The 109,060-nt window shown below is 32.7% G+C and overlaps 2 protein-coding genes and 2 pseudogenes across 2 annotated transcripts; 3 read left to right on the top strand and 1 right to left on the bottom strand.

Moving 5' to 3' along the window:
- Window positions 1–8,252: 8,252 nt before the first annotated feature.
- On the bottom strand, window positions 8,253–43,484 carry LOC128184696 (furin-like protease kpc-1). The gene is made up of 14 exons (XM_052854266.1): window positions 43,269–43,484; window positions 42,595–42,693; window positions 25,133–25,213; window positions 24,849–24,977; window positions 24,678–24,745; window positions 24,333–24,421; window positions 24,072–24,247; window positions 22,889–23,092; window positions 18,983–19,089; window positions 18,051–18,166; window positions 16,832–16,955; window positions 16,388–16,737; window positions 16,209–16,253; window positions 8,253–9,105 (listed from the first exon to the last, which is right to left on the bottom strand). The coding sequence occupies exons 1-14, from the start codon at window positions 43,455–43,457 to the stop codon at window positions 8,888–8,890; spliced, it is 1,995 nt and encodes a 664-aa protein (XP_052710226.1). The 5' UTR covers window positions 43,458–43,484; the 3' UTR covers window positions 8,253–8,887.
- Window positions 43,485–51,785: 8,301 nt separating this feature from the next.
- LOC128184714 (multiple epidermal growth factor-like domains protein 11) lies at window positions 51,786–55,891 on the top strand (annotated as a pseudogene).
- Window positions 55,892–67,004: 11,113 nt separating this feature from the next.
- LOC128185201 (mucin-2-like) lies at window positions 67,005–70,059 on the top strand. The gene is made up of 5 exons (XM_052854858.1): window positions 67,005–67,073; window positions 67,325–67,438; window positions 67,534–68,134; window positions 68,184–69,558; window positions 69,906–70,059. Exons 1-5 carry the CDS (start codon window positions 67,005–67,007, stop codon window positions 70,057–70,059), a joined length of 2,313 nt encoding a protein of 770 aa, XP_052710818.1.
- A 29,647-nt stretch (window positions 70,060–99,706) lies between these two features.
- Window positions 99,707–109,060, top strand: part of LOC128184711 (uncharacterized) — a 13,632-nt pseudogene continuing 4,278 nt past the window's right edge.

The raw sequence follows: 109,060 nt of genomic DNA, 5'->3' as shown, positions 1-109,060 counted from the left end.
TTGGCTTTTTATACAAGAATTCCGAGTTACGGACGAAAAAACCCATATGAATCATGTTGTGTAACATTTGAAAATAGAATGAACGCCACTCTGCAACGCTGTGTTTTGTGACGGTAAACGAAATATTTCTGGAAAATTGTAAACAAGAAATCGTATTTCTCGGTCATAGTGTTAGCTAGCTGAAATGTCCCAGTAGTTACGACTGTGACAGCAAACAACTGGCGTATGAATACATCCGACTACAAAAATATCTTAATTGTTTGTACCATTTTAAATCTTACCATTTTCAAGGCATTCATAAATAAGTTACCTTTAAAAACCTTGCTTCTGAATACTTTTCATCGAAACTATCGCTTATTTTCAACTGAGTCTTTTCAGCGATGATGATTTGTGCATAGGTCCAAACTCTGTTTCTCTTCCGTTTTGCCACAGTATAGGAGAGTTGAATGAACCAACTCTCGAAAATATGGCGGACAAATCCTTTTATATATACGAGTCGAGATCAGGGTTGTTTTCTAAATGTTAGTTTTGGTAAAAAAAAAATCACTTGCCAAATCTAAGACAAATATGATAATCAATTTGTTTACCATCCAGACTGCTAAACAAAATTACAACTTAACTGATTATCAACAGAATTCAAATTGACCATACTAATAAAAAAACATATTATCGGTCTGAATTTAAATCAGTTTTTTTTCTTCTGAATTACAAACCTTGATTATCAAAAATGGAAAGTCCCTCCTTACTTCGTTCTGGAATTAATTACAACAGGTAGAAGGTCGGACTCCAGCCATCACTTGTTGCATGTATCACTTATGTATATCCAAGTACTACAAATTTGATGTATTTGCGATTTTTAAAAAATATGGGACCTAATTGCAGGTTCTAGATATTCAAGTGCACAAACAAATAATAAAGGCTTCTATCTAAACAAAATATGACCTGCTGTTGTACGCTGTATTCTGTTAATAGATTCTTTTTGAAATCATGGCAACATTTGCATTGTTAGTAAGGTTTTTGTCAATTAATGATTTTAAGGAAGGCACAGATATAAAATACTTATTCCAAAATTGATCTCTTTTGATATCAAACTGCCTTTGTCATAGCATATCTTCCTTCCAGCTATACACACTATGATTATGTAAACTACGATGCTGAATTTCATCAAGGTATAAAGATAAAAATTATATCAACAGTGTTTATTTTATGCCAAGAAGTAATGTTTTGTCATGGATGAAGGAAGAGCAACACCGGTCTCATTGCGCACTGTTTGCTAATTTATATACTGTACAGAAAAAAGTTGAATTTAAGAAAATAAATTCAAAATGTAAATTTAATAAAGGTAATACATTCAAAATGTATGATTTAATAAAGATAATAAATTCAAAATGTAAATTCAATAAAGATAATGAATTTAAAATGTAAATTTGATAAAGATAATAAATTCATAATGTAAGGAACTAACAATCGTGTTAGCTGGGCTGAAACGCTTTAAAAAACTTTACTCTAAAATATAAAACAGTTATTAACTTGCTCTCTGTGTCATTGCGCGTAAAATTGTATATAGATTATGACCCCTCGGAGACACTCTGACATTCTAGAACTAGAATTATCTTATTCATATGTTACAGTAGTGTTTGATCCATGTGGATAATTTCTAGCCTAATAATGTCACTGCTTCGTTTAGGAGACTTTACAATTGCCCCAAATAGGCGAATACACATGCATATATCATTTTGTTTATAAATATAAAAAATTGAACAAGAAATCATATTGACGCAAGCGTCAAATGGGCCGCAAAAATATAATTGTTGTATGAATCATTGGTTGTTTACATAAAAACACACCACAAAGAAGAAAATAAGAGTTGGTTGTACTAATTTTTATGGTAAATTTTAATATACTTTCAGCAACTTGGTTTAAAGTTTAACATTTTACTATTATCATTAAGAATCGATTTCGTTACTGTAAGCATTTCTAACGGAAATTGTATGATCATTGCCATAGTATGAAGTAGTGGAGAACACATTGATTTGTACATTACTCTAATACAAAGTTCAACTCATCATTTTTCTCTTGGAGATTATGTATTTCAAACCATTTTGGTTTTTGTTGTTGTTGCATTGTGTTGAATGAAAACTTAATGCATTAGTTTAATATATGATTTCAAGGGACCTCATAATAAAATAAAAATTGATTAGTTCAAATTTTCCAGTCAATTCAAATTTTCATTTCTGTCATATTCTTGCGTAAATAATTGATATAATGTCATTTCATTTCATTTCATATTTTCTACCACATTTTACATGGAAATATAATAAATACACACGCAAAGTCATTTTATTTGACACGGCACATAGAAATTCAAATATATCATTTAAATAAAATTTAATGACATTCAGGTCTTTAGTATTTCAGGTCTTTTGTATGTCCCGCATACCGATCCTGATGCATTGTTTTGAAAAGAATGAAGAACTCCGAAATTTCCCGAATAGACTATAGTCTCGATAAAAACGCACCAAATACGACAATCTACTAAGTATGACCTAGTTTTCATTTACGAGTAAAACAAAAAATATGTGATATTTTCTAAAAGGCATAAAACATATTTCTTCATGCAAATTTACTTTTAATTCATAAAAATAAGCATAGTATTAATTCTATTAAAAAAGAACTATCCCGCAGAAACGCAGTAACAATATTTAAATGTGTATCAAATAACGGACCGACTTCCGTAATTAAGCAATTTCCAAAATGTTAATGTGCATCAGGAGAGAAAAAGCAATCAATAAATGATTTAAAATTTGCTACTGTACAAATGTAAGAATGTATTAAGAATTCTGAATCTTTAGAACCAGGATAGATTGGGGGGGGGGGGGGGGGGAGTGAATGTGGAGTATGAACATTTATAATTTGAATCATTTATTGTTATTAATTTTAACTTGTCAATGAATACAAGGTAGAAATATGACCTCTGATCATATCTCAATAGATCATTTGTCAAATATGCAAGGTGAAATGTAATTTTTTTTAAGAATAACATTTTTTACCAGTTTATAAAAGTTTTAGACACCCAAAATATATTCTAATTTTAATAGATCATTTGACAATTAAGGGGGGGGCAGTTTATATTTGAGTTTCTTTAGGGATGGGGGTTCCAAGTCATATATTTGACAATTTTTTAATGTAATTTAAAATAAGACTAAGCCATACTCAGTCATGAACATGAACAGTATAGAACAAAACACAAACTAATACATGTATATATACATAGGAAGTATTACAAATCATAGATGGTTGATCTATATCTGGGTTCTTAAATTGAATCATATATCATGTACATATTATATAATTGTTTCTTTGTTCAAGGCATTTCAGATGGTATGTAGGTCAGGATCCCAAGTGCTCTTCCTGAAATTATCAAATATCATAAAAACCATTGAGATCCCCACCTTAATCCAAAGATATTATTCCTCCTTAGGTCATTGCGCATCAGATCATTATGGCATGTAAGTCATGACCCTAAGGGGTCATCCTGACCCCCTTAGAATCAGAAATTGTCAATTATCTTTATTTTTTTTTTATTTTTGATGATTCTTTCGCTATTAAATCTTTATTATTAAGTCTCCCGAATGAAATTTGGAGACTTATTGTTTTTGTACGGTTCTTAATACATGTATTATTATTATTCGTCTTCTTCTTTTTCTTCTTTCCCGCTCTTAACTTGTTTCTGAGAGATGGCTGAACAGAATTGTACAAAACTCTAGGATATAATAGGCCTGCATATCTAGTTGTGCACCCTGGTTTGATTTTTCTCATTTTGGGTTAGACAATAGACAACCACTTTTCGGGGGGGGGGGGGTCAAAAGGGTGTGGGGTCTAACATTGAACCTTGTAGGAAGAATCGTAGACTCTATTGTAAATGGTAACATGAAAACGGACAAAGATAATAATATAAGGTTTTCATAATCATATATTGACTGTCACTGACAATACATAGGGTTTATTACATCTGACCCCACCCCCCAGGAATTGGAAATTACCATATATCTCAGAAACTGTTATAATCATGACCCCTAAACCATATATATTCATGTTTCTGATGTCAAGGGGCATCAAATGTTATGTAGGTCATGGGCCCTGTGGGTGTCTTGACCCCCTCAAACAGCAAGTCCCTTAATATCTTCAAAACAGTTGAGATCCCCACCCTTAAACCATATATATTCTTGTTCCTTGTGTCAATGGGCATCAAACGGTATGCAGGTCATTTGCCCTGGGGGTGGTCATGACCCCCCTCGAACAGGAAGTGCACGAATATCTCGAAAACTGTTGAGATCCCCACCCCTTAACCATATATATTCTTGATTCTTGAAGGGCATCAAAAGGTATGTAGGTAATGGGCCTCAGGGTTAAATTTAATTTTTCAAAACCGTAATGCACATCTATGGAACAGTTTCTATCATATCCCAAGATATGATGTGTCTATCCATTTAATCATAAAAGGAGTTCTAGGATCTATGTTTTTTTTGAAGTGATAAACGTCAATTTTCTGCTACTTTTTGACTCCCTGGATGAAATTTAAATTTTTTAAACCTAACTGCACATCTATAGAACAGTCCCTATCATATCCCAAGATATGATGTGTCTATCCATTAAATCATAAGAGGAGGTCTTGGATCTATGTTTTTTTTAGTGATAAATGTCAATTTTCTGTTACTATCTGACTCCCTGGATGAAATTTAAATTTTTAAAACCTTATTGCACATCTATAGAACAGCCCCAATTATATCCCAAGAGATGACGTACATGTAGCTACTCCAAAAGTTGTAAGAGGAGTTCTGGGAACCATACTTTTTTTGCAAAAAAACCTGTCATTTTTTGTTGCTCACTGATCCCCTTAATAAAAAAAATTCTGGAACCTGATCACACCTCAAGATGACCCCCAATCATATTCTAGAAGATCATTTGGCTACTGACAAAAAAAATGACGTTTTTGAAACCATTTTTTTTTTGGTAAATAAAAGTCATTTTTCAGCCATTTAATGACCCCCATGACCAAATTGAAAATTCTGAAACCTTATTGCGCATCTATAGGATACCCTAAAACATATTCCAAAAGATGATTTGTCTACCGTTGAAAATGTAGGAGGAGTTAGAGGAAGAAGGTTTTTCGTGAAAAAACGTCATTTTTTACCAATTATTTGACCCCCAGGACTTACAGAGAATTTTTGAAACCTTTTTACAAAACAACATGATACCCCAAATCAAATTCCAAGAGTTCAGTTTGCTGGTTTATAAGATGTAAGAGCAGTTTGAGAAAGTAAAACGTGACAGACGGACGGACGGATGGACGGAACAGGGTAACAACAATATACCCGAACTTTTTTTAGAAAGTGCGGGTATAATGATCAGTGGAACAATTTATACACGGCTCAGATAATAAATGCATTTGAGAAGCAAATAGCAGAATTTAACTATAAACTTCAACACATTCAGCTGAACTGCAATTATAATGTTAAAAAATGGAATAAAGATGTTGGAAAAAACTGTATAAGTTGTGAACAAACTGACAATATTAAACATTTGATTTATGGATTTTCTGAAACAAAAAGAATATTAGAAAAAGTATCAGGAATATTTAAGTTGAATATAACATGGAAAACAATTGCATTATGTTTTTAACGAGTTTACAGACCCAACAAACATTTTCAATAATGTCATCTTTCGTGGAGTACAAAATATATAAATATAAAAAGTGTAGGCTACAAAACGAAATTCCAAACGAGAATGCGCTATTAAATACTCTGAAATTTATCTCTTTATCATTTTTACTTTATTACAGTGTCTGTGAGTGCAAAAAGTGTTAAAATTCAGTTGCAAAATTTTGAAAACACTAGCAGACCAACTGTAATTGTATTACTTTTTTTCCCCTTTTCTCTATATATTTGTGGATGCATATAAATTTCAAAAATTATTTTGTTTTATATATTTGTAATATATTGATACGAAAATTATACCAATCACAGAATATTATCCCCCTGTTTTTATTAGTCCCCTACCGGTTTCACCGGAGGGGACTATAGCTTTCCTCTGCGTCCGTCAGTCCGTCTGTCCGTCCGTCCGTCTGTCTGTCCCACTTCAGTTTTCCACACTTTTTTTCTTTATGCATTTTAGGAATAATATGAAACTTGCTGAACAGCTTCAAAATGTCAAACTACAGATCAAGTTTACACTTTTGTAGCGTCTGATTGACATATTTTCGAGAAAATTAATTTTTTATATTCCAATTTTTTAATATTCGGGTTTGTTATCGGGTTCGGTGTGTATTGAATAAACGAGGCCAGTATGTAGTCAGTAATAATATCGTGCGTTACTTGTACCATTCCTTTTATCATTTCTAACAAACAAATAAATTCTGTAAGATAGTGTCAAGCATTGTGTTGAAAATTTAATCGGCAGGGATTTTTTTGTATTATTACAATCGGGTTCGTTGTCGGTTTGGGCTGTTTAACTGTTTGGTTTGATTCGGGGTACAGGAGACTGTAAGAAATGATATTGTGCACAACAGTGCATTGTTTTCACAAATTTTTACCAGCGAATACAGAATAGACTTGGCGAAATTTCAGGAGATGAAAAATAGAGTATTATTTTACCAATTTTGTATTTAATTTCTATATCAATTATATATAGTTTTAATTTCCTCTGTTCTTTTATCTCTGATTAAAGCATGACATCTCGTTTACAATAGCTCTAAAATAGTTGTGTGCTTGGAAGCTTTCATACAATAATACAAACCGGTAGGATACGTGTATTGCTTATGCAATACTCTCAGAATGCTTGTTTTACATTACTATTATAAAATTTACATGTATGCATATATACCATGTGTTAATTCATATTTACGTCTATTATTGCTTTAAAAAGATACAATTATAAATACTATATATAATGTTTCACAGAATTCCTACTTATGATTCTAAGCATGCTTATTCCAGCAAATAAACAAACAAAGAAGCTAGCATCTGGGAATTTAAGGATGGAAAGAGTTTTTTGTTAAAAATTGACTTGTATCAAGTTTCCGGCAGATAAAATTGGATCATTATCTTTCATGCGTATGTTCCAGTTTTGAGATGTGTCTTGGAGACATTTCATTTCGCTATCAGTGATAAATATTGTTAAACAAAATAACCAACTTAAAAATATAATGATATATAATAATATAATTACAAATTAAAGGAACAATGAAACATAGTATGGGTGTATTAAGTGTTTTTATGCCCCTACATTCAAAGTTATAAATAGAGCTTGAAAAACTTGCTAAAAAATTTATAAGGTATCTAATTTATGTTAACTTATAAAAAGTAATCGTTTGATCCATCTCTTGATCGAAATATGATACATAAATATAAGCTTATATCATAAAAGTACGTGTTTTAGCCAAAAATGTTAAATCAGTTTTTTTTAAAAAGGAAACATCCAAGGCATGCTTGCTCGAATTCCATTTTAATATCATTGTATGATGTACATAATAATTTGAACGGCTATATGTGTGAAAACGGTGTTGACGCAAGATTACGCTCTATATTTCCTGTAATTGAATATGTTGAAGAACTTATGTTCATGCTTTTGATAAATTGCGGAAAAAGTTCCAATAGTGTGACATTTTAATTAGAAGCACGAAAAAGTATTATAAAACTTCTAAATTTCTGTAACTGACATAATCAGTTTTGTGCTTTGTTGAAATATATAATATCAATTTTTATATGATATTGCTTATTTTTAAATTTGAAATAATTGGGGCAGAATAAGACCTTATCAAATATAGTTCTTTGTTTGATTAAATACACATGTATATGCATCATGTATCTATGCAACAAAACGATAAGGATATCAAGAAGCAAAATGATATAAAAAAAACAACAAGAAAAGCAGTCAACAATTGGATAGATAAAAGTAATATAATTGCATTTCATTCTCTTGAATTACATGTGTACATACAAATCTGTTTCTGTTATTAAAAACAGACTACATCTGCATGAAATTTGTTGAACAACATAATAAGCTTCTACAATAATACAAGGTGTAATAAAAACCGCTTAAATGAATTCTCAAATTTTTCAATATGATATCACTATAAATATGATAAAGATTTCTGTACAAATGAACTATTTGTTCAGGACAACAATAACTGCTTCTTAATATTTTTTTCACACAAAGCAAATTGACTAACAGAAGATTGACCATAATTTTCGTTGTTTTTTTTTTCAGGTTGGGGGTTGGTATTGGGGTTGGGAATGGGGGGATGTGGGGTCAACCTTTGAAATATTCCCTGAACCAAACCATGGGGCAACATATAAATATAATATATATATTATGCAATGATTTTTAACAAATGTTTTTTTTTATATTTGAAGACAAAAGATATTTCCAGAGCAGTCATACCAAACATAAGGGTAGAATGTAAAAATTGAGCACCTTTTTTTTTATTTACAAAATCATATAAAGCCGCATCGTAAAAACATTTGAGAGAATCTTTTATAAAAAAATCTTTTATAAAATAAGGTTGGTAAATGAATATTTTTTATCCAAAAAATAATATATATTTAATAGTAAAACTACATACAAGACATTTCAACAAATCATTTAAAGTAATTTTTCAACTTCTGAAAATAAGAAAAAAAAATATTTTGAGTAGTTTTTGAACAGTAAGAATTTCCGGCAGGTTTAACTCGTATTGTTACAATGATCGACGTTGTATATGGAAACAGAAGCTAAAGGTCCAATGCTGAACAATTAGATATGGGTATTGAATACATGTAGTTTATTATACAGCATCATTGAAAATTGGACATCAGACTTTTCGCTATGGACAGAACGTTTTCATGTTTTAGAACCTTTCAAATCTGCTTGGATCGGTATCAGATATCTCTTTTGGCATCCGTAGTGATTTTAATATGTTACTTTGTTTCAATTTGGGCCAATGCTTATACAATAACAAACCAGAAACCAGAACTGCAATTATGACAATAACTGTTACAGATATGGCAACAGCGGTTGTTGAAGAATTATCATTGATCTTCTGGATGTCGGGAGTCTTCGCATTGTCTACAAATATATTGATGATATCTATATCACACTACTGGCTCTAAAAACCCCTGTCCGTATGAAAATCCCCTGTCTTCCCCTGTCACCCCCTGTGTTTTCACTGTCATCCCCTGTACATCCCCTGTGTGCCACTGTACAGAGCCCCTGTATACCCTGTCATCCCCTGTGCGCCACTGTACACAACCCCTGTGTGCCACTGTAAGCCCCTGTCACCCCCTGTACGCCCCTGTCACCCCCTGTACGCCCCTGTCATCCCCTGTAAGCCACTGTCTACCCCTGTGCATGCCCCTGACATCCCTTGTACTGTCTTTTACTGCTCGCTAAGTAAATAAATAGCTTTTAATTAATTCGGATTTTTAAAAATTTATATTAAGCATTCATGTTTAGACGGTGCTTGTTTTTTTTTGCATTTCATAGAGGGCAATATTATTACAAACGTGAATAATTTTGACTCAACATTGACACAAATCAAGATATACTTGTATACCGATAAACCGCTTATTTTATTACATGCATTAAGTTTATACAAATGACCGTGTTCTGTAATTTGTATAAAAAAAAGAAAGAAAGAAAAATAAGTGGAGGAGTGCGTGAAATCTGCAATGTTCTGTGCCCTGTATAATAACACAACATGATCAGCACGTGCAGATAACCACACACCGATCAAAATGATGAAATGATATATTTTGAATGTTTTGACCAGTGTAATGATGCATAGAATTAAACAGCCTTTATGAAGTTCATGTAAATCGCTGATAATTGCTGTCAGTATTGTTTTTTTTATAAATCATGAGAGAGAGAGAAAGAGAGAGAGAGAGAGAGAGAGAGAGAGAGAGAGAGAGAGAGAGAGAGAGAGAGAGAGTTGATTTTTTTCGGAAAGGGGGATTAGACTGGTCCATTGACACTTTTAACTTCTATCAGCTAGTGTGCACTTTCCAGTTGAGTTATCTATATGCATTATTCTATAGAATTGTCCTCATGCATATACACTGTAGAGCAATGATACCGTTAATGGATGATTTAATGCGTGACTGTATGCAAATGCCGGTAACGGGGTACAATTTAATTATACACACATGTATTATCTTAAACAATGGTCCGGGTTTCGGATCAGAAAAATATCAGGCATTTATTTAAATTTTATTTCATTTGAAAAATGAAAAATATAAAAGAGCAATATACAGTTTTAATTCATATCACTGTGCCAAATAATGTTCTGAATTTAAAGCTCTTCAATCTTTTCATGTTTGAAATTCTCAGAACTGAAAAAATGAAATTTTCAATTTCTTGTTTCTGTACTTGACAGACTGGGAAAAAAGGTCATAAGGTGTGTTTGAACAACATATTGCATTATTGTGTAGCATTATCGAGCATCCAGACCTGAGAAGAACGTGTGTGTATATACAAGTACACGTGTGTCTGTCACCTCATTGTTATTAATCTCGCTACCGTGCACTGCAAATTGTCAAGAAGGGCTGTATACAGTATATAGCTATTATATAATCACTGACCGACCATTCAGATCTGAGGAACAGTGTGTATATATACGTGTACACGTGTGTCTATCATCTCTTGCTACCGTGAACTGCAAATTGTCAAGAAGGGCTGTGTACAGTAGCTATTATATAATCACTGACCGAGTGAAATAATGTCAACATCTTCTCCTTTGAAAACTGTAGCTTCAATCAGCTAGTTGTTAATCATGTGTCTTCAAGTATTTTGATCAATTGATCTGGTCTAGTATAAAACATTGATGTATTAAAAATCAATATGACAGCTCTAAGTTAATCTAAATAATTATAGAAAATTGGTTATGAAAATTAATTAGGATTGCATGTTTACATATTAGGAAATTAATTCCCGATAAAACTATTAGTAACTTTTCATTAAAAATCAATGCAATCTCTCTCTCTCTCTCTCTCTCTCTCTCTCTCTCTCTCTCTCTCTCTCTCTCTCTCTCTCTCTCTCTCTCTCTCTGTATAAGCTCCTTAGGCTACATGTAAAGAACACACTAGTTCTACATTTACATGTATGTTGTGTATGTTCTGACCAGGGCTGCGGAATGATAAAGAATAGGTAATAATAATTAGGATTGCATTTTTACTAGGAAATTAATTCCAGGGTAAACTATATAATTAATAAATTTAATTCAAAATCAATGCAAACTCTCTCTTTCTCTCTCTCTCTCTCTTTCTCTCTCTCTCTCCAATTAGCCGGTCAGAAACGTATTGAACAAACATAATAAAATAATTTCTTAGGCAAATTTATATAAGCTATTGAAGCTTTATTTTGCTATGCACGGGAAATTAATAAAGGTATAACCAAGAACTTGGTTAGAAAAAAGAAGAAAGGTGTACTCTATCGTTACATAGCTGATTATAAATTCTATATTCTGACTGATTTATTGGTTTTAGTTCGCTCCTATATGTTTAGATATATACAAAATTAAAAACCATGTGCCGCGTGTGATCTTAGTTTCTAGTGTGTTGTTTATTACCAAGAATCATATGATTCATAGGCTTAAGATATTCATAAGTAAAGTGTACATATATCTGTAGACAATTCAAAAAAATGAATAATTCACTCTAGGTTGTATTCTTATGTCTTTTTTTTTCAAACATTAGGGAGTAGCGATGTTCCCGAGCTCCAAAGGACAACATGCACTGAGGCTTGAACACCTAATATAAAAAATAATTCCCGCCTTCACCTGAGGTTTACCACCCGGTGAATCTCAAATCTTTTTTTTGTTAGCATGATTATTAAAGTATCAATAAATTATCAACTAAAACATGTGATTTCTAAAATTACGATAACAGTGTGTCTTGTGATTCGGCGCTGTTGAGTGCAAATATAGCTCAAAATATAACACATGTGATTTCAATAGCTGGATTAAGAAAATGATATTAAAAAAAAAAAGTCAAAAGCCGTACAGGGGATGTCAGGGGCATGCACAGGGGTATACAGGGGCTTACAGGGGATGACAGGGGCGTACAGGGGGTGACAGGGGCTTACAGTGGCACACAGGGGTTTTGTACAGGGGCGCACAGGGGATGACAGGGTACACAGGGGTTCTGTACAGTGGCACACAGGGGATGTACAGGGGATGACAGTGAAAACACAGGGGGTGACAGGGGAAGACAGGGGATTTTCATACGGACAGGGGTTTTTAGAGCCAGTAGTGTCATTAACAGATTTTCCCCGATAATTTAGAAATTATTTTAAAAAAAAAATAGATTATGTCTCAGTGCTAGTGTTTTTTCCTTCAAAAAAGTTCCTTTTATAATGTTGACATCTTAAAAAAGAATATGTTATATACATGTGTGCACGATTAGGATAGAAATTCATATGCACAGACTTAACGTTGTAAGAAAAACAATGAAAGAGAACGTAAGGCATCATATAAATGAATGTGTTTCTGTAGTGGTTATTGTTTGGAGCTGCTTTTCATAGTCAGACAGGAATACATGATTTATATACCAGATATTTATCATTATTATTGACTACGATCATACATTGGCCTCTAAGGTCTATTGGTCGAAGGTTAAATACGCATTGATTGGTCAGTGATAAATGAAATAAACGCTTCCTATCCAAAAAGACCCGCGCTGGTATCTGTGATATACCACGTGAAATTAAGTTTAAAAAAATTGGTCACTAGAGGTATTTGAGAGGAGTGATGCAACAACCATGTTTTTAGCTCACCTGAGCTGAAAGCTCAAGTGAGCTATTCTGATCACATTTTGTCTGTCGTCCGCCTGTCTGTCCGTCTGTCTGTCTGTCCGTAAACTTTTCACATTTTCAACATCTTCTCAAGAACTACTTGGCCAATTTTAACCAAACTTTGCACAAATCATCCTTAGGCAAAGGGGATTCAAAGTTGTAAAGATTAAGGGCCACACTCGTTTTCAAGGGGAGATAATTAGAAATTAATGAAAAATTTCGATAATTTTTCAAAAATCTTCTTCTCAAGAACCAGAAAGCCAGGAAAGCTGAAACTTGTGTGGAAGCATCCCCAGGTAGTGTAGATTCAAAGTTGTGAAATTCATGACCCCCAGGGGTAGGGTGGGGCCACAATGGGGGGTTGAAGTTTAACATAGGAATATATAGAGTAAATCTTTAAAAATCTTCTTCTCAGAAACTAATCAGCCAGGATAGCTGAAACTTGTGTGGAAGCATCCTCAGGTAGGGTAGATTCAAAGTTTTGAAATTCATGATCCCTGGGGGTAGGGTGGGGTCACAATCGGGTGGTCGAAGTTTTACATAGGAATATATAGAGTAAATCTTTAAAATTTTCTTCTCAGAAACTAATCAGCCAGGATAGCTGAAACTTGCCTGGAAGCATCCTCGGGTAGTGTAAATTCAAAGTTGTGAAAATCATGACTCCCGGGGGTAGGGTGGGGCCACAATAGGGGTCGAAGTTTCACATAGGAATATATAGAGTAAATCTTTAAAAATTTTCTTCTCAGAAACTAATTAGCCAGGATAGCTGAAACTTGCGTGGAAGAATCCTCAGGTAGTGTACATTTAAAGTTGTGAAAATCATGACCCCCAGGGGTAGGGTGGGGCCACAATGGGGGTCAAAGTTTTACATAGGAATATATAGAGTAAATCTTTGAAAATCTTCTTCTCAGAAACTAATCAGCCAGGAAAGCTGAAACTTGTGTGGAAGTATCCTCAGGTAGTGTAGATTCAAAGTTGTGAAAATTAAGAACCCCCGGGGTTGGGCGGGGCCACAATGGGGTGGTCGAAGTTTTACATAGGAATATATAAAGTAAATCTTTAAAAATCTTCTTCTCAGAAACTAATCAGCCAGGAAAGCTGAAACTTGTGTAGAAGCATCCTCAGGTAGGTAGTGTAGATTCAAAGTTGTGAAAATCATGACCCCCAGAGGTTGGGTGGGGCCACAATGGGGGGGGGGTCGAAATTGTACATAGGAATATATAGATTTAATCTTTGAAAATCTTCTTCTCAGAAACTAATCAGCCAGGAAAGCTGAAACTTCTGTGGAAGCATCCTCAGGCAGTGTAGATTCAAAGTTGTGAAAATCATGATCCCTGGGGGTAGGGTGTGGCACAATGGGGGGTCGGAAGTTTTACATAGGAATATATAGCGTAAATCTTTGAAAATATTCTTCTCAGAAACTAATCAGCCAAGAAATCTGAAACTTGTGTGGAAGTATCCTCAGGCAGTTCATATTCAAAGTTGTGAAAATCATGATCCCTGGGGGTAGGGTGAGGCCACATTGGGGGAGGGTGTTAAAGTTGTACATTGGAATATATAGTAAATCTTTGAAAATCCTCTTCTCAGAAACTAATCAGCCAGGAAAGCTGAAACTGGTGTGGAAGCATCCTCAGGTAGTGTAGATTCAAAGTTGTGAAAATCATGACCCCCAGGGGTAGGGTGGGGCCACAATGGGGGGGGGGGTTGAAGTTTTACATAGGAATATATAGAGTAAATCTTTGAAAATCTTCTTCTCAGAAACTAATCAGCCAGGAAAGCTGAAACTCGTGTGGAAGCATCCTCAGGCAGTGTATATTCAAAGTTTTGAAAATCATGATCCCTGGGGGTAGGGAGCGGCACAATGGGGGGGGGGGGTCGAAGTTTTACATAGGAATATATAGAGTAAATCTTTGAAAATCTTCTTCTCAGAAACTAATCTGCCAGGAAAGCTGAAACTTGTGTGGAAGTATCCTCAGGTAGTGTAGATTCACAGTTGTGAAAACATGATCCCTGGGGGTAGGGTGAGGCCACATTTGTGGGGGGGGGGTTAAAGTTTTACATAGGAATATATAGAGTAAATCTTTTAAAATTTTCTTCTCAGAAACTAATCAGCCAGATGATTCTTTATAATTGTTAAGACTTTGGCTCCAGGACAATTCTTCGGCCTCACAAGAAGGTTCAGAGTTTGATGTAGCTTAATATCCCATATATAAACAATTGTAAAGGATCTTTTTGAGGACTGCAATACTCAACATGTGATATGACTATAAAATCATCCTGTTAGAAAAGGGACTAATGATTATAAACATAAGAATATCCAGCGGGGAAAATGGATTTTATTTATACAGGATCTACATGTATTATTGTACATTGTCCAGATTGTTTGTATTATGACTCCATTAAAGCTGAACACCGCTCGTAAATAGGCACCGTCACACAGATACCTGGTATATAAACCCTTCGATTTCGTTACACCCGATTGCACACCTGAACCTCGTGGCCGACATGTAGTATTCCTTTCGTGGTCTTTAGATTTTATGCATTTTTTTCTTATCTTGTGTTCATTTTCTGTTCGTAAATAATGCATTGACCAATTTATTTGATGTTAGTATTCTTCTGGCTTCAAAAAGTGCGTAAAATTTGATAATTTCATCGCGACCGGGTAACACGGCGAGGCAAAATGTACGTCCACACAGGTGAGACCTCTACAGCGAAGTACTTTGAACTGTTTAGAGGTCTGTCCCTTATATAAGGGTTGTAGGGACAGCAGTGATTAAAGAGAAATATGGCGGACAGTGCCTATTTACGAGCGGTGTTCAGCTTTAAGCTGATTTTATCATACCTATTGTTCCTCAGGTGAGCGATGTGGCCCATGGGCCTCTTGTTAAGTATAACGAGCATTTAAATAAATTAAGATCAGACGACACGTTCCTCAAAAATCTTTTTTGTATCTCCTCGTAATAAAGAGTTCCAATAAAAAATATTAATTTTATAATTACTTTAAAAATGATCAAAATTTACTTGGATTTGGTTATATGTCTTGATGGTCGAGTGGTTAGAACCGTGGCAGCTCTTTGCCAGAAGCGTAAAGGTTCTAGAGGTCGTGAGTTCAAAGTCCCGCCCCGGCGGAGATATTGTTCTAATATAGTGAATTTCGCTGTGTTGTAGATGTATTTATTTTTATATATGCAATTCGAGTGTATTTTCAAGAAGATTATATAGGATATTGCATACTCTAGTATTTTGCAGAAATGCATGGTAAGGTACCATAATTTTTTGCAAGAAAGCTTGTCAAAGTAGTAGTAAACCATTAACAATTTCCTGGAAAAAGTTATCTAAAATTGAGGAACGTGTCGTCAGACCTTAAGCAGAAAATATCGCACCTTTTGAGATTCCATGAAAATGAAGCCTCCAGGATATAAGAGTGGCTAAAATAAAAAAAGCTCACATTTAGCCTTACGCATATACATGTACAACTATATTGTTTTTTACAAAAAAAATGCACAATTTATGAATCTTTCTCTTTCATTTGTGTCATGTTTTCTTAGATAAAAATGAATACCTGAAACATCATGTGTATTCAGACTATCTTCAGGTTCGTACTTCATTGATAGGTTCCATTTTCCTTGAAGGTTTTCTCCCCAGAAATGTACGGATGTAAATGTCCAGGTGCCTTTTTCAGATACATTATGTGTATTATCAGAGTCTTTTGGCCTCGGGGTCATAAGGTAGGACACAGTTCCCGAAGGTGACTCCAAAATCAAAGTAAAATCTCCTCTTCTTGATTCATACGAAAAATACACATCTATCTGAACCTTTTCTAGAGAACGTATTGTGCAGTTTTCACCAGTCTCTTTAATTGAACTGGTTAACTCTGAGATTGTTGTTTTAGACACATCCCGCGAATTGTTTCTATAATAAAACGGTAGGAAACTGTGATAATTTCAACCTTTAAATATCCTAGTTATATATGCTTATGATTATCCAAAATAAAGAATATGCTTACATGTTTTTGTTAACGTTCTTTGTTTCAGAGGCACAATACAGTTGTTGGTCTACTAGGGTCCAGGTCTTTGCGAGGGACACCATTGCTTCTGCATCCATCATTCCAAAACCGACAATCTGACTCACTAACATATGACATTTGAAGAAATAAACATGACGGGCTTTTGCACAATATAAACTGCTCGAAATATTCTTTAAAATAAGTTTTTTTGAATGAATCTTTTCCATCTACTTATACATTAGTCAAAATTTCTAACGCCCTAGCCAAGTGTTTGTATTATACTGTTCGTAATTCTAATTGTTTTGATCATAACAATAATCAAATAAAAAGAATAAAAAATAACAGCCTTTTAATTATAAAACTCAATCACAATTATTTCAAGGGCTTTATAAAAAATATCAAGACGGTACAGAAACCCTAAGATATTAAAATCACAACATTAATACCTCATACGTTCCCCAATTGCACTAATAATAACATCTGATAGAAATCCCATGATTTAACTAAAAACCTTAGTGAAATGTTATTTCATTTGTTTATGTAGTCTAGTTCTGCGAAATTCGGATGATGAGGAGCTTTCTCAATCTTGAATTTATATCGTCCCGCTCATAAAGACAAATGATCTCGTCTAAAATGTACTGTGTTGTTGTCAAGCTGTACTGTGTTAATCGGAAAGGTGAGTTACCCTAATGTAGCGGTAATGTTGACCTGCCGTTACATGACGTTTTGGCCTTCATGGTGAATCTTCAACTCTTCTGATTGCACTGAACTTTTTGTCAAACTTTAGAATGATTAAGTGGTGTCTGTAAAAAATCTAGCGAATTGTGATGAAAATTATGAATATGAAATAGGTGTTTTTTTTGTATAGAACGTCATTTTTATAGGTCAAAAGTAAATACAGCAAAACATGTGATAGGAAAAAAATCCAATTGCGAACCGAGCTCGGTTTGGACCACCACCCCGACTGACCTTGAAGATTCTTGGGCAGACATATCGAAGACGCATTCAACGCTTTTCAACAAAAACGGTCATGGTCGAGTAATTACTTACTCGATTACAATTTATTGACCGAACAGTTGGGCATTTCAAAAAGCAGTCGATAGTGACAACGACCTAAATATTGATGTTTAACTTTGTAAATAATAAAAAAAAAGTCGGACGTTAGAAATTTTCGCCAATATAAATAACTTTATGGAAAACAACCCAAAAGATAATTTACCATTAAACCCTGCTCCATTTTTTTGCCAAGGTTGTTTCTCAAAACCATCGTCAATGTTGTGTCGTTTACTTGTCTGCACAATCAGATGTTGAACATCTCGCCATGTGAGCGAAGGACTACCACGAAAATGTCATTTGTATTCAAAGTAGTGAAAGCAGGACGATTAAAATCTATTATATTTGTTGATTTCATTTGATTAAAACACTTGTCTTTGCAAATAATTTGGTAAATTAGTAAGTTTAAAAGATAATGTAAAATTAACAACATTTTGTTTTGATAAATGCATGATGTTAAATAAATGATGTTATTTTACTTTCATGTCAAATACTAAAATCTAATTGGTTAGACGCAGTTTATAATCCGTTCTGTTACCCTGAGCAACACACATGGCAGGCAACGGGTAACACAACGAATTGTTACATGCGCGAAAATTATGCGCATACGGTTCGTAGTAGAATTCACGCCATTCTTAAAGGAAAAAAATGAAAGAGTAAAAACAGTAAATTTTTCTTAGGGGGAGGGGGTAACTCCATGATAATTCAATTTCTTTTATGTAAATTTTTGAAAATTATTTGCTGCGAGAAAAAGAAAGTTGGGATGCCAGCCCCCCCCCCCTGCCCCCCGCCCCCCCCCCCCCCCCATTTCCTTCGCATCGGTTGACAGTGGTTTTATCTGGTGTGATAACTGTTTTCAACTGTTGCCCTGAGGCTCCCAAATAGGCACTTATTATATATCATGTACATGTATTTCTATATAAAAATGATATAAACGTACATGTAAACATCCGTCCTATAAAAAAATCTAAAGCTCTTTTAGACACGCATAAAAAAGTTACAAAAACATAACAGGGCATCACAAAAAACCATGCTTTATGCTGTTCACAAGTAAAAAACTACTAAAGAATCAGTCGCAAATACCCAAAGTATTATTACTTTGCTTGAAGAGTTAATGCCACAATTGCTGAAGCTTGTGGAGCCGAAAAAGACGTTCCCTGTAGGTTGCTGTTGCTGATACATGTAGAGTTCAGAGATGTGGAAGTCTGTAGGAATAAAAGTTAAAAAAAAATAAGAATTGGTTAATATGCATCAGATTAATTATCTCTGTCGATTGCAAAAATCAATAATTATGAACGCAATATTAAAAATACGACTCTTTTAAACTATTTTTAAGGAACATCCACAACATTTGAAGAAATTTCGCATACACGTCTTTTTTTCTTCTTTGATATAAAAGGTTCTTGACTGCTTTCGACTTGAAAGTGACAGGGTTTTAAATTTATCATTATTCATAAAAACTAAAGTCTTATTTATTTTTCCACAATGCCCACTGCGCATGAGCATTGTCGGTAACTAAGAACTTAGACGCACTTACGACTGTAACAGACGTACGACAACGTTATTACCTTACGACAGCTTTTGTGAATAGCACCATAAACGTAAACGTACGTTTGACGTAAGTTTAAGGTGTAATCGTAGACGTACGATTTTTTGTGAATAGATCCCCAGGGGCCCGTTTCACTAAAAGGCGTACGCCTGGCGTAACTTTACGCCTGTCGTAAGTCCGGACTTAATCAAATATTTTGACTAAGGTCCGTTTCACTAAGTTAAGACAAAAATCTACGCCTAGCCAAGGGTAGTCGTAAGTTAAGGCTTAAATAGGATTTGACTGCTAATTCTGTTGCTGAGAATATCGGTGCTGACCGTATTGTTAAATTGTACAATTTGTCATGTAAATTTTATTAATTTCATATGAAATTAAGAAAATAGAGAGTTTTGATAGGTGGTACCAATTCTCGAATAGAAACTTTCTTACCATGTTTTATGACCATTCTTTATATTTGCACCTGCCGTTTACATGTTAAAATGACATATTTAGACAATCGATATATAGTTTTCATTTGATTATTTTTATCCAATAATTTGATTTCCGTTTCATATTTTTTTTGTAAATTGGGCAATGAATAAATCAGAAAATATAGAAACATGATGCACATATAGTATAAAGGTATATTTGTGTAAGAAATGTCTAGCATTTTAAACATTTTACCCCCCCCCCCCAAACTTCCACGCTAAATATGTGGGATATTTTGAAATTTAAAACTCACAAAGTGAATTATTGACTTTTATATTTTCCTCTTTTTTTATTTCATTTTTTTGGTGAGTAAAAGGTGTTAGCTTAGGTAGTCTAACTAAGGTTAATCACAGAAGTATTTTCAGCATAGTTGAAATGTAAATACCAAAATATGATGAAAGCTCCAACTATGTTTTAGAGTCGTCAAAAGTCCCTAATTTTTTTTTAAGTATTAGATAATTTATTTATCATTCAACCGATGCAAAACATTGACTCCAGATTAAATAGATTTTATTTCGTAGGTTACATACACATCCTCTTTATTAACTTCAAATTTAGATGAAGCCTCGTTCAATATACTAAATACACATGTAAATGTACTTGGGTAGTTTATGTTGAGTCCACCATACGTCTGACACATACTCAGTACCTTGGATCTGATAATTTTGGTGAAACATTTACAAATAAACGTGCATGCACTTATGGTTTGTATGCACCCTTTCACTTAAATAATTCGAAACAAAAACTAACTTCGAAAAAAAAAAATTAGACTTGGAATTCATCAATTATTTCCTAGGTCAGTTTTGCTCCACAATTTACATTGACACAAATCTTAATATGAAAGTAATAAATATATTTATCCGAGCCTCTTCGGGTTTTTTTTTTCGTCTTTTTGCATGAAATATTAAAATTTCGTTATTTTAAGTATCTGTTGTATGGTTGTTTATTGTCCAATCCATGGTTAAAAAGCCCATTACTCCATTCATTCGCTATATTTTCTATATTTAAACAAATTCACTGATTTTCTTTCAATAATATAGTAAGAGGAAACCAGAAAATTTAATTAAAAATATTTATACTCTGGCGAAAATTGACGCATGATCAAAAGAGAAATTCCAAGGGTGTTCGAAGCATGGTGAAATCCCCGTAGATATCGATAACAAAATAGTTCTGTTGAGTTAATAATTTTGAATGAACATATCCTATTTGCTTCATCAAATATATCTTTCAAATGAAACATTTTAGCAAGTTTTGCTGTGTGATTTTGTCACTTAACAGGATAAATATGCCTGAATACTTTACAGTTCTCTCTCTCTCTCTCTCCTCTCTCTCTCTCCCTCTCTCTCTCTCGCTCTCACGCAAACACAATTGACAAGTTTCTATGTTTTTATCTATCTAAAGAATATATATCTATCTATATATCTATTCATCTATCTATCTTCCTTTCTACTGTTTATCATCTGTCTTGCGCATGTGCATAAGCTCGTTGTCAAGGACGTAAGCCTGGCCTTAACTTAGTCCGATACTAGTGTTTATGGCCAGGCGTACGCCTCTTAGTGAAACGCAGTTTACGCCGGACTAAATTTTGGCGTACGCCCTTAGGCCTAACTTAAAGGAAGTGAACATGAAAAAAATAATTGTTGCTTAATAAATTATAAAAGCCTTTTGAAACTTAAAAATGAGGTCTGTTACCTATTTATTTATTTCTATCAAGAGATTTTATCAATTTAACACTCTCAGTGAAAGGTTTATGGAGGTAATCCATTAATCCCCAGCATGCATCTGTTCTCTGACGTAGATAAGCCACATTGCTGCTGGTGACTGGGTCAATGTTGGAACTAGGCCAGTGTTTATGTACAGAGTTGATAAAAGTTGAGGAGAAAAATTATGCCTTAATGTGAAGAAAAATTTTGTGTACTGTCATGAGAAGACACGGATTTAGTACATTTCTATAAATGAACCTCAGATAACTATTTATGATTTGTACAAAAAATGAATATAGATAAATTAATTTGTGAAATATAAGACCATCACATTCCAGATGTTTGTATGGAGATGCATGTGTCAGTCAGTGTTTACATAAATAAAATGCTGTTTTTAGATTTCAATTTAAATTAATATCAAATTGTAATTCCATTTTCCATGTGGGGTTTCTTACCGTTACTTTTTATTTAAATGCCCTGGAAATTTTTCTAATTTGTTTTTTTTTATACATAAGATCTTGATGATATGTACGCTGTTTCTGTTTATGCTGTCAGAAGAATAACAGGACTAAGACACTTTTTAAAAGTCAGGATGCTGTGCAATGCACCTTGTGTGCTCATTTATGTAGCACACATAATGTTCAAACTCATAAACAAGAAATTCCCGAGTGCAAGAAAAAATAGGTCACAATAACACTGATCCACATTCCATTCTAGTTACATGTCACATTAACTGCTGGTGGGAATGCATCATTCTGAGATCCAAAATCTTCCTCCATAAACACTGTTTAAAATGACAACTCTTTTCATTCCTTTCAAGTTTCCATTCACATTTTGATGATGGCATTTTATCCCTGTTACTACACGTGTGTAAAAATGCAATGTGTCTCACTGACGGCAGCATCAGTGCTGCCCTCTCTTAGATGCTTAGAGATAACCCAGCAGGGAGGTAATGATTTTAACAATATGGCAGCGCTCATGGATTGCAAGAATTAGTTATTCTAAGTGGTATATCTTTTTACTGAGGAAAGCTCTGTCTAAACGGTTTTCAGATATCATTATACACATCAAACAGACAAATTTGAGCCCTTGATAATTTTTTCATGTTCACTTCCTTTAAGTTTCGTCGTATATTACGCCTTTTAATGAAACGGGCCCCTGGTTTTGGCGATATAATCATGTTTTTAGTTCATGAAAATCGCCTTGTTTTGACGTACCGTCATAAAATGAAAAACTGCAGGGATGTCGAGGACTCATAAGCAGATTAAAGTTTTCTAATATTACCAAATATCGTTCCGATATGCTTGAATATGTTGTAGAGAAAGCTGAAGCGCAAACTTCAGAATAAGGAGCTGCCTTTTGATCAATGCCTATACTCGTTATTGGAATTGTATAAAGATTGCTGACGTAACCATTCGCGTTGCAGTTGTCATCTTTCCCGCCATTGCCTGCAGCAAATACATATACAACACCTTTTCCATTTCGTCCCTGAATTGAATTAAAAAAAACATGATTAATTCTTTAAAAGAAAAGCAGTACCCATTCGTTGACTATTTGTTCTATACCTATTATGAGTTTTTCATATAATCATATTGAACGTTTAATAATAACAACAATTATTACATTATTATTTTCGGAAGATGGTTTATAAAGTTGAAATAGCTAATAACCTTTAGATGTGCATTTTTTCTCTTTTTATATGGTTGTAAAAAATATGATTTGAAAAAGATCTCAATAATTCAATGGTGTTAAACAAATCAAAGACTATTTGCAGTAGAGATCTTATCAAATGAAGATCAGTTATATTTATAATTTTTAATCGTAAAAAGAGAAAATGACATCAACAATAAAAATACAGTCAACATAAGTTACATCTGAATTTTACCATATTTCAATAATGTGTTTTATTCCCTAATTGAAATCATTTCCCCGTGCTAAAATTTTGTTCAGACTCACATTTATTAGATATATAAAACGCGAAAAAGTAATATAATCAGTTTCCTAGATACTAAGCGGATTATTGCAAAAAAATAAAAAAAATTAAGTTTTTTCTCTCGAAAATATAGATACATTGAGATCACGAACGGGGTTACGACCACAGACTTCCATATAGTTACAATCATAATTAAAACATTTCAAGGGTAAAATATTAATAAACTATGGTAATACTTTAGCTACTTTTATACACTTTCATGGTAAATATATATAACAATTGATTTAAATATACATGTATATGAAATATAATCAGAGAAGAGATTTCTTTGGTGATACACTTGGGCAATGGAGGTAGCACGCATTGCGTCGAAAATTAACATAACTCAATTTTTCTGCATTTTAAGCCACCTTCAGACCTGCATGATTCACCCAAAACATCATTTCCTTATTTGTTAGTTTAGTTGTAGGTTGATCTGTTTCATAATTGCATGTATTTAAAGTTATATTGATGTTAAAATTTTTTTAGACTTACCAAAGTTACACCATCAACTAATGCACTCTCGATAACACGTCCCAATCTATGATATAGCGATCCATCTTTGGGTCCCCAGCTGTTTGAATATATATCTACCCTACTTAAATGATAACTGAGGGCTTTTGCTTCGGTAATGCCGGTGATTGGTACGTCCGAGCCAATTAATCTTACACCTACAAAGGATTACGCAGAGTTAAATCAAACCATAACTTTGCTGGCGTTTTACATGCCAGAGAAATTTGTATTTGGTTCATGTACCTATAATTGTAGAAGCGTGAGCAACTCCAACTATACACACGTCATTATTTGCTTCTGCTGCAATTAGTCCGGTAACTTCTGTACCATGGCTTTTGCGAATGACATAGAAAATAAGCTTTAAACACCATTTCAGCCTTTATTAACTCTCCTACTCTCACTTCTTTCCATATGCTTGTTTTGTCCAATTACAAAATACCTAAAGTTTTATATTTACCTTTTTAGGAAGTTTTTAACAATAATGGACATGTTTGAAAATATGAATTTGAAAGGCTATTAATAACTCTAAAATGAAAATACTTTTTAACTTATCTTCAATCATAAAAATTAAACTATATGTACATATACCTGTCAGTGATTCTATCTGGAGTGATATCTGAATCTTGATCTATGAAGTCATAACTGTGATAGGTATCCTGAAAAAGAAATAATGATAAAGTATTTTATTTAAGATTTTTAAAAATTTAAGATTTTTTGTAATGTAGAAAGTGATATTTAAATCATTTCAATATTTCTTACAATATTTTTTCTGAGATCTGGATGGTCGACTTGGATGCCATCGTCGAGAACAGCAATGGTAATTCCAGAGCCATTCAATCCGTGTCTCCAAGCCTCCGCTACTCTTGTGTTTGGAAAGACATCTTCGTTCTTTTGATGGATTAAAAAGATATATGCTTTTGTTTGATGAGTTCAAAATAATATAGTCCTCTCATCTTTTAGGTTTCAAAATAGCAGTGATTTTCAGATGATTATTTTTTTTTATTTGAACTCAAGATAAGCAAATAAACATCATATTACAGTACCAGGTTCCACATATTTGACCATTGAGGGTCATTTGTTCTTAGATGATAAATGTGGAAATATTGCCTTTCTAAACTTTTGATCTACAAAAAAAATAACCAATTATTACATGTAACTTTAAGATTTGCTCGGTCTAATCTTTGTTTTCAGAAATGCCTCACATATATTTTATAACCTACGAATGTTAAAATACGGAAAAATCAAATAGCTAAGTAAACCTAAGTATATGCTGAGTCTAAATCGTTTAATTTTGGACTTACAAAACGTAGAAATTCATGTGCATTGGAAAATCATGTGAATGGTTTTCTCCTTCATTAATATTTATATTCAACCAAAATTGAATTCTATATCGCCTTGCATCTTTACCAATATAGAAACTAAAACAAATAACCAATCACCAAAAAATATTGTACACTATTTCCGGTTATATTCGCGGTCATCTAATGCTCGCTTTGGCGATTAATTTACATCGCAAATCATTTAATACGCAGAAAATTAATCCAGGACCTCCATTATTGTCTATCAGATACTTTCAAATAGCAAGAATGACAGACGTAACTTAAAAATGTTATACATATTCCATACTTCGGCAAATTTTGTGACATGCACGCGAAAGACCTGTTATTTATGCGGCAACATTTAGAAAAATAACATATCTAATCTATAATATTTTCTCGAAGATTTTTGGGCAATACAAAATATGATAAGTGTACCTTATCCCTTAAATACTCGACAGGAAAGTAAATAGCCTGTTGTTAAGACAATAAGTAGTTTGACTAGATCCGACGGTGATACATCTGATGCCTTTCAGAGTTATGTGAGCTATGTACATGTAAGGAAGGCCTGGAAAGTTGCGATTAGGGTAAATGCTTTGTGATTTGGGTGATTTTCCATCGTCCTGATTGTAGCAACGCATTTACGAATCAAGTTATTATTATGGGGTCAACATATAATCTTTCATATGTATTATTCAAAACTTCATTTCTATGGCCATACATGTATAAACTAATACTTCATACATAAAAATTTCAAATAGTTTTACTTTATACTTGTTCTTTTTCAAATTCATTTTGGGTATTCTGAATCAGTTTTTACAATCTATTTCAAAACTAAGGCAACAGTCGTGTTGTTTAGTATCAACAAAAAAAAAAAAAAGAAGAAGAGAAAAAAAGAACTAGAGCGGAGCTCGTTGCAAAGCAACGAGTAGGTCTTCCTTCGAAGCTGCGTGAGTTGAAATAGAGTGAATACAATTGTCAATGTAATGAAAATAGACTTGTAAAGCCGCGTCATTCGTTATTCCATGCATTGATATAATTTTAATCTTGAAAGATATGTTTTCTTTAACATAAAAGCTGGTAACTTACTTTTCTACATTATCTTTTAAGCGCGTATTTCAACGATTAGTTTGAATAACATGTATTGTATATAATAACAGGCATTGCAGTAGTTTTCCAAGTTAGTTATCCCAAGTCTCCCCTAGATTATACATTTTGGCCGATATAGCGATGCGTTTAGTGACGACACTATTTAAGGTCTTCCGCTGGGATCGGAAGACCTTACTATTATTCTGAAAAATGTTTTTTTTTAGACGCCAACTTTGATCCTTAATATCTCGCTCGTTTGTTCACCGATTGTTTTGAAATTTTCAGGTCTGATAACATGCCGCGCTATGTTGTCGTTGCATATTTTAGTTGATGAAAATCCTCATCCGGTTTTGAGTAATTCCCCTTTTAGTTAAATTTAACAACCTCTTTTGTCCGGTGGGTTTAACAATGACTTGCAGAGTCTCAAAGATGGGCTGGTTTGAAAGCTGATACAGTGAATTTGTGCAAGACATACTTTATTTGTTATTCAAATGCAAATAAAAAGAGTAGTATATATGTTGAAACGAAGGTTAGAAAAAAATGCAAAAAAATCGCATATTTTCCGTTTTAGTTTTCTACCTGATAATAATTTGTTATAAGATGTATTTTTAAAGTTCTTGGTTTTACCGAGACCTCTCATTCGGTATACAGAAAAAGGGGCTGGTCCCTATAATTAGGGTGTTAGAGGCGTCCAAAGTTTTTTTTGTCAATAACTTGTAAAAGAATAACAACTTCTAATGCATTATTGAAGCAAAGTTGTAAAGAAATTAAAACCAAATTCTTCCGTACTATTCAATTTGATGTTTTCGTAATTTATAGTCAGTATTTGCAGAAACAATTGTTGTCAGTTCGGTCCATTTTTGTGGGTGTGTGCACGTGTAGGAGGTTATGAAAGGGCTTCTTGTAATGCACTAACTATTACATGCAGCGCGTAAAGATGATTCCACATAAAATTCCCAAATGTTTTTATTAGGGTTTTCCGTTTTCAACGGAAAACCCTTTTGTTATTCTACGGTTTCTTTTTCTTTATTAGGGTTTTCCGTTTTCAACGGAAAACCCTTCTGTTATTCTACGGTTTCTTTTTCTTTATTATTATACTTTTTTTTCTTTTTGTGACTTTTTTGGAGCGTTATTTCTCAAAAACTATTCAATCGATTTACACCAAATTTTTAGGAGTTATAAAGCATCAATGTCGCTACTGATTGTTTAAATTTCAAATTATTACGTCACTTCCGGTTTCAGATATGGAGGAATTTGTACATTTTTAAGAGTAATTTTGTCCACGCATCTCCTCTGAAACTAATCATGATAAAAGCTTGAAATTTGCAGGGATTGTAGATGAATGTCTGTAGATTTCCCTCCATGCTTCCAATTGGGAAAAATGCGCAAGGCCTAGAAGCTCGCCTGAACCTGAAAATTAGCACCAATTTTTTTCACAAAATTTTCGCACATTTTCCGCAATTTCTTTTAACGTATAAATATTTTGTTAAAACATGTAATGCAAAAGCTGTTTCAATTTGCACGGGCTTTTATTTGATATCAAGAAAAAGGGGCTGGCCCCTCAAATTAGGGGCCAAGAGGGCTCTAAAGTCTTTTTGCAATAACTTTTTACTGAACAATAATTTGTTATCAATTATAAAAGCAAAAATGTTTATTGTACAGCTGTTTATCTATACAGTGCCATACTTAAGTCATATATTACGTAATTAGGGGTTTCAAGGGGCCAGAAGTTCAAAACTTTGATCATTAATATATGAAAAAGGAGAAATATTTTGAAAAGCAATGTAGAACAAAAGTTGTTCAAAATAATGTTTTGTACAATATGCTACCTTAAATGTTTTTGTTTATGGCCCCATTTAGGAGTTAAAGGGCCGGCCCCTAAAACACATTTGTACATATATCTCAAGAACGGTAAACATTTTGTGAACACTTGTTAAACAAAATATGTTTATATTTACAAGACCTTTCATTTGATGTCAAGAAAAAGGGGCTGGCCCCTCAAATTAGGGGTCAAGAGGGCTCTAATGTCTTCTTACAATAACTCTTTACTGAACAATATTTTGTTATTAATTATAGAAGCAAAAATGTTCATTGTACAGCTGTTCATCCATACATTACCATACCTCAGTCATATATTACGTAATTAGGGGTTTCAAGGGGCCAGAACTCAAAACTCTGATCATTCATAACTGAAAAAGGAGAAATATTTTTATAAGCAATGTAGAACAAAAGTTCTTCAAAATAATGTTATTAACAATATGATACCAAAAATTTTATTGTTAGTGGCCCCGGTAAGGGGTTAAAGGGTCGGCTCCTAAAACGCATTTGTACAGATATCTCGAGAACGGTTTACAATTCATGAACACTTGTAGAACAAAATATGTTTATATTAGCGAGACCTTTTATTTGATAGCCAGAAAAAGGGGCTGACCCCTCAAATTAGGGGCCAGAAGGGCTACTTAGTCTTTTCATAATAACTCTTTTCTGACCAATAATTTGATATTAATAAAAAAAAGCAGCAATAAAGCTTTTATTAAGCTTAATTTAAAACCGAAACCCGTTTTAAAATCGGACGATGCATTACAGAGATATCGGGGTTTAAAAATTGATTTTTCCGGAAATTTTGATTCCACGTCCTTGGTTTAAAAAATAGCGTAATGTTTATAGTAAAATTACCTCGTACCAAAAATAATTGTTAAGTCGTACTTGAACACATTCGGATTTTTTTTGTTAAGTCGTTCATGTAATCGGAAAGGTGTTTGTTAAGTCGTACTTAAAATCATTCGTATTTTGTTAAGTCGTACCAGGAATAATTCGATTTTTTTCATATTTTATATTTTAGTTACTCTTGCTATTGGTTTAAGAGCTCTGCTTCTTCCAGGAATTTCCAGCTTTACTTCCGACATTAACGGAAGACCCACTCGTTGCTTTGCAACGAGGTTTGCTCTAGTTATTATACTTTTTTTTCTTTTTCTGACTTTTTTGGAGCGTTATTTCTCAGAAACTATTCAACCGATTTACACCAAATTTTTAGGAAATATAAAGCATCAATGTCGCTACTGATTATTAAAATTTCAAATGATTACGTCACTTCCGGTTTCAGATATGGACGATATTGTAAATTTTTAAGGGTCATTTTGTCCACGCATCTCCTCTGAAACTAATCATGATAAAAGCTTGAAATTTGCAGGGATTGTAGATGAATGTCTGTAGATTTCCCTCCATGCTTCCAATTGCGGAAAATGTGCAAGGCCTAGAAGCTCGCCTGAACCTGAAAATTAGCACCATATTTTTTCACAAAATTTTCGCACATTTTCCGTAATATCTTTTGACGTATAAATATTTTGTTAAAACATGTAATGTAAAAGCTGTTTCATTTTGCACGGGCTTTTATTTGATATCAAGAAAAAGGGGCTGGCCCCTCAAATTAGGGGCCAAGAGGGCTCTAAAGTCTATTTGCAATAACTTTTTAGTGAACAATAATTTGTTATCAATTATAGAAGCAAAAATGTTCATTGTACAGCTGTTTATCTATACAGTGCCATACTTAAGTCATATATTACGTAATAAGGGGTTTCAAGGGGCCAGAAGTTCAAAACTTTGATCATTAATATCTGAAAAAGGAGAAATATTTTGAAAAGTAATGTAGAACAAAAGTTATTCAAAATAACGTTTTGTACAATATGCTACCTTAAATGTTTTTGTTTATGACCCCATTTAGGAGTTAAAGGGTCGGCCCCTAAAACACATTTGTACAGATATCTCAAGAACGGTAAACATTTTGTGAACACTTGTTAAACAAAATATGTTTATATTTACAAGACCTTTCATTTGATGTCAAGAAAAAGGGGCTGGCTCCTCAAATTAGGGGTCAAGAGGGCTCTAATGTCTTCTTACAATAACTCTTTACTGAACAATATTTTGTTATTAATTATAGAAGCAAAAATGTTTATTGTACAGCTTTTAATCTATACATTACCATACCTAAGTCATATATTACGTCATTAGGGGTTTCAAGGGGCCAGAACTCAAAACTCTGATCATTAATATCTGAAAAAGGAGAACTTTTTTTAAAAGCAATGTAGAACAAAAGTTCTTCAAAATAATGTTCTTAGCAATATGATACCAAAAATTTTGTTGTTAGTGGCCCCGGTAAGGGGTTAAAGGGTCGGCCCCTAAAATGCATTTGTACAGATATCTCGAGAACGGTTTACAATTCATGAACACTTGTAGAACAAAATATGTTTATATTAGCGAGACTTTTTATTTGATATCAAGAAAAAGGGGCTGACCCCTCAAATGCATTACAGAGATATCGGGGTTTAAAAATTATCTTTTTCCGGAAATTTTGATTCCGCGTCCTTGGTTTAAAAAATAGCGTTATGTTTAAAGTAAGATTAACTCGTACCAAAAATAATTGTTAAGTCGTACTTCAACACATTCGGATTTTTTTTGTTAAGTCGTTCTTGAAATCGGAAAGGTGTTTGTTAAGTCGTACTAAAAATCATTCGTATTTTGTTAAGTCGTACCAGGAATAATTCGATTTTTTTCATCTTTTATATTTAAGTTACTCTTGTTATTGGTTTAAGAGCTCTGCTTCTTACAGGAACTTCCAGCTTTACTTCCGACATTAACGGAAGACCCTACTCGTTGCTTTGCAACGAGCTTTGCTCTAGTTCATATGTACATTTTCATTTCATAAAGATGAACCTCTTTTACCTTATTTTTCTTGTTTGTTCATAACTGTGTACCTTTCTATATACAGATGCATTACGAGACTCAGGTAACCGATCGATAGTACAGTCGCTAGCTGTATTCAGGCCTTCGCCCAGACGACAGTGCATGTGCTTGTAGAGCTGGACGTACACATGTTGAACGCCCCACTGTTTTACTGTAACGGAGACATTTTGAATTGTTTCAGTACTGGGAGATGTGTTAATAAAATGGTTCCAATGCATGGTAATTAAACTCAATTACAGATAATATTATCATCGTGGAGATGATTTAAAAAGTGAACTTAATATTCGTTTACGATAATATTTGAATCCAAAGCCGCTTATTTTTAGTTATGATTATTAAGGATATTAATTATGACTTGCCCCGCGTCTCGTGTTTTTTATTTGCAAAACATCTACAAACGAAAATACCAAACAACCTTCAGCAGCAATTTATAAATCATTTATGACAAAAACAATTCTAAATTCCAAAAATTTATAATTGTACTCGCTTTTTCCCATGGAAAAAAGTTGCATGGAAAATTTTTGGTTCAATGTTCATCAAATACGCTGTAGCCTTAGCAATCGAAAATAATTAACAAACTGTATATTGATAGATTGACACATTAACAAACAGCCAGACCCGCAATGTTTAATTTTTTTAATTAGAATTACAAATTCTATAAAATGTAGAACCAATGACTGAATTCTTTATCGTTTTCCATCTGGGTTATTTTGAATCACGTGTGTACGCTATGTGTACATATGAATTAATAGCCTTATAGATAAACACTTTAAGTGTTTAATTTTTAAAAGAAATTGTGTACATGCAAAGCAATGCACTACCAGGGCAATTAAATTCGAACAATGTATATGGTGAGGGTCGGACTGATTCTGGTTCTGCTTGTTTTACAAATAGCGAATGTAAGACAAAGTATTGGGGTGTTTTTGTTAAACAAAGATAAGTACTACTTTCTTAAAAGCTTGCATTACTAAATAAAGTATTTCATTGGAAGCATTATTAGTTACCTTAGCTGCATACATGTAGCTCTCGGTCTGGATCCCGGAAAAATTGACTACCATCCGAAATTTTTCATACAAGGGCTACAGACTTGCACCTAGCATTACTTTTAAAAGTACATTTTAGAATTTGCCTCTGTTCATTAAAAGACGCACAGATTCAAGTGGTAATATGTTGTTTGATATGGGATTTATGACGTATATTTATATTGTTTTCATTAAAATTATTTCATTATATCATGTTTGTGGGTGGAATGAAAACAGTTTCACATGTTATATGACACAAAGATTTACAATATTCAAGGTTTTCCATAATACAGTCATTTTTAATCGGTTGACGTGTGAGCAATGTGTATTATAAATTTAAGACAAATGAAATCGTCCAGCAGATAGAGAAAACAAAACCCCATGGCAATTTAGTTCTTCCAGTTAACTTTCCAGACTGCATGTTATAATAAATTAATTATTTTTTTGTTTATAATAATTCAACATCAATAATAAATTAACAATGAATGTACACTCTAGTACGTTAGTACACAATCTTGTTGCGATGAATCCCCCCCCCCCCGGTCATGATACCTATTTCTAAATCAGGATTACTCATGTGCTTGCATGTGGCAGAAGACAAGCTGAAACTTAACTATTAAATGAACTATGATTTAGCGATATCATCTCTTTGGAAATGTATTTCTTCTTAGTAAGTACGTGTACATGTAGTAACTGATACATGTAATTGTGAAAACTATAGAGGAGTGCATGCATGATCTGCGCATAATAACTGCGTGATACAATATTTCTTTTTTTCCAATGATAGTAAGAAAATATATGTCTGAAGTTGTAGTTTTAGATATACTAAGCCCCCCCCCCCCCCCCGAATTAGATTTGGAAGATTTTGGAAAATTCAAAAATTCCCTTTTTTTTGTCTTGTCAAGCTTTGTTGGATGAGTTTGCCCCCCCCCCCCCCTTACACACACACACACACACACACACACACACACACACACACACACACACACACACACACACACACACACACACACACACACACACACACACATTCAAAAACGATACTACATGCCTAGAAATTACTCATATTCTTTATTCCCCTTTTTAATAAACAAAACAAACCAACAAACAAAACTGATCCAGATAATTATAATTACATGTATCATAACTTAACCTCAAAAACAAACTTCACATTCATCCTTCACCCACAATATTGCCTTTTCGATATTTGTCATCGTTTTAGATCCGTGTAACAATCTATTAAGTAGGTGCTTGCACGACGAAGAACCCCTCGCTGTTCTACGTTTTCATTAACGCATATAAAGAAAAAATATATTTTGATTTATTCTTGAATTTCTTTTGATGTAAAAAAAGAGAAGAGATTATTAGTTATCAGTCTCTGTTTATGCCTGTTTGTTAGCGGTTAATCTAAGTTCATTTTGTATATCCTTTTGTAATTAAAAAAATTCGATGTAAATCTTTTTTCCATGCAATATTTCGGATAAAGCAATGAAGAGTTGCTTCTTGAAATTCTATAAGACCATAAAATTGTAAAATGCTAGCGCTGAAAATTGTGCCCGATTTCTTCTTTTTTTTAAGGTAAACCTTTATTGATTAAAAAAAACTGATTTTTTGAGACAAAACAAATTGACATAATCAATAAGAGTTTGACAATCTCTAACTGCAGGTCTGTAGCTCTTAGTTTGAAAAAGAATCGGATGGACGACCTAGGACCCAGATCGTTCATCCGAATTTTTTGAATATTGCCATTTCTTTTGAACGCGGACGCAATACTCACTGAGACTAAAAGGTTCGTATCTTAAGTTTTAACTGCTTTGACAGGTAATATTGACATTCCGATAATTTTGAAAATGAATAATTAAAAAAAAATGGTTAAAATTACAGTAAAATTACCGGCATCGGTCTTCTCCATGCGCGGATCTAGATGGGAAGGGGAAGGGTTCGAGACCCCCCCCCCCCCGCAAAATTTCTTTCAATTACGTGTGCATTATAAACTTACCAAAAATATGCCTCGGACATCCCTTGGCAAACTCATATAACCTTAAGACCCTCAACCCCCACCTCGGAAAAATTTTCTGATCCGTGCATGCTCCCCCTCCTCGAAAAACAAAATTATTCTTCAAAACTCCCTGTAAAATTTCCAGGATCTCCGCATATATACTAAAATATTCATTGGTGCTTGCGTTCGATAAAAATGTGTGTAAAATGTTTGCCAATGCTCTTTACATCTTCATACCGGCCATAACCACAGTCCCACTGTGTGAATAAAATACGTCGAATCAAACTATAGACAACGTGTTAAGATCTGTATTTGCTTATAAACATGTAGTAAAGTACTTCGTTTCTTTAACTCAGTGTTTATACATCTAATATGGTACCATGGTCAGCTATCAATTTTTTGTATCACGTCACAAGTATGACGCAGCTACGACGGAAGACCTAATCATTTCTTGCAACAAACTCGTCTATAGATGATGTTACAGTTTAACAGGTCGAATCACGGGTTGCAGCTTATTAATGAAGCGTTTTATTGTCCGATTTGATGTCCGGCCTACTCTTACGCGATATTGATATTTCATTCCCTAATGCGAGCTATGACGTTTACTTTGCATCAAGAGTGCAAAAATTAATCAAATCGCCGCAAATTTGACCAAGGGTTGTTCTTTCAATAATCACTTTTTGTGTTTTATGGTGTAAAGATGGATGTTTTAAACAGGTTCCCAAATTTGTTTATCAGCATCGTGCTTTAAAGATTAAATTCAATCATTTTTTTACAATAACGCATCAATTTAATTTGTGGCATTATTTATTTTGTGGAGCTTAAATCAAAGAATTCACAATAGGTATTACAGAAATTACATTTTATAGAACATAAATCGATCAATGGCACATTTTATTTTACAACTGACATGTGCCTTCAAAACATACTAGTACACAAAAGTTTTTACGGTGCAAACTAGTACAATTATAGACCGATTCCATGATTAATCTTTTCTTGTAACTCAGTCTTTAGGAACATTATTTTACCTCACAATTCATCAATTACTATTAATGTTGACGCTTTATTTTCTGCAGACTCTCTAAAACACGCTAACCGATGAAGGAATGTTAAATTCACAATCAGATCGAGTCGCCATTTTACAGTTTTATACTTTTTTATTTTACGTAGCTGGTGACGATTTTTCAAAGGTTTTAGTACATATTTATTGGAAGTAAATGAGTGCAGATAGATCATAAAAAGTCAAGTTTGTGCCTGAGAGCAACAACTTACATTTATTGACCATGTGTATTCAAAACTACATCGATCAGAAATTCAAGCAAAGCCGATACCAGTTTATTATAGCTACCATGAGGCTATTTCAATTAATATTTCACAAAGAAGCTAATACGCTAAAAACGATATTTGGCGAAATGAGAGATAATCGGGTATCCATTTTCCATTGGTTATATTGATTTTTTTGAATTGCGACCAATGTTGTTACAACTTACAAATAGATATCCACCAGAGAAATTGGATAGTTGTGTTTTTCGATGAATCGAGCTGACAAAATTTATGTATGAAAAGTCTTTGCTTCGTTTTTGTTGGGTTGATTTAAACTGTGCTTTCCAAAAAAAAACAAGTTTTCAGATTCTGCTTTCCTGGAGAAAAAACTCGGTTTAAATCAAAAACTATTTCAGATGTTGTAAGTCCTTGCACTTTGTGTGCAGTACAAGCCCATGCTAATCAAAGGGGAAACTGATGTCTGATGAAAGTTTTATTTTTTGCTGTTTTTAATTCTTCTTTAATTCTATGAATCTGAACGACAAAACTTTCATCTTTTATTATTCCGCTTTTTTTGCCAACAATTTGGTCGTCAAACAAGACATTGATTGATTTAATGTCTCCATTTGATTCTTTTTTTAAATTCAGTGATTGCTCCAATAACTTACAAATTTATCTGATACATTTATATTTCAAATTAACATGACTCTTGCATTAACAGATAATACTTGCAAGCTGGACAAACCATCTCTTTTGCTTTGTGCAAACGGTTTTTACCTTAAAGACATTTTTCCACTTGTTTTGTCCCTTTCAAAACCTTTTGCCAATATATCTCGTAAATCTATGTAAAAACCCTTAATCATCTTTAAATTATGTTCATTCAACTCATCGTTTGTTGCAAACACTTGTAAAGCATTTTCTTTTCCTACTCGAATACATAGTTTCAGGATATGCAAAACGTGTTATCCTAATGTCCTGGTTTAAAGTTCTAATACGTAGCGAATTGAAGTTTTTTGCAAAGGCTAGATCTTCTCTTTGACGCATTATTTCATCTAATTCTACAAGTTTGAAATACTCATTCCAAAAGTCACAAGGATAGGTAGCATTTTCTTCGTACAATATTTCATCTTTACTTTGCTTCACAGGTGGCAGTTGATAAAAGTCCCCAACGGCAAGAACTGATACACTACCAAAAGGACACTTATTTCTTTTAATTTGTATCAGCCTTTCATGTATATAATACAAATGTTTCTTGTAAACCATGGATACTTCATCTATGACAAGTATTTCCAAATTTTCCAACTTAGCACATAGTGGACTTTGCTCTATCAGTGGTTCATATGGAATTGGCATGTACTTGTTCAAAGAAAACGGATGGTGGATTGTGCAACCACCTATATTGAATGCAGCTGTTCCTATAAATGCTGTCAACAATAATGTAGTTTCTACAATTTGTTTCACATGCTCTAATTTGTTAGATCCTTCTAAACAAACATAACTACTTTCGTAAAATGTTTGATACATGTCGAACCCTGGCGGCTTTAAATGTACTACTTGCCCTGAGGTAGATACAACTGAATAAGAGATTGATAATGTTTTTAGAGTTCTTTTTTGTATTGAACCTCGGATACCTAATAACAGCTGGATCATTTGTACATCTTTTTTTAACAAATCCTTTGTTATTCTGCAACATATAAACACCCTCGCGTTGTTTTTGGGGAATTTGTGACGTTGACAGAACTCTGTATTCAGAACAGAATGTAGCAAAACACATATTTGGAAAAGGTTCACAAACGGGTCTTTGTTGATAGTGATCAACAATGGTCGTCATCCAAATGTCATCGTCATCGTACTGGTTCTCTGAATCACTGTCTTTCATTTCAGGGATCTGTGTTTTGTTTCTAGTCAATACAGAGAGAGGTTTGCTCAACCTTGTCGGGTTTTCTCCTACTGGAACGAATACCACTTTTCTCGAGCATTCTCTCATTCTCAGATTGCAAATTCGAAAAACAGCCTCCTGAGCACTGAACTCCCGATTAGATAAATATGCCGATCCAATTTTTTTCATAGTTTCCTTTGCATTCATGTTTCCTTCAGAAGCTTCTATCTCTGTCTGTTTCAAAAGCATGCACATTTCTCTCTCAGCTTTTGATATATAGGAAACAACATAGACAATACAACTGAAAGGATCAAAAACAAACTGTATGTCCATATTGGCATCCCAGTATTTAATTAGATATGGATTATACTTCTTTGGGGGTTCTCTTAAGGACAATAGTTTGTTTCGCCGTCATCATCTGAAACGCTTCTTCATAGAGCGTGTGTGATTTTAAGATCTTTGAAAATGTCTGTTGTTGTTTTATCAACATCAAAATCATCGGCTTGAATTTTTTTCCAAAAATTCTGTAAAACAGTCCTTGCCTCTGATCTTTGTAGCTTTATTTTATCATCTGCAACATCGACTTCAGCTTTTGATGTTTCCTCAGTTGGTGATGAAATGAATGTTTTGCTTGATGGCGTTCTGGAGAAATTAAATCGACATTCTTTACCACCTTTTCTACAAGACTTAAAATGGTTTTTACTGTGTTGCTGGACTTTGAGAACTGCATTGTGCAACTTTAAATCTTCCTCTTCGCTTGGAATGGAGCATGTTATATATTTGTCAATGAAATCACACACTGTCTGCTTTCCATCTTGCACTAAATTTGGGGCGTTTTGAACCCAGAACATACAATGCACATGTGGTGAACCCCTGTGCTAAAATTCTACTCGGTAAAAGTAGTCCTGAATTTTCCAGTAGGTTTTACGCTCAATTTACCATCAGATCTGTGTAAAATTTTAAGATATGATTTGTTTAGCTATTAACTATTATTTCGTAAAGAAAAAAATATGTATAACTTATCTTTTCAAATTGGGTATTTTTCTAAATTTGTAATTAGAGCTCTTCAACTACCCCAGCTGCTAGGTTAAAGGAAAAAAAATGAACAAATTAATGATTTTATTATTACTATGCTTGCATATTGCTGATATGTAGAGCTAGGTAGCTACTACGATTCTGAATACAGCTCAAGAATATTCATTGTAATTAATTGGCTACTGTACAGTAAATCAGGTCCAGTACAAACATTATATTTAGCTATGTAGCTTCATTGACCTTCATTGCTTTATTTATCTACCTAAAGTGGGTTTATTTAGCTACTCAATCATACCTTTTTCCAAAATGGCATACTAAAAATTACACTCAGTTGCAGCGATGATTTTCAAACTTTGGAATGTCACAAGAGGCCAATAGGCCTAAACGGCCACCTGAGTACCATAGCCCATATGCAAACTTGTCGAGGAGTCATATATGCATTCAGTTAAGTTTCAAGTTGAAAAATTATGATATAGTAATGATGAGTACCTGCCTGAAATCTTTCAAAAATGATTCTGAAACCTATAATTCTAATTTAGTGAATAACTTACAGATCATAATAGAGTACATTACCTGACACTCAAAAATGTGCGATACTCTGATAGAAAATAATTTTCTCATATTTGTCAACTTTCAAATAAGTTTAATGTGAATATGTTTCCATAGATAAACTTAAACAAAATGGCTAGTATACGTGTTTTATCTAAAATAACCACCCATCCCCCATCCCAAGGGGCAGACAGATACTCTCAGAGTTTTCAAAAACCAGAAAATTCTATCAGTCATTCGGACTGATGACTTATCATGTTCTTCCAGTCTGGAGCAAATTCTATCATTCCAGATAAAACAGATATTTATGTTACAGTATTTTTTTAGTGTTATGTAATTACTTTAAAAAATATAAAGAGCTTTAATTACAAAAAAAAAAAATCTAAAATATATAATATAGAATTAATTTGTTCTGTTTCTAAATAAATAACTCCAAAATATGCAATCTTTCATTTATTTCTGTTCCGTTTCTATTGATGACTCTTTACAATTTATTTTAATCTTTCCTCGTTTTTATTCTGCTCCATTTCAGATATATGAGTAGTGTATGTGCCACAAACTCACGATTTTTAGCCGCTGTACTGGACTGGTTAATTTTCATTTAATCTTAATAAACGTTTGATCATATACAATCGAAAATTAATGGAATCAAAAGTAAGAGTTGATTCATGAAACGCCAATGATTGACCCTTCTCTATTATACAGAACAAGTCATGCCATTAACCTCGCTACATTTCAACAATGTCGTGCCGTTGTGGTTTAACCTATCTTCATACTTTTCTTTATTCTCAATCATCACATAGCATTTAGCCTCGTTCACACAGAAAAATGGTGGACATGATGCTATATTAGTGCAAGGTAAGCGATCAGAAGAAACTTTCATTTAAACACTCCCTAAAGCGTTTTGGAGATTACGACTAAAAGACAAAAAGGGTGCGTATAAACAGAAAATTTCCGGATTGTGGTAATGGAACTTACCGGTCACTCGGACCTGTAATATATGAAATTTTATCGGACATTTCGATTTTCTATCGGTTATACCGGTAGGACCGGTAGTTTTCGGAAACCTTGAACTCTTCCTGTAGGCATTTAAAAAAAAACCTAACTATTGAAAGCTTTTCTTGTTATACACACTTCTCCTGTTCCATCATTTCAATTCCAATCATTTTACATGTACTGCTTATCAGTGATTTTGGTTGTCCAATTACTACTTTACTATTAACGAGTCTATTTGTTTATTTAGAAAGTTTAAAAACTGTGTTTGTTTCAAATGATAAATATACTTGCATAACTTTGATTGCCCCCCCCCCCCCTTTATGGCCTAAACCCCTGAGCCAGGGTTTCACAATTTAGGTAGAGGAGTTTGTGGTAATCATAACCATGCAATTTTTTAACCACATGTGTGAAAATGAAGAAGATTTTCTGAGAGTAAATACATTTTTACTATATGGTTATACATTTCCATGTATTGGCCCTGCACTAGAGCCTAAACCCCTGACCAAGGGGTCGTGAATTTCACAATTTAGGTAGAGAACTTCATGGGCATCATTGCCATGAATTTAGTTTTTCTTAAATAGATATGGGAATAGAGAAGAAGATTTCTTAAGAGTTAATACATTTATACTACATGTATATGGCCATATTTGTCTCACCCTAGAGCCTGAAACCCTGACGAGGGGTCATGAATTTCACAATATTGGTAGAGGGCTTCATGGACATCATAACCGTGCATTCAGTTTTTCCCTCACATGTGTGGGAGTAGAAAAGAAGAAAGTTGGCTCTTTTTTGCTGCATATTTGGCCCCACCTGTGATGCCCTGGTGGTAGAAGAGCCATGAATTGCACAATTTAGATTCGTCTTACCATATAGACTGATGATTCTGTAAATTGTTTGAAATAGCTGAAATAGGCTGGGGGTTGAGCCGCTGACAAAATTTAAGCTTTAGTAAACCCAACATAGCCTTAAAAAATTTACATCATATCCTGGCAGGATAAACCCTGCTATGTTCAAAAGGAATACTCAATCATCCTGACGTTTCCTTTTACCTTACTAGGATATAAAAGCAAACGTATGGCTGATGCAGACAAGATTACGGACTTAACAACTTAATATTTTTCAAAACGTACGAAAACGAAAAAAAAATGTGGAATATCGGAGATTATTTATATATATAGCGTTTTATTGAACGTTGTTCTAATTTATATCATAGAACATATTAAATTATGTGAATACAATTTCAAGAATTATCTTTAACATGTGGTTGGTTTACTGACCGATCATCGGTCACTGCACTAAATTCTGTGCAGTTCATAGCATGGCATGTAAAGAAGCAACATACGGACTTATAATCATTAAAAAAACCCACCAAAAAACCGATTAAATGAATTTGTGATGACCACAAAATCTATTTCTTTTAAATTTCATAGCCATCGCCTGTCATTGCACACGTAAAACTTGTAGGTAAAATGTAAAATATTTGTGTCATTAGCGGATCCACGCTCGGTGACTCTCACTACATGTAAGGGATGAGTTATGAAACCATACACACAAAGCTTACGGGAAGGAATGCTTTAGAATGCAATTGCAGTTATGATATGACAATAGTTTTTATTTATACCATGCGCCTAAATATTAAAAGTGTTGGAGGTGAAAAGATTAAATTAAATCCCACTTCATGCTTTTTAAGGTTTGTTTTCATATATGAACTTTTAAATTATTAAATATCCATAAACGTGTTAAAAAAATTGCACACAGTAAAAGCATTTCTTTGATAATGTGTAGCATTCCAACTAGTCAGAATCAACGTTTATGCGTCTTTTTTTTTTTACTTTTAAGCACAATCAGGTACAGTTTATTTGCCAGAATGCCACGAGTACTGGTCTACACGTATTACTTTTTACCCTCTTATTATGCAATACAAGAACACAAAAATAGTTTTAAGAGATTAACAAGATCACAAACAACATTTTTCCTAGCGGTACTCCTTTTGAAAAATTTACCGTTTTATAGTTATAAAGCAAAGGATTTTGGGGGATATGGATCAGTAATTTAAGGGGCCAGCCCCTTTCTTCATAATACCGAATGAAAGCCCTTGGTATTTTGCACAAATTTTGTTCTATATGTATTTAGGAAATATTTAGGACTAAAAGGTTATAGAAGAAAAACATGAGCAAAATTTAACATTTTTAAAAACAAAAATTTCGTTTTCAGTTTGTTAATAGAATACGTAGGTTGAAAAAACTGGGAGGACAACGTTAAAGTGTCTACTTTGAAGATTTGTTTATTTAAAACTTCTTTCTACCGACCATCTCGGAGCCTTTCCAGGTACACGAGACCCATTAAAATAATTTTAAAGGGAATAACTCAAAACAGGAAGTACCGATCACAAAAATGTTTTGGTCATAATGAGTCAGATGAGAAAAAGAAGAAGAAAGATAATAATCAGCCTAAAAACATTTCTAAAAAACATTTTTAGTTTGTTATTTTGACTCACTATGTATTGCCTTTACACAGTAAATAAAAAAAAAACAGAGTAAAGGCAATGATATGAATTTTGAAATTTATATTATAGCTGAGGACATTTTTATATCTAATCTCATATTTTAAAAATTACCCGATAAAATCTCTGCGCAGAGTCTTGCAGTTTCTTTTCTCCACCAAACTGTCTTATTTTCCATTCCTTGCATTTGATATGGAAATATTTGCTTGTTATCTAAAACGGAACATTAATAAATAATATTGATGACTTTTAGCTTTAATCTCCTGCAGGAAATAAGATTAACATTGATACACGGGTAAAATATTTCCTTGCTAGTTATTGGTTTGGTTAGAAAAGAATACACCCTTCAGTCTTATTAAAAAGCAACACATGAACACAAATCTATGAGATACAATGTAATATACTAAAGATCATTTCAGTTTATTGCCAATTTTGTTTTCTTAAATAAATGTGAGTCAACTTTTCAAAATATTACAGAGAAGATACGGAAACAAATTATAAACAAATTAAAGAGTCTTTATGCTAATTCCATTCTGTTACAATATGAACAGGTGATGAAACATATTTTCGTATTCTTTATAGGATGAACATATGTTATGATGATATTTATCAACGTTGTATGTATTTTGCAGATTTGATATCGTCATATTCAAATAACTTTATATCGATTTTGATCTTTGACTTCCACTATGCATATTTTATATGAAGAAAAACTCAATCATCATGCATATGAAAAAAAATATAGGTGCTAGTGTAGTATATCTAAATGCAGTCGATAATGAAAGTACCTTTCCAAGAAATGAGCATTCAAATCTTTTACAAAAGTCCACCACTGTTGATGCCGTGTCTGACTCAACTGCAAACTCTACTACATCAATGTCTTGGTGAAGTTGAGATGCTGAAATTCCTGCTGCCGATTTCTGTATAACTGCAAATAAAGCATAACCCCAAATCAACGTAAACATTAAGGCACCCATGTTGTTATCAGTTGTACCCGTGCACACTTATACAATAAGGAAGTTAAAAAATAAAGTGAAATAACTAAAAACCAGTCATCCAGGGTAAAAAAAGGAGAGAGACATTTAAATATGATGTTTCGTTTTATTGTGTTGCTCAGACTAAATATAACTATTTTCACAAAATTTTAACCTCGTGTAACTTACGCCCTTCTAACCTTGAAAATTCAGGCACAGTTGTGTTGAAGAGAGATCATTTGAGACGGGAAAAAATCGCACAGTATTGAATTCACTCGCTGACAACGAGAGCGAAAGGAGCAAAAGTTAAACGGGGTCAAACAGTTACCTTAATACAGTATTGCTTTTAATAAATATGTTGAATTCGATAAAACAAATGCTAGAAAGCTATGCTTTTCATTCTATTTTCTTGTTTCTCTTACAACAGGTCGTCACAGGTACAGGTATGCGCTTATAATTGTTATCCAATCCTTATCAAATTGAAACCTCAGAAGTTATCAGTAAAATTAGGGACATAAATATAAAAGTCTCTTGTAAAACAATCCATTAATGGCGAATTCCCCAATAAATATATTTAACAGCTGCATGTTTCAAAATGGTGATTATGGCTGCATTCAAAATCATAGCAGCTACTAGCATTGTCAAATCAATTAGAAATCATAATCGATTAATCAGCAGAATCAGTTGACCATTAGTTCAATACCAACTGATTATTAACTAATAATCTAATCGGAAACAAATTGTATTATATTAATAAAATAGGGTCACTAAATTTCATTCTATGGTTTAATTCAAAATGAAGAAATGCTATTTGCAATTACTTTGAAATTTATAAGAGGTATGCTGTATTGTTTTCCATTTAGGAAGCTCGATGATAGACAAATTAACCATCAGATCTGTGTAAAATTTTAAGATATGATTTGTTTAGCTATTAACTATTATTTCGTAAAGAAGAAATCTGTATAAATTATCTTTTCAAATTGGGTATTTTCTAAATTTGTAAATATAGCTCTTCTCTTAAACGAGATCAATACTGTCTAAAGATGGCCACAACAATCGAGTTGTCTTAGAGTGTTACATATCTTTTGAGATTAAAAAAAAACCAACCACCACTTTTGCAATAGTTTTTATTTCATTAAGCATCGAATAAGAAAGAAATGATAGGTATAGTATTTATACATGTAACAAACTGATAATTATAGATAATAAAATCTTAAATCGATTATTGTTAATCGACAACCTTTCCAACTGATTGAAAAATCAGTTATCATGATAACAGTAGCAACTACCCCAGCTGCTAGGTTAAAGGAAGAAAAAAACACTGAACAAATGAATGATTTAATTACTATGCTTGCATATCGCTGATATGTAGAACTACGTAGCTGCTATGATTCTTAATACAGCTTAAGAATTTTTAATGTAATTAATTGGCTACTGTACAGTAAATCAGCTCCAGTACAAACATTATATTAAGCTATGTAGCTTCGTTGGCCTTCATTGCTTTATTTATCTACCTGAAGTGGGTTTATTTAGCTACTCAATCATACCTTTCTCCAAAATGGCATACTAAAAATTACATTCAGTTGCAACAATAATTTTCAAACTTTGGAATGTACCAAGAGGCCAATAGGCCTTTACGGCAACCTGAGTACCATAGCCCATATGCAAACTTGTCGAGGAGTCTCATATATGCATTTAATTAAGTTTCAAGTTGAAAAATTATGATATAGTAATGATGACCACCTGCCTGAAATCTTTCAAAAAGGATTCTGAAACCTATGATTCTAATCTAGTGATTAACTTTCAGATCATAATAGAGTACATTACCTAATACTCAAAAATGTGCAATACTCTGATAGAAAATAATGTTTCTATATTTGTCAACTTTCAAATAAGTTTAATGTGTATGTTTTCATAGATAAACTAAAACAAAATGGCTAGTATATATGTTTTATCTAAAACAACCACCCATCCCTAGGGGCGGACAAATAATCAGTTACTCTCCCTGTAGGCATTTAAAAAAAACCAAACAATTGAAAGCTTTTCTTGTCATACATGTACACACTTTTCCTGTTTCATCTTTGAAAATATGTTGTTACCATCTACATTTATACAAAAATCATTTTACATGTACTGCTTATTAGTGATTTTGGTTGGCCAATTATTACTTTACTGTTAACAAGTCTATTTGTTTATTTAGAAAGTTTAAAAACTGTTTTTGTTTCAAACGAAAAATATACTTGCATAACTTTGATCATACAACATCTTAATTACATTACAATCAATGAATAATCACTAGATAGGACAAACAGCGGAAGTTAACTCCATTATGAAGAAGCAAGTGAAGATCACTCCATTAACTGTAATACATGCATACAGGTGTGTGAGAGTAGAGAAAATAATTGCTCAACAATACATGCATTAACACTTTACATCAATTTTGGACCCACCCTAGAGAAAAAGTATTTTTTTTTATTTTAAAATTTACATTTTTAGTAGAGGACTTCCTGATTAACATACCGGTAATTATGAAGTCAGTTTTTCTTAAAGATTTGTGAGAGTAGAGGAGGCGATTTTAAAACATTATAAGCATTAACAATATATAGCCATATTGCCCCCCCCCCCCCCTTTTTCATGGCCTAAACCCCTGAGCCAGGGTTTCACAATTTAGGTAGGGGAGTTTGTGGTAATCAGATCCATACATTTTTTTCCCACATGTGTGAAAATGAAGAAGATTTTCTGAGATTTAATACATTTTCACTATATGGTTATACATTTCCATGTATGGGCCATGCACTAGAGCCTAAACCCCTGACCGACGGGTTGTGGATTACACAATTTAGGTAGAGAACTCATGGGCATCATTGAGATGAATTTAGTTTTTCTTAAATATATATGGGAATAGAAGAGAAGATTTCTTAAGAGTTAATACATTTATACTACATGTATATGGCCATATTTGTCCCACCCTAGAGCCTGAACCCCTGACGAGGGGTCATGAATTTCAAAATTTTTGTAGAAGGCTTCATGGACATCATAACCATGCAATCAGCTTTTCCCTCACATGTGTGGGAGTAGAAAAGAAGATAGTTGGCTCTTTTTTTGTTGCATATTTGGCCCCATCTGTGTTGCCCTGGGGGGTAGTAGAGCCATGAATTGCACAATTAAGGTTTGTCTTACCATAGAGAGTGACGATTCTGTAAATTGTTTAAAATAGCTGAAATAGGCTGGGGTTGAGCCGCTTACAAAATTTAAGCTTTAGTAAACCCATCATAGCCTAAAAAATGTTTACATCATATCCTGGTAGGATAAACCGTGCTATGTTCTGAAAAAGGAATACTCGATCACCCTGACGATTGCTTTTTCCTTACTAGGATATAAAAGCAAACGTATGGCTTATGCAGACAAGATTACGGACTAAACAACTTAATCTTTTTTCAAAACGGACAAAAACGCAAAAAAAAATGTGGAATATCGGAGAATATCTATATATTTAGCGTTTTATTAAACGTTGTTCTAATTTAAAGCACACAACATTTAAAATTATGCCATACAATTTTAAGAATAATCTTTAATCTAAGTTTGGTGCAGTTCATAGCATGACATGTAAAGAAGCAACAAACAGACTTATTATCATTAAAAAAAAAAGCGATTGAATGAATTTGTGATGACAACAAAAACTATTTCTTTAAAATTTCATAGCCATCGCCTGTCATTGCACACGTAAAACTTGTAGGTAAAAGGTAAAATATTTGTGTCATTAGCGGATCCACGCTCAGTGACTCTCACCACATGTAAGGGATGAGTTATGAAACCATACACACAAAAAGGATGGCTTTAGAATGCAATTGCATTTATGATATGACAATAGTTTTCATTTATACCATGTGCCTAAATATTAAAACTGGTGGAAGTGAAAAGATTAAATTAAATCCCACTTCATGCTCTTTAAGGTTTGTTTTCATATAAGAACTTTTAAATTAACAAATATCCATAAACGTGTTAAAAAAACAAAACTTGGACACAGTAATGGCATTTCTCTGATAATGTGTAGCATTCCAACTAGTCAGAATCAACGTTTATGCGGTTTTTTTTTTTACTTTTAAGCACAAGCAGGTACCGTTTATTTGCCAGATTGCTACGAGTACTGGTCTACACGTATTACATTTTACCCTCTTATTATGCAATACCCGAACACCAAAACAGTTTTATGAGATTAATAAGATCACAAACAACAATTTTTCTAGCGGTTCCCCGTTTGAAATATTTACCGTTTTAGAGTTATAAAGCAAAGAATTTTAAGGGATCTAGATCACTAATATAAGGGGCCAGCCCCTTTTTCATAATACCGAATGAAAGCCCTTGGTATTTTGCACAATTTTTGTTCTATATGTATTTAGGAAATATTCAGGATTAAAAAGTTATGGAGGAAAAACATGAGCAAAATTTAACATTTTTTAAAACAAAAATTTCGTTTTGATTTTGTCAGTAGTATACGTAGGTTAATAAAACTTGCAGAACAACATTCAAGGTGTCTACTTTGACGATTTGTAATTTAAAACTTCTTTCTACCGACCATCTCGGAGCCTTTCCAGGTACAGGAGACCCATTAAAAATATTTAAAGGGGAAAAACTCAAAATCGGAAGAACCGCACAAATGTTTTAGTCATAGTGAGCTATTGACATTTCCAATGTACTCTGATAAATTATGCGCACTAAAAAGGTTTGAATTATGTATCTATCTGGTTTAAAAGAAAAGTAGTTATCTCGAGTCTTTTAAAATTAGTTGTATTTTTAATAAAACTGACCCCAATTAACATAAGTTGAAAAAAATGGATAATGGAGTCAAGTTAATGAATTTAAAAAAAACCATCATAATCACAAGGAAAATTGCAATAAAATTATAAAATTGAACAGGTGTGAATGAGGGAGGTTTCACAGGATATTTTTTTGAATTTGTTTGGTGTTATTTGACGTATAAAGCAGTATTAATATACTTTTCTAATGTTTCATGATTTTAAAATAATAACAATTGGTTTTTTTCTAAGCGATGAATTTTTGGGATAAAAAGTGCTTGAAAACAACTATTGAAAAATAAGAAATATAATCTAGAAAAAACTCCTTTTGAAATACAGATTGCAATTGAGAAATAACTATGCTGTAATGGATTCAATTTTGAATAACATCAAACTAATTCAGGAAGTTTTGTTTGTTTGGAATGGCACTTATAAAAATGTAAGATCGTGTAATTTATGCATATACTGAGGTTCATTTCTGTTCAGAACTAAGTTCCCTCTGTAGACTGTTTATCGTATTCATACAGCAGATGTCCTCTTAATAAACAACTCAAACATGTGCAGACCATAAGATCAGGTAATTCAATTTCAGGAAAACAAATAAATGAAATTTAAAAAATAATTAGTATGTATCCATTATTTGTTTATGAACAGCTGCACGTACATTGTACGAATTTTGAAAAAAAAATTGAATAAATTAAAACCAAATTAAATAACCATAAAAGGTCGTCTCATTTCACGTGTTCAGATAAAATATCAGTACCAATGTCAAAGTGTTGTTTGAGTTAAAACGTAGGAAAAGATGAACACATATCTGTTTTTTTGTTTTGTTTTTTTTCGGGGTTTTTTTTGGCATTTTTTTACTTTTTCGGGGTGGGGAGTGTGATTGGTACGAATAATTTTTTAAAGATTTTTGTGCAAGTCAAAGAAATAAACAAAGATAAATGAAGCTTTTAATTCAAATCTACGTAGACTCTATTCCGATGTTTTCAGTACCGGAAATTTTTTCTTTGTTTAAATGTGGTTAAGTATCAAGCAATAATACATGATTGTGTCTTATCTAAAATGTAGATGCCAAACTCAAACTCAACAGTTCAGAAAGTTTCTGTATCACAACGACAACGAAGTTGTTGATACAAATCAGTGGTTGTATTCTGAGGCGGACGGATTAAACAACATTAGATATGTCACGAAGTGAAATTCAGTCATTCGGACTATTTTTAATTTTTGTCTAAATAATTTTATTTTTGGTGTTAAATGCTATCAATTTTTTCCTCTATTTTCACAACTGTTATGATATCATTTTAAAAATTCTGTGCAGCCTTAATCGACTTCTTTTTATGTTTATAGACACTTCATCTTTCATTTATTTTTATTCCTTTTATTAACTTGCTGCTTAAATGTCATGATTTACCTAAAACCTGTTTGATAATTGATTTCCTTACATCTCTACATTGTACATTGTATGTTAATCCTTCATTGTGTAATTCCATGCTTCAGTATATATAATTTTGAATTGTAAGCTACATGTACGGTCAATTGGAATAAGGCATTCTGTGCTGATGTATACCAAACTCATGTGAAAGTATATTCCATGCAAAGTTTATATAAAAGTCTTAAAAATAAAACCCACGTTGGCTTGTTGGAGGTTTTATGAGGATGGATCCAACAAGAGAATCATCTCAGGATTAGACCAATATTAATCAGAGCGTAGTTTCGTAATAGATATTAGTAATAACAGATTTTTTTTAAAAAGTGATTATTATTTAATTACCATTCAAAAAATCACAAAAACGTTTAGGTAGTAAGACAAATAATGTTTGCGTTGATCTTGTGTTAAATGCATCATGCTATTACGCAATATTTAGTATGAATGATGGCTAAATCATAGTCAACAACTGTATAAACAGACATAAGAGGAAACAGTTCAGAGGGAAGACTTACTCCTTTGAAAGTACTCTGTACAAAACTAAAAAAAAACCAAGAAAGTTCCATCTAGATTCGAAATATGAAATTTAGAATTCGGGATTCAACACCTTAATCAATCAAATGATTGATCTGAAAGCCTGTACAATACATGTAATACTGATAAAGACTGCTAAGTGATAGATAGATAGATAGATAGATAGATAGATAGATAGATAGATAGATAGATAGATAGATAGATAGATAGATAGATAGATAGATAGATAGACTTAATTTTGCTACCTTGAAATTGTTTTTTAAAACAGCGGAAATATAAATTGACTTGTTATCATAAATAGCATGAAGGATAAGCAGAATGTAGGTTATCAGGTGAAAAATTTGGCAATTCAGGATGAAAATTATGTTTCCAAATTCTGAATCAGTAATCATTTACAAAACACCCAAAGAGATTTGGACTCATGAACTGCAGTTTACAAAACTTCAGGATACTTTAACCATTGAGCTATGACGATATACAATCAAATCGATTGATATACAAACAGTTTGATAAACATTTGAACAGCCATTTTGTAACGCAGTGTACAAGTTTACGTGTGCCCAGACAATATTTATTCATATCCAACCTACCAGCCTAGACCGTGGGGAATTTTATTGCAGTAAGATCTCTGAGAAAAAAAACACAAATATTCAGGAATTCTCATAAAAGTTAAATCTAAACAGTAAATAAATGACGATCTCTTATAATTGTGCACTCAATAAATTTAGATGTATCTACCTTAGTTTACATATGGATATGCATTCATTGTTAAGATACATTTCAAAGTATTTTCATCATTTGTTTAATTGATTTATTCAGCGTTATAGCCCTAGCCATAACGCCAATTATTTAAACCTAATTTTTCCATTATAAATTATTCTTAAGCCTAACCTGCTATGCCGTCGTCGGAACCCACGGGTTTTCTATCCGTTACACTGCTTTCAACTCAGTGTAAAAAAACCGTGGGTTCCGACGGTGCTGCTGTGCATATACATGTACGTGAGTATTTGGATCATTTCTCTCTCTCTCTCTCTCTCTCTCTCTCTCTCTCTCTCTCTCTCTCTCTCTCTCTCTCTCCATCGATCGATCGATCGATCGACGAGCGAATTATTTGTTTTCTGTATTTAGCTATTTATTATACAGCCTTTTCAATAAGGAAACAATGATAGATGCCAATACCTATATATAATTCTTTTGAGAATTCCAAGTATTGATTATTTTTATTTACTGTTACTTTTGTTAAGCCACAGTTCATGACCAAAACTTCCTTAATTCAGGAAGTTAATTTTACATATTCATAGTTTGTAAATCATGTACGTTTTGAATTCCATGTCTATCATTAAATCATATTTCCTTTGATTAAATTGTGTATTTTAACTTCCTCTCAAAATTCAAAGGGTTGCGAAAATTAATAATTTATGCAATAACTATATTAAAGGAAATATAACCAACAGTATAGTTTATGGGTATTTAACAATATTTTTACGCAATATTGACCAGTTGAGAATACTCCTCTGATAAAACAGCATGACAACTACGTTGTACCTGTCCGTTGTTTGTAGTTGCGTTTACATGTGTGCAGCTCCCGACGTTGGAGTACGACCGTGAGATTTTTTCCTGTTTTATTGTGTTAAATATAGAATTATAGTCCATTTGGTTGTATGTTTTATCATTGTCTTATTATTTTTTGCGTTTTGCAATTTAGATATCAGCCAATAATCATTTACTGACTAGAAATCATTACATGTCACAGCTATATCCATAATGAGTAAATTACTTGTTTACTATTAACATACCAATAACACATTATGTTGAACTTCTTCTTGGTAATTTTTATGCAGCAGTGGTATTAATATTAGATTTAGTTATATAGAAATAATGTTTAAGCAATGTATTGAAAAGTAAAAAGATTTGTTACATGTCCTATAGCAATATGCTATCAGTCTAAAGGTATGATACAGTACTGTATGATTTTTGAAGAATTTTTGTATTGTTTAGGGATTACTGTGGCCCAGGCTATTTTGGATTTTTTTGCGGTGATATTTGTCCATATCCGTACTACGGAAAATACTGCGATCACACATGCAATTGCAGAAAACCCCATTGCAGTCATGTCATTGGATGCATACCCGGTAAATATAATAAATTATCTAATTTTCATATTGATAAATAAGCAATACAAATATATGCGGGAGTGAACAGTTGTAATCTGGTTTACTAGTCTAACACCTCACATGTTACTTTACGCATAAAGAGACATAAATAGTATTTTATTTTTCATTTTTACCATTTACAGTGGTTGATTTGGGTATTTCTTACGGCTCAATAATTGAATTGTCAATACAGAGTTAAGATTCTTTTTTATTTTTAAGCAAGGCTCAAGCTATTTTTTTTCATAGGGAAAATACTGTCTAAGTTTTTTGTTTAGAATTTGTTTTATATAAAAAGTCATTTTTCATTGAGGAAATAATAAAAACAGCAATAAATTGGGGAATAGCTCGCTGAATTGACATCAACAGTTTTTATTCAAATTTTCAGTTGACGTAAATTTGCGGATGGTTGATTATGAATGTGAGAGCCATGCATCAGTTCTCCCCTTATAGGTCATCTCTGTCAAACCAGAAAGCTTTCGCTCTGTATATTTACTAAACATATATGATATTAAATAAGCAATTCTGGTAAACAAAAATGTTACCATCTTATGCGCGTGCGAGAAAATAGTTTCAAGAGTTATGATAAAGAAAAAAAAACAACAGTAGCAATAGAACAAGGGAACTATAATTTATAATTGGAATAACAAGACAACAAGCAAGTAATTTTTAGGTACATGTACAAGCACTGAAGGGTCATATTATGGAGAATAATGAGAGTGCACACTGATGTCTAGGGTTTTGCTAATAGCATAAAAATTCGCAAATGTAAACGTGCCCTTCTCCTACGGAGCATGATGTGAAAGCTAGGTGAACATGCTTTAAAAACCAAGAGCAAAGGTAGTACTAAACATCAGCAGATACCTCGAAATATGATTCAATGATTGATCAAAAATTTATACTTCGATTGAAGAAAACTTGTGTATAAAGAATGCATTATATATAGAAAAGTATAAATAACTGAATCCCTTTGAAACATTTATCTCTCATTAGTTCATCTTTTTGGTCAGGAATTATTTTGTTAATTAAAACAATGATAGTTTCCTTACAGTTCATGATACTCTTACATTAGTATCTTGCTTGATACTTGACTTCATACAAAGTAAATTTAACTTAACCTTTTCTGGCATTAAAATAATTTGTTAGATATTAAGGTCAAAACATACCTCAGCCTCTCTATCAAAAACTATTAATCAATAAATTAATTACATATTCTATCATAGTAGAGAGGGCATTAACAAATAATTTGTATTAAATTTTCTCTACATAGCACATGAACTATTATTTGTTGATTTTCATGTTTCTTACATCATATTCTATATCTTTTGCTGCAAAAAGGTAACATTGTAAAAAATTGATTTTCAACTACATTCGTAAGTTGAAAACAATTCATTTATTTTTGTCTAATTATAGCACAAAACTAGTAAAACAAAAACTTTAATTGTTTGATAGTCGTACATGAATTCAAATTGGTGAAAAAACAATGTGTATACTTCAAACATCTGTTTCCCACCTTCATTTTTTATAAATTGCAGGTGAAAAATTTGTATGACATGCAGACATTATGCAAAATTGGTATAATTTATTTAGTTATAAAATGATTTAGAGTGGTTTTTTTTAAATTAAAAATGTCCAGTTTCCAGTTGTCAAAATGGATATTTTGGCAGTTACTGTGAAACAAAGTGCCCCTTCCCGTCCTTTGGGCAAGGTTGCCAACAACAATGTCAATGCGCACAGGTAGACTGTCACTTTTCAACCGGATGTCCAGTAAAGCGTAACTATTATATTTCATATTTAAAGATGAATGAATAAAAGATTCTTACTAACATAAGTCCATATATAAATGAGGTTATGCTTATTTTTTTCTTGGTGCAGTATTTGTTGCTAGTAAATATCCAGCAACAAACACAAAGTTACCTAGCATCAACAAAGTAACTACAAATAAAATATCCTCTACACCAATGACGGTAACAACGATTCCGACTCAAGCTCAAAGTACAGGTAATATGTTTAATGACAGTTTCATCCACGCTTATCTTCACTAACCCTGGATGCCTAGTAGAGACATTCATAATCAGATATATTTGGCGACATCTATTACGGGTAAAAAAAAAATAAAAAAAATAAAAACCCCACCAAAACCCCCCACAAAAAACAACAATATGAACCGTTATCATCAAACGACACAAATGAAATATTAAGTCTTCTCGTTATCAGACACACTTCTTACATTAAAGATTTATGAAATGTTAACACAGTCAAACAAATCATCTAACCAAATGATTTTATCAGTTTAATCAAATTTGACCATCTTGTTTTCACATCTAGGTCAGGTCAAGGTCACCTTTTTCCTAAACTGAAAGGATGAAAAAAATATATGTACATGTAGTTTTTCTGCAGTTATGTAGACAACTGATCAAGATATGAAGTTTCTTTTCTTCGATGAAATGAAAGAATATCAAAATATCCATCAGCTTATACTATAGAATTATAATAAATATTAAAACTAAATTTGAAATCGCTTAGCCCGTATTTCCTCTGATTTTCTCTCATTTTCTAAAATTTAAAAGATATTTTGATTATTGTTTTATGCTTCCAATATTTGAAATATTTCTGATTTTTACATATTAGAAAAAACTTTACATACACTTAAGATATGAATTGATAGAAAGGCTATTTTATTGACTAATAAATGAGAGAAAATCCGATTAAAGTGATATTTTCACACAAATCTATTTATAGAATTACATGTAGCATTTAAAAAGCTACAAAAAAGTAATTTGATAGGCTTATCATCTTTTAAAATAATATTTATTCTGAAACTTAAGTATCTTATCATTAGTTCACATAAGTTGAAAAAATCCAACATTAATGTTATTGATTTAAAAATGCTTAATAGACTCATGAACTGCTAAACATGTGATATTTTCCTTCGCCGACGTTCCACCAAAAATTTTGTCCTTCTTAGATTCTAAACTTTGATAAATATTCCTGAGTAAAGTTGAATGATAGTAAAAAAAATGATTTAGTTTCCTTGAGTGTATCTGGATTCAATAAACATTTAATCAGATTTACTTTTGACAAGTCAAAGACCAGAAACGACTGTTTCCTTAAATTTAAACTTAATGACCATTTGAACTTGTTGAAAGCACATTTGAAATTTATCTTTCATTTTATGTAGAAACTACAAGCGAAGCCTCGTTGGAATGCAAAACAATGCCTCTCGGAACGGGAAAATCATCTGGTATCTTTTCTTTCATCCGTAACAGAGAAATGAAAGCGAGCATAGTGGCCCTTAGCATCCTTTTCATTTTGCTGGTGATTGCACACATCATTCTTTTCATTGTCCAGCGCATCAAAGTGAAAAACAACGCAATACCTGTGTAAAAACCCGTTATCATGTTAATTTGGAAAAGTGCCACTAACAGTTATAATAGCATACTAAAAATCATATTTTTGTATATTAATCTACTATGCTTTGTTTTACTTTTTTCGTGGACTTTTAGCAATCTAAATATGTAAAATTAATATGAATTTAAGTTAGCTACTGATTTTGATCCTTAATTTTACTTTTCACACAATCTGTGAAAACCTTTGTTTCAGAAAGTTCAGCTACCGCATGTTTTGTCTGTTTGTTAAACTGTAAGTAAGCATGTATAAAACTGCTGGTAGAGTCACAATATTCAAAGCTTTTTTTTTTTTATTTCAGTCGAGATTTAATATTTATTAATGGGTAAGAAAATGAAAATTAAGGATAAATGAAATTTAAAATATTAATTTTCATGGTAAAAGAAAACCATCTGTTTTGTTGATCAAAGAGCAATTGTTGTAGGCGTTGTTAACTAAACACGTTTAACAAAACAATTCTTCGTTTCATTTGCCTGGCACTGTCGAATTAGATGGAATGGTTTGTTTGTGTATGTGAACGTTTTAAGGCGAAATGAAGAAGTGTTTGAAATAAAAAAAATTTACAAAATCGATTGCACTTTTGTTTCATGATTACGCTTTGTTATAGGGCAACTCATTTAGATAGATTCATAAAAATGTTTGACAATTAGAAATGCAATGCATAGAAAGGATTCAAATTAAGATTTGAACATTTCTAGCGAGCTCAAATACAGGTATGATAATTATTTGAATCCACATTTGTATCTATTTTTCTTTTCTTTTGCAAAATAAACATGGCTGATCAAAGAGTTGAAGTTCTGACCCCTTCCTTAAAAGTCCTCATTATGTTACACCAAATCAAAGTTTATCATTTTTACCACTACAAAAATTAAATATATACATTTTCCTTTCTAATGTGTAACAAAAATGCTGATCATTTTTTAGATATGAGAAAGAAAAGGTAAGGCCCAACGCAGGGTCATTCCCTTTTTATTGACATCAATAAAGAAACTCTTATAGTTTAAAAGTCATTTTGTTAAAAAACCGATTGTTAAACCTTTAACTAAGTACATTGGACCCATCTTGACCCTTATTGTGAAGGGTCAGTGCCTTTTTCTTGATGTTTAAAGGACGATTCTTTGATTCAAAACACATTTTTTAGAAAAAAAAATGTTCGGAAATTCTTTACTGTTCGTTCTCTATATATCTATATAAGAATGGTTTTTAAGGGTAATAGTTTTCACTATAATACACTGTAGAGGAAAAAATTCATAAAAATCAGTTTGTGTGTATCTTGAAATAATATTCGGATGAAATGTTAATAATCTTATCAGCTAACACTAAGAAAAATGGGGCAGCCGATACGAGATTTTCTCAAAATATCTAGCTCCAAACAGGTCTACCCTCAAAGCCACATATATTCCATTTGTATGTAAACAGATGTAGACTTCACATTCCCTATGAAGCTGATGCATGCGCCTTAAAGAAATTCCTGTGAAAAAAAGATCGTCATCTAACAATAAAACTGAGTTAAGTAAAATGTAAAAATGCAGTCAATGGAAAAAGTAATTCTGAAGTATATACATGTATATGGTACTACAATTGACTAAGTTCCTTTTAATTGGTCGCTTACCGGTGTTATACCTTAAAGTTCGAACTCTCATTTCCCTGACGAGGCTGTTGAACAAAAATATTTTGGTGGCATGTCGAAATATACATTTTTCTGGGAATTTTCTTGTTTATAATGCTTTTTAAAATTTTTCTTATTTTAAAATTTTTAAAAACATTAAGGATATAGACATTTAGTCCCTAAAAACACTAATGTCGTAACATCAAAGGATTTCCTTTTATACTTAACGTCGATCTCTACACCAAATAAGTGTAGGAAATTTTTGTTGCAAGCAAAGTACGGGACAAAATCCCAGAAAGATCTGAAAATGCAAATAAGATTCGTTAGTTCATGAAATGAAGAAAAGAAATTGGATGAAATTGAACAATGAAAAAAAATACTGAATCATAGCAAAAATCTTGGTATGAAAGATCCTGTTTAAAGTTGTCTTTCCTTATTTTACATGGTCTCAAATATCTCGGGAGCAATTTCTTAATTAATAAATATCCAGAAGAAGAAAATAAAAAAGAAACAAGTCTTTGCTAAATATGTCGATACAAAATTAAAAATGTTGATGATAATGTACGTTTGAATCTGAAAAAAGTTTATTTTTGATGAATGCATTTAATATATTTAACTCTTTAAAACAAAATGTTAGTAGTTAAATTCTCTTTCACTTTTTATTTATATGCAATAGCAATTAGAAACAACAACCATACGCATATCAATACATACATTAGATGTCAAAAATGATACACATGTACGTGTGGTAATGAAAACACGAATTGTATTATAAGGATGATACAAAGAGTCGCCGTAGTGCAATTATTTCATCTGCGTGTTTAAATAGCTGTTGTACATGTACTTATATATATAAATAGACTAATAATCTTGCAGCTGCTGATTTAGATTCAGTTAAAGATGACACATTACTTTTTATGTTTAGTAGTTTCATTTTCCAATGGTGTACAAACATACGAGACATATACCTATAACTTCGGACTAATATTTCACCATACTGTAAATCTGATTTATACATTGAAATGCTTTTGGAATAATTTTGCATTACTATAAGACTGCTTATTGTATTTTTGTTAAAGAAAGAAGACACAGCACTATTATTATATACTAGTAAAATTAGATAAAATACGTAATAATATTTGCTTATCTTTAATGTTATTTAATTTATGGCAATAGAAGTAACCAAGTAACCAATAAAGTATTTTGTAAAATGTTACAAAATTAATAATGTACATCATACTTTTACACAACATCATACTATTTTTCTAATGTTACGTAAAAAGGGATTTAAGGTTTCTTAAGTCAAAATCGTTGATCTTTTTTTTTTTGTTTATCTCAAAAGATATTTTGGATCACCCGAACCACATTAACCTCCATTTGATCGAATTAATTTAACAATTTACAGTGGAATAAGGAGCGCAACAAAATTAGTTAAAAGGGTTAAATATAAAGCAACATGCACAGGTTTTGCTGGTATTTTGCTATATCCGTGATTTTTTTTTTGTGAATGATCTATTGATAAAAACTATGTGTACATGTCTTATTTGTATTTTCATCTTTCGAATGCAGGAGATATTTTGACATATGGTTGAGAAGTTTCCCAAAGTTATTATCAAAGGACCCTTACTATCCAATACTGCCTTGTTTACATGAAAGTGCAAATCTATACCTAAGATCAAAAATTCCCTATGTCATGCAACGACTGAACGAAAACCAACGTTATCGTGCTGTTGGGATGCTGCAAGCTGGAATGGCACAAACTACTGTAGACATTTTGAAGTTCATCGGAACACCATCCAGTCATTATGGAGACGTTTTCAACAATCTGGCAACACTCAGAATCGACCGCACTCTGGGTGACCTCGTGTGACGTCACGTCAACATTAGACTTGTGCATCTGAGAAATCGTTTTTAGACAGCAAGTTTGACTGCCGTAGCATTCCAGGGCTTCGACCAGTTAGTTCAAGAACTGTGCGTAATCGTCTGCTTTGACGTCATCGTATCGCCAGACTAGCGTGGTGCACACGACATCTGCGATTAAGAATACTGGACTGGGCAAATATTCTGTTCACTGATGAATCCAGATGTCATTTGGATAGCAGTGACGGCCGTTGTAGGGTGTATCGTCGCGTTTGGGAGCGTTACCAGGTCGCTTGTGTTGTGTAACGTCGGCAATTTGGTGGAGGTAGCGTTATGGTGTGAGGTGGAATATCAGCACGTGGAAGGACCCCTCTACAAATTGTAAATGGAAATCTCACCGGCGTACGCTATCGAGATGAAATAATTCAGCTTCATGTGATACCCTTCATACAAAGACATCAAAATCACATCCACAGGGCGAACATCAATCTTTAAGCTAGTCCTTAAAGGCGGCTTAAAGGTGGCGTAAAGGTGGCTTAAAGGATATACAATCTTTAAGCCACCTTTAAGCTGAGCTTATAGGGTCCTTAATGTCCAAACTTCTTTAAGTAACCTTTAAGCCATCTTTAAGCCACCTTTAAGCATCTTTAAGTTACGCTCCCTTTAAGTTGTCTTAACACCATCTTTAAGTTCCCTTTAAGTCAAGTTTAATCAAGCTTAACAGATTCATTTTGAAAACATATATTAAATGCAAAAGTTCTTTTATAGGGATGGGAGTGGATGATCCGAGTGATGATATAATTTCCAAGGAAGGGGGGGGGGGTGTTCCAGGCGGTTTTAATTGTCGCTCATTAAACGACAGATCGCTATCATCAACACCGCTCCGATGAACACAGATTGCCGTTATAAAATAATTCTTCTTTATATTTTTTTTTTGGTTTCAAAATAAATGTCAGGGTGAGCGCAGTCTCTGTATCTAAATCTGTGCATGAAATTATATTAAAGTATGTTTTTGTTTCCTATTATAAATTATTCGGTGAAATAAATAAATCTCTCTCTCTCTCTCTCTCTCTCTCTCTCTCTCTCTCTCTCTCTCTCTCTCTCTCTGTGTGTGTTCATCCGGTTATCCGGTTATTAAACAAAATAAATAAAATGAACCAAAAATGCATTATTTAATTTAATTAAAAAATAAAACAACATTTCGAGACCGAGAAGGTTATCCTGCAACATTCACGAAAACAAGATATTTATTTCTTTTCTACTAACAGCCCAGTATTTCTAAAGATCGTTTCTCCTATAGAGAGACGATCTAGGTCATTTTGACTGTTGTTCTGTGAAACCCCAGCGGTTATGTTAGTAATGTTTACATGTGTATCGATCAAAGGAATCACATACGGAATTTTTTCTTGGGATTTTTAAAACTCTTCACTTATTTATAAAATATCTTTGAGCTATATTCTTAATATTTTAAGGGCATTTTAATACGATTATTACTACTACACGTTATATATTTTATGTCAAAACACGCAGTTAAAATGTGCGAGGGAGGTTCTAAGAACAGCTGCATTGATCTCTTAAAAATAAACATTTGAGACAATACACATCGTTTTGACTGGAACTAACACGTGAAATTGACATGGTTTTAAAACTTTTTTACGGTTTGAAGTTGTACTTCCATGATCAGTTCGAGACAAATAGGTATTTCTGATCTGATAATTTACTGATGACGTTCGTGGTATATTGGAAAATAATATCTGCGGCATCTCTTTGATCTCGGCAATAACTGTAGTAGAATAATCGGTTTAAGGTATGTATTTTTTCTTCAATTTTAATTATTTCTAGGTCTAATTCTAGATCTGCTAGATACATGTTAAAGATGAAAAGACTCTCAACGGCCTTTGTTATATCGGGCAGGATATTACTGCTTTCTTTGTTAAGACATAGTTTTTGTTCGTTTGTGTATATCTAATTAGAGTCTATTGTTTGTCCACCTCAAGAAAACCCCTGGAACTAACACAGAATATACAAGATATACACAACATGTGTTGTGTGCCCAGGTGAACGTCAGGGTTTCTAAAGATGTTGAAATCTTAGTATGTACGTGTATATGATAAGTCTAGCGAATAAAAGTTTATTAACATTTTTAATTCATTTTCAATGTATTATTTCCTAACTCTGGGTTTTAAAAATATTAGGTCTACAAATTAAAGATACATGTATGTAGGAGTAAAATCTAGAGGCTAATTAATTACTCTACCGGTGATCATAAATGGGGGTTAATTATTTAAATGTATGTATAAGGGTAAATCGGCCTGGTACATGTACATCATACAATTGTATGTACAAGTATACATCATTTGCCATTGCCACATGCAGTAAATAGGTCACTGGTAATCGGTAATATTGTTTGTAATAGAATTGATAGTCTAAACATCATGTATATAATTACATGTAAATATTTAAACATACTGGAACGGCGCCGTGAACATGAAAACCGGGAAAGTGCGTAGAACTAATACCCTAATATTTTCAATGCATTTAATAGTTCTATAGCTAAATGATTTCATCCTCTTCCTTGCATTTCATTTACATGTAGCTATGAAATAGATGAACGTATATCTACTCAGTTTAAATTTATTACCTACGTAGGCCTACTAGTAAGTTTTCCATTTAGGTATGATATATTTTTTTTTCACTGAAGACCACGTTCCGTATTTTATTCTAAATACATGCATGCATGTAATTTATAAATTAGATATAATGGATTGTTACAAACTGATTGGAAGTCAAAATCTTTTGAAGTAAAAATATACATTCAAAACATTTATTCAATATCGACTAATTTGTAGGATATAAAAATCTCTTAAACTATGAAAGTTGCCGTGGCTCAGAGGAAGTGAGGTGATGCTGGTAAAGAAAGGGTCCCAGGTTAAATCCTCGTCTTGGGCCTTTTTTTTTTTTAAATTTTTTTTCTACAACGAAAACCGTTTTTGATACCTTTTCTATCACAAAGTTAATACATTTGGTTGGTAAATAAAGCACAGTATTTAATTAAAAGATTTTTAAATATATCAATTATTAATTTTTAATAAAATAAAAGATCTTTAATGGCTTAAAGGTAGCTTAAAGGTGGCTTAAAGAAGTTTGGACAATAAGGACCTATAAGTTGTCCTTAAAGGTGGCTTAAAAGTGGCTTAAAGATAGTCTTTAAGCTGCCTTTAAGCCATCTTTGCGCTTTCTTTAAGCCACCTTTAAACAACACATAAAGCTTAAATGTGGCTTAAAGATCATCTTAAGCTATCTTTAAGGAGAAATTAAAGATGGTCATTCATCTTGTGATCACTCTGCAGCAAGACAACGCAAGGCCACACGTTGCTCGTGTAGTCAGGGACTTGTTTGTTCAACAGAATGTCGATGTCTTGTCTTGACCAGCTGTTTCCCTCGATTTGTCGCCGATCGAGCACGTCTGGGATGAAATGGAAAGACGTTTACGTCATTTACCAAATCAGCCAGTGACATTGGCTGATTTAGGCCAGACTTTAACCAACACCTGGAACAACATCCCTCTAGCATTTCTGAACACTTTAGTGGCATCAACGAGGCGTCGCTGTTAAGCATGCATGAACGCAAATGGTGGTCACACGGGTTATTGATTTTGTTAATTCAATTTCAAATTACAGTGACTTTCGAGTGTGCTGAAATTGACGTTATTCGACGTTGACATTAATTTGTTATGAGATGTTGTTACGAATACATGTGTTAACAGTATTACAAAAAATAAAATTTGTTCAAAATTCATTTTTAAATGTTTTTTTCATATATTAAATAATGCACAGTTTTTTTTACCACTAGTAGATAACACTTAAATTATGCCAACATTTAAATTAAAAAGACACTCTGCCACTATAGTCGGTAGCTCTCCTACTGAGCTATCCAGGACAATGTACACACAGTCCGTATAACCTCAACCACTGTTTTTTTGCTTATACATGATGAAATCAGTTTGTTTTCTGGTACATACTTCAAACCCTAAAAAAAAATTAAAATCTTTAACAGCATGCAACATTGGTCTGAATGAGACTAGTTCTATTCTGGAATAAATAAAGTTGACTTTGCTCAAATTTGTTTATAATCATGGTGACATGTGGTGATAATGAAACGTGTTTAATTCAAATTCAATTTGGTTGTTGAGGATATGGAAATATATAAAACTGACTTATAGTCTGTCCCAAGATATTTTTGCCGCATATTTTCTTAAATTATTCAATATTTATAAATACCTCTTGGTTCAGGCGATGTTCATTCAATAGTATGAAAAAATCCCTAGATTTCTCCTTTGAAACGCCCCCTCTAGCTTGTCGGGTATCAGTACACGGCTAAAAATAAAAAGTCTACGAGGTTTTTCCATTGCCAAGGAGATGAAGACGCCCGGATGATAACGTTGAAAAATTGCGCGAGGTGTCCCGAGTATTTCCAAATGAAGAAAAGATGTCAACATTCCCCATTATAAATCTCCGTAGGAAATCTGTTTTCGTTCCTGTGAATTTTTACGAGGGAAAAATGATAATGTGTGAATGAAGTTATCTTGGGAATTTTCCCTTTCATCGATTTTAATTGCACTTCAGTCACAGGTATGTGTATTTTTATTAAAAACCGTTCAAATATGCAGCATAAATATCTTGGGACAGACTATAGGATCTTTTAACTTTTGACATTACATTTTGGGGAGGAACAATCCAATTATTGACCTCCGTCCAGCTTGCATTAAAAGCATCTGTGCATTCAGTATCAGGACACCAATATTTTTAATTATACTGACACAATTCTTTTTATATTTTGTTGCAAATCTGTTAACTGTATAAATTTCCCAAACTTTTTCATAATATTCGTAAATTTCATCGTCGACTGACCAATCATCCATATCTGTTAACGACTCTAATTATCAGCTTTTATTTATTCATTGCCTTTGGCTTCTAAACAGGATTGATTGGAATATTAATATCTCTAAAGACGTCTTTAAAATGTCATCAGCAATATTTTTTATATAAAAATTTGTTCCACTAATTTTTTGTAAAATTTAAGAAACGTTTCTTTTATCTGAAATAACTTTCAATTTTTCATTGATTAAGCTTTATCACTTTAGACAACCCTATTTAATGCCTCGAACTCTATGTTGAGCTTTCTTGAATTTTTGAAATTACGTCGATTACGGCTAAAAACCAATATAATTATAATTTCATTTTTCATTACTTTCAGTTTCTTTTCAAATCAATATTTTGTTAAGCACAGGTTGTATAAAAATACTTTCCAAGTGTTTTTTTTCTTTCAAAACCATCCATGGATTAACAGCGTGTTGTTTATTTTCATTTATAATGATTGTATGTTTTCATTTTAAACATAAACATTGGTTCACATGAGTATATAATCAAAAAATCAGTTCACTCAAACTCCTGTGTAGAAGTTTTAATAATTAAACCTAAATTAATGACAATTGTGTCTTAGAAAGATCAATAGGAGAGAGAGAGAGAGAGAGAGAGAGAGAGAGAGAGAGAGAGAGAGAGAGAGAGAGAGAGAGAGAGAGAGAGAGAGACTATGTTGCCAAACAAAGAGTAAGTGTCACTAAAATTGATGTGTTCGTCCTTGTCAATTGAGAAATCCTCTCAATGTAGTTAATGAAATGTGGCCGCCCTTATGTTTAGATTACAGTTATATTAGCTACAACAAGGAACAATTACAAGCTCCAAAAGCAATTCATTCAAATCAAGAAGCAAGGTTCCCTAAAGCTCTTTGCATAATGCCAATGTTATTTTGATTATCAAATCTTAATTAAATTCTGATTTTCAAAGGCTCAAGATGGAAGGTCAAAATTTCACGTTCATCGTGAACTTTCAAGTAAGAAAAACTTCGTTAACATAATTTCTATTGCTTATAGTTTAATGTATGAATTTGAAGATGTTAAGATCATTAAATATTATCTTATTAAGATTAAAATGTAAAGTCTTAAATTGTCATATCAAACGTAACAAAAATTACCTATTAACTCTAAAACCAAAGCAGTTAGAAGAGATTTAGCAATATGTTTAGAAGATGTACAGTACTGGTAAGACCTAACCTAACAGAAAAGCCCTGGGTTTCCTATCGAGGTTTACTCCAGGTTACTTTGGGTTTATTAGAGCTGACCCAGAGTTAACCCTGAGTTAACCAAAAATAAACCCTGGGAGGACACAGAGAGTAAACTCCGATCAGAAGTAGACCCCGGAAAGCAGACGTTACATGATTGTGTATTTGGAATATACAAGGAGTGGAAATTACAGGCGGGAAGATGGTTAGATAAAAGACGGGTCTGCTTCACACTTCAGTGTATAAAATGGATCCGAAAGCAGACCCCGAGTAAACCGAAAGAAAATCCCAAGTAGAGTTTTTCCTTGCAAATTCCATGCATCAGTTTAAATTGATTTACACGGAATAGCACATTATAAATGGATATTTTATACAGAATAATCATATTGTGTTTCACTTAAAGGAGTCTGGTCACGATTTTAGTCGAAAAAAATTCCACTTTTAATTTTTACAATGTTTCAGTAAAGTAATTCTAATGATCAATCAAAACTTTTTTTTATTGTTTTGCACACACTGGTACAATAAAAATTAATGTTTTAACAGAAAAACAAATTCTTTTACTTTGAATTCAGACAATTCTTTCATTGCAATCCATTGCAGTACTTTTTGATTGATTAAAGAGACCTAATCACGATTTGCGATGAAAAGTTTCTTATTATTTTTTTTATGTTTAAATGGTTTACTTGTGTTTGTTGAATGAGTCATCAAAATTTGATTGTTAGACGTAATTAAAATTACGATACAGAGGAAAGAAGTCCTTGCTATGCAAATAAAGCTCAAGTCTTATATTTGTTCACAAATAATGTAAATTAAATAAATTGCCATTCTTTGACAAACGAGAGATAAACCGGTTTAATGTGTTAATAAATAAGTAGTTACATGTACAAAAAGCAACATTTGATTGAAAAATCACAACAACACATAGGTAAAAACAAAACAGGATTCGAGCTTTGTTTACAATTGAAAACAAAACATCAAACCTTTTTTACTCGGTTCTAACTTGGTATTTGACTCTCAAATTTTGACAAAGCATAAACAATAAATACAAAAATCAAGCTCAAATCTTGTCTCTCTCTCTCTCTCTCTCTCTCTCTCTCTCTCTCTCTCTCTCTCTCTCCATACATTACACCGCTAACGCGCGGTATTCAATTTGTCTGCACCGCTTGGTCTGTTATAGGACTGAAGACATCCAAAAATAAGCATTCAATGCTTAAATGCATAAAGATGGTTCGCCATGGCCCTATGGACCCTAATGAAATGGTGTAAAGTAGCTGTCTTTAAACCACCCATCCCCCTCTTTTGAAATAGGAAATGATAATAAATGTTGATAGTATCCGAAATAGAAAAGAATAAAGCTGAGAGATTTTTTACAAGCCCAACCATGCATTGCATGCATTTTCCTAGAAACATTCAATATATCACTTTTTGCGTAGTCATGCATTAATAAGGTTCTACCCAATGTCAATAATTGGCTCGGGATCATTTGTAAATAGAACTGGCGCATAGCATTTCCCTTTCTTTAAAAGTATAATCATAACTGTGTAGTATTTCAACATGAGTGTTTGGCAAATATTTCTCCTCTATTTTCTCAAGTTTAGTACTTTGGATGGTTCTTCATTTTATCAACAATTATACTTGTTGGGAATGGTGGATTGTGGAAATACTATCACGAGTCACATTATTTCAGGGAGCACTAGAATTGTCAAATCAAGGGTAAGTCTCATTTACACCGAGGGAGGATGGTGCCACAGAGTAGATGAGATGTCGAGTTCACATCTAACAATATTTATTAAAAAAAAAAAACTCAATGTGATGAATTTTAAAATCGGCGCAGTAATTAAACAAAATGAGTCATATTTAAAGATTCAGTATGCACAAAAAAGTATCTTTAATTTTCCTGTAATATTAGGTGAACATGCAAAGGTAAAACTTGAGTTTATTATTTTATGAAATGTTCTTTGTAGATAGAATGTGCAGCTCACTGCTTGACAACTACAGGCTGTGGAACCATTTTGTTTGACAATAAGATCGAGTACGGACAGGATGGCTTTTGCACGCTTGTCACTGAGTCGTCCCCAGTAGGTCCCTACGTATTGGAGAGCAACTCGTCTGTGTGCTTCATGAAAAAAGTATCCGTGGAAACAACTCACTCAACACCCACTGAAACAATTAGAATACCGACAACATTTTCAACATTTACAAAAACGACACAGTCGACAACGACACCGACTACAACGACAACAATGACACCAACAACAACTACGACTTCACTGACAATAACATCGACAACGATTTTAACTACACTGACACCAACGACAACTACAACGACACCTGCAACAACGACATCGGCAACAACTACGACTTCACTGACAACAACGACACTGGCATCAACGACACCGACAACAACAACGACTACACTGTCACCAACGACACCGGCAACAACACCTGCAACAACTACGACTTCATTGACAACAACGACAACTACAACAACACCAGCAACAACTACGACCTCACTGACAACAATGACACCAGCAACAACACTATCAACAACAACTGCGACTATACTGTCACCAACGACAACTACAACGACACCGGCAACAACGAGACTGAAAACAACAACGACTACACTGTCGCCAACGACACCGACAACAACACCATCGAAAACAACTACGTCTACACTGTCACCAAAGACAACTACAACGACACTTGCAACAACGACCCTGAAAACAACTACGACTACATTGTCACCAACTACACTGGCAACAACGACACCGGCAACAATTACGACTACACTGTCACCAACGACAACTACAACGACACCAGCAACAACGACACTGAAAACAACTACGACTACACTGTCGCCAACGACACCGGCAACAACACCATCGACAACAACACCATCGAAAACAATTACAACTACACTGTCACCAACGACAACTACAACAACACCGGCAACGACACTGAAAACAACTACGACTACACTGTCACCAACGACACCGACAACAACAACATCGACAACAACTACGACAACACTGTCACCAACGACAACTACAACGACACCTGCAACAACGACACTGAAAACAACTACGACTACATTGTCACCAACTACACTGGCAACAACGACACCGGCAACAACTACGACTACACTGTCACCAACGACAACTACAACGACACCTGCAACAACGACACTGAAAACAACTACGACTACATTGTCACCAACTACACTGGCAACAACGACACCGGCAACAACTACGACTACACTGTCACCAACGACAACTTCAACGACACCAACAACAACGACACTGAAAACAACTACGACTACATTGTCACCAACTACACTGGCAACAACGACACCGGCAACAACTACGACTACACTGTCACCAACGACAACTACAACGACACCAACAACAACGACACTGAAAACAACTACGACTTCACTGTCGCCAACGACACCGGCAACAACACCATCGACAACAACACCATTGAAAACAATTACAACTACACTGTCACCAACGACAACTACAACAACACCGGCAACGACACTGAAAACAACTACGACTACACTGTCACCAACTACACTGGCAACAACGACACCGGCAACAACTACGTCTACACTGTCACCAACGACAACTACAACGACACCAACAACAACGACACTGAAAACAACTACGACTTCACTGTCGCCAACGACACCGGCAACAACACCATCGACAACAACACCATTGAAAACAATTACAACTACACTGTCACCAACGACAACTACAACAACACCGGCAACGACACTGAAAACAACTACAACTACACTGTCACCAACTACACTGGCAACAACGACACCGGCAACAACTACGACTACACTGTCACCAACGACAACAACTACGACACCGGCAACAACGACACTGAAAACAACTACGACTACATTGTCACCAACTACACTGGCAACAACGACACCGGCAACAACTACGACTACACTGGCACCAACGACAACTACAACGACACCTGCAACAACGACATTGAAAACAACTACGACTACACTGTCACCAACGACACTGGCAACAAAGACAACGACAACAACTACGACTACACTGTCACCAACGACAACAACTACGACACCGGCAACAACGACACTGAAAACAACTACGACAACACTGAAAACAACAACAGTGGCAACAACAACATCGACAACAACTACGACTACACTGTCACCAACGACAACAACTACGACACCGGCAACAACGAAACTTAAAACAACTACGACTACACTGTCACCAACGACACTGGCAACAACGACTCCGGCAACAACTACGGCTAAACTGTCACCGACGAAAACTACAACGTCACCGGCAACAACGACACTGAAAAAAACTTCGACTACACTGTCACCAACGACCCTGGCAACAACGACTCCGGCAACAACTACGGCTAAACTGTCACCGACGACAACTACAACGTTACCGGCAACAACGACACTGAAAAAAACTACGACTACACTGTCACCAACGACCCTGGCAACAACGACTCCGGCAACAACTACGGCTAAACTGTCAGCAACGACAACTACTACGTCACCGGCAACAACGACACTGAAAACAACTACGAAAACACTGTCATCAACGACACCGGCAACAACAACATCGACAAAAACTACGACTACACAGTCTCCAACGACAACTACTACGACATTAGCAACAACGACACTTAAAACAACAACGACTACACTGACACTAATGACACCAGCAACGACACAGAAAACAACGACACCATCTATTGGAGAGGTATATATACTTTCGATTTTACAGCCTTAAATAGCTGATAGATATTTCCTGGCTTTTAACTATTGTCTCTATTTCTACACATGATTAGTTTAGTTCTACTAAATTATCACGAGCGTTAGTCTATGAGAGCAAAAACAACAGAGTAATGAAAACTTTGCAACAAAATCGTCACAATGCATTCAGTTAACGCTTTTCTGCTCTTAAACTTTGTCTTGTAATTGGGGTGCTATTGGATACCTCCACATTGGACGTTCTTCTAATTAATTTTAAAATGTTTTCTTTCCCAAAACAGCTGTCTCATAGCGTAATGCAACGGTTTATAGCGTTAACTAAGAACCTGGACGTCATGAGTTTGAATCAACATTGACAGACGTCGCAAAGCACCTTAAAACGATTATACTACTTTTGAAATATTTTTTAGTCATAAAATAAATAATAATAGATAAAGCAATTCTTATGAATTGCATTTACATATCCCATTCCTTAAAAAAAGACAAAGTATGAGACAAGGAACAGTTATTAGATTTGAATTCATCGCATATTTGTTTCTGACCGGAACAACTGAGCGATTATGATAATGTGAAAAATCTACAAGGTTCCATGACGTATATTTTGTTCATGTAGAGGCTCATGTTCAAATGAAGGATTCGCCTGAGATTCGAAGAACTTATTTTAAGGTGCCCAACCTGTTTTTCATTGCGCAAGTTTTTTAGCTCATTTTTGTAAAATACCATGTATTTACATCTTTTAAGAAACTGTCTTGAATCCATTCATGAAACTAACATATGTTTAAAATGTCAAACATATATTCTCGTTATGTAGGATTACTCATTTTGAGAGTTACCCACATGAACAAGTGAAAAAATAGGATCATTAAAAAAACCATGGAAATACATAAAACATGCAGTCTAAAGCAATTACACCCCATCCCCTCTCCAATTTCTAACAGTCTCACTCAGGCACTTTCATGTTATTCGCAATGAAAAACTCAGTGGTTATTATGCTTTTTATCAATACTTTCAGATTAGCTGTTTATTGACATTTAAAACACATCTGGGTTTTGTCTCTTGTGGAAAAAAAAACAACTCTCAAAACATTTTTTCACGTTTAAATATCTTTGTTAGGTATCTAATAAAGCCTATGCAAAATACATACATGCCTATGATTTCATTAATTGATTCATACAAGTAATATTTTTCTTTTTCAACATTTTTAGGGTGTTATGGAAAAAGATCAGAACAATCCCCTGGATGCAGAGACAGACCAACTGAAGACTGACGAAGTTATTATTTAGATCTGGCTCGCCACATCTTACAAATCAGGCTGAGTAAATACGAAAACAATAAGACAGATATTAATTCAGATGGAGTTAGATGATAGATACATTTTATAATGGTGAAATACTAATGGGTAGTAAGTTATAGCCATCTTCTGAGTTTATATTGTAAACAACAACACATTTGGAGGGTAATATTAATGAACTACATGTCTTACAAATCATATCGTGTGAATGCAACACCTAAATCCGATGTGAAATCATATATAAACAACAACACATTTGGAGGGTAATATAAATGAAAATCATATCGTGTGAATGCAACACCTACATCCGATGTGAAATCATATATGAAATCAGATCTGTAACATCACATTGTGTAAATAGGGCTTTAAATATTGAGCAATAAATCATTAATTGGCTGTCACTCATTTGTGTATTTTTACTTTATTTTCATGATTTGGAGTATATTCTAAATATTTTTTTAAAGATTTTTACATTAGTATTTAAGTAAATTAATTTTATTACTGGAATTGCTTTGAAAAGACATACTTTTTTCTCCTCGTGCTGATATTTAGAGTTACCTACGAACGCCGAGAAGGATCATTCGAGATTCGAGATTCAAAATACGAGATTCGATATACGAGATTCAAGATTCGAAATTCGAGATTCAATATCTAAATTAACCAATCAAATCATGGATCTGAAACCTGTATCCTAGCAACATCAAACTGTTCTAAATAAAGATCATTCGTACATGCTCTTTCCTACAAAAAATGTCTTAATAGCTCTTATATAGTTGTTATAAAATGAATAAACTAACATTGATGAATTAACCCCACACAGTATAAACAATTAAATTAGTGATACCACTGTTGGCTTTGGGAATCTAAGTAGTTTTGTTTGCCCTGTATGTATTTCCCCCCGAACAATTCTAACCAGAAGTGTATTCGCCCCAACTGTGTAAAAATCGGCTCGCGAAGAAAGATCTGTTTAATCTAAATAATTAAAACTGAGTGTGGTTTTCGCTATGAAACGAAATTCAATGAAATAATCGACATGTCAAAATATAGGTTAGGATAAAGTTTTAAACCATAGAAGATTTAATGATTTACAACCTCAACGACAACAATCTAGATAGGAATATTGTATTGTAGGGTATGGCAATGCCATTAATTGTCGATATGAGAGAGAGAGAGAGATAGAGAGAGAGAGAGAGAGAGAGAGAGTTTGTTTTGTAGTGTCAAATTCAATTTTGATTTAGAATTTGAAATTGATTTGATTTGATACATGCATATATAGACAATAATTTAGCCTCTAAAAGGAGAAAAGAGAGGAGGTAGCTAGGGTAGGGCAGACCAACTAGCAAGCTTTAATTTTAACGGTGTTAGCGCACCTGTGATTTACATCGTCCGTCTCTCTCTCTCTCTCTCTCTCTCTCTCTCTCTCTCTCTCTCTCTCTCTCTCTCTCTCTCTCTCTCTCTCTCTCTCTCTCACCACCTAGCATTTCCTTTTCCGTGAGGGGGTTTGGGGTATTCGTGGTGTCTTACATTAGCTAGCAAAATTGATTAAAAAAACATGCAATTTTCTTTAAATTGTGTTTGGATGTTGTACTCAATAATCTGTTTTCAGTATATACATTTCAAAGGGTCCGGGGGGTCCGAATTAATTTTTGAAAATATTTTGAATTTATGGCCTGATTATATATAAATTAGAGCTGCGCTGGTGCATCTATTTACCCAAAATGGACTAAAATATAACCAAATGAATCTAAAAAATTTGACAAAATAAGTTTTAAACGTACGACTCAATTTTCAATTCTTATCGGGTATGTCCTTTAGAAAAATCTTGAACCACATACATTTTAGCAAATAAAAAGACAATTGTTTAATTTTTTATTGGGAGGGAGGTGGTGCCGGTAAAGGACATGTATTGCTTGTGGCAGTTGTGCTATACTCTCATTTGTTATAATAGGTAATACTACATATTGATAAAAAATGAAAGTTTCCAATTACACTGTACATACATGTAGCTTTTATCATGCATTTTGACCCGTGCGATAGTTTAAAACAATTTTCAAAGCTTTTAATGTAATTCAACCGATCATTTTTAAAATTTATTTTTCTGGATTCCCGCCTGATACGTCCGCCTTCTTGTATATTAGAATTACATGTAGGTTGATAATATGTACACATTAACTTACATAGGCGTCAGAACCGGGGGAGGGGGGTTGGGGGGTTGGAGGGGCTTAGGCCCCCACTTTTTTTGCAAAATTAGACCTAACCATTAGGGACATAGTATCAGAGAGAGTTCAGCCCCCCCCCCCCCCACTTTTTCTCGCAGCAATGATAATTGTTCCTAAGTTTACCTTGAAAGATTGAGAAGCTGGAGTCATAGGCATACTAGCCCCGCCCCCCCCCCCTCCCCCCGGATTAAGAATTTCATGACTTGGGCAAAAAAAATTTGGTAGGTAAAACATTTTTTTAAGTATAGGTATACTCCCCACCGCCCCCCCCCCCCTCCCCACGGATTAGGATTTCCATGATATGATTTTGGGAATAAGTTTTTTTTTCCTCAATATTTCTGAGGATTAGTCTAGCCCCCCCCCCCCCGCCACTTTCAATTTGCTTCCGACGCCAGTGACTTAATCGGCTATGTTATGTGACGATAATATTTTTTATCAATGTTTTTGCAGGATAGGTACCAAAATAACAGCCTATTTGTTGGTTTTTGCACTGATTATTTGAGATAATTTGCCGCCATCTTTTATGCATTCCACACACCACTCACAGTTTTTTTATTTGGTGTTCTGTGTGTATGGCGACAAATTGGTAAATTTGCACCACTCGCCCATTGTAGCTTCACCCTGATTACATTTTATCTGGCTAAGTGTAATGTAGTAGTATATTAAATACACACATCTTTGTTTGCAGTGCTTATTTACATCTTTAGAGATTTACTTACATACAAAGTAAACATTTGTATGATTTATATGTAATTAGTCAATTTTGGTGCGGGGGGGGGGGGGGGGGGGGGGTAGGAAACTACAGAAAAACTTAACTTGGCTGTGATATATATGCTTGTCTATACCTTTTATTCTTTCTTGTTGATATATCAATGAATGAATTATAACAAAATACAACAATTAATTTTGAAATATTCATGCACAATCAAATTTTTAAAAAGTTTTACTGTTCTCTGCACAAGAAATCGGCAATGTGAACAAATTGACACCATATCATCCCTACCTTTAATTGTAAAGAGTAGGCATCCTTCTATACTGAAAACAATTCCAAAAGTAAGACTCATAATAAAATAAGTTGTTTACTGAGGAAAAGGAAAAAAATTGTATTAATTAATAATTCTGTATGATGTGATAATATCTCAATGATTTGTTTATAATCATAGTACTAGTGTATGACTGTATGCATACATAAAAAGTTAAGTAATGCTTATATTTATTGGTGAAACCGAACTGATTATTTATATTTAGATTATTTAGATACATGTACTAATCTTCATGCGCGGATCTAGAAAGGAGGGGGTCAGGGGATCTGGACCCCCTCCTCGGGAAAATTGGAGCTTATTAAATTTACATAGTAAAATTATTTAAAATTGGCCTAGGACCCCCCTACAGAAAAATTAGCTACGCTTATGAAGTTCTCTACCATAACCGCATTTTTACAAAAAAGAGGTGAAAAAACCCGGGGTTTAAACTATTACTGGTGGTGAAATACCCCAGGGTTCAAACGCATCAGGTGGAAATGCACCAGGGCAAACAAAATCACTTAGATCCTCGAAGCACACTGCATTATTACTAGTCTACTTAGATATGCTGAGTAAATGTAAATACAAATAATTATTTAGTTAGGTAGGGAGAAGTGAACATAGCATTTATTTGTATATAAGAGCATGTACGGATGATCTTTATTTAGAACAGTTTGATGTCGCTAGGATACATATTTTCAGATCCTTGATTTGATTGGTTAATTTAGATATTGAATCTCGAATTTCGAATCTTGAATCTCGTATTTCGAATCTCGTATTTTGAATCTCGAATCTCGAATGATCCCTCTCGGCTTTCGTAGTTACCTGCCCTTTGACATACATAAAAATAAGAAAAGTCATCTAAAAATGATCAAAATCTTAAATATTGTTATCTGTTGAAGCCGTAAACCTATTTCATTAATGGGACAATATGTAAAAATAGAATGTCATTGTCTATTTGTTTATTAAGACTGACTTGATAGGGTGTTTCTTTTTGCCCTTTGCAAAACATGTATAGAAACGATTCTTATAAAGCCAAATTAAATTATTCTAATACATCAAATTTAAAATTATAGTGTGAAATATTAAATCATTTTCTCATTTATTAAGTAGAAAAAGTATTTCTACAAGAATTTTATTCTTGTTTATAAAAATATTTTAAATTGCGTTTATATTTAAAAAAATCATAATTGTATTTTATTTTATGTTTATTAATCATTTAATTCATTAATAATATGCACTTGCAACTATCACACGTTAGTCCAAATGACGTTACGACACGAGTGCAAAGAAAGATACTAGTAAACAGAGTTAAAGTTCGTAAGGTCATTGACCGAAAAGGATAAGTGACATTAATGATAGCTCTGATTTATGGTGTCACCAAAATGACCAGGAAGAATAAAACTCCCAATGACAGCTGGTCTTTGGACGATGAATAATAAGAAAACAAGAAATTAGGACTCTTAACTGTAATTAATTTTATTTTAATCAATGATAACTGATGTATTATGATGTTTGAAAAATTGCAATTGATTTATTTCTTATTTGCATGTAATTTTTTAGAGACTCTTAAAAATTCAGTGTTTAAATTAATATATCAAAAGTAAGATTTTTTGGACATCTTAGAGCCACTAGCTTTAAAAATACAAGGCCATTGAGTTTTTTCTTCTTGAATCATAAACATCTATATTTGTACTATGTATTTTATGTGTTAAATATCTTGAAATTTTAAAAATAAACCTATCCTGTGACTTTCAGTGTACATTATTTTCCATATATAAAGCTGTGTATTTTGTCCCCTAATGAATACAATTTGTTACCATGGCAACCAAGGTAAAAGCCATTATTTTGATGGTGGATAATATCAAATCTTATGAGTATCAATTACCGGAGAAGGTTTCCTGAAAATCTGAGATGGTATTTGGCATGACCCTATAGTAATAGTTTGGTCTTTACAGAGAATGGATGATAGGACGTAACAATGACGTAACAATGACGTGTTGTATACAAATGGCAATCGACGTCCAACACATAAAACAAAAATAGTGTAGAAACATGTTAAAATTTACGTTAATTAATTTTAAATTTCTAGCATTAAATTTCCATAATCTATACTACTATATTAAAATAATAGACTCGAATTTTTGGGCTTTAATATCGAGAAATCGAAAGAGTACTATCTTTTGTTTCATTGGTACTTGAAGATTACCAATTTGTTTTTATTTTTTCTCAGTCAAGCTTCGCTAATTAAAAATCAACGAAAAATCCTTTAAAATACCGGAAATTATCTGGATTATTTGGATTATACAATCTTGCGAATGCGCATTACATTTACGCTAAACCACGGGAGGCTCTTTAGTTTTTGTTTCCATAATATCACATTTGCATGGATAAACTCAGTATCGATATTTACAAATACATGTACGTGTACAATTTTATTGAAAATTTGTCATTTATTCTGTTCATCAAAGGAAATACGGGAGATTACTCTTACTCAGTGCTTTTAATATGAAAAATCCCGAGAGTTCCGAATGTCAACATGGTGTGTAAATTCGAAGTGAGTAAGAAACATTGGTGAAAAAGTGTCAAATTCTTCATTGATATGAATTAATTTTTTAGATGAAAGGTATAAATTTACAGCCTCAAAATGGTTTGTTATGAATTATTTGACTGTTATTTTCAATGCAGTTTCAGTACTTTTCTCAAAAATCGCTTTGGAGCGATCCTGCAATTTTTTGCAACATTACAGGTATATGGGAGCAATTTTAACTGTGGTAAAGGCCTGACCCGAAACACAGTTAGATTATTCTAACTAAGCAGAGTGTAGTGAAATTAATAGCATTATTGTATTGGTTACGTAAATGTCAACAATACGGTATGTCGATGAATCTATGTCGTAAAATGTCCGATATCATATGCAATGTCAACCCGTGCACGCACGGATCAAAGTCTTGTGTAAATCTTCTGTATATAAACCTTTTTTCTACTCGTAACGGCAATATATAAATCTACTCGTTGCTTTACAATGAAATTTGCTCTAGTTTTCATGCATACCTTTGTCTTAATAAATCAGAATGTAAACATATTTGCCTTCATAGAAATTTTGACGAAAAAGTCTGCTTTTAAGTCGCTCCTGAATTTGAAGAGTGAATAGAACATATATGACTATTAGTTCTTGGAAGAAAAGAATATCGTTAATACTTCAAAATAGATTTAAAATTCTTTTTACACCAATTTGTAAATATTGAAACTCCAAATTTTGTCATTAACAGATATTTCTAATTGGTAAAGAGATATAAGGAAAACTTATCTGTTATGTCATTGACCTTAGGTACAGTAAAGAGTGAGGATTGCCGAAAAGCCATTCTAAGGTGCAATTATTTTACCATATTTTGAAAAAAAAAAAGATTCATATTGTTTTTCATCAACGTTAACATCAATAGATTCAAATAAAAGAAAGTTGAAGCTATGAAGCGCTGCTAGATTTTTCAAAAATTGATAATGTGTCTAATCATGATATGAAGAAAACTAGACATAGTGATTAGAAAAAGCAAAATTTTACTATCGCAGCATAAGATTTAAAATAATTATTAACTGTATATGAAAATAATGTATGGTTATATACATTGCCAATTCATTTTGAAAACGCGAGGAAGCGCTGCTTTTTCGTTCGGAATAGCATTTTTGTTGTATAGGTTTGTAACAAAAATTGCTTCAATCAGCAAGAGTAATTTCTTTTTATCATAGCCTGTTGAAGGGTTACATACAGTACATGATAAATTGCCACCATTTCTAATTTTTATGAAAAGGTTTTCTGTTTTTTAAAATTTAGATAAGATAGTAGTAAATGGATCCGTACCTTTTAGAAATGCTAAAAATGTAAACCAGAGCATTTTGTTATAACACAAAAAAGGGAATCAAATGAATGATCGTCAAGTAATTGGCATGATTTCAATATAGGGATATATTGTCTTGAGTGAAATGTGATTTTGATTTTGTTTTAAATTTTGGTGGCCAATATCTTTCTCTCATAATAGAAAACCCTTATTCAATTTTAAACATTAGAAATGTTATGTTTAAAACGAAGCTAACTAAATGTAGTACTGTCCATGTACTGAACTAGTTCATAAAGTTTAGGTTTTTTTTAATTAATCCATTGGGGGAGGGAAATGGGTAAGCATTTTTTTTTACTTTTTTTCCCCTGCCAAAAGTTTAAAATAAGGATTTAGAATGTTTGCTCTTTCACTCCTTTTCAGCCATTAACATTAATTCGTTCAATATTTCCCCCGAGGAAATGAACTGAACAAAACTTAGATTTTTATCAATAACGTTGATTTTATATTGTGACTTTAAATTGGATTAAAATCAATTGTATCCACAAATTATAACTGAAACTGCGGTATGCAACAGAGCTAAGAAGTTTGAAATTTTAAAAGATAAAAACACAATAGAGCACGCGGTCACACTATCACAACTGAATACAACACACTGTCTTGCTTTATAAAACTTCACACAACACGCTGTCGGGCTAACAAATACAAAATGCATGATTACTGTCTTAAAATATATGCGATATCTGGTGAGTTTTAGTCTTAAACAAGTAACATTTTCCTTAAATTGATTTTTAAACGATTCTGATATTTAAATTGCAAGTAAAACGTCAGAACCGGTGCTTTTACGAAAACTGGTTATTTGCCATCAACTAGAGGGGGCATTCTATGCACAATTTAAATAATATATATCTAAGTTTACCAATATATTGCTGAAAAATAAAACTTTTTACCATATTTTGATAATCACGCTAATAATTGTTTGCCAAAAAAACCCTATATTTTTTGCACGAAATCAAAACAAATCTCCACAGTTCGATAAAATATACGTTTTAAAATTTGTGTATGGAATGTAAGAACCCTTAAAAGCGTATTAGAAAATTGTAGTATCGTCCTTTCATTAATAAGGTTGAGTTAAACATTTGATTCATCTTCCACACATCTAAAATCGAACCAGTTGGAGGCAGTGAATTTCCCGTTTTTGTAGTGGCGCCGGTTTTGACGTTTTTCTGGCGATATCAAAATCTTCAAACGTCATATAAAGGGTAAGAAAAAGTGACAGGGGAGAGTTTCCTTTACAATACCCTTACTTTTTTCTTCAACCATTATTGGATGAAATACAAAACAAAGCGAAAAAACGTCGATTTCCAAGAAAAAAACTTTGAGAAGGTATGGCAAATCTTGAAGGAACAAATGTTTACTAGTTGAAAAACTTTCTCCTTTTTGATAACAATTTTTTTTTCATCAAAAGACACAAATTTGATATTACATTAAAATGTAATGTATCGTATAGACTTATTTAATAAAGATTTGAAATGTATCGTTCGTGTTATATAGAAACTACAAGGAACTCCTAGCTGGAATGAAAAACAATGCCTCCAGGAACAGGAAAACCATCTGGTATCTTCTCTTTCATTTGTAATAAAGGGACAAAAGCGAGCATAGGGGTCATTTGCATTCTCTTTATTTTGCTTGGGATTGCACACATCCTTTTTTTAATTGTCCAGCAATACCTGTGTAAAAACCTGTTCTTGTGTTCATTTTGAAAACTTTGATACAAAAAATTATGTTACTATTATACTAAAATTATAAATGTGTATACTAATCTACTTTGATGTGTTTTTTTTTTACTTTTTTTCAGGACTTATATTTAATTTAATACGTGAATATGATTCTTATTGAGCTTCTGATCTTGGTCCTTTATTTTACTTTTTACACAACCAGGGGAAATATTTGTTTTGAAATGTTCTACTTCAGCATTTTTTGTCTGTTATAAATTGTAAGTACGTGGGTCAATAAAAAATATACGAAGACTTTTGCCATTGCTGTGTTCATTAACATCCTTAGCGTTCCTTAAAGGTCATATGAAACGATATCCTGACCATATTGAGTTATATACGGGAATGAGTTCATAAGTGCCTACTTAATAAGACTGACATTGTTTTTTGGATATTTTATGCAAAATGTGAGCGCCACAGTCGATCAAAATTACTTAATCGGGAAAAGGAACATTGACTTACGCGGCTTACCTCCCTTGCTTATGACGTCAGTAAGACCCAATCGCCTTATAAAGCTATGTTGTGAATACAAATATCCATGTCATTTTGCAGCATTTTAAAAGAAAAAAAATACTATTTTATATAAAAACTTGTATAATTATACAATAATCAACCACGTCAGTTTTTTTTCTCTCAAGAAATGAAATCGTGTGCGTTTTTATTTACATGTAATAGCGTGTACATAATGATATTCAGTTTCGAGACTGCACGGAGAATAAATGATTTTCTTCATAGATCCACATGCAAGTATAATATAATTTTAATATAAGCATATTTATATGTTTTATTTTGATCTTTTAAATGAAATTGACAAATTCAAAAATAAGTCTGATCGTTTTTTCCCATTTGCACGTTCATGCAATTCATTAAGATTTTTTTTCTAAACAACTAGGCCTCATGGTGCCTCATTCGCTTCACGATTATATTGTTTGTTTCACTTTCAAATTCACAAATATGTTACCATTTAATTATTTTTAGTCTAAGAGAAATTTCTTCAAATGTTTTGTTTTTGAAACGTGTACTTGAATGTGCGGTGTTTTGATTTTAAAACGTGTATGTGCGGTGTTTACTCACAGATCCCTTTTATCTCACTTTCTTCTGCAATGTTTTCTTTCGTTTTTTTATCATTATTGATGCTTGTTCTTAATTAAATCTGTTGATTATCTTCACATTCGTTCACAACTATTTTTATCAAACAACCGATTTATTTTACCGATACATTTCTAAATCCTTAAATGCCATATTTCCGCGATCTAATTTAATAAAACGTTAATACACGTGTACACAAAGTATTTTCTAAAGATATAGCTACATGTATATATCAATAAGTCAGAAATTTATATTATTTCAATCAAAATAGAATTTAAGAATAATTTTGCGGCATTTAACAGCAGCTCTTAAATACAAACTACATGTATGTACATAATGCCTCAAAAATTTTCATTAGCCTGCCTTATACTTTTTTTATGTGACAAAATAAATCAAATCAATTAGAATGCTTTAATTCCCTTTAAATGTAGCTCAATCATTATACGTACCGAAGAAAAGGATGTTTCTATTTCAAAAGGATAAGGATAATTCATTAATCAGCTGTTAATGTTGGAGCATTTCTTTCGTTAAATTTCCACTGCAGTACGGGATCTTCATCATGATTTTACTCTTGTGAGAAGCTGATATTAGATTTATTTATTAACGACCAATTAAAACTAAGTCATCTGTAGGCTACTACGAAATCAAATGATCTCATTTGAAAAGAAAGACACGTTTATATATGCAAAAATTACTAAAATTTAATCGATAAACTACTGTAAAATTACACTAGTTTTAATGCATTGTTTACATCGGTGGGTCTTTGTGACGTCATAAATCCACAAAATCAAGAACGATAAGCGGGCAAGAATTTTTTCAGGTGCTCAGTTTTCACGGTTATTTCTCAGTTATGCAAAGGCAAAAAAATCTTACATCATGTATTTTAACATTTGTTTATACCAAGCTTTATATTCATGAAAGAAAATCATAGTGTTAAAAATCGTTTCATATGACCTTTAATATTCCTATTAAATTTATTAGATATAATTTCACAATAGTTTAAAACAACTTGAAGTTAAAAAAGTTTATTATTTTCTTTCGAAGAAGTACTTAGAATGCAATCATGCAAAAATGAAGTCACGGTGCTCGGTCAGAATTTGTGTTATGTCAAAAATAAACCATATTATGTTGAAAATGATATCTTTATAAATTGGGCTATAAACAAGATAATAATGAAACCTGGGATTAAGAATTACCATGATCTGTCATGTACCAATTAACGACGGGATATATATTTTTATGAACAAATATAAGAAACTAAAGGCAGATTGTCCTCTTTAAGAAAATGACTAAAACATTGATGAAATCGGACGTCATTGCACAACGAAAAGTATGCAATTAATTGAACTCGGGGAAAAGCCAATACAAACTGTAATAATGCTCAATGATAGAAAAAAAACTCAAAAATTATTTGGACGCTTATGTTAAACAGTATTACATTTGGGGGTGGGGGGGGGGAGGTGGGGTGGTGGTTTTTGCGTTTTGAAAATAAAAATCTGTAAATATATGGTAAAAAAGAGTTAACAGCGTTATCAGGTTTTTTTTTTTAAAGTGGACGAAGTGTATGCAGTAATATATTAAGATTCTCGATAAAATGTGAACAAATTATATGTCAACTGATATAGTGCCAATTTAGTTGCTTGGTGAAAGGCGCAAAAAATTCAGGATGATATATTAAAGATTGAATATATCTTTTAACTACGCGAGCGTCATCTTGACGTCATGTTTTTACCTCATCGTGACCCGTTGTGGCAAAGCAGGTTGCTTTTAAAATCGGGTAACAAAAACATTTTTCATCAAATAGAATGATTCATACATCAATATAATAAGCGTTGGTGCATAGATCATTCTAGTAGTTATGACTTTTATGAAAATAATATGATAGACAGTCACATTGTCATCGGTTTCTTTTTATTGTTCCTCGTAATTAAGCATGTTCGAAACTGTTGATCGAGTAAAAATATTGAAACTTTTTTCAGTCGAATATCAGTATAGATGAATGCATAAACTAATAAGAATTAAGGATAAATTCATATGAAATCATTTATTTTCATTGTGCCATGTGTTATGTTCAAAAGCGATTGTACTTATCACTGTAAAATAAAAAACACGTTAAAAATAATAATGCTTCATTTCATTTGCTTGGCACTGTCAAATATGAATAGTGGTTTGTTTGCGTTTGTGTATGTTAACATTTAACGAGAAATGAATCACTGTTTGAAATGAACAACGTTACAAAATCTATTGCACTTTTGTCTTATAATTTCGCTCTGTTACAGAGCAACACGTAATTTGGCCGTAAAGATAGCTTCGTAAAGCAGTTTGACAATCAGAAATTCACAAATGAATATGTATACATAAAAAATCAAATTAAGACTATAAAATGTACATGTATACTTTTTTAAATTCACATTGTTGTCTGTTTTAAAATACTGAATAGAAACATGGACGATCAAAACGTCGGCGATCCGAAACCATCCATAAAAGTCCTTAGTATGTAACACATATATTCTTTTCTACTGTGTAACAAAAATTGATCATTTCTAAGATATAGATTGAGAAGGTTAGACCTCTTTCGGCTCTTTAGAAGAGTCAGTCTCTTTTTGTTGATATCAATTAAAACAATTCAAATAGTTTGAAAGTCATTTTGTTTAAAAAGAAATGTTTTCAACCTTTTAGACAGTAAAGACCCATCTGGATCCTTAATTTGAAAAACAAGCTTGACACCTTATAAACGATCTTGTGATTTCAAACTCGTTTCGTGACAAAAGTGTTTAGAAATTCTGTGCCGGTTTCTAGATATCTGGAGAAAACCACTTTAAGGGCAGATCTTTTACCTCCCTGACAGGGTTGTTAAAGAAAAATAATTATGGCATTATAACGATACAAACACTGTTCGGAGAATTTCCTTGTCAATATTGCTTTTCAAAGTTTTTTGTATCTATTTTGAGATAATAAGAGTTTAAGGATTTGGTCTGTTAGTCCCTTCAAATTCAAATTACCTAGTACATAACGTATAAGAAAATGTTTTCAGAATTAAGCAGATAACTGTAATACAATTTACAAAAAACTGTAATTGAACAATTTTACTTCGGTGTCATACTGTTACAGTAACAATATATTTCTCAGAAACGGGATATAGACAAAAATACTTTTAAACCCATATGGGCCTCTAATTTGTAGGTCCAAGTCTTTTTTATGTCAAATTGAAAAAAAAAATGTAATTTTAAACACGTTTTGCTCAACAAATGTTAATCTTTATCAGTCCCTAGATAATTGCAAAAAGGGTAAGGGACCATTCCTTCATCTCCCTATTGGGTTCGTTTAACGATTTAAATAGATAAATATTCTGAGCACTTTCTCTTTAGGAAGCCAACATGTTTTTACTTTTTTATGAAATTGTTTGAATACAATTTACGTAATTGAAGACAACAAGCATAATACAGATAAAGTTAATAAGATTTATTATTTAAACGATTTTTCCGTTGTTCAGTAGGTAAACGTTGCCACTGTGCTTTGTAGGAGTACGTTATAGGAAGCAATTTAAAAGAAAAGGAAAAAAATGCACGCGCCTTTGAAATTTTACACACAAGAAAGAGCTATCCTCGTGGTTATTTTTTTAATTTTTTAATGAATCCATTGCACTAATCTAAATTTCCAATGCTCCAAATTTACAGCAAAATTTGGTACATTTTGATATTTTGAGATGACCCCCATTACAAACCAGACGTTAGAATTTAGTAATTTTAACTTATAAGGTAAAAGATGATATCATAATTACAAAATACATATTATGATTTGAGGAAAATCACTTTCGTAGTATATTCTAAATCTGCTTCGAAATACTGAAAATGACAATTTCTTATATATTGCTAATGTAAATGTACATGTACTTTGAGATAGCCCATAAACAAAACGAGATTGTATTTTTTTTAAACTTCGCAAATTTACTAGAGTTGGCTTAAAGTGCATCCGGTTAAAAAATTTAAAAAAAATTCTACTGTGATTTTTACACAAACAGCCCAAATAGGTCTCTGTAAATATTGTTTTTCAAAATATTTCTCCCTTTTGAGATATCAGAGACCACAAATTTGGCATTTTGTCCCCTTACATTCCTTATAACGGAACACATGAGAAAGTTAAGTTATTATACTGCTTAGGTTAATAACTGCAAGATAAAAGTTTTAGCTTCGTAACATTTTACAACATTATTCAGTAAGGACTTTGAAATATTAAACACCACTCTGTGTCCTTAATTTCAGTGATCAACCTTTTTTCATGGTGTTAAATGAAAGCTCTTTGAAACAGAAAGTCCTTATAAAAAGAAACTCAAGAATAACAAAAGGGTTTCCCGTTGAAAACGAAGACCCTACCATAATAAAAAAAACAAAAAACTTTTTATTTAAACCTAAAAAGAAACAAATGAATAACAAAAGGGTCTTACTTTGGAAATGGAATACCCCAATAATAAAAAAAAATCTATAGAAAAACAATAATGGTCTTCCATTGTAATAGGACGACGCTAATGTTAAGGAACAGTAAGAAAACAATTAAGTCTAATAAGGAAAACGGAAGACCTTAAATAATAAGAAACAGACTAACTTCAGGCGTGCTACGATTTATCAAACAATTTTTAAGCATATCTTACAATACTTCATCTGTATAGTAACACATTGCATAAACTAGAAAAAGGTTCATGGAATAAAATTGCAAATGATACGGAATTCGGTCGTGCCAAATTTGAACACATTTATATTTAAAGATGGGGACTTAAAACGTTCATTTATTTTATTTTTTACCAATGTCACATGCTATTTTTTAGATATGCGGCCCCAAACAGAAATAATAATTCTCCTAAAAAAATTGCAAAAATTCGGCATTTAAATTGATTATTTGAAGAAACCAAACAATATTTATAGTTTGAGCTATCATTTAATTATTTTTTTCAAAACAGTATGTTGAACAAAAGTAGTGACTATAAAAGTAATATTCAAGTCAATGTTTAAAAGACCTTACTTTACTGATGACTTCAAATGCCAGTAAATAATATAATGAACACAAGAACATATGTAAGATTGTTCAGAAGATGGATTAATCAAATTATAACGCATATAAAATGAAAATATGTTATTAATTCCTTATTTCAAATATATTACAAATAGACACAATTCTAATATTTCATAGTAAAGGGAATTAAGTAGGGGTCACATCTCAAAAATATAAGATATGGCATGAATTACGCTAATTTAAGGCTAAAACGGTAGTTAATTTTTTCTTGACTTTTTTTTAAAAACAGACAACATCAATCAATTAAACTTGTTACAAATTTATTGGGTCGCATGCTGACTGACGTTTTCATACTAATTGTTAATCACCTAAATGTCTACTGACTTTTCCGTTTTTTCCAATTACGACAAAAAAAGAAAGAAACGACTGGTCAGCAGAGAATGCTCACTCCTCCTAGGCACCTGATCCTACCTCCAATGTAATGGAGGTCCGTGTTGGCTCAAGGTTTGAATTTTAACCATCACAAACAAACCAAATCATTAATGTTTCCCTATATTATGACATTTTCCCGATTTTGACATTTACTTCGATTATGACGTGCTCAATAATGACAAGGAGCACACGGCAGGTGTGACCGGTCAGTAGAGGATGCTCACTCCTTCTAGCACCTCATCATTCCTCTATTATTTAAAAGGTCTGCATAGCTTTGCTTTGAGTTTGTTTTTAGTTTTATGAATTTTTGAGCTGGTTGACAGTTTGTTATTGTCAATTTTTCATTAACTTAGGACTGACACTCTGGGCCACATCATGAGTACACATTTTACAATAATATTGTTATCATGGCTGAATAGAGTGTTTCGGCGGCTTTTATTAGATAGTTATAGAGAGTCATGATTTTTAACTCTTAAGGCCTGCCTCATTAGAGGTCCACCGATTATAATATTTACGTTATTGCAGGCGTAGTTGAAATAATAATTTCGCCGATATTCTTGTGTTTACCGTTGGCGATTATAGGTTCATTGGTTAATATAGTTACTTCGCATGCATATTCCATCATTTTTAAGGAGATTCCAGTAAAACCCTAAAAATGTGGGTTGTACTTGGTTATCATGACACTTTGCTGCCGTTGTTTGCATTTTAGATCTGTTTTCACAGAGTACTTTTTTCTATTTGTGTTTTCCATTGAACGAATAATGGGATCTTTTTCCTCATCAGAGTAACCTCTCTTTGATAGTCCGTTAGAATTGTAGATATAATACAAGGATCACTAGTTTTCGTTGTACATAAACCCTTTAAAGACAGAAGGGCTGTGGGTGTTTTTTCTGTGTAGATATTGAAAATTGTGAGTTGGTTTTAAATATGACTTAATATCAAGGATGTTATTTTCCTGAAACCTCACGCCTTTGTATATAGTAGTGTTCAGAAAATTGACGCTTTTTTTTCTGAGATTTCATACGTGCATTTCAGGTGTTCGTGACATGTATTGCCGATGTCAAAAAATTCTAGAATTTCATTTTATGTGTCGTTTAAGGATATAAAAAACATCGTCTCTTAATCTTCTGTGGTAAAGAACTTGATTGGCGAATTTGAATTTTGACATTGTCATTATATATGGTTTGTGATTTGATACATCCTTGTATCTGAAATTCCTGGAGTATAATTGCACTAATACTACATCCTATAATTTGTTTATAATATTTTCCATTGATCTCACAGTAATTGTTTTCTAAGACGCATTTCAATAAGAATATAAGATTTTCGGTCTCTAGATAGGGAATGTCAATTTGTGTGTTTTTTTTAGCGCTTCTGTATGGTTCACTGACCGCGCAGAGTAGTTCGCCAAATCCCATGTTGGTATATATATTAATTACATCATAAATAAATAGTCACACTTCTGCTGTAAGTTTGAGAGTCTCGATTTTATTGATAAAATTGGCGGTGTCCTTGATATGAGTTGATTGATTTTTGTACTATGGGAATGAGAGGGTAATCGTAATATGCGCAGATTTTTCGTGCTGGTGTATTATACTGTAAAATACTTGGGCGGCCAGGCGGTAGTTTACTGATGCTGCGTAGGCAGTTTTGGAGGGCGTATTGGACTTAATTTTGTGTATTTTAGGGAGCAATTAGAGGTGACCGCATTTGATAACAATACGTTTCGATCACTATCTACTGAGCTATTTGAGTACATTTGCGTTACTCTACTTTGTATGATATGATGCAAGTTATGTATATCTGGTTTATCAGCTTGCATGTAATGTTTTTGTATGGTTCACTGACGACGGCGCTGAGTAATTAGCCAAATTCCATGTTGGTGTACATACTAATAACATCATTTGTAATTAGTAACACTTCTGCTGTAAGTTTGAGAATCTGTATTTTATTGATAAAATTAGCGGTGTCTTTGATATGAGTTGATTGATTTTTGTACTATGTGAATGAGAAAGTAATCGTAATATGCGCCATTATGGAATTGAGTACATAATTTGCGTTACTCTACGTTGTATGATATGCTGCAAGTTCTATGTATGTATATCTGGTTTATCAAGTTGCGTGTAATATTATAATTTAAGTTGGCGTATGGCCTCTGCGTAATATTGATCTTTGTCCATAATAACAATTGTATTGCTTTAGTCCGCTTTTTTTATAATACTGTAATTGTTTCCCAGAGACGTCAGTGCTTCTCTTTCAAGCTTAGACGTATAAATGTTAATTTTCTTGATTGGAATAAATGGCAATTCTAATTTAGTTTTGTCAATGTACTCACAAAATCACAACGTGTGAATTGTATGTGTGTGTGTGTGTGTGGGGGGGGGGGGGGGGTTGTAACCTGGTTTTTTTCTGAGTTGGTGAATTGGTAGATTTTCGCCTTTGTCAAAATTATACGTGCATCGATGTTTCCTAGCAAACTTGTTAAAATCGTTAAATATGACTTTTTAATATAATTGCTGTTTTGTTGAGTTGGTATCAATTGTAAGCAAGGTGAAGTAGATCTTTGTTACTTATGAAAATCAAACCTTCCGTCTACTAAACAACTGGTCGATGCATTAGGGGAATGTTATTGGTTTGTCAACATCCTTCGGAAGATATCAGTTTAAGACAACACGTGGCTTCAAACTACGCCTCATTTAAAAAGGCTAATACAAGTTAATAACAACCGCACAGCTTTGTGTAAACGATCGGATGATAATGAATGAAAACAAAATAATGCAACTATTATGGTATATTCTGGTTTCACATGATCGGTTAACAATACTATAGTAATTTGAGGTTTAACTAACAATGGTAATTATAACACTTTACATGTTCTTGATAACGAGGGTTTAGGAATTCCAATATCAGAATATTGCGCATCACATTGTCACAGAAACATTATGTTCGTCTTGGGTAAATTGTTTCAAGAAGTTTTAATTTGAACATTCCGCTGGTGAGCTTTACAATTATAAGTGTTAATATGGCCTGCCTCTCGGTTGTAACCTGTGAGGTCTAGGTCTACGGAATGGTATTCCGTGTGGTCTTTTAGACTGGTCCCGCGTTTGGGAGTTATATTGGGTTGCCGTTGCTAGCCTACTTATAAACTCTTCGATTTCCGTTATATGTTCCTGGTTAATTTTTGTAATGTTTTCGTTAAAGCGACGCTTTTCATTTTCAAAGTCGACAGACTAGCGCCTTACTGTTTGGAGAGTTTGGTTTCTACTTTGGTTACTCTCAATTTCATTGGCTTTTATTTTGTCCTCCACATAGTCAAGAATTTGTCTATTCTGGGATTCGACCAGATCTCACCAGGATTTTTTTAAATTTCTCATTCCCTTTGCCGTCCAAGTTTAGCCGACAGTTAGAACGGGTATGATATCAAGCCGGGAATTTTCCTGTCTGGATGTTGTAACGCACGCAATTTCCTCTGGAAGAGTGATTGTCAGATCAAGGTCCGGAATACCGAAAAAAGGGCTTCCTTGTTAGATGGAACCAAAGCGTCATCCATTCTGGTTTCATAATTGTTGTTATGGGTATTACTAATTGTAGATTGTTTCATAATTGGGAGTTTGTTGAATCTATGGAACATACAGACAAAATGAGAGGCGGAAGTTGGTACACTGTCTGATTTTTGTCGTAGGGAACACATCTTATTGGTGATGACCACTGTAAAATGTGAGATATCGTTGAAATAATGTTCATTTGAATGGCTGAGCGGATACGAATCAAAGTTCTTTGAGTTTAAGGATCTTCATCACTCGAGGTGGTGTGATTGGGAGAGATCCTAATAAATCGTAACAAGCTGATTGTTGTCACTGGTAGGCGATACATGGGATGATTCCGGTGTGAAATTTTCCATGATCACAAGTTTTGAAAAAAAATGACATCAGTCAACCAAACTTGTAAATTTATCAAGATCCGAAACTGTGGTTATTTTTTCTTGACTTCTAAGATACATAAGCTTTATATGCCAAAATATGTTGATAGAAATATCAAAATATTGTTGAAATATGTTTTCGGAACAGCATAAAGATATCATAATGCCAAATTGTCTGAACGTTTGGTATGTACTGAAAATTAGGAAGCTAAAGTAACAGTACTCTAAAATTATTGAGTTTGAAAACTGTTCATTTTCTTCTTGAAAATCTTCTGTCTCAAAATATAGTCACTTACTAATCTGTTTAAATATGTAATTTTCCTTAAACCAGCTTATTTAATATAGTTTATTTGGCATTGCAAATTATAAAATTACGAGTAGAATTAATATATGGTGCAGAATTCTAAGACTAGAAATGAAAAAAATAGTTACTCAAAAACACAGGAATAATTCTTTGAGGGTTTGTTTTTCTAAAAAGCTTTACTCTTGAAAAGTTATCCCTGTTTGAAGAATGATTGTTAAACTCTTAAAGAGTGACTGTGGCCTTGACCTTTGACCTTTTAACATTTTATCTTGAGCTGGCAAATAAAACAAAAAATACCCAAATGTTGAACAAGGTTCGTGTATTTATTCTGTTTAAAATTGCCATGGTCTAAGGAAATAATCTCAGTAGTTATAATATATCAGTAATATTTAACACCTATAGAATATATAATTGCAACCATGAGAAAAGGATTTAACAGTATTTTTGACAAACCAGAGAAATAACGTCAAAACATATGACGTTATTTAATAAGGTAATCCGAAAAGTGGAAATCATAAAGCGTGTTACTTTCATGTATTTTTTATCTGATTTTTATAAATTAAACACATTTTTGACAAACGCATTTTTTTTATCTCCTTTTATTATAGATTCAACGATGTTTGCTAGTCCAAATATTGGGTATGTTTTAAAAATAACGAAATTCAATCCTCAGCGAATATATATGTTCCTAAAGTAATTGCTATGGGTATATATTGTTATTAATTTTGATGTAGGTCAACAGCAATGGCTAAATAATTCAGATAATTTGATATTATATAGTTTGATTTCTAAAAAGGGGAATCCAAACCTTACAAATTTTATCATTCTTTAGCAATGACTTTTATTGCTATTGTTTTAACAATTTTCCAGGTATAAACTTAAAGGTATGTTGCACACACTACATGAATTAAGTCACTAATTTTTCAAATCATTATTTGATGGATAACTGAACAATATAAGAGACTTAAAAACACCTGGTTGAACGAGATCAATATAGCACCCAGTTTTCACTCATAATTCCCCTGTTTGATAAACTGGTCATTAAAACGCCGTAGCGTATGTGTAGAAATACAATTTTTAAAATGTGATTTCTTTCTGAAGTTAGGTACAACAACACCCTATATTGGTAGAGTGAATACACGGTGCAATAAATCTGAGCTTTAACATTTTTCGTACTTTAGTACTTATGATCATCGAAGCGGTCACATTCTTGTAGCTATAATCTTGAGGTTGATTCAGTAATCCGAAGGTTCAAAAGTTCGTGGGTTCATTAGTTTGAAGGCTTTTACAAGTATATAAATTTAAAAGGTCCAGTAATCAGAAAAATTATCCAAATAGTATAAGGTCCTGAAGATTTGCACCACTCAAAAATACACCGACTAGAAAGTACCAATATACGTAATTACCGAATACAGTTAAACTGCGTTATATCAAACTAGATTGGACTGTTGAAAAACTTTGAGATATCCAATTATTCGAGATATCGAGGGTAAAATGAATAACACCGACTGGTTCCTTTTAAAATCAATATTTTGTAAAAGAAGCACATTTTTCTTTTACTTTAAATTCGAATTATTCTTTCATTCAATTTCATTCAATAGTTACACGGAATGGTACATTAAAAATAAAATTATTATTATTTTAAAATCATGAAATGTCGATTTTGACAAACCAATAACATTCTCCTAATACATCGACCAGTTGTTTAGTAGAGGAAGGTTTGATTTTCATAAGTAACAAAGATCTACTTCACATGGCTAAAAATTTATACCAACTCCACAAAACAGCAATTATATTAAAAATTCATATTTAACGATTTTAACAAGTTTGCTAGGAAACATCGATGTGTTTTTCTGTATGAAATATTAATTTTATAATGCACTTTTCACTATAAATCAATGAAGATTGATGCAGGCAATTGCAATAAAAGAATCCTCAACATTTTATGATTTTAAAATAATAATTTTTAATGTGCCATTCCGTGTGAATGAAAATTAATCGACCGCTTCGATCACTTTAATACTATTTGCACTTTGGTTGAGAAAAACTCAAGAAAAAGAAAACATTCCACTAAAACTGCAATAGGAATTTTGTTTACAAAATTGAGAACAGGTCTTTCAAGCAGCATTTTGAAAACTTTATTTAATATCAGTTGCTGTAAGTATGTATAGCGCATAGTGAAACGCGCAAGGGAAGCATAAATGCAATATTTCGTGCGAAAATACATCGATTTTGACCACATTTCTAGAAACGATGTAATTCAAAACACACGACAACATTTGCACGTGAAATATTAGCATGAGGAAGTAACAATACTGTCACCGTCATCTAGTTAATTGATGGTACATTCATTTATTTATATATTTAGAAAAATTCCAAGTAAACGTTCCAAAGAAAATCATACAGTATCTATAAAGGCTGTCCTTTAGTGAAGCCTATGATGATTGTCACTTAAGATGGCGGTATATTGGACAATCTATGTCCCTACGAAAGAGAGAATAGTTTAAAAAGATCAGCATTGACATGATACATGCATGTTCTATATAAAAAAAAATTCAATTCACATTGTTGCTTGTTTAAATAACAAACTACTTGTCGTTAGTTTTGGAATAAATCCTGGCATTCCGTAAAAAAAATCACGCACGGTAAAAACGCAAACTATTTTTTCTGATACACGAACGATCCCGCACGTTACACAAACGATCACCCACGTTACACAAACTATATAACACGATAAGTTTCACCCCTGCAAATGTGTTCGGAATGTTTTCTTTATCGTTGCTAAATATATAATAAATCCAGAGGTGCTCGAATAATAAGTTCACGAGACTTCACCGAGATTTGTTCAGTTCCTGTGAAATTTCGAGCGGAAGTATAAGTGTTCGGATAATATTCTCAAAATACGTAAGTACTTGTCGATTTTCATATTATATCCTACTTTGATTTAACATGTTAAAACATCAACATTATTCTTGTAAGATGTATGTCTTCTTTCACCATCTATCAATTTATTTATTAAATCAAACGATGATTTTCAGAACCGAGTTATCGTTCGTGTTCAACCACTTGTAGAGTGGTTGATAATATAAACATTGGGTTGCTTAATAAAATCATAGCCATGTTTGATGCTTGTGGTGTGCAATACCATGTTTAAAAAAAATAATGGGTGAATGTTTTGCATAAAAACATAGTATATCGAGCCATTTTCAAGGAATATTCTACATAAAATAGTACAGTCTTTTTCACTAAATGATGTTATTACTATGTAAGGCGCGGATCGAAAATTAATTCTTAGGGGGGATCTCTACTACGCATGTTAATTGTCGAAACAGCAGAAAAAAAAACTATTTTTTGTATTGTCACATTTATTTCTAGAACACATTTTATCCACCAATTAATGAAGATAAAGTTTAAAATCAATAAACCTCTACAATGTATATTTGACAACAAGTACCTAGATTCTCTAAAACAGACTATAAACACGAGGCACGATTTTTACTGCGAAACTGAAAGGGTCAAAATAAAACCACGTGATCTAAAATTCAAATGACAATAACATTCGCAGGGGTGATTTTGTCAACAATAACGTTGTTACCACTGTAGCTGACGGAAAAAACAAAGACGCCGCAATTTTAAACCAGCATTTGCGGGAAGGTGGAGGGTTGTTGAAATGGGCCTAAGAAAAAGATATTTTAGTTTTAGATTGTGGGTTTCGGGACTCCTTAAATATGATCGAAACCGATTGGTTAAAATCAGAAAGTCCTGTTTTCTTCCCAAAGTGAAGTAAAAACAACATTCAACAAAGGAAGCCAACTTGTCACATTTAGTCACAAACATAAGGTTGGGGGGGGGGGGGGTTGAGTCTGCTAATGGTAGACGGCAAACGTAGTTACCAATACCCAAGTTCCCTTCATTGGGGACTACGTTAGAATTGTTGCTTCCATTATAAATTCTTTTAGACCACTGATATCTGAAAATTCCCAAATAGAGTCCACTGTGGCAAAGAGAATGTTGGAAAAATAAAATAAAATTGAAGTAACCCCATTAAAATGTTTATTCATTAAATATAATGAAGAAGAACTGCCGTAAAATTGTGTAAATTTGCTGATGCTAAAGCTTTGCAAGATTTCCCTGTTTTAATTGAAGAGTATCTACGTACGTTCACTAACTTTTGGTGTTTATCAGTTAAAACAGGCCCTTCCATATTCATCTGAAACTGTAAGTGAAGATGGTTGATATGCAAAATTTGTTAGGAAAAAAAAATCTAGATATTTTGCGATCCAAAATCTAGTCTAGGCATGTCTCCTCAAATTCTAATTATCTCTGGATACAGTATGATTCCGCAGATACAGAAGATCCACTTAAATTATGGTATTGTCAGTGCAGATCGAGTGCGCGGTTGGTTGGATGTTGTGCGCATGTCGCTGCCGTGTTGTGGTGCATTTGTATTAAAACACACGAATCACCCTTAACAAACAAAATGAGTCCTAATAATGTTATTGATTGTGGTGAATCAACAGACTAAAAATTTTCAAAGGAACAAAAGAAAATCGCAGAACAATGCCAAAGACAGGGGCGTATAAGGCATTACCTATCCCCTACTTCATGCAATTAAAAAGACGTTGACTGTTTGAATGTTAATAAAATATGTATTTTCGGCTTGTAGACATTGTTATTATATATATTTCACGAAGCATTTCAATCTGTTAACACAAGAGGTAAAGGTTTCGAAATGAAGCCACACGACTTTTTGTGCCTAAAGCTTAATCATTTACTGTGATACTTTGCAATTTTTGGTAGGAATAGTTCTAGACTCAATCCTAAACGTACTTTTATTAAAAGAATAATTCGTGGTTTTCCAAAAAACTTCAAAAGCTTATTAGTAATTGTCAAACTATAAAAGTTATTTACGACGATTGGTACAATGTACATGTATGTGTCAACTTAGCTCGGTGTGATAGGCGGAGAACTGTGTTCAATATCTCCCGACTGAGAGGGTGTTCGAAACATAGGGGGCCTTTTTTTTTTTAATTCGCTTTTGCTCCCTTTTAGGTTTAGAATTATTTTTCAAATTTTTTGTGTAAACGATCTAGAGTTATTTTGGAAACATTTAAAATTTTTCAGATAACGACAAAAATACACTATGATCTTGACCATTCATAATAATGTTTAATAAATAATAGCGCTAGCACAGTTAAAGATTGTTTGAGATCACGTTGTAATGTCAAGGAAATATTCATAGAAATGAAAATAAGAAGAAAAGTATAAAGTATATATGACTGTTTGTTAATGGTCAGATAATGCAGTTCTATATTATACATGCACTGGCGCACACCTTCAAATGTAAGATCCCTTTACATCAGAAAGTCGTTAAAATATTCCAGGTTCGGTGAATTCGTCAGGCATTGTACGCTCTCCTCCTTTCCGTTGTGAAGACATACATTCAATGTACGTGTACATGTACTTTCCCTATTGGTTACTCTTGTTAAAGAGGGGTAGATTTTTTTTGGCTGTGGAAAAATAAAAACCAGCACGTACAATAATATGTATAAATAAATCGGCCAGACATCCTTTAGACTTGAGTGTTACCCTTTTAATTTTTCGGGGAAGGGGGGTGTATCGAGTTATCAGTATATGCATTATTCAGGAGTTTTATGACAAAAATCCTTATGATTAAAGTGAAAATGTATGAATTTGATAACTGATAACTTAAGATAAAAAGCAAATGTTAATCTTTATACAGCCACATAGTTTACTTTCTTTTATTTGTTCATCCTTTATGGTATACTTTTTTCTTTCTACATAGTCTGCAATATGAAAGTGATAAATCAGGTGCCCTGTTTTCCATTCTTTTGATATTATGTTTTTAAAATTATCAAAAAAGTTCATTAATATTTAACACCCCCCACCCTAATACACAAACAAATACATAAAAGAAAGACAAAAAAACGTGAAAGACGGTAGTATTTTTAAGGCACAATACTACGCAGTTAAAACTGCATACATGTACATGTGTTTGATTTGAAAATACATGTACACGTACCCATTAAAGCTCAAACGCTTATTTTTATGCAATATTTTAAATGCATTCTCTGCCTCCAAAAATATTTGTTCACAGAGTTAAAAAGCAACCTCGAAGCTTTATTCGATTTTTTTATTCAAAACATAAAAAAATTCATAAAGTATAATTCAGCAAACCCGCCAGTCAATCTTCCAGCAAAATAATGTCGATTTAAAAGTCTCCTCCCACTGATTTAAATAGACACAACTCTAATAGGTTCCGTACGATTTTTAGACAATCAAATATTATCTATCTTTTGTTTAGGGCTCTCTAAGCTGTCGATAGGGTACCGTCAAATGTGACGTCGCTGTGAACTTCGAGACATGTTTAACGAATGAAAACATTACTTACAGACAGAATATTTAGCGACCGTTGATTGGACGCAAAAGTGGGTTATGTTCTAAATCAGATTACGCAATTTCCAGGCACGTAGCATCGTTTTTGAAATTAGTGGGGGAGGCAGACTGATTCTAAAAATCTTGACAAGCAAAGAAAAAAAATGGAAAAAGGCTCTGTCTATATTCACCTTTTAATATGTAACTTAAAGAAAATTGGGGTGAGGGGGCACAGTAAATAAAATGTGGAGGATAAGAACCTTTTTAAAAAATAATACGGTAAAATCGAAAATTCAATTTTTTATTAGTGATAAGACTTTCAGATGACAAATCTTGTGCATAATTTCACATCTCTCTCTCTCTCTCTCTCTCTCTCTCTCTCTCTCTCTCTCTCTCTCTCTCTCTCTCTCTCTCTCTCTGCATTTACCTTTTCCGGTATAATTAATGGGAAATATTGACTCAAATAGATATTTAGCGTATGAAAATAGGCATGTTGCTACTTTTCTTCTCCCTTATACGCATTTGCGATTTTATATTCTTGCTATTTGATGCAAAACCCTTGAATCGCGGTATTAAGAACTCGCGTAAAATAAGGATTCTACAGAAATACACCAACAAAAACATATGCCTTGAAAGGGGATGCTTCTCGGAACTACCTCTCAAAAAGCTGGACCCGACAATGATCAAAAGTATAATAAATGGGCTTTGTATAATCGATCACATATAATGTGTATAAATGACAGTACATGTAATATACTTTATTTCATTTAACTAAATTTATACAGTTTTTGTGGGATTTTTTTCGCAAATTATGTTTATTGGCATTAGCATTACAACATTATAGTAACTTTATTTTGCATAGCAACAACATTTCGATCCGTAAAATTAACAAGCTTGTAGATGTAATACATCAAATTTGAAAAATGTGTTGTAGTTAGATGACTAAGGGCAACAAATAAAAGTAAGACATAATAAAAGAGAATACTACGCATTTTTTGAAAAAAGTATTTTAAAATTAAATAGCATGCACGAGCATATTTGCAGCTGGTAGCTGATTTACAGTATGTATACACGTACAAAACAACACGCCAATAGAGAAGGGAGCTTTTATCGGTGTCAAATTTTACAGGTACTCGATTTTTAAAAACAAAATTAATACCAAGCTATTAAGGATTACGTTTACTCAGGGGCGAAAAAAATCCACTAATAGGAACGAAAAACTACTTATTCTACATTGTAGCCCCACTATTGTGGTGCTATTTTCACTTTCAAATAACTTGGTCAATTACCTACGTTTTCTGCTAGTGACCTCAGAATGTTTTTTGAAAAAATTGTCAAAATTTGTCAAAATTGTCCACCATTTTCAAGGTTTTCTTTATTTTGTAATTATTAGAAATAATAAAACAATGTGTAGGTTGGGAAATGATGAAATATGAATAGCTTTACTAATTTTATATTTGACTGAATCGTTTTAAGCTCATATTTTAAGTTTAATTTAATCCGAATTTCCTCTATCAATTTCCAAAATTTTTGACCGAGTTTAACAAAAAACTGACTAATAGGAGCTCCAAACCATTGATTGCCTAAAACTGTTTTTGTTTTCTGTATTATGTTGAGATTAACATTATATAATGATCTAAATTTCGAGATATTTTATCTTGAATTGATTTTATGCATTTTAAAGATTTTTCAAATCGCGTGCCAGCCAGTGATATAAATTTATAGACGAGTAAATACAACCATAAAATATGTAAAATGATATGAAAAAAATATAGAAACTTAACTTTTGCAATTACATTACAACAGAAAGTTTTTAAGAGAAAAAAAGAAAATGAAAAAATTAGTCCGAATTTCCTCTGTTTTAATATTAATCTACCTTTGTCGGAGCATATCTTCATCAAATAAACAAATCATGGATATCAATTTCGATATTTGTTAATAACGTTGTTATTTTGTGTTTTTAAAACAACTTTGGACTTCAGATATTGAACTTTGTAAAAAAAAATTTTGAAATCTCAAACCCTGAGTAAACGTAATCCTTAAACAAATTAGTAATTCATTAATATTTCAAGACACTTTCTGATGCAGACCAAGACCCTGAAATATGTTTATTTTTTTGCGTTTTAATAGTTCCCATCAAAGTATTTTAAAAGCAAGTTTCAAAACTTTATTTATTCATTTATTCAATAATTGGCTGGGAATCGATTGGAAATATATCGCGTGCATATCATATCCATTTCTTTACAAGTGTATTCATATCTGTGAAATCTTTCAACATGAATGTTTGGCAAATTTTTCTCCTCTATTTTCTCAAGTTTGGTACTTTGGACTGTTCTCTATTTTATCAACAATTATACATGATGGGAATGGAATGTGGAAATAGTATCAAGAGTCACATTATTTCAGGGAGCACTAGAATTGTCAAATCTAGGGTAAGTCTTAAAATCACTGAGAAGGAGAGTATTCAAGAGGAGATGAGATGACGATTTCACAACAATATTTTGTAAGATAACTCACTATTGCGATTCTTAAAATCGGCACAGTAATTAAACAAAATTGATTAATATTTTATTTTTTATTATGTACGAAAAAGTTTCTTTAATTTTCCTGTAATATCGGGGGAAAGTGCAAAAACACTTTGCCGGATAATTTTGCCAGTGCCATGGTGGCATTTTTGCACCCGTCTAAGCTGCTTATATCGAAAAATTCAAATATGCCATATTATAAATCATTGCTTAAAGAGTATACAACCACCTTTGTTAATAGCGTAACTCACATGTCAGGTGAGATATTTACCTTTCAAAAATAAATTCCTACAGGAAAATAATTTTTCCCACAGGAAAAACAGTATACCTACAGGAAATTTGAAATTTCCTATCGGAATACAAGAACTTCCTACAGGAATTTCAATTCCGACAGGATTTGATAAAATCCGATAGGAGATATTAGTTTTCTCTAGGAAAACCGCCTGTCTGAATCAAATTCTCACAGGAAATACCATTCTCTTACAGGAAATATAATTCCTCTAGGATTTTTAGAAAATCCTATAGGATTGTCAATATTTCCTGTAGGAGAATCATTTCGTCTATGGGAATTTTAATTTCCCTTTGGGTTATTTATTTTTAAAGGTCAGTATCTTACCTGTCAGGTGAAACACACTAAAACAAAGTGGTTATATACTTTCTAGACAATTGTCTCTCATATAGTATATATGAATTTTCCGAAATTTCCTCTAAAGCAGGTGCAAAAATGCCACATTGGCACTAGCATAATTATCCGGCACAGTGTTAAAGGTAAAACTTGGGTTTATTATTTTATTATACGCACTTTGTAGATAGAATGTGCAGCTCATTGCTTGACAACAACAAGCTGTGGAACCATTTTGTTTGACAGTAAGATCGAGTACGGACAGAAGGGTTCATGCACGCTGGTCACCGAGGCGTCGACAGGAAGTCCGTACGTATTAGAGAGCAACTCGTCCGTGTGCTTCATGAAGAAAGCGTCTGTAGAAACCACTCAATCAGTACCCACTGAAGTAGCAATCACACCGACAACACTTAATACATCGACAACAATGTTAACGACACCGACAACAACTTCACTGACAACAACTACGACTACACCAACGACACCGGCAACAACTACGACTACACTGTCACCAACGACAACTACAACAACGTCAACGTCTATGGGAGAGGTATTTTTTAATGTTGGATTTTACACTGTAATTAGCTGATAGATATTTTACGGGATCTAAACGATTGCTTCTATAGCAACATATTTTTAAACATTTTTTTATCTAAGTTCGTCTAAGAGGGTTGTAAGGGAAATGTTGAGACAAACCGGATGTTGTCTTTTCTAAGTTACGGATATGAGTGAAAATCGCATTGACGTTAAACGAACAGCAATAAAGAATTCAAGAAAGTAATATGTAGAATTATGTATTTTGCTTTTTACGGTACATATTCTTAAACTAAAAGTGAAAAGGGGTGTATACATGTATTTTAAAAGAAACAAATCCTTTTGTTATAACAAGATTTTGACATATTGTAAATCTCATCTTAACAAGTTACATGTACATGCATTTCTATTATGAGTGAAAACACAAAACTCTTTTGAGATACAAGTCACTATATAACAAAATATTGCTTATTGGTGATAAAAGAGTAAACTCTATATTATTCATGAATTATACTTGCATTGACGTATATAATTTTCCCCTAATACTAACATTTGGGTATACAAGTAAAGTATCCCGAATTAATGATGAAATCAAAATTAAAAGGCTTCTTTATTGTCAAGAATTATTTCTCGAACAATAAATATATCAAATCTTAAATTCAAAAATACGTTGCTTGAAGTCAACACATTTTTTTTCCGTTTCACTAAAAAAAGAATACATAAAAAATCACATCAAATAAGTATTAATGTAGATAAAATCAGTTATTGTTAAAATGAATTAACAATATTCTCTCAAACACGTGTGATGTTCATGAGAGTCCCAACCAGATCACCAATATTACCGTCAGTTTAGTCATGCCTTTTACAACATACATCATAGCATAGCATTGCATTCAAATCTCATACAATAACATTAGAATCTCAGACTATATAGCATACAATCTCATAGATTCTCATTTGTTTGTCATACATGTATCATATCATATTAACGCATACCATAGCATAAACAGTCATGATTTTCACTCGATTTGAAATGCTTTTATTTTACAGAATAGATAATCACATTTCATATAAGTGGTAAATTTTGCCTAATTATCTGTTCACTTTGAAATATTTGGAAATATTCTGTATACCGAGGCGTTTTTTTTTTCTTTTTAAACAAATCTTAAAGCATACCATAGCATTAAGCTCTTTATTTCAATTTCTGGTAGCATACAAATATCATCGCATTGCATTAAATCTCATAGCATGCCATTGAGATCGCATACCATACCATAACATAAAATTATACAAGATTTGCATTAAATGACTGTACATAAAAGCCAATATAAGTCTCTCCTCTGTTTTGTGCATCATATTTCCAAAGCGATTCTTTGTTATTCCATCAAATAGAATATTGGTGTTTCGAGGAACCTTGAATCGAAATATTGAAAAGGCGCAATGGCTGTGACCATTTTTAGACTATATAAATCTTCTTATGAAAAAGAGTTCTGTATAAAGATATAGGAAACTGATAAATTTTAAAGCTAAAATTTAAGATTTAGACAGATATAGTGGTTAATTAGTTGACACCTAACCTTCTTAAGAACTCTGTGTAAAGTTAGACACTATATTTCAGTCCCATCCTACACGGTTATCACAAATGCAGTTGTATTTAATTTTACAAAAAAATTGCAATTAAAACTTTTGCTTATGTATAGAAAATCTTTAACAAGAACTACATGTGAATTCCTTTTTACCTTATCAACGATTGTAGAAATAATCTTTTTTTGGTTATTATCTATTTAATATATAATACTACAGGCAGGTACTTTTTACACAATTGCTCTGAAAAAAAATATAGTTTTACAGTATGCCTGATCAGCTTATACACATTACAACACATGTTTAGGATATCGATGCGTATGTAATACGTAAAACAAAATTGACGTAGTATTATATTTTTTATAGATATTACTTTTATTCAGAAATGTGAATAAGATAAATTCATTTTCCGTAGCTACCTGCCCCTTAGTCTTTTTCAGGAAAATATTTGTCATTCTTTTATTGACAATTTTTTCACCAATGAATATTGCTCATATTATTACAACAATTATATTACTTTCATGATTATTGTTCCTTAAGTATGACAAAATCTCCTCTGAGAGAGAATGTTCATTATTCATCGTGTATGAATGTGGTGTTCTTTTCTTTTCTTTTTAAAGTTACGAAATAGTTATGCAACACGTGCACGGCTTTCTGATCGCACTAGCGAGACCTGTGCTATATGTTGCGAATGCAAATGTGAAGTTTCGATAAAATACGGTTCAGAAATGGTGCATAAATTTTGTAAATCATTTTTTTTTTTGAAAAATAGAACTATAGAAATTGCTCTAGAGTACTATTTATGTTAAAGTAACAAGTACAGTTTACAGATTTCTAACCCAGCGTCATTTTCCTTGCCTTATATAGACGAGAGAAGAGATGTACATGTAACTGTTTCCTTTTCGCGTCGGATGACAATAATTTTCTCGGAGTGCCAATTTTAACTGTTACCTTCCCAAAAAGTCACTATTTATAAAGTGTCATTGTAAGCTAGTGTGCTTGCTACGGATAAGAAAAACTAAATACTGCGATTTCCTAACAAGTTGGGTTTTTTAACTTCAAATGAAGCTGAGCAGAGTGAAAATTAAAGTAATTTCAAAGTCAGATACCTTGGATATGGCTAACACATTTGATTGATAGCGCCCATGAGAAAAGGGTTTTATGGCATTTTTAAAAACAATAGAGAAATAATATCACAAACATTGACGTTATTTCATGACGTCGTCCGAAAAAGTAGAAAGCATAAAGAGCATTATTTTCACAATGAGAAATATTCTTCACCAGTTTTTTTTTAATTCAACGCGTTATTTTGGCTTAACTCTTTAATTTGGTTTAACTCTTTAAGATTTATTGACAAATTCATTTTGTTTTTATAATTTTTCTCTCATTTTGTGCCAGATTTATCAATATATGCTAGTTCAAATATCAGCTATATTTTGAAGAACCGTTGAAGAAATATTTTATTATTATATTGGTGTACATGCAAATATGTACGTGTTTTTTCTGTTACATCATATAGATATGCATGAAAAAAGGGCAAAGTTATTCGAATTATCGAATAGTGTATGATATCAAAAAAGAAAATTCTGGAAATGAAAATTATTATATTTTTTTAGCAATGATTGTTCATGTTATTGTTTTTAACAATAACTATGAATAGACTTAAGATAACGTTGCGCACACTATTCAGTCCCTTAATACTTAAATCATTATATAATGTACTAGTATAACTGAACAATAAAATGAACATGAAAAATATATGGTTGATCTAGGTCAAAAGCACACCGTAATGAAAATGAAAAAAAATATGGATACGTTCTAAGTGTTGATTAAAACGCCGTATGTTTAAAAACACAATGTTCAAAATTGGCTTTCAATCTGAATTTAAGTACATGTACAACAATCCCTTTATTTTGGCAGTGTGTATAAACGGTGTAAAAAAAACTGAGCTTTAATATCTTTGCTTATTTATGGTCATCGAAGCAGTGTGGCAACGCTTTTTGAAAAAAAATACGCACTTTGAAAAAAAATTTCAAAGTACGTTAAATATGTGACCAAAACAATGCACTTTGAAGTTTTTTAAAAGTACGTTAGATTTGGGACCAAGTTAATCCACTTTGAAAACAAATTTCAAAGTGCGTTATGAAGGTACATCAGTATTTTTTAATATCGAGACTGTTAACGCATCTTGAAAAATATGTATTAATTACAAATTCTGGAATTCAATTTCTAATTCATTGATAGTATGACGTTTTGTTAACACTAGTGAATCAATTTTACCGTTTTTGAAAACGGGGATGGGTGAATCAAAGATGCAGGTCAATTTCCAGTGTATCATTGCATTGTTTATAGAAAGTGAAGTAAACGTTTAAAATCGGAAAAAATTAATACGCTCTGTTGTAAGTTAAGTACAGTGATATTGAAAAAAACGAGCTGGCAAAACAATAATTTATCCAATAGTGTGTTAAAGAATCTATAAGTTTTTCAACATAAACCTTCTTTTCATATTCTAATCAAATAAATCACTTCAATATAAAATATATATATTATATAATAATATTTTCCTATAACAGCTATTTTAATTGATCATATTGTTTTTGATAAACATACACAGTTCAATATTTAGTTTTGTGTGGGCAAACTTTGGATTTCTATTTTTAACTTATGTCTAACCCCTGATATGAAAACTATGATTATTTTGCCCATATTCACTCAGAACATGTTTCAAAACTTCTAGGCTAAGCAATGCACTCACTGTTGATAGACCTTCTATGATTGTGTTATGCTGTAATACGTTATGTACAAATTCATTTTGGTAAAGAGGTAAAAACTTTGGTAAAGTTTTATAGATAAAAATGTACTAGTTTGTAACTGAAATATTATATCATATGAAAATGCATCGTAATTGGTACAATTTCAAGATTTTCAATCTTATACATGCAGTTTATTTCTTTAGCAAATACTTATTCATAAGTTGCCAGTGGTATTTTGTTCATATAAAATTGACTTTATGAATTTGACTTCGTTCAAACTGTAGAGTCTAAGCTGTATTGAAATGCAACACTGCTTTTAAATTGCTTTAATATCACTATTTCATAATTAAATAGGGAATCACAAAATCTAAAGAAAACGTCTAAAATTGTCAATGTCTTGAAATTGTTTTTCGCACACAGTCTTCCAATATACAAGAAGTTTTTTTTTTAATTATTTAAAATTCTGAGAATTTTTTCATTACAGTCATCTGCATCATGTGATCATTTAATTGATTTACACGGACTGGTACAGTTAAAATCTTTTTTTTTTAATAAAGAAAATACATTCTTGTTTTACTTAGAGTTAAGGGAATTTTTATTGCAATTTACAGCATCAATTTTGATTGATCAACATAGAATGGTACATTATAAATAAAAATTTTATACAAAAAAACATACTGCATTTTCCTCAAAATTCAGAGACCTCTTTTATTGCAATCCCTAGACCACTTTTGATTGATTTACACGGAGTTTTACATTATGAAATGATTTTTTTTATACAGAAAACACATTTCATTTATACTCAAAATTCAGAGAACTCTTTAATTGCAACTCCCTGCAGCATTATAGATTGATTTACACGCAATGATATTTTATAAAATGAATATTTCATACAATAAATATCGTGTTTCACTTTAACTTCAGAGATTTTTTTAATTGCAATCTCCTGCAACAATTTTGATGATTTCATGTAAAAGTACAAACTGAAGGTAAAAATTTAGAAAATATTTATTGCAATTATCTGCAGCTTTTTGTTTTTTTTTTACATGGAATGGACTTCGTTCGTTGAAATCATCATTTCTTAATCCTCCATCGATTGTGGTTCATTTTGATTAATTTTCACAAGCAAGCACAATTTTAAGTTGATATTTTATATATTAGATGTTAACAGGCAATCAAACGTAGCTGTGCTAATTAGTCACCCTTATTGTTGTCCGACATTCCAGTAATCATTCAGTTGGATGGATAACAGAGGCTCATCCTGTTATCATGACTTGAATTTTAATGACATTTGAAATAATAACATCAACCATAACAAACCGGAAATTATTGAATCGGAACCGGAAAAGAATAACGACGATTTGATTTTTAAATTTTAATATTGTAAATGTAAGCGCTTTAGATTCCAAAAAATAAGAATACATCCTCTGATTCATATTCGTAAGATTTTGCAATGTTACATTTTGCGTTGATCTTAACTAGAAAAATATTATAACACAGAATTTAATTATAAAGATTACGATCGCTCAAAACATCCCAAAATGTATCATGATAACAATGGATAATACACGAGTGAAGAAGACCTTACCGATACAGTTACTCTACCAGAATATTTCATTATGCATACCAAATCAGATAGAGTTTAAATGTTTTTTCCTTAGATCACCTCTATCTTTCAAGTAATATAATTATACTTATCATAGAAGCCTTTTTTCTAGTACCACATAAAGATTTATCAGCTATATGAGTGAAACTGGCATTCAATCATATATGTATTTTTAAATTAATAAGTACAGTCTTTGATTTATATATGTACTTTAAAAATTACCGAATGAGTCAGCTATTGCTATAGCATTGATCAAGTTACAAGGGCTCTGTAGTGTACATACTATTGAGACACATCAATGCGTAACTAATTCATATAAAACAATTATTTTTTGTTATTCTCATTGATTGTCAAAAATCACTTGACATTCTGTCCTTAGAAAATAAGTCTTTACCTCCAACTGACCTTGATCGTCCGTCTTGGATGATTACCTAAAGAGCTTAGGAAAGCTGGTCGTCTGAATTTAGCTGGTGTACTATATTTACTAATTATTTTAAATGCAATTGTCTAATTCATTAATTTATAACTATTTTGGACATCATTGTACAATAAATATGTGAATATAAGTGCCCGTATCAAGTTATATCGACCGAAGACACAGAAAAGTGATATCGACCTCACAAGTTCAGTCTATATCGCTTCGATCAATTTCACTCGAAATGGGTCCTTTTAACCACATAGCGACCTAAATATGAGTCCAAAATTTAGAAATCTATGTAGTATTGTAGTTTACATTTATTGCAGTTCAAAGTCACGGTCACTTGTGATTATAATAATCACATTTTTTTTCCTCTTGAAATACTCAACTAAAAACGGAGAAAGCCTCAACTTAGAACTTGTTTATAGCCATAAAATTTCATATTTGACAACTTTGAAATGTAATTTATTTAATTCTGTAAAAATCATAAAATGTGCGCAAACACAATAACCACCCTTTTCTCATGAACGCAATCATTACCATTCTTGTTCACATCAGGGGTCATTTTTAACATGAAGTAAAAAGACCCCTGGGTCATTTATCTTCAAAAAGAAAATATTCTACAGATGGGGGGGGGGGGTCATTATTCTGCGTCGAAAAATGACCCCAGTCACTATTCTATGGGGGTCATTATCCTTTTTTACACCAACCCAAAGATATACTCGGCGATTGAAAACTTTAACTTCTACTTAAAAAGTGTCTGTAGACCTAAAGTTGTTAATAAAATAAATAATGAACACAACAAATGAAAAATGAGATATATTTTAGTATATTTTATGTTTACCGTTTCTTTGTAAGGTATTTAAGATTTAGGCGCACTGGGACGCATTAATATGACGTTGCGATACGTTTGCATTTTCTCCCGATCATTTGATACAGGCAAGTTTTTCAGCTAACTGAGTAATTAGAATTGGGTTACAAAATCGTCGCATGTATATATCTAACGCTTTTCTGCTTTTAAATGCCATGCTGTGATAAAGGTAGTATTGGGCTATCCCATATTGGACGTACTTCCTATCAAAATAAACAACAAAATTAGGCATAATTAAGCATTAAAGTTTTTTTCCTGCGGCGTAGTGCAGTAGGTGAGAACGTTAACTATGAATATGTAAGTCATCAGTTTAAATCCCGATGCGGCTTTCAGTATTTTAACGTTAACTTTAAAAAAAAAAATCAAAACATATTTTTGTTCAAATACTTTAAAATTCTAAACCGTCGAAAGTATTTTGATTACGTACTTTTATCTAAATTTATATCGACATGTGTTCTATACCTCCTTAAAACGGTTTTAATAAATTAAAAATAATTTTTAATCATGTTTGAAACTGCATTGCATAATTAAAGCTTTTCCTCAGAATTGTATTCACATATTCCGATCCTTTAAAAAAAGAAAGCATGCGATAGGGAACAGTTATGAGATTTGAACCCGCCACATATTTGTTTCTGACCGGATCCACTGATCCATATTGCCCAGTATCTACAAGGTTCTACGACATCATTTTCTTTCTTTATTGTTAAGATTCATGTT

Source organism: Crassostrea angulata, chromosome 5 (genome assembly GCF_025612915.1).
Source record: "Crassostrea angulata isolate pt1a10 chromosome 5, ASM2561291v2, whole genome shotgun sequence".
Lineage (NCBI taxonomy): Eukaryota > Metazoa > Mollusca > Bivalvia > Ostreida > Ostreidae > Magallana > Magallana angulata.
The sequence above is the reverse complement of the archived record's forward strand: the minus strand, read 5'-3'. Positions and strand labels throughout refer to the sequence as shown.

Excerpts from the sequence above, each read along its gene's own strand:
- LOC128184696 (XM_052854266.1), bottom strand. The coding sequence starts at position 43,457 with ATGGGTGCCTTAATGTTTACGTTGATTTGGGGTTATGCTTTATTTGCA. Across the intron at positions 42,694-43,268 it reads AATGCTCATTTCTTGGAAAG|ATAACAAGCAAATATTTCCA; the intron begins GTACTTTCATTA and ends GTTCCGTTTTAG. Across the intron at positions 16,738-16,831 it reads AAGAACGTTAACAAAAACAT|AAACAATTCGCGGGATGTGT; the intron begins GTAAGCATATTC and ends GTTTTATTATAG.
- LOC128185201 (XM_052854858.1), top strand. The coding sequence starts at position 67,005 with ATGGTGGATTGTGGAAATACTATCACGAGTCACATTATTTCAGGGAGC. Across the intron at positions 67,074-67,324 it reads CTAGAATTGTCAAATCAAGG|ATAGAATGTGCAGCTCACTG; the intron begins GTAAGTCTCATT and ends TGTTCTTTGTAG. Across the intron at positions 67,439-67,533 it reads TTGTCACTGAGTCGTCCCCA|AATACCGACAACATTTTCAA; the intron begins GTAGGTCCCTAC and ends TGAAACAATTAG.